The sequence below is a fragment of the Oncorhynchus mykiss genome, chromosome 25 (genome assembly GCF_013265735.2).
Source record: "Oncorhynchus mykiss isolate Arlee chromosome 25, USDA_OmykA_1.1, whole genome shotgun sequence".
Classification (NCBI taxonomy): domain Eukaryota; kingdom Metazoa; phylum Chordata; class Actinopteri; order Salmoniformes; family Salmonidae; genus Oncorhynchus; species Oncorhynchus mykiss.
Genome location: NC_048589.1, coordinates 2,283,883 through 2,428,061, shown reverse-complemented (window position 1 = coordinate 2,428,061; position 144,179 = coordinate 2,283,883). Strand labels below are relative to the sequence as shown.

The window sequence follows — 144,179 nt, the reverse complement described above, 5'->3', positions numbered from 1 at the left end:
ATTGTACATTGTGGATAGTTTGGAATATAGCCGGAAATATGTTAATAAATATGTAATGACCCAAAAACCTAACTATGTTTGCACTATAGTTAACCAGATCTTGACTACAACTAAGTATTTGTGTCGTTAGTTGTCTCTGATTGAGAATCATACTTAGGTTGCCTGGGTTTCACTGTTGTTTTGTGGGTGATTGTTTCCGTGTCTGTTTCACCACACAGGACTGTTTCGGTTTTCACATTTATTGTTTTGTATTTTTGTAGTGTTCTCGGTTATCGTCTATATTAAAGATGTTTAACACTAACCACGCTGCATTTTGGTCCTCCGATCCTTCTCGCCTCTCCTCTTCAGACGAAGAGGAGGAAAACCATTACAGAATCACCCACCAACCAAGGACCAAGCGGCGTGGTAACAGACAGCGGCAGCAGCAGCAGCAGCAACAGCAGCAGCAGCAACAGCAGCTGCAGGAGAAGCAACAGAAGCAGCAGAGGAAGCGGGAGCAGCAGCAAAAGCAGCAGCAGGAGAGGCAACAGCAGCAGAAGAGGCAACAGCAGCAGAAGAAGCAGCAGCAGGAGAGGCAGCATTATCTGGACTATACAACTTGGGAAGAGATAGACAGGTGGGCGGTCGACCCAGGGAGAGTGCCGGAGCCCGCCTGGGATTCGTTGAAGCAGTGTGAGGAGGATAACAGGAGAATGAGGTTCGCGAAACGAGCACGGTGGCGCTGGAGGAAGCCCAAGAGACAGCCCCAAAAATGTATTGAGGGGGAGGCTCAGGGAGAGTGTGGCAGAGTCAGGAGTCAGACCTGAGCCAACTCCCCCTGTTTACCGTAAGGAGCCATGGATGGAATCAGAGCTGTGGGCGAAGCTGAGGGCTGAATCTGAGAGGGTCGAGGAGTTATTGGACAGATTGGAGGAGAGTGAACGGATGGGAGATGAGGAGACACTCGAGGAGTTGTAAATAGAATTGGAGGAGCGTGAAGAGAGAGAGCTGTTGATTTGGCGTAGTATGCAAGGCATTCGCCCTGAGGTGCGTGTCCCCAGCCTGGTACCACCAGTGCCGGCACCCCGCACCAGGCTGTCTCTCCGTTCTTTGGCTACAGGTGCTCCCGCCTGTCCAGCGCTGCTAGAGCCTTCATACTCTCCAGAGCTGCCGGAGTCTCCCGCCTGTCTGGCGCTGCCGGAGTTTCCCCTCAGTCCAGAGGCGCCAGAGCCCCTCAGTCCAGAGGCGCCAGAGCCCCTCTGTCCAGCGCTGCCAGAGCCTTCCTCCTCTCCAGCGCTGCCGGAGTCTCCAGTCTGCCCAGCGTCGCCTGAGCTGCCCGTCTGCCCAGCGCCGCCTGAGCTGCCCATCTACCCAGTGCCGCCTGAGCTGCCTGTCTGCCCAGCGCCATCAGTCTCCCGTCTGTCCAGAGCTGCTAGAGTCTCCCATCTGTCCAGAGCTGCTAGAATCTCCCGTCTGTCCAGAGCCGCTAGAGTCTCCCATCTGTCCAGAGCCGCTAGAGTCTCCCATCTGTCCAGAGCCGCCACAGCCGCCAGTCAGCCAGGATCCGCCAGAGCCGCCAGTCAGCCAGGATCCGCCATTCAGCCAGGATCCGCCAGAGCCGCCAGTCAGCCAGGATCCGCCAGAGCCGCCAGTCAGCCAGGATCCGCCAGAGCCGTCTCATCAGACCACATGACCTTCTCCCATTCCTCCTCTGGATCATCCAGATGGTCATTGGCAGACTACAGACGGGCCTGGACATGCGCTGGCTTGAGCAGGGGGACCTTGCGTGCGCTGCAGGATTTTAATCCATGAGGGCGTAGTGTGTTAATGGTTATCTTTGAGACTGTGGTCCCAGCTCTCTTCAGGTCATTGACCAGGTCCTGCCGTGTAGTTCTGGGCTGATCCCTCACCTTCCTCATGATCATTCATTCCCCCACAAGGTGAGATCTTGCATGGAGCCCCAGAACGAGGGTGATTGACCGTCATCTTGAACTTCTTCCATTTTCTAATAATTGCGCCAACAGTTGTTGCCTTCTCACCAAGCTGCTTGCCTATTGTCCTGTAGCCCATCCCAGCCTTGTGCAGGTCTACAATTTTATCCCTGATGTCCTTACACAGCTCTCTGGTCTTGGCCATTGTGGAGAGGTTGGAGTCTGTTTGGTTGAGTGTGTGGACAGGTGTCTTTTATACAGGTAACGAGTTCAAACAGGTGCAGTTAATACAGGTAATAAGTGGAGAACAGGAGGGTTTCTTAAAGAAAAACTAACAGGTCTGTGAGAAGAAGAATTCTTACTGGTTGGTAGGCGATCAAATACTTATGCCATGCAATAAAATACAAACAAAATGGTCAAACATTTATGTTTCTTGATTGGAGTGACTGTATAATATAGTGCAATTGGGCAGTTCTGTGCATGTTCTGTAATACATCACATAAGTGGACTTGCAGTGGTTACTCAAGGAGAACTTTGGGTAGCATTGCACTACAGAATAGTCTCTTATGGTGTGGCCACTTATTTTTTTATGATGCTGGGAAAAATGAATTCTCAAAAACATTTAACAGCTACAATTATTGTAAGCCTATAGTCGGTAAACAGTTGTTACAACTGAAGACTTTGGATGGAGAATCAGGACATGCATCCAGATTTGCTCCCAGACAGCAAATCGTGTAGAGAGACGGCAGGAGAGTAGAATAAAAAAAATAATTGTCAGGAGAAGGTAAGGAAAGTGTATTTAAAGACAAAGTAATTCATAATCAGACTGATATACCCTCAGCTATATTAGCCACGATTTACCGTTCTTTGTGCAGCTTCAAATGTCAAAGAAAGTTGGAAATTGTTGCGCCTCCGTCTAATTTTCTTCCCGCAAGTTGCAATCCATTTTCTGTTGATACAGAGTCATCTTTATATCCGAAAATAATACTTTTGGGTATCATCTTTCCAAGGGCTCCATCTGAATTCACCCGCCGACGTTCCTCTGCACTGCCACGCACAGCTTTTTCTCAGCTGGCACAATTGGATGGGCTGCTGTCCGATTCAAACTGTAATTCGGTAAATGAAGAGTTGATGCGCAGCACACTTTTTAAAATTTTTTTAGTTTGAATATTTGGGCTTGGGGAGGGCATCAAGTCAGGTCGAGTCAAAAGGCTCAAGTCCAAGTTAAGTCACGAGTCATTGGTGTTAAAGTCAAAGTCGAGTTGCAAGTCATCATATTTGTGACTCGAGTCCAAGTCATGTGACGAGTCCACACCTCTGCTAATCACTGATCATAATCTTGATGTGATTGGCCTGACTGAAACATGGCTTAAGTCTGATGAATTTACTGTGTTAAATGAGGCCTCACCTCCTGGTTACACTAGTGACCATATCCCCCGCGCATCCCGCAAAAGGAGGAGGTGTTGCTAACATTTATGAGAGCAAATTTACAAATAAATAAAAACGACTGCGTTCCTGAAGACAAACAATGTATATGAAATGCTTCAGTCTGGTTTTAGACCCCATCATAGCATCATAGCACTGAGACTGCACTTGTGAAGGTGGTAAATGAGTCTGTTATATCTGGAGTATTTCTCCTGTCTCATCCTGTGTCCTGTGTGAATTTAATCTCTCTCCCCTATGACCATGTCTCAGGACTACCTGGCCTGATGACTCCTTGCTTTCCCCAATCCACCTAGTCGTGTTGCTGCTCCAGTTTAAACTGTTCTGCTTGCGTCTATGGAACCCTGACCTGTTCACTGGATGTGCTACCTTGTCCCAGACCTGCTGTTTTCAACTCTCTAGAGACAGCAGGAGTGGTAGAGATACTCTGAATGATCAGTTATGACAAGCCAACTGACATTTACTCCCGAGGTGCTGACCTGTTGCACCATCTATAACCACTGATTATTATGATTTGACCCTGCTGGTCATCTATGAACTTTTTAACATCTTGGCCATGTTCTGTTGTAATCTCCACCTGGCACAGCCAGAAGAGGACTGGCCACCTCTCATAGCCTGGTTCTTCTCTAGGTTTCTTCCTAGGTTCCGACCTTCCTAGGGATTTTTTCCTAGCTACCGTGCTTCTACAGCTGCATTTCTTGCGGTTTGCTGTTTTAGGCTTGCTTTCTGTACAGCACTTTGTGACATTAGCTGATGTAAGAAGGACTTTATAAATAAATTTGATTGATATCTTACACACTGTCAAATGTAACGGAGTGTGTTAAATGGTTGTTGTTCATACAAGGACACGTACATAGCTGGACATGACCGCCTCAATGACCAAATAGCCATTGAGGTGAGAAATGTAGCCTCACCAACTGCAAACACACCTCCATAAACATTCTTGTGTAAGCGGAAGTTGGTTGGATGATGATTATATAGTTTCCTCTGTACCAAATATTGTTATTGGGGGGAGTAGGTTGCTCATTTCACTGCTAAATGCACCAGGCCTTTGCTGACAAGGAACTGAAATACCATAACCTTATATCACACTTGGACAGCCTTGGATATACAGTACCAGTCAACATTTTGGACACACCTACTCATGTAAGGGTTTTTCCTTTATTTAAAAAAAAACAATTCTACATTGTAGAATAATAGTGAAGATATCAAAACTATGAAATAACCCTTTCACATGTAGTGGAATCATGTCGTAACCAAAAAAGTGTTTAACAAATCAAAATATATTTTATATTTGAGATTCTTCAAAGTGGCCACCCTTTACCTTGAAGACAGCTTTGCACGCTCTTGGCACTCGCTCAACCAGCTTCATGAGGTAGTCACCTGGAATGCATTTCAATTAACAGGTGAGCCTTGTTAAAAGTTCATTTGTGGAATTTCTTTCCTTCTTAATGCATTTGAGCCAATCAGTTGTGACAAGGTGGGGGTGGTATACAGAAGATAGTCCTAGTTGGTAAAATACCAAGTCCATATTATGGCAAGAACTGCTCAAAGAAAAAGGACAGTCCATCATGAAGGTCAGTCAAGTTTCCTCAAGTGCAGTTGCAAAAACCAAGTGCTATTATGAAACTGGTTCTCATGAGGACCATCACAGGAAAGGAAGACCTAGAGTTACCTCTGCTGCAGAGCATAAGTTCATTGGAGTTAACTGCACCTCAGATTGCAGCCCAAATAAATGCTTCACAGAGTTCAAATAACAGACACATCTCAACATCAACTGTTCAGAGGAGACTGCATGAATCAGGCCTTCATGGTCAAATTCCTGCAAAGAAGCTACTACCAAAGGACACCAATATGAAGAAGAGATTTGCTTGGGCCAAGAAACACGAGCAATGGACATTAGACCGGTAGAAATCTGTCCATTGTTCTGAAGAGTCCAAAGTTGAGGTTTTTGGTTCCAACCGCTATGTCTCTGTGAGACGCAGAGTAGGTGAACGGATGATCTCCACACTTGTGCTGCTTTTCCTTCACTCGGTCCAACTCATCCCAAACCATCTCAATTGGGTTGAGTTTGGGTGATAATGGAGGCCAGGTCATCTAATGCAGCATTCCATTATTCTCCTTCTTGGTCAAATAGCCCTTACACAGCCTGAAGTTACGATTGGGCATTGTCCTGCTGAAAAACAAATGATAGTCCCACTAAGCGCAAACTGTGATGGTGACACGGTCAGTGATTTATTTAGAATTCAAGGCACACTTAACCAGTATCTTGTTCTTATGCAATATCCAGGACATGTTACAGCCATAACATCATAATCAAGTAGTCAAGCATCTGCAGATCAGTGAGGAGGAGGAGGAAAACCCATAGAACAATAAGTACTAGTTAGTTATTATATCAGATATACATTGAATTGGCTTGCTAAATGTGTTGCCTTTACTGAAAATGTCTGATAAAGCTATACTTTAAAAAAAAGGTGCTATCTAGAACCTAAAAGGGTTCTTCGGCTATCCCCATAGGAAAACCTTTTGAACAACTCGTTCGTTCCGGGTAGAACCCTTTTGGTTCCAAGTAGAACCAATTTGTAGAACCAACCTTAATGCTATTAGAAACTGTTTGCCAATGTAATTACAACAGTAAACAAGTAATATTGACTCATACATGTGGTATACGTTCTGATATACCATGGCTTTCAGCCAATCAGCATTCAAGGCTTATAAACCATTTTATAATTTCTTTATCTATTTTTACTGAGTCGCTATCTGTCTCATGTTGTAATTATCATCAGCATGAACAAGATTGAATTCTGTTGAATTGTCAACTGGACTAAATTCTTAGTAGGAAGATGGTGCTGTTCAGAATGACATGTTTATGACGGTTGGTGTTCACAGGAATCTCCAAATGCTAAGATGAAGGAGCGGGAGGAAAACAGACAGCTTCTTTCTATCACACCTTCACCAAGTCATACAATGTTTGCTTCATGAAAAATTGTTACATCTTCAAAAATAAATACAGAGTTCTTTTTGTTCATTCTGTTTCTAATGTTTATGCTGGATGTGAGTAATTTAGCAGGTCTATAGTATAAGGTATTGTTTTGAAATGTTTATTCAGTCAACTCATTATTTTATTTTGCCTTTTTAAAACCTGTTGTGACTAGGGGGCAGTATTTTCATTTTTGAAAAAGAAAACGTTCCCGTAGTAAACAGGATATTTTGTCAGGACAAGATGCTAGAATATGCATATAATGGACAGCTTAGGATAGAAAACACTCTAACGTTTCCAAAACTGTACAAATATTGTCTGTGAGTATAACAGAACTGATGTTGCAGGCGAAAGCCTGAGAAAAATCCAATCCGGAAGTGCCCCATGTTTTGAAAGCGCTGCGTTCCAATGAGTCCCTATTGAGCAGTGAATGGGCTATCAATCAGATTACTCTTTCTCTGTATTCCCGAAGGTGTCTACAGCATTGTGACGTAGTTTTACGCATTTATGTTGAAGAATACCCGTAAGCGGCTACATTGCGCAAGTGGTCACCTGATGCTTCCAGAGAGATTCTCGCATAAAATACAGAGGTAGCCATGACTCCAATCGGTCCTACTGAAAAACTAATTGTCCCGTTAGCTGATGAAGATTATCTCATAGAACAAAATATAAAATTTCCTAAGCCTGTATTTACCAAATAAGTTATTTTCGCCGATTATCAAAAAACATACAAAAACACCAGTCATCACCCCATACGCTGTCGAACAAACCATGGCGGAGTTAGTGCCCGGGGGTGGAGGTCGGCCCCAATCTCCCTGAGTAGACCCCATCCCTTTCTTGCCCTCTCCCCCAATCTTCCTAGTGCAGGGAGCTGGCTGGATGGAGTGGCGCCCAGTTGTGGCCTTGGTAGCAGGCGGAGATCTGGCACCCTCTCCAGGGGGTCGGCCCCCCTTCCCTGAGTTGCCCCCCCCCCCCCCCACTCGGTGTCTCTGATGGACTGTCTCCACCTTCCACCACCGTGCGCCAAATACTCAAAATGTGAATCTGAAGGCTGACACCCTGAGCCGGTGTGACTGGACAGTAAAGGAGTCAGTCTCAAATGTGAAAACTGTTCAAGTGTGTTAGACTTTCACTAGGCACTGTATACCCATTGCTTCTTGAAGAAAGGTTATACATGCTTGTTGAGCTAAGTTTAACTGTTGTTCCCTATCAGAACAAAACATAGGCATATTTAACTGAAAACAAACACTGTATAGCCTCAAAACATGGTTCAAACTATAATTTTTATATAATGAATGGCCATTATTGCATCCATAGCACCCATATGTTTATGGTCAGTGCTAACTGGGATCCTTGGGACATCCTTACCCTAAACCATAACCCTAACCGTAACAAAATCCCTTACCTAACCTTAAACATTTTAAATGTCCACTTCAATTTGGTAGGCACGTCCAAAGGAACTGGAATAGCACGGACCATATGTTTTTTATTATCTGAGAGCTGTAGCCATGAATACTGGGCAGGGGACACAAAATAAGAGAGACATGTGTGAGAGACAGACAGTGGCCTGACCATAGAATTATAGAATATTATTATGACATAGCCTGACAATAGGTCACAGAAAATAACTATTTTCTGAGGGAAATTAATCTGAGGCCTTTGCGGCCCCAAGTTGCCCATCCCTGACCCAGAGTCCTGAAATGTTGTGCATAGTTCCCTCTTCTCACAAGGAACAAATTTGCTTCAAGGAACCACAAGGTCTGCAATTATGTATTTTCCATTTAGCATTTTTTTTTTTTACATTTAAAATATATCTCCTCTGGAACCACAGGGCCAATCTGGATGAAACTTGATACTTGGCATCTATGGACCAAGGTCTTTCAATGCAATATTTTTCAGACTAGTATGTCAGACAACTGACCAATGGGGACGTGGTCTGGCACATAAATGCATATTTGTAATGTAACCAAACGTGGTACACATGTTCCAAACCCTATCCAGACTCAACACATGCAAACACATTCAGATTGACCATACGGTGGCGCTCTTGATCTGTTTGATTCAGTGTTGAAATTGAAAACCTCTGTGGTTATTGTTTTGTGTTATTTTGATGTTCTTCCTTATTGTGTGGTGTCAAAATCTGACTGAATTGTTGTAACTTCTTTTGCTCTTTTTTTCTCCTGTTATTCAAAAGGTGCTGTCAGGACAAACACTTTAACATGAAAGGCTACAGATGGAGAGAGACGTTTTAAGGTGGCTGAAGCTTGCAACAGAGACGGAGGAATAAAGGAGAGGACTGAACACAGCAAGGAAAGGGCAGATAGACCCAGAGAGACATAGATACATGTAAAGGATAAACACTGACTTGTAACTTATCTGGAAATCATGGATGACTTGGTACTGCCCGAGAGTATTAGTTGCAGATAATGTACAGAGCAGAGGTGTTTATCCCGCTTATACCACTGTTGCCAAAGAAAACAAGCACACATTTACTGGTAAACATTTTCATTGCAATGAAGTAAATTCATACCATTTAATCCTTCCACTATACCTGGTTGTTAGTTCTATTGGTTAGGTTGCTAGAAAAGCAGACTTGTTGTTCATTCTATTTATTTGATAGCTATGCAGGCTGGTTAAGTTCTTATCCCTAGCTTGCTAGCTAGCATGCTCTACCATACCTTGGCTGAGATAGTCTTGAATCACATCGTTGTGTCAGTCATACAGAGTAACATTGTTTCTGAATTTACTTAGCAGACTGGGATTTTTTTTTATTTTTACATAATTGGATAATAGCTTCACTTGTTCTTCTCGTCATGGAAGCCTTACTTCATATTATTCTGATATTTTTCCGTGTGAATACCAATAGATTCAGTTTCCCCAAACGTGCACAATTTCTCAGAAAGCGCTTGCTCTTCTCCACCATTCATGAGCACAGGGCCGGATTAAGAAATCATAGCCCCCCCCCCCACCCCCCATTTCCCCTGCACCAAGATGCAATTTGATGCGTGGTACATTTACTGTTGAAGAAATGTCTTGCAATTCAACGTAACTTGCACGATAGAAGACATTAGCTGAATCTTTTTTTAATACCACACAAATGACCGAAATGAGTGGCTACACTGACAAACTGAGAACAATCTGGTCTTGAAGTCAAGCAAACAATAGCCCAGGCCAGTGAAGCGACACACAGATTGTACAATATTAGGAGGCAATTTTTATATATAGTACCAGTCAAAAGTTGACACACCTACTCATTCAAGGGCTTTTCTTTATTTTTACTATTTTCTACATTGAACTCCTTCAAGACTGAAAAGCATTCCTCATGAAGCTGTTTGAGAGAAGGCCAAGAGTGTGCAAAGCTGTGAAGGCAAAGGGTGGCTACTTTGAAGAATCTCAAATATATTTAGATTTGTTTAACACTTTTTTTTGGTTACTACATGATTCCATGTGTGTCATTTCATAGTTTTGATGTCTTCACTATTATTCTACAGTGTAGAAAACGGTATAATTTTTTATTTTATTTTTTTACCTGGAATGAGTAGGTGTGTCTAAACTTTTGGCTGGTAGTGTATGTCTTTTTTAGGCTACTAAATACAATTTTCAGTGGCACACTGACTTACCTCATGAAGAAGATGAAGCCATAGGCCACTACTCACGGTGATGGTCGATGCGCAATAGCCTATCTCAAGATTAGCTACCTTGAAAAACAGTGCTGCTGTGTGCAAGAAAGTGGGAGTTGTTGAGAAAGGTTTTCTTCTATTGGTTCTACAGACAGATTAGTCTTCTCTTCTCAGCAGTAGGTGTTCCAAACGGTACATTTTCCCCACGATTGTATTTTGAAATTTGCAAAAGGCAAACAGACAGCTGCAACAAACCCTTCTATGAATTATACTTTGTCTATGGCCATACTGCAACAAGCTGTAGGCCTATATGTGGTGTGCCTGCTGGCCGCCTGTCTCTCCACCCACTCATTCCAATACGTTCTGCAGTGTATGATGCGTCAAAGAGTGGCATATGGCATCTAAACCATTTGATATTGATATACCATTGTAGCTTAGGTATCCTTGGTGTTATAGATCAGACTTTGGAGCCTGTGGAATATCATCCACTACTATATAATGGTTTCTAAAGAAATCACTAAAATAAACATCCTTTCTAAAACATTTTCTGTATCTGGGCATTGGTGTCCTGACTATTTTCCGTGTCACCCAGGTCCAAGGCTGCTGTGTAAGCAGCAGCATGGACACACAGTTACTGGAAATTCTCTAATCTCCTCCTATTGATTTTTCGGGAGCCTTCTGAACATTTACAGGAATAAAAGAGACACACAAGCCTTTTTTTAAATGATTTTTCACTAGAGGTCAGGAGAAAGGAGGAGGATGTGAGGAGGCAGATACTGTAAATCCACGATGGGGGGGGGGGGGGGGGGGGGGGGGGGGGAATCAAAGATGGGAAAGGCCCTCTGATTCCCAGTCTCTGGAGTTGTTATTGACGGCACTGGATCGGATGGGCAATGTGTTAGGCCAAGGAAGGATATGTGCAAGTGCTACTAGTCTAGTGGTTAGTGTTGGGTCAGTAACCAAAAGGTTGCTGGATTGAATCCCCGAGCTGACAAGGTAAAAATCTGTCATTCTGCCCCTGAACAAGGCAATTAACCCACTGTTCCCCGGGCGCTGAAAATGTGGATGTTGATTATGGCAGCCCCCTGCATCTCTCTGATTCAGAGGGGTTGGGTTAAATGCAGAAGACACATTTCAGTTGAATGCATTCAGTTGTACAACTGACTAGGTTTTCCCCTAGATTGGAATTTTTGAGCTTGAGGATCTTTGGAAAAGTATAGTTTAGATGACTGATGGAGGCGCTGTGTTGAAGCCACCGTACCTCCATCTTGGCTCTCCCCCACCATTGTAAAAAATATTTAGGAAACTTTAGAAATGCATTTATTAATGTCTACATTTGTTTTGCCACATTTATTATATTAGACAGCTTAATGCATCATTTTAAATTATGTTAGTTAAACATAAAAATATTTCCCTTAAAGTATAATTTTTGGAGGACTACTACTGAGTAGTGCCAATATGGCCGACCGGTGGCTTCAAAGCCTCTCAATTGCCAGTTATTTTAAGTTAGGTTTAATTTTTAAGGAAAAGTTATTCACCAAATAAAACAAGTGATAAACAGCTATACAGATAAACATAAATAATACAATTAAAAATGGTGTGCTGGTGTGATTGGAAGCCCAAGGGCGTATATGAAAACCACACCACAAAAAACAATATACAATACATAAGTCAAAAAATCGAAAGGTTTGTTAAAAGGGATAACAAAACCTACTAATTATAAATGTATACATTAATTGATCAGAAATCATAAAGAAAAAATATATACTGTTTATATTTGTTTTGTTGGAATGTGAGTGTGAGAGAGTTAGACTACAGTGCCTTGTGAAAGTATTCGGCCCCCTTGAACTTTGCGACCTTTTGCCACATTTCAGGCTTCAAACATAAAGATATAAAACTGTATTTTTTTGTGAAGAATCAAAAACAAGTGGGACACATTCATGAAGTGGAACGACATTTATTGGATATTTCAAACTTTTTTAACAAATCAAAAACTGAAAAATTGGGCGTGCAAAATTATTCAGCCCCCTTAAGTTAATACTTTGTAGTGCCACCTTTTGCTGCGATTACAGCTGTAAGTCGCTTGGGGTATGTCTCTATCAGTTTTGTACATCGAGAGACTGACATTTTTTCCCATTCCTCCTTGCAAAACAGCTCAAGCTCAGTGAGGTTGGATGGAGAGCATTTGTGAACAGCAGTTTTCAGTTCTTTCCACAGATTCTCGATTGGATTCAGGTCTGGACTTTGACTTGGCCATTCTAACACCTGGATATGTTTATTTTTGAACCATTCCATTGTAGATTTTGCTTTATGTTTTGGATCATTGTCTTGTTGGAAGACAAATCTCCGTCCCAGTCTCAGGTCTTTTGCAGACTCCATCAGGTTTTCTTCCAGAATGGTCCTGTATTTGGCTCCATCCATCTTCCCATCAATTTTAACCATCTTCCCTGTCCCTGCTGAAGAAAAGCAGGCCCAAACCATGATGCTGCCACCACCATGTTTGACAGTGGGGATGGTGTGTTCAGCTGTGTTGCTTTTACGCCAAACATAACGTTTTGCATTGTTGCCAAAAAGTTCAATTTTGGTTTCATCTGACCAGAGCACCTTCTTCCACATGTTTGGTGTGTCTCCCAGGTGGCTTGTGGCAAACTTTAAACGACACTTTTTATGGATATCTTTAAGAAATGGCTTTCTTCTTGCCACTCTTCCATAAAGGCCAGATTTGTGTAATATACGACTGATTGTTGTCCTATGGACAGAGTCTCCCACCTCAGCTGTAGATCTCCGCAGTTCCTCCAGAGTGATCATGGGCCTCTTGGCTGCATCTCTGATCAGTCTTCTCCTTGTATGAGCTGAAAGTTTAAAGGGACGGCCAGATCTTGGTAGATTTGCAGTGGTCTGATACTCCTTCCTTTTCAATATTATCGCTTGCACAGTGCTCCTTGGGATGTTTAAAGCTTGGGAAATATTTTTGTATCCAAATCCGGCTTTAAACTTCTTCACAACAGTATCTCGGACCTGCCTGGTGTGTTCCTTGTTCTTCATGATGCTCTCTGCGCTTTTAACGGACCTCTGAGACTATCACAGTGCAGGTGCATTTATACGGAGACTTGATTACACACAGGTGGATTGTATTTATCATCATTAGTCATTTAGGTCAACATTGGATCATTCAGAGATCCTCACTGAACTTCTGGAGAGAGTTTGCTGCACTGAAAGTAAAGGGGTTGAATAATTTTACACGCCCAATTTTTCAGTTTTTGATTTGTTAAAAAAGTTTGAAATATCCAATAAATGTCATTCCACTTCATGATTGTGTCCCACTTGTTGTTGATTCTTCACAAAAAAATACAGTTTTATATCTTTATGTTTGAAGCCTGAAATGTGGCAAAAGGTCGCAAAGTTCAAGGGGGCCGAATACTTTCGCAAGGCACTGTATATGAAGGAGATTACTGAGTAGTTTGGTTCATCAGGCTGCCTCCAGTCTTCACTTGACGTTATTGAGTGACGATATTGGTTTTGACAATGTGAAGATAAGAATTCCAGAGTATTGTGAGGTGCGGCAGTGGGGAAGAAATGAAAAGAGGGATACCTACTGTAGTCAGTTGTACGACTGAATGTGTTCAACTGAAATGTGTCTTCCGTATTTAACCCAACCCTGAATCAGAGAGGTGCGGGGGGGAGGCTGCCTTAAGGGTGAAGGTTATCGCAGTGTCTTGCGTTACATTACATAGATGGATTTCAGAATTAACCTGGAAGAATCCATTGAAGAGTTTAGGTAAACTGTCTGGGAGCTATGAGTATTTGTAGATGAAAGTGCATAATTGGGGTACCTTCATTTCGTAAATAGGCAAGATATTGAGTTTCGTAAACAAAGGTGCAGATGGAGCCAGATCATTAGAGGAGGTGACTAGTCTTGCAAATGTATTTTGTATGATGAGTAATTTGTGTAGGTAGGAGGCTTATGCACTGGCCGAGACAATATTACAGTACAGTGGCCTTGCGAAAGTATTCGGCCCCCTTGAACTTTGCGACCTTTTGCCACATTTCAGGCTTCAAACATAAAGATATAAAACTGTATTTTGTTGTGAAGAATCAACAACAAGTGGGACACAATCATGAAGTGGAACGACATTTATTGGATATTTCAAACTTTTTTAACAAATCAAAAACTGAAAAATTGGGCGTGCAAAATTATTCAGCCCCTTTACTTTAAGTGCAGCAAACTCTCTCCAGGAGTTCAGTGAGGATCTCTGAATGATCCAATGTTGACCTAAATGACTAATGATGATAAATACAATCCACCTGTGTGTAATCAAGTCTCCGTATAAATGCACCTGCACTGTGATAGTCTCAGAGGTCCGTTAAAAGAGCAGAGAGCATCATGAAGAACAAGGAACACACCAGGCAGGTCCGAGATACTGCTGTGAAGAAGTTTAAAGCCGGATTTGGATACAAAAATATTTCCCAAGCTTTAAACATCCCAAGGAGCACTGTGCAAGCGATAATATTGAAATGGAAGGAGTATCAGACCACTGCAAATCTACCAAGACCTGGCCGTCCCTCTAAACTTTCAGCTCATACAAGGAGAAGACTGATCAGAGATGCAGCCAAGAGGCCCATGATCACTCTGGATGAACTGCAGAGATCTACAGCTGAGGTGGGAGACTCTGTCCATAGGACAACAATCAGTCATATATTGCACAAATCTGGCCTTTATGGAAGAGTGGCAAGAAGAAAGCCATTTCTTAAAGATATCCATAAAAAGTGTTGTTTAAAGTTTGCCACAAGCCACCTGGGAGACACACCAAACATGTGGAAGAAGGTGCTCTGGTCAGATGAAACCAAAATTGAACTTTTTGGCAACAATGCAAAACGTTATGTTTGGCGTAAAAGCAACACAGCTGAACACACCATCCCCACTGTCAAACATGGTGGTGGCAGCATCATGGTTTGGGCCTGCTTTTCTTCAGCAGGGACAGGGAAGATGATTAAAATTGATGGGAAGATGGATGGAGCCAAATACAGGACCATTCTGGAAGAAAACCTGATGGAGTCTGCAAAAGACCTGAGACTGGGACGGAGATTTGTCTTCCAACAAGACAATGATCCAAAACATAAAGCAAAATCTACAATGGAATGGTTCAAAAATAAACATATCCAGGTGTTAGAATGGCCAAGTCAAAGTCCAGACCTGAGTCCAATCGAGAATCTGTGGAAAGAACTGAAAAATGCTGTTCACAAATGCTCTCCATCCAACCTCACTGAGCTTGAGCTGTTTTGCAAGGAGGATTGGGAAAAAATTTCAGTCTCTCGATGTGCAAAACTGATAGAGACATACCCCAAGCGACTTACAGCTGTAATCGCAGCAAAAGGTGGCGCTACAAAGTATTAACTTAAGGGGGCTGAATAATTTTGCACGCCCAATTTTTCAGTTTTTGATTTGTTAAAAAAGTTTGAAATATCCAATAAATGTCGTTCCACTTCATGATTGTGTCCCACTTGTTGTTGATTCTTCACAAAAAAATACAGTTTTATATCTTTATGTTTGAAGCCTGAAATGTGGCAAAAGGTCGCAAAGTTCAAGGGGGCCGAATACTTTCGCAAGGCACTGTAAATGAGATATGGGTATATTAAGCAAATTTCATCACGTTGCTGCAGACAAATTGAATATGATCTTTCCAGGATAACTTTTCATTAATCAGAACTCAGAGGAATCTAGTTCATGTGACTTGTTCCATTTCATTCCCACCAACTAGGTAAGTCAGCTAAGAACAAATTCTTATTTTCAATGACGGCCTACCCCGGCTAAACCCGGACGAGGCTGGGCCAATTGTGCGCCGCCATTTGGGACTCCCAGTTTGGGCTTAGTGGTACTATCATTTGTTTTTCAACAGGACAATGACCCAACACACCTCCAGGCTGTGTACAGGCTATTTTACTAAGAAAGAGAGTGATGGAGTGCTGCATCAGATTACCTGTCCTCCCCAATCCATAAAACTTCAACCAAATTGAGATGGTTTGGGATGAGTCGGACCGCAGAGTGAAGGAAAAGCAGCCAACAAGTGCTCAGCATATGTGGGAACACAATCAAGACTGTTGGAAAAGCATTTCCATTTGAAAAATAAAATAAAAACCTTTGAATGAGTAGGTGTTCTAAAACATTTGACTGGTAGTGTAGGTTAGAGGCTCAGTCATCGAGGGAAACACTGATTTTACCAAAGAGGCACCAATCTCATCAGGACCTGCTGCTGATATCTTTAAGTTACCAATTACCTCCATCACCAGGAGGATCAAACTGAAGGAGAGAAGGGAAATGTCCCTTAAATGTAATCCAAGGGATTTCCATCAGTTGTCTCTATTTTCTTTGACAGAGGAACCCACATTCACAAAAAAAGCTATTAAATTCACATGAAATAACATCAGGATCACTATAGGTCTTATTTCCAACAATACATTGAGATGGGATAGTTGTAGATGCCTTTTTCTTATTCAACAGTTGACTGATGATTTTCCACGTTGACTTTATATTATTGAAGGATTCTTGGAATTTGTTAGTAAAATATATTTTTGGGGATATCTGAAGTAGGTGAGTCAATTTGTTCTTGAACTTTTTGTAATCAACATCTTAAAGCGCTCACAATTACTTTAGTTAAATATTCTACATTTAATGCTACTAATCATTCCCATCTGTTCATTTCCAGCTGTCAAGTGTCAAATTGGAAAGTGGTTAGAAATGTTAGTGTAAAGTATACCTGTATTAGCCACATTATTCAAAGAATTTGTACAAATATTATCAATAAGGGTGTCAGATGAACTGGTCACTCTGTGGGCTTATAGATGACGGGATACAGATGAACTGGTCACTCTGTGGGCTTATAGATGACGGGATACAGATGAACTGGTCACTCTGTGGGCTTATAGATGACGGGATACAGATGAACTGGTCACTCTGTGGGCTTATAGATGACGGGATACAGATGAACTGGTCACTCTGTGGGCTTATAGATGACGGGATACAGATGAACTGGTCACTCTGTGGTCTTATAGATGACGGGATACAGATGAACTGGTCACTCTGTGGGCTTATAGATGACGGAATACAGATAGCTGGGAATATAAAGTATTCAGAAAGTCATATGTCAGTGAATAGTTCTCACTTTTAAATAAGTTTGTTGTAATCACCCATTAGAAAACACATTTGATCTTCATTAATAATCAAATCCAAGGTTGATGCAAGGATATCAATGAAACTATCAATGTCAGAATCGGATGGCCGATAGATGGATCCAATTACAACTTTTTGACCACACATTTTTTTTATATCAAAAGGGATTCAACATCAATATTATCAGATGTACAGTGCCTTGCGAAAGTATTCGGCCCCCTTGAACTTTGCGACCTTTTGCCACATTTCAGGCTTCAAACATAAAGATATAAAACTGTATGTTTTTTTGTAAAGAATCAACAACAAGTGGGACACAATCATGAAGTGGAACGACATTTATTGGATATTTCAAACTTTTTTAACAAATCAAAAACTGAAAAATTGGGCGTGCAAAATTATTCAGCCCCCTTAAGTTAATACTTTGTAGCGCCACCTTTTTCTGCGATTACAGCTGTAAGTCGCTTGGGGTATGTCTCTATCAGTTTTGCACATCGAGAGACTGACATTTTTTCCCAATCCTCCTTGCAAAACAGCTCAAGCTCAGTGAGGTTGGATGGAGAGCATTTGTGAACAGCATTTTTCAGTTCTTTCCACAGATTCTCGATTGGACTCAGGTCTGGACTTTGACTTGGCCATTCTAACACCTGGATATGTTTATTTTTGAACCATTCCATTGTAGATTTTGCTTTATGTTTTGGATCATTGTCTTGTTGGAAGACAAATCTCCGCCCCAGTCTCAGGTCTTTTGCAGACTCCATCAGGTTTTCTTCCAGAATGGTCCTGTATTTGGCTCCATCCATCTTCCCATCAATTTTAACCATCTTCCCTGTCCCTGCTGAAGAAAAGCAGGCCCAAACCATGATGCTGCCACCACCATGTTTGACAGTGGGGATGGTGTGTTCAGCTGTGTTGCTTTTACGCCAAACATAACGTTTTGCATTGTTGCCAAAAAGTTCAATTTTGGTTTCATCTGACCAGAGCACCTTCTTCCACATGTTTGGTGTGTCTCCCAGGTGGCTTGTGGCAAACTTTAAACAACACTTTTTATGGATATCTTTAAGAAATGGCTTTCTTCTTGCCACTCTTCCATAAAGGCCAGATTTGTGCAATATATGACTGATTGTTGTCCTATGGACAGAGTCTCCCACCTCAGCTGTAGATCTCTGCAGTCCATCCAGAGTGATCATGGGCCTCTTGGCTGCATCTCTGATCAGTCTTCTCCTTGTATGAGCTGAAAGTTTAGAGAGACGGCCAGGTCTTGGTAGATTTGCAGTGGTCTGATACTCCTTCCATTTCAATATTATCGCTTGCACAGTGCTCCTTGGGATGTTTAAAGCTTGGGAAATATTTTTGTATCCAAATCCGGCTTTAAACTTCTTCACAGCAGTATCTCGGACCTGCCTGGTGTGTTCCTTGTTCTTCATGATGCTCTCTGCTCTTTTAACGGACCTCTGAGACTATCACAGTGCAGGTGCATTTATACGGAGACTTGATTACACACAGGTGGATTGTATTTATCATCATTAGTCATTTAGGTCAACATTGGATCATTCAGAGATCCTCACTGAACTCCTGGAGAGAGTTTGCTGCACTTAAAGTAAAGGGGCTGAATAATTTTGCACGCCCAATTTTTCAGTTTTTGATTTGTTAAAAAAGTTTGAAATATCCAATAAATGCCGTTCCACTTCATGATTGTGTCCCACTTGTTGTTGATTCTTCACAACAAAATACAGTTTTATATCTTTATGTTTGAAGCTTGAAATGTGGCAAAAGGTCGCAAAGTTCAAGGGGGCCGAATACTTTCGCAAGGCACTGTAAGTGCGAGGTCCTCTCTTAGAAATAATGGAAAATGTTTATGAACAAAAAAGGACAATCCTCCTCCCACTCTTGATGTTCTACAGTGGTGAACAGCATTATAAGGAGACGTCATAAAGCAAGGTTGACTCTTCAGTCAACCATGTTTCTGAATGGACAACAATGGAAAATTCATGCTTGAGGGAAGACCGATAATGAACAAGGTGGTCATGATTTTTAGGAAGCTTCTGAACATTCAAACGAAAGGTAAAAAAAAACAAGCATGTCTTGGCAATAAACTGCTATACACAGGTTGTTAAATTTCTTTACATTGTAGTATTCACAAGTGATAGACTTATCTCTGGTCAATTTCAGGAAATTTGAATCTGTATCAACACAATCATTGTATTTATAGTTCTCTTCATTAATATCTAATGGGCTAAAGACAGACTCGGGAAGTATGGCTTCTGAGGGTGATGCAGCACCCCCTGAAAAATCAGATTTGTATTTATATAAAAAAAAAATAATAATTGCATTATTTATTTGTATTTTATTTTACGAAAGTAGTGCACTGGGCATTTTCTAGTATAAACGGACCGATATAGAAGTCTGTAGCACGGACAAAAGTACATTTTCAGTATCTCTGCTTTGGGAAAAAAGGTAGTTATTTAATTAATAAATGGAATTGCAAGAGTTGTTGCCCTGTCCTTTTCTCTGAGATTGTCATTCTAATGAAATTCAGAAAGAACAAAAGCCTGTCCTCAAACATTTACATCAAAAGCTGCAAAGTTATGGGCAAAAGACACAAAACAGACTGTCCATCATCATGAAGAAAAACAATGCACAGTAATTGAGTACATTAAGACATCAAGTGGTTTGAAATAATGTGATGTGATGATGTGGCACAGTTGGTAAAGCATGGCAGTTGCATTGTTAGGGTTGTGGGTTCGATTCCCACGGGGGACCAGGGTTCTTACTTTGAAGAATATAAAATATATTTTGAATCGTTTAACACTTTTGGTTACTACATGATTTCATATGTGTTATTTCATAGTATTGATTGTCTTCACTATTATTCTACAATGTAGAAAATAGTAAAAATAAAGAAAAACCCTTGAATGAGAAGGTGTGTCCAAACTTTTGACTGGTACTGTGTACATTTATCACAGGAGGATGGTGGCAACTTAATTGGGGAAGACGGGCTCGAGGTAATGGTTGGAGCTAAATAATCTCAGCAAAAAAAGAAACGTCCCTTTTTCAGGACCCTGATAATTCGTAAAAATCCAAATAACTTCACAGATCTTCATTGTAAAGGGTTTAAACACTGTTTCCCATGCTTGTTCAAATCAAAATCAAATCAAATTTATTTGTCACATACACATGGTTAGCAGATGTTAATGCGAGTGTCGCGAAATGCTTGTGCTTCTAGTTCTGACAATGCAGCAATAACAACGAGTAATCTAACCTAACAATTCCAAAACTACTACTACCACAAGTGTAAAGGGATAAAGAATATGTACATAAAGATATATGAATGAGTGATGGTACAGAACGGCATAGGCAAGATGCAGTAGATGGTATACACTACAGTATATACATATGAGATGAGTAATGTAGGGTATGTAAACAAAGTGGCAGAGTTTAAAGTGGCTAGTGATACATGTATTACATAAAGATGCAGTAGATGATAGAGTACAGTATATACATATGAGATGAGTAATGTAGGGTATGTAAACATTATATTAAGTAGCATTGTTTAAAGTGGCTAGTGATATATTTTTCCATAAATTTCCATTATTAAAGTGGCTGGGGTTGAGTCAGTGTGTTGGCAGCAGCCACTCAATGTTAGTGGTGGCTGTTTAACAGTCTGATGGCCTTGAGATAGAAGCTGTTTTTCAGTCTCTCGGTCCCTGCTTTGATGTACCTGTACTGACCTCGCCTTCTGGATGATAGCGGGGTGAACAGGCAGTGGCTCGGGTGGTTGTTGTCCTTGATGATCTTTATGGCCTTCCTGTGACATTTGGTGGTGTAGGTGTCCTGGAGGGCAGGTAGTTTGCCCCCGGTGATGCGTTGTGCAGACCTCACTACCCTCTGGAGAGCCTTACGGTTGTGGGCGGAGCAGTTGCCGTACCAGGCGGTGATACAGCCCGCCAGGATGCTCTCGATTGTGCATCTGTAGAAGTTTGTGAGTGTTTTTTTTTTGGTGACAAGCTGAATTTCTTCAACCTCCTGAGGTTGAAGAGGCGCTGCTGCGCCTTCTTCACGCGCTGTCTGTGTGGGTTAACCGATTCAGTTGTTCTGTGATGTGTATGCCGAGGAACTTAAAACTTACTACCCTCTCCACTACTGTCCCGTCGATGTGGATAGGGGGGTGCTCCCTCTGCTGTTTCCTGAAGTCCACAATCATCTCCTTTGTTTTGTTGATGTTGAGTGTGAAATTATTTTCCTGACACCACACTCCGAGGGCCCTCACCTCCTCCCTGTAGGCCGTCTCGTCGTTGTTGGTAATCAAGCCTACCACTGTAGTGTCGTCCGCAAACTTGATGAATGAGTTGGAGGCATGCATGGCCACGCAGTCGTGGGTGAACAGGGAGTACAGGAGAGGGCTCAGAACCCACCCTTGTGGGGCCCCAGTGTTGAGGATCAGCGGGGTGGAGATGTTGTTACCTACCCTCACCACCTGGGGGCAGGCCCGTCAGGAAGTCCATTACCCAGTTGCACAGGGCGGGGTCGAGACCCAGGGATTTCATCAACCTTGTTGTCAAGAGATTGGACATTGGCGAGTAGTATGCTAGGGAGGGGTACGCGATGTGCCCGTCTCCGGAGCCTGACCAGAAGACCGCTTCGTTTGCCTCTTCTACGACGTCGTTGTTTTGGGTCGCCAGCTGGGATCCGATCCATTGTCCTGGGTGGAAGGCAGAACACAGGATCCGTTTCGGGAAAGTCATATTCCTGGTCTTATATTCAGTAGTTCCTCCCGACTGTATGTAATGAAACCTAAGATTACCTGGGGTTCCAATGTAAGAAATAATACTGCATAGTTTCCTAGGAACGCGAAGCGAGGCGGCCATCTCTGTCGGCGACGGAAGTGTGAACCATAAACAATTAATGAACATGCACCTGTCGAACGGTCGTTAAGACACTAACAGCTTACAGACGGTAGGCAATTAAGGTCACAGTTGTGAAAACTTAGGACACTAAAAGAGGCCTTTCTACTGACTCTGAAAAACACCAAAAGAAAGAGTCCCTGCTCATCTGCGTGAACATGCCTTATCCATGCTGCAAGGAGGCATGAGGACTGCAGATGTGGCCAGGGCAATAAATTGCAATGTCCGTACTGTGAGACGTCTAAAACAGAGCTACAGGGAGACAGGCCCGGACAGCTGATCGCCCTCGTAGTGGCAGACCACGTATAACAACACCTGCACAGGATCGGTACATCCGAACATCACACCTGCGGGACAGGTACAGGATGGCAACAACAACTGCCCGAGTTACACCAGGAACGCACGATCCCTCCATCAGTGCTGAGACTGTCCGCAATAGGCTGAGCGAGGCTGGACTGAGTGCTTGTAGGCCTGTTGTAAGGCAGGTTCTCACCAGACATCACCGGTAACAACGTCGCCTATTGGCACAAACCCACCGTCGCTGGACCAGACAGGACTGGCAAAAAGTGCTCTTCACTGTCGAGTTATGGTTTTGTCTCACCCGGGGTGATGGATGGATTCGCGTTCATTGACGAAGGAATGAGCGTTCCCCCGAGGCCTGTACACTGGAGCGGGATCAATTTGGAGGTGGAGGGTTTGTCATGGTCTGGGGCGGTGTGTCACAGCATCATCGGACTGAGCCTGTTGTCATTGCAGATAATCTCAACGCTGTGCGTTACAGGAAAGACATCCTCGTCCCTCATGTGGTACCCTTCCTGCAGGCTCATTCTGACATGACCCTCCTCCAGCATGACAATGCCACCAGCCATACTGCTCGTTCTGTGTGTGATTTCCTGCAGGACATTAATGTCAGTGTTCTGCCATGGTCAGCAAAGAGCCCGGATCTCAATCCCATTGAGCACGTCTGGGACCTGTTGGATCGGAGGGTGAGGGCTAGGGCCATTCCCCCTAAAAATGTCCGGGAACTTGCAGGTGCCTTGGTGGAAGAATGGGGTAACGTCTCACAGCAAGAACTGGCAAATCTGGTGCAGTCCATGAGGAGGAGATGCATTGCAGTACTTAATGCTACTTGAGGTCAGTTAGGGTCACCACTTTATTTTAAGAATGTGAAATGTCAGAATAATAGTAGAGAGAATTATTTATTTCAGCTTTTATTTCTTTCATCACAGAAGTTTACATACACTCAATTAGTATTTGGTAGCAGTGCCTTTAAATTGATTCACTTGGGTCTAACATTTCAGGTTGCCTTCCACAGGCTTCCCACAATAAGTTGGGTGAATTTTGGCCCATTACGCCTGACATAGCTGGTGTAACTGAGTCAGGTTTGTAGGCCTCCTTGCTCGCACACACTTTTTCAGTTCTGCCCACAAATCTTCTATAGGCTTGAGGTCAGGGCTTTGTTATGGCCACTCCAATACCTTAACTTTGTTGTCCTTAAGCCATTTTGCCACAACTTTGGAAATATGCTTAGGGTCATTGTCCATTTGGAAGACCCATTTGCGTCCAAGCTTCCTGACTGATGTCTTGAGATGTTGCTTCAATATATCCCCATAATTTTCCTACCTCATGATGCCATCCATTTTGAGAAGTGCACCAGTCCTTCCGGCAGAAAAGCACCCCCACAACATGATGCTGCCACCCCCGTGCTTCATGATTGGGATGGTGTTCTTCGGCTTGCAAGACTCCCCCTTTTTTCTCCAAACATAACGATGGTCATTATGGCCAAACAGTTATATTTTTGTTTCATCAGACCAGGACATTGCTCCAAAAAGTACGATATTTGTCCCCATGTGCAGTTGCAAACCGTAGTCTGGCTTTTTTCTTCCTTGCTGAGCGGCCTTTCAGGTTATGTCAATATACAGTGGGGAGAACAAGTATTTGATAACCTGCAAAATCGGCAGTGTTTCCTATTTACAAAGCATGTAGAGGTCTGTAATTTTTATCATATGTACACTTCAACTGTGAGAGACGGAATCTAAAACAAAAATAAAGAAAATCATATTGTATAATTTTTAAGTAATTAATTTGCATTTTATTGCATGACATAAGTATTTGATACATCAGAAAAGCAGAACTTAATATTTGGTACAGAAACCTTCAGGTTTCGGGGCTGTCACTGGGCAATACGGACTTTCAGCTCCCTCCAAAGATTTTCTATTGGGTTCAGGTCTGGAGACTGGCTAGGCCACTCCAGGATCTTGAGATGCTTCTTACGGAGCCACTCCTTAGTTGCCCTGGCTGTGTTTCGGGTTGTTGTCATGCTGGAAGACCCAGCCACGACCCATCATCAATGCTCTTACTGAGGGAAGGAGGTTGTTGGCCAAGATCTTGTGATACATGGCCCCATCTATCCTCCCCTCAATATGGTGCAGTCGTCCTGTCCCCTTTGCAGAAAAGCATCCCCAAAGAATGATGTTTCCACCGCCATGCTTCACGGTTGGGGTGGTGATCTTGGGGTTGTACTCATCCTTCTTCCTCCAAACACGGCGAGTGGAGTTTAGACCAAAAAGCTATATTTTTGTCTCATCAGACCACATGACCTTCTCCCATTCCTCCTCTGGATCATCCAGATGGTCATTGGCAAACTTCAGACGGGCCTGGACATGCACTGGCTTGAGCAGGGGGACCTTGCGTGCGCTGCAGGATTTTAATCCATGACGGCGTAGTGTGTTACTAATGGTTTTCTTTGAGACTGTGGTCCTAGCCCTCTTCAGGTCATTGACCAGGTCCTGCCGTGTAGTTCTGGGCTGATCCCTCACCTTCCTCATGATCATTGATGCCCCACGAGGTGAGATCTTGCATGGCGCCCCAGACCGAGGGTGATTGACCGTCATCTTGAACTTCTTCCATTTTCTAATAATTGCACCAACAGTTGTTGCCTTCTCACCGAGCTGCTTGCCTGTTGTCCTGTAGCCCATCCCAGCCTTGTGCAGGTCTACAATGTTATCCCTGATGTCCTTACACAGCTCTCTGGTCTTGGCCATCGTGGAGAGGTTGGAGTCTGTTTGGTTGAGTGTGTGGACAGGTGTCTTTTATACAGGTAACGAGTTCAAACAGGTGCAGTTAATACAGGTAATAAGTGGTTAAAGAAAAACTAATAGGTCTGTGAGAGCCAGAATTCATACTGGTTGGTAGGTGATCAAATACTTATGTCATGCCATAAAATGCAAATGAATTACTTAAAAATCATACAATGTGATTTTCTGGATTTTTGTTTTTAGATTCCGTCTCTCACAGTTGAAGTGTAGCTATGATAAAAATTACAGACCTCTACATCCTTTGTATGTAGGAAAACCTGCAAAATCCGCAGTGTATCAAATACTTGTTCTCCCCACTGTATGTCTCGTTTTACTGTGGATATAGGTACTTTGTACTGGTTTCCTCCAGCGTCTTCACAAGATCCTTTGCTGTTGTTCTGGGATTGATTTTCACTTTTTCTCTAGGAGACAGAACAAATCTCCTTCTTGAACGGTACGACAGCTGCGTGGTCCTATGGTGTTTATACTTGCGTACTATTGTTTGTACAGATGTATGTGGTACCTTCAGGCGTTTGGAAATTGCTCCCAAGGATGAACCAGACTTGAGGAAGTCTACAATTTTTCTTCTGAGGTCTTGGCTGATTTCTTTTGATTTTCACGTCTTCAGAAATAAGAAATAAAAGCTGAAATAAATCATTCTCTCTACTACTATTCTGACATTTCACATTCTTAAAATAAAGTGGTGATCCTAACGGACCTAAAACAGGGAATTTTTTACTAGGATTAAATGTCAGGAATTGTGAAAAACTGAGTTTAAATGTACTTGGCTAAAGTGTATGTAAACTTCTGACTTAAACTGTACATCCACAGGTACACCCGCAATTGACTTAAATTATGTCAATTAGCCTATCAGAAGCTTCTAAAAGCCACAACATAATTTTCTGAAATTTTCCAAGCTGTTTAAAGGCAGTCAACTTAGTGTATGTAAACTTCTGACCCACTGGAATTGTGATACAGTGAATTATAAGTGAAATAATCTGTCTATAAACTATTGTTGGAAAAATGACTTGTGTCATGCTCAAAGTAGATATCTTAACTGACTTGCCAAAACTATAGTTTGTTAACAAGAAATTTGTGGAGTGGTTGAAAAACCAGTTTTAATGACTGCAACCTAAGTGTATGTAAACTTCCGACTTCAACTGTATTTCTACCAGACCTGGGTTCAAATAAGGCTTGTCTGCTTTCAAATATTTACAGTAAGTTATGCTTTATTTAACATGCACAGCACAATGGAACCACTGGAATAGTTCCAAAAGTGCAAATCATGACACTCAATCAACCGCTTAAAGTATTTTTGTGACGACTTCCACCGAAGTTGGTCCCTCTCCTTGTTCGGGCGGCGTTCGGCGGTCAACGTCACCGGCCTTCTAGCCATCGCCAAATCCACTTTTCATTTTCCATTTGTTTTGTCTTCGTCTTACACACCTGGTTTAATTCCCCCAATTACTTGTTCATTATTTAACCCTCTGTTCCCCCATGTTTGTTTGTGAGTGATTGTTTTTTGTAATACGGCCCGCTATTGTGGGCTCTAATTATTGCGTTGTATTTGTGAATATTTGAGAAAATTAAGTTTATTACTTATATCTGCTGTCCTGCACCTGACTCCTCTACACCAGCCACACACAGGCAATACTACAATTTTGAAAGAAATCAAATCTAGTTTGTGATCCCAGGTCTTTCTCTCAATATACAGTATGGTCTTACACTAATTTAAAGTCATTGAGGATAGCGCGAAAACGTCAGACTGTGTCAAAGCATTTGTGGTTATCCTTTGTGAGAGCAAGCAGGACTCGACAAGTGTTGTCCGGTACATTCGGCCACCCCAGCTAATAGAGGAGCCCTGCTGAGACATTGAAGCCAATCACAGGTATGACATTCCTGGGTTCAAACACAGGCCTAATTGAATTCCAGGAAATACATTCTAGGAAGCAAAGGAAATAACATCTTGTTTGCGTGATAGTGTCGGCCATTGGAACATTGCCACATTCTTAGCTGCACAATAAACTGGTGAACTGTAAAGCAAGTGAAGTGAAGTGCAACGCAAGAGTCAGGAATTCACTGAATGACACCAACCACTCCACAATCAATCCCTTGAACAGAACACTATCCCTAAAAAAATACTGTATTATTAGACAAGACACTGCTCAAACAATGACTCATCATGCACAGTCATCCTAACCATAGCATTATAATGACTCCTAACAACTAACAGTGCATCATGTCAGTCCGACCATTTATGCCGTAACACTGTCGAGAGCATCTTGGTTGCAAAAAGCAGTGGCTGCAGTTTGGCCCCTGCTGTGACAGAGATAAGAGCAAAGAGAGAGAGAGAGAGGAGAGGGAGAGAGAGCTGAGCCAAGATCAATGGAGCCAGATACTTCCTCTCTGATTCAATTTAGCTCTCAGTGCAATTCACAAGGCAAGGCCAAACACTGCCTATCCCCTACTGCCTCCCTCTCACTCCTTCTCCCCATTGCCTCATGAATGGCAGCCCAGTGATAACATCACCACGCAGAGTAGTAGTACATGTGAATTGTGAATGGAAAGGTACGTTAGGGACTGTGGTTGAAACAGACATCCCTGATTCTGCAACATTTTAGAGGTTTACTTTACCCACATAATGCATTATTATGTGGTTATAATGCAGTAAGAATGTTCACAAGTATGCATTATAATGTGATTTTATAATCTCATAATGATCCTGACTAAATAATAGCCAACTAAAGTCTGTTTAAAATTTGCTACAACTAACTATAAGACAGGAGGGAGGTGTTAGAAAACTTCAGAAGAGGCAAAAGCTAAAGGCTCATGAAATAAAACCTCTTATAAATCCCTCCCTCCCCATTCATCTACTCAGGCACATCAATTATTTATAGAGGTCGTTGTTAGTTGTGCTGTTCATCCGAATCAGATCGATTCCACTGTAATATGGGAGCCCCCCTGTCCCTGGTCTGGTCCCTGTGCTGCACTGCTATGATGAACTGTGCCCGCTTAGTGGGCATAGTAATGGGCATACTGGGTTTCCACTTTCCAAACAACTTCCTGAGCAAAGCTATTGTATCCTGGTGAGATGAGGAGATACAGCCATGTTTTACACGCCTGGCAAATTGCATTAACACTTATGCTGATTCACACTAGTGGAAAGTGGATATATCATTTCATTATTCTGTTTTCCTATTGTTTTATGTATCCAGGAAATGGTGCACTGCAAAAATATTTAGACATACTATAGTGCCTTTTCAGTCTGGGAACCCCAAGCCATATGATAGAAACATGATGCAGTAACATTCTGCAGTACAATATGTTCATTCCTCTCTTTCTTTCATCTATCAAATGCTGTCAATTAAAATATAGTTCATGTCCTCATGGTCTCTGGTTCGTGTTACTAGAATCAATCCAAACATTTGGATCAAATTATTATTAATTTCTTATGAGACATGGCAGACCTTTTGAGACTGTCAAAGAATCGTGACACAGACAGCGTATTAAGAACAGAGCGATAGACTGTCAATTCCTTGACAGTGACACGACCTATATCGGCATTTTGTCGTGTTCTATTATGTTCATCGCTTCCTGTTTCAGTCACAGGGTCTTCCCGCTCTGCCACATCCCCCGTTGTGTTGTGCTGATCTCCAGTGTCACCTTGACGGGGCTTGTGTATGTGTGCGTGTGTGTGTCTGTCTGTCTGTCTGTCTGTCTATGTTTCATGATTAACTACTCATGGTGTGATTGTGATAACATACAGGAAGTCAAGTCCTTTTGTTCACCTGACCTACAATACCTCACAATCAAATGCCAACCGTATTATCTCCCAAGAGAATTCTCTTCGGTTATAATCACAACCGTGTATATTCCCACTCAAGCCAATACCACGACGGCACTCAAAGAACTTCACTGGACTTTATGCAAACTGCAACCACATATCATGAGGCCGCATTTATTGTAGTTGGGGATGTTAACAAAGCAAATTTGAGAAAAACGCTACCGAAGTGCTATCAACACATTACTATGGTACTCGCGCAGCTAAAACACTCGACCACTGCTAGGCAAGGCCTACAAGGCCCTCCCGTCGGCAAATCTGATCACAACTCTATTTTGCTCCTCGCTTCTTACAGGCAGAAACTCAAACAGGAAGTACCTGTGCTAAGGACTATTCAACGCTGGTCTGACCAATCGGAATCCACGCTTCAAGATTGTTTTGATCACGCGGACTGGGATATGTTCCGGGTAGCCTCCGAGAATAACATTGACAAATACACTGATACGGCGACTGAGTTTATCAGGAAGTGTATAGGCGATGTCGTGCCCACTGTGACTTTTAAAACCTACCCTAACCAGAAACCGTGGATAGATGGCAGCATTCGCGCAAAACTGAAAGAGCTTTTAACCATGGCAAGGTGACTGGGAATATGGCTGAATACAAACAGTGTAGTTATTCCCTTCTTAAGGCAATCAAACAGGCAAAACGTCAGTATAGAGATTCAATTCAATGGCTCAGACACGAGACATATGTGGCAAGGTCCACAGACAATCATGGACAACAAAAGGAAAACCAGCCACGTCGCGGTCACCAACGTCTTGCTTCTGGACAAGCTAAACACATTCTTCGCCGCTTTGAGGATAACACAGTGCCACCGATGTGGCCCTCTACTAGGACTGTGGGCTCTCCTTCTCTGTGGCCGACATGAGTAAAACATTTAAGAGTGTTAACCCTTGCAAGGCTACCGACCCAGACGGCATTCCTAGCCGTGTCCTCACAGCATGTGCAGACCAGCTGGCAGGAGTGTTTACGGACACATTTAATCTCTCCCTATCCCAGTCTGCTGTCCCCACATGCTTCAAGATGTCCACCATTGTTCCTGTTCCTAAGAAAGCAAAGGTAACTGAACTAAATGACTATCGCCCTGTAGCACTCACTTCTGTCATCATGATGTGCTTTGAGAGACTAGTCAAGGATCATATCACCTCTACCTTACCGGACACCCTAGACCCACTTCAATTTGCTTACTGCCCCAATAGATCCACAGACGATGCAATCGTCATCATACTGCACACTTCCCTATCCTATCTGGACAAGAGGAATACCTACGTAAGAATGCTGTTTATTGACTAGAGCTCAGCATTCAACACCGTAGTACCCTCCAAGCTCATCATTAAGCTTGAGGCCCTGGGTCTGAACCCTGCCCTGTGCAACTGGGTCCTGGACTTCTTTTCGGGCCGCCCCCAGGTGGTGAAGGTAGGAAACAACACATCCACTTCGCTGATCCTCAACACTGGGGCCCTACAAGGATAGGTGCTCAGCCCCTTCCTATAATTCCCGTTCACCCATGACCCATGATTTAATCATCAAGTTTGCAGACGACACAACAGTAGTAGGCCTGATTACCAACAATGATGAGACAGCCTACAGGGAGGAGGTGAGGGCACTGAGAGTGTGGTGCCAGGATAATAACCTCTCACCCAACGTCAACAAAACAAAGGAGTTGATCGTGGACTTCAGGAATTAGCAGAGGGAGCACCCCCCTATCCACATCGACAGTACCACAGTGGAGAAGGTGGAAAGCTTCAAGTTCCTCAGCGCAACAGCGCCTCTTCAACCTCAGGAGACTGAAGAAATTTGTCTTGGCACCTAAAACCCTCAAACTTTACAGATGCACAATTGAGAGCATCCGGTCAGGCTGTATCACCACCTGGTATGGCAACTGCACCTCCCGCACCCGCAGGGCTCTCCAGAGGGTGGTGCGGTCTGCCCAACGAATCACAGGGGGCAAACGACCTGCCCTCCAGGACACCTACAGCACCCGATGTCACAGGAAGGCCAAAAAGCGCAACAAGGACAACAACCACCCGAGTCTGTTCACCCCGCTATTTGTATTTGCCAAGGCAGCTGGTACTCTTCCTGGGGTCCAAACACACCAAAGCACCCACATTACATATAACACAAAAGATAAAACAGTGAACTATGTTTGTACTGAATGAGCTAAAGATAAAACAGTACATCACATAACATCCCTACACCACCACATGTCCACAACACAAAATGTTCAATACCACCATACAACAATATCACAATGTATGCGTATGCATGTGTCTGTACCTTTGTGTGTCTCTCTTCACAGTTCCCGTTGTTCCATGATGTGTCAACTGAAAAAGTTAACTGCTTTTAAAATTCTGCTATCATCAAGAAGGCGAGGTCAGTACAGGTGCATCAAAGCTGGGACCGAAAGACTGAAAAACAGCTTCTATCTCAAGGCCATCGGACTGTTAAATAGCCATCACTAGCACATTAGAGGCTACTGCCCTATATACATAGACTTGAAATCATCATTGGCCACTTTAATAATGGAACACTAGTCACTTTAATAACGTTTACATATTTGTCATTACTCATCTCATATGTATATACTGTATTCTATTATATTCTACTGTATCTTAGTCTATGCCGCTCTGACATTGCTCGCCCAAATATTTATGTACTCTTAATTCCATTCCTCTACTATAGATTTGTGTGCATTGTTCTGAAATTGTTAGATATTACTGCACTGTTGGAGATACTGTAGAAACACAACCATTTCGCTGCACCCACAATAACATCTGCTGAACACGTGTATGTGACAAATAAAATTGGATTTGATTAGAGTGTACCTGTGTGCTTGTGTGTGTGTGGGTGTGTGTATAACTGGGGATGTAGTGTGTGGTTCATGCAACACCGGTAGTGCTGCTACCCCCACACACACACACTATTGAGCTGTTTCAATTGATGGGGGTCAGTACAGAGGACTAAGTCAAGCCTTTCCTTCAGTGGGAGGGGTGGAGGAGAACAAATATTTCAGAGGAACCGGGTGGGTCTGTGAGTCTGATGTAGCTATGAATGGTATCAAAATATAATGCTAAAATAAAACCTTTAACTTGACAAATGCCAGGCATCCTCATGATTGAATGAAATGCTGTGAAAAGACTACCAGGGAAGAGCATCATATTCAACAGACTTCCTGAAATGGGACAAAAAGGATAAGTGTCATGACCATATAAGGAGGACACATGAGAGGAGTCATCCTAGTAGTTCATCATCACTGATCATTTGACTCAGTAACCAACTACTAACTGGTTTGATTACTAATTTGCTCGGTTGGTGGTCGACTGAAATCTACGCCCCCCAGTGCGTAATTAATTGAACATTTTTTACTACTTGAAGAGATGTATTACTCTATGTGGACTTCATAACGACGCTCATCAAATATTAACCTGCCGTTTCATAGCAGGAGTGTCGCACGCACGCACGCACGCACACACACACACACACACACACACACAAACAATGGTTCCACTTTAATGAATAATACATACAGTACAATATGTCATCCTCTGCTTAATAGGCAGGACCTCTTGTTAAACATGGACATGACATCACCTCATTAATGACAACAAAGGAGGGGCACTTATTGTATTAGTCCCTTTTAACCCTTTAAGTCCAGCAGGATGTCCAGCCTTCAAATGCTTCTTTTGATATCTGATACCACAAGTTTCGTGGACTAACAGTGGGAAAACTGGGAATGTCATATGGATCACACGCACAGACCTGCATTCAAATACTATTGACATCTTTCAAATACTTGCAAAGGCTAAAATACTCAAATCTGAGTGTTTGCTTTAGCCTTCCTGGAGTGCCAGAAGGGCAGTGTTTGCCATTTTGCGACTTTTGTATTGGTTCCATTGCAACAGGCAAGCTTAATCAAGCACAGATAAAGTATTTGAAATGTTTTCAGATGGTATATCAACCCAAGTCTGTGTAGTAGCAGAGGTTTCTATGTCAAAATGACTTGTCTTCTAACTTGGAGCCACTCGAAGATCGAAGCAGACAAACCTGTCGGAAGACTCTTATTGATTATTCAATCAATAAATCATGTGCTCGATGCAATCTAAAAGCCAGGCCGTTTCCTGTCTAACTAGATTGAAAGGATAAACAGACAGAGGCTATTATTGTTGCCTAATTATCTTGAGGATGTCGGTAATGTGTGGGTGGGCTTACCATCAGGTGGCATTGAGAACAATATTGGCCTACAGTAATCTCTTTAAAGGTAATTATTTATATATATATTTTTTACATTTAACCTTTATTTAACTAGGCAAGTCAGTTAAGAACAAACTCTTATTTACAATGACGGCCTACACCGGCCGAACCCGGACGACGCTGGGCCAATTGTGCGCCGCCCTATAATGAATGAGTGTCAGTTTATTTAAATGATCATTAAACCGATTCTAAGATACCAGATTGGACCTTTAAATATAATGGTCTATATAGGCCTAATGCACACAGGCTCTGCTTTCTGAAATAAATAGGCTAGATTAATCAAATTCAAGGCTAAATTCAATCCCTTAAAAATATAATCAGCGGTGTCGGGCAGGAAACAAGTAAAATAATAGCATATTGGTTGTGCGTCTTTACACGTATGCGCTGTAGTCTATTACATGCCTACTATATGCTACTGAGTAGAAGATGCAACTTTCTCACTCTCACAACCATCCCCGACAAATGAGGAAACGATCAAATCCCAAGAGGATTTGTCTATAAAGAGAGCGGAACTAGTCTACACAGGAGATGGGGTCTGGACAGAAGACCGAATGCAAATGGCAAGATTATAATAGAATTTGGCAACATGGACATGGAGATTACGTTGTCTCTCTAAAACTATTTTTAAAAGGTAAGACCATCTCTAGACAAAAGTAATCAAAAGTTAAATGATTTGTAAGATTTAGAAATAAAAGGAGGTGTAGGCAACTCAATGTTATTTTAAACAATATGAAACAAGGTTTCCATTTCTTTTTTTGTGGCTATAGGCTAACTCTTTTCAAAGCAAATTACTTTATACATTGTACAACTGTATAGTAAGTGTAATTTTTTATAATTGATTTGATATAAATCTGTGGGGCACTCACTCTCAAACATCATGACGTGTCTTGACTCTGAAATTACACTGCCTTTGTCTGGTCCTCCCTTATACATTCTAGGGCAGTGGTCACTAACCTTGTCTGAGTCAAGATCACTTTCGCAGTCAAAAAGTAAACTGAAATCTACTGCTCAGATTATTATTATTTTTTTACATTAACCTGACAGTTTTGTAGGAATGAGGTTTGGGCAGTTGGCCTAATACATTATCACAACATATTGGCTGTATGATTGTTAATCAGACCATATTATATTTCAAAACTCAAGCTTTGATAACACAATTCATCAGTTGGTTTAGCACTTGTGGAGCATGAATTTAAATAATTAGCTTTTTTATTTTACTGGACTGATGGTACCTGCATCTGATAGTCAACGAGGTCAAATCACGACGTCAGTGATCTTCAGGTCGAAAAGTCGGAACTCTAGAAAGATGCCCGAGTTTCCGACTTGGAATTGATGACTGTTGGATGACTGTTCAAAACGATTTTTCCCAACCGCCTCTCACCGTCCCTGCTCTCTCCTTCCTTTCCTCCGGTGAGACTGACCAGAGAGAGGGGACACCGTCTTCCACCTGATGGAGAAGCTCGAGTCACACCGCATCTGCGTCATGCACAAATTCATGTTGTTCCTATGACCAGAGACAGTTAAATATTTCTTAATATTACAATTGACACGACGAGCTGCTAATAATAATATAAACGCAGGGCTATCGATACTTGGCTATTCAGTCATTGCGGCTGCAGGCCGAGCAGAAGTACGGAAAAGCTAGTTTTGTAAAAGTGTTGAATAAAAATAGTGACAGTGCTGAATATAAACTTAAACATGAACTCACTCATAAAAACAGCAGCTCTTTGCTGTATTCGTTGACAGTCTCTCTGTGCTCATGGTCTTAAAAGTTATTAAATATTACGTAGGCTAGTAGCCTACTTGGCTGTGGCCAGGGTCATGGAAGCTCTGTAGCCACTAGCCACGGTGAGTTGAGCTATCCGATTGGGCAGCGCAGTAGATGCCTCGATTTAGTCACAGAATTGCCGGTCCGCCGGACTTTTGAATCAAGTGCACCTACTGTTATAAGCTCAACACGATTTCAATAAAGGAGCGCAAGCCTTTATCATTCGTTGGCTTTTCTACAGAAATATTTGGTGATCGACTTGGAATGCCTTGAAGATCAAACGGTTTGCGACCGCTGTGCTAGGGCATACTTAGGTAGAAGGCAAGAAATCTGTAGCAATAGTATGTCTTCCCAAACTGATTATTTAAAAAATAAATATATATACTTAAATATATTATTTCAGTATTTAGAAGTATGTCTGTGATAAATATACTTTAGTATATTTAAATGATCTAAATTGGAAGAATTTGAAATACATTTAATGCATTTAATGTCAACTTTAATGGTGTTTTATTAGCATTTAAGTATATTAAATATATTTACAATTATCTAAATTGGGACACTTTTTTTTCTTCAATCAATCAATCATTCAATCAAATATATTTATAAAGCCTTTTTTACATCAGCAGATGTCACAAAGTGCTTATACAGAAAGCCAGCCTAAAACCCCAACCTGCAAGCAATGCAGATGTAGAAGCATTGTGGCTAGAAAAAACTGCCTAGAAAGGCAGGAAGTAACCTAGGAAGGAACATAGGAAGGAAGAAACCTAGGAAGGAAGGAACCTAGGAAGGAAGGAACCTAGGAAGGAAGGAACCTAGGAAGGAACCAGGCTCTAAGGGATGGCCAGTCTTTTTCTGTTGTCCGGGGTAGAGATTATAAAACCTATAAGATTATAAGTACCTGGCCATTAAGGCCAGATTGTTCTTCAAGATGTTCAAATGTTTATAGATGACCAGCAGGGTCAAACAATAATCACAGTGGTTGTGAAGGGTCCAGGAGTAAATGTCAGTTGGCTTTTCATAGCCGAGCATTCAGACAAAGATTTTTATAACTAAACCAAAATAGACCACAGCTTGTTGGTTCAACTGTTTTTATTTGTATTTATTTTTTATTTCACTTTTATTTAACCAGGTAGGCCAGTTGAGAACAAGTTCTCATTTACAACTGTGACCTGGCCAAGATAAAGCAAAACAGTGCGACACAAACAACAGAGTTACACATGGGATAAAAAAAACTTACAGTCAGTCACACAATAGAAAAGCCTATACAGTGTGTGCAAATGTAGTAAGATTAGGGAGGTAAGGCAATGAATAGGCCATAGTTGTGAAATAATTACAATTTAGCAATTAAACACTGGAGTGATAGATGTGCAGAAGATGAATGTGCAAGTAGAGATAATGCCTCAGGACTACCTGACATGATGACTCCTTGCTGTCCCCAGTCCACCTGGCCGTGCTGCTGCTCCAGTTTCAACTGTTCTGCCTGTGATTATTATTATTTGACCATGCTGGTCATTTATGAACATTTGAACATCTTGGCCATGTTCTGTTATAATCTCCACCCGGCACAGCCAGAAGAGGACTGGCCACCCCACATAGCCTGGTTCCTCTCTAGGTTTCTTCCTAGGTTTTGTCCTTTCTAGGGAGTTTTTCCTAGCCACCGTGCTTCTACACCTGCATTGCTTGCTGTTTGGGGTTTTAGGTTGGGTTTCTGTACAGCACTTTGAGATATCAGCTGATGTACGAAGGGCTATAAATATATTTGATTTGATTTTGATTTGAGATACTGGGGTGCAATAGAGCAAAAAATAAATAACAATATGGGGATGAGGTAGTTGGGTGGGCTATTTACAGATAGTGTACAGAACTCTTTTCCATTTCTGACGCAGATCACGCTGAAAGTCCTGCCTCTCCCATCTTCCCATTGGTAGAAGCAGGTAATCACGTGCTGGGTTATACCCATGTGGATGATTGAAAGACGAACTGCTTTGCCTGTTGTCATTGTAATACTATGAAAGTTTAGATGGCAATCACCATATAAATTCAAAGATGAAAAAGCCTGGAAGGAGGAGACATGACTAGAAACGATTCGGTTGTCCGTTTTATGTGTGGATTAATTTATTATAATTTTTTTTTGTGTGGATTAATTGGCGGAGTAGAGGAGCTTGTGCATTTCAGGTAAAATAACAACTCAATGTTTATATCCCAGGACAAATTAGCTAGCAACAGCAAGCTAGCTAAATAGGACAAATGAGCTAGCAAGTGCAAGCTAACTAGCTACATTGCCATACATGTTTAATGCTTTTCGACCTGTCCCCAAATTAATATAATTGGTTCAGAGTTTGTTTTGATATTTTAACCTGCATGTCGTGATCGCGTTTGGTGTAGGGGGACAAAATAAATGTGTGCACGATGGAGCACGCGCGCAGCCGGTTTGGGTTCCGTGTTAGACCTGACGATGTATTTCTATGCATGACTTTAGCTAGCCGTTGCCATGACATCACAGATAGAATAATGAGACAGATATTTCACCGGATGTATAAATGTGAAGCATCCGCTTGGCGTTTCCACTCACTCCCAAATATGGTAGTGGGAGGAAGCCCACAATACAGTTTTCTGTTCCCAAAACTATCATATGTTATGAACAAAATGGACTAAGTTTTATAGACTTTGCCCTTTGCAACAAAAACAAATTAAATCACGTTGTTTGGACAGAGTGCAAAGGCTAATTAATTTATTGCACACGCACACTTACTCCACAGAGTAGGCATTCCCTAACGGAAATATGCATGCTTGAACGGGTCAATAGGATCTCGCTTGCTCATGCGTGGAAATGCCCATCTCCATGCGTGAAATGCCAACTATGACTCATTTGTTCCCATTGGAAACGACAGGCTGTGGTCTATCTTGGTTATAAAAATATTTCTAAAATATTTGATGACATCGCCTACAAGTGTGATCGGGGATTGGAGAAGCAGTTTTAGCCTATCTTAATACTGTACTGTCTTTGATCATATTATAAATCAAAACTTAATCTGCAGAAAAGGATGCTGGGTAATGCAAAAATATTTGCACATACTTTTAAGGAAGTATACTTAGAATATTAGATCTACATGAGTGCAAGTCTCACCATGGCACGGACTGTGGCGATACGTTAGATAATGGCAAATATTTGTAAATGTTTGCATTCTATCCATGCTGGCTTTTGTGGGCTACATGAGACATGAAACAGATAGGTGGGAGGGGATACTGGCTTCGCCAATTTATTAATGTGCAATTTGCCTAAAGGGATAATGGAAACACTTCAACTACTTCATTTTTATTTGACACTCAAGGTTTTTGCAACAAAAACGTTTTCTTACTTTCAGCTGTTTTTATCGGCACAAGACAGTGAAAACTAACCGTAGTAGTCAATTGTCGCATTTATTTTCTATGCAAACTTTCTAAATGTCAACAAAAAAATCACTGTACAAGTTAATGGGATCATAGCTAATAGGAATTCAGAAAGTACTTTGAAACACATTATTGGCACTGAAACTATACTATATAGTGTAATTGATCACTCACAAAGCAGAGTTAAAAAAAAAATTAAATTCTGTTTCAACTTAAAAACAACGCCAAGTGTATTTGTAATTAAAATACTAAATTACAATTAAGTAGACTTTTAAGTGTAATGTGTTTAAAGGTCAACTGCCCCTTAGAACCAACTTATCTGGTTTTAAACAGCCTATGTGCATTGATATTTGAACCTTTATTTAACTAGGCAAGTCAGTTAAGAACAAATTCTTATTTACAATGACAGCCTACACCGCCTAAACCCGGACGAAACTGGGCCAATTGTGGGCAGCCCTATGGGACTCCCGATCACAGCCAGTTGTGATACAGTCTGGATTCAAACCAGGGTGTCTGTAGTGACACCTCTAGCACTGAGATGCAGTGCCTTAGACCGCTGCGCAACTCAGAAGCCCATGCCATATGTGCCAGAAACATTCATTCCAGTATCAACATTTACTACAATGCGTAAATAGGATAATTTTGGTCATAAAGTCAGTCTCAGCTAAAACTGAGTTTTCTATTTGAGTTAGTCATGATTTACTGGAGGGTTGTGTATAGATTAAGATCATGCCAACTTGCTAAGTGCCCAGTAACACGGGCTGTGCTGATTGCCCTCTATCAGCTGTACCCGCTCTATCCAATAGCAGCCAGAACCTCCAGACAGTGAGACAGACCTTCCCATTACACAGCGCCTCAGACTTGTTTACACAATACAACACATTACAAGTGGAGTGGCCACTTGCTGATGTGTTTGATAGTGTATTACTCAATCCACCACTTTTTCAGGCAACATTAGAATTGAGATGATCAGAGCATACTTGTATCCGAACTGCAATCCGAGCGACCTGTTTTGTAATATGATTTACTATAAAACACTGCTAGACAGACACACACTCTGGTAATAGATAGTGAGAAAGTTGTAAAAAACAAAACAGCACGAAAGCATACATGTTGCCACTTGCCAGTGACTTGATGAACTCATTGTGGCCTGGCTGCTCAATGTGCCTGCTAGCTTGTGTCCATAGCCACAAGATGTAGGGATGCTGAAGGTGCTGCAGCACCCCCTTAAAAATCGGCATAATAATTTAATTATTATTTTTTTTAAATCAAAAGTAGTGCACTGGGCCTTTAATAGTCCTGTATCAGGGACCAATATAGCTAGCGGGCAAAAATATTTGTCCAGCTCCAACGATAATCTTACTCTCCATTTCTTTTAACCAATCATCAGTCATCTAAGTCAGTGACGTACAAGTTGAGTGACATTTTATGTATGCATGCTGAAAGTCAGGAGTTAATTTGTTCTCTGTTCTATGTATTTGGTCAAACACAATCCTCTCCATCAGTTTACTAAGAACAGGCAGCAAACTGATTGGGTGGCTGTTAGAGCCTGCAAAAGGATGCTTTACTATTGTTAGGCAGTGGAATTACTTTAGCTTCCTTCCACGCCTGTGGACACGCACTCCTTTAGACTTTGGTTAAATATATAGCAAATAGGGGTGGCAATTCAGTCTGCTAACATTCTCATTGTACCATGGACTTGTTGAATACTTGTTTCTGATTGGCTTGAAGGGCATTCTAGAGCGTGCACTATATTTGCACGGTAGAATTCAATGGCTATAGTTCATGTTCCATGTCTCAGCTGCTTTTGAAAGCAAAAGTCGAATTGAAAACATTATTGGCGTTGTTGAATTTTCATAACGGGAAACTAGGACTGATGGTTTGGTTAGCTAAACTACCAAGTCTGTTTGTTTGGTTACCACGGCAACTACTGTAGCTAACTAGTACACTTGCTAGCTACTTCAGTGTATGTTGAACACATTTCTACCGCCAAATTAACACATTTCTAGTCGTAAATGTGTTAAATTATAGTCATGGTATAAAAGGGATAATCCATTTGGGGCTCTATGCGTTCTCTGGAAAATAATCCAGCTCTGTGGAAGGTCAGTTCTCTGTGAACACACCTTCCACTTCATTTATTATTTTCCATAGAACTCATAGTCCCTCGTTGATTATCCCTTACATAGTTTCCCATCTAGGTTGTCTATACCTGGTGGCCTATCATTATTGATGGAAAACAATAGTTTTTTCACCTCTCCCATACTAACTTGAACAAATTCAAAACAGCAATCCTTCTCTTTCATTATTAAATATTTTATACAAAAATATGACGTTTCACTGTTCAATGTTGTAATTTTTTCCACCTTACTAGTGAAATTGTCATTGAAATTATTGGCAATATTGAAAGCTTTTCTTATATATGACCCATCAACTTCAATGAACGATGGAGATTAATTGGGTTTTCTGCCCATGATATAATTTAAGGTACTCCAAAGTACCTTTTCTTTTTATTGTATGTCATTTATCTTTGTTTGGTAATAACATTTATTATTTTTGTTAAATTTAGTCACAACATTTCTCAATTTACAGTATGTTAACAAATCAGCTGAGCAGCCTGACTCTTTTGCCACCTCTTTTGCAGAATTTTCTTTGAACAATACCATTTTTCAATTCATCGTCAACCCAGGGGGCTCTGACAGTTCAAATCAAATCAAATTGAATGTTTGTCACATGCACCAAATTTAACAGGTGTAGAACTTACCGTGAAGTGCTTACGTACAAGTCCTAAACCTAAAGTATTAAGGAAAGAAATACAGTTAAGAAAATATCTACTAAATAAACGAAAGAAGAAAAAAAAGAACAAAAGTAACACAATAAAATAATATCGATACCAGTACCGAGTCAATATGCAGGGGTACAGGTTAGTTGAGGAAATTTGTACAGGTAGGTAGGGGTAAAGTGACTATGCATAGATAGAGGGGGGGGGGTCATTGTAAATAATCCTGTGTAGATAAATAATCCTGTAGTCCCCCCAGGAGAGGACTAAGCACACACCCCTGAGGGGCCCCGTGTTGAGGATCAGCGAGGCAGATTTGTTGTTGCCTACTCTTACCACCTGGGGCTTACCCATCAGAAAGTCCAGGATCCAGTTGCAGAAGGAAGTGTTTAGTCCCAGGGTCCTTAGCTTAGTGATGAGCTTTGAGGGCACTGTGATGTTGAGAGTTGAGCTGTAGTCAATTAACAGTATTCTCGTATACAGTTGAAGTCGGAATTTTACATACACTTAGGTTGGAATCATTAAAACTAATTTTTCAACCCCTAAACAAATTTCTTGTTAACAAACGATAGTTTTGGCAAGTCGGTTAGGACATCTACTTTGTGCATAACACAAGTAATTTTTCCAACAATTGTTTACAGACAGATTATTTAACTTATAATTCACTATATCACAATTCCAGTGGGTCAGACGTTTACATACACTAAGTTGACTGTGCCTTTAAACAGCTTGGACAATTCCAGAAAATGTCATGGCTTTAGAAGCTTCTGATAGGCTAATTGACATCGTTTGAATCAATTGGCGGTGTACCTCTGGATGTATTTCAAGGCCTAACATCAAACTCAGTGCCTCTTTGCTTGACATCATGGGAAAATCAAAAGAAATCAGCCAAGACCTCAGAAAAAAAATTGTAAAACTGCCACAAGTCTGGTTTATCCTTGGGAGCAATTTCCAAACGCTTGAAGGTACCACGTTCATCTGTACAAACAATAGTACGCAAGTATAAACACCATGGGTCCACACAGCCGTCACACCGCTCAGGAAGGAGAACGTACTTTGGTGTGAAAAGTGCGAAAATGGACAATGACCCCAAGAATATTTCCAAAGTTGTGGCTTAAGGACAACAAAGTCAAGGGTTTGGAGTGGCCATCACAAAGCCTTGACCTCAACCCTATAGAGAATTTGTGGGCAGAACTGAAAAAACGTGTGTGAGCAAGGAGGCCTACAAACCTGACTAAGTTACACCAGCTCTGTCAGGAGGAATGGGCCAAAATTCACCCAGTTTATTGTGGGAAGCTTGTGGAAGGCTACCTGAAACGTTTAACGCAAGTTAAACAATTATAAGGCAATGCTACCAAATACTAATTGCATGTATTCTGACCCACTGGGAACTGCTGAACCACTGGGAATGTGATGAAAGAAATACAAGCTGAAATAAGTAATTCTCTCTACTAATATTCTGACATTTCACATTCTTAAAATAAAGTGGTGATCCTAACTGACCCAAGACAGCGATTTTTACGAGGATTAAATGTCAGAAATTGTGAAAAATGTATTTGGCTAAGGTGTACGTAAACTTCCGACTTCAACTGTAAGTGTTCCTTTTGTCCAGGTGGGAAAGGGCAGTGTGGAGTGTAATGGAGATTGCGTCATCTGTTGGGTCTTTATGCAAATTGGAGTGGGTTTCCGGGATGATGGTGTTGATATGAGCCATGACCAGACTTTCATGGCTGCTGACGGTAGCTACGGGGCGGTAGTCATTTAGGCCGGTTACCTTCACTTTCTTGGGCACAGGGACTATGGTGGTCTGTTTGAAAAATGTTGGTATGACAGACTCAGACAGGGTGAGGTTGAAAATTGTAATTGTAATTTACAGTTCAAGTCGGAAGTTTACATACACCTTTGCCAAATACATACTGGAATTGTGATACAGTGAATTGTGTGAAATATCTGTGTGTAAACAATTGTTGGAAAAATTACTTGTAACATGCACAAAGTAGATGTCCTAAATTACTTGCCAAAACTATAGTTCGTTAACAAGAAATTTGTGGAGTGGTTGAAAAACGAGTTTAAATGACTCCAACCTAAGTGTATGTAAACTTCTGACTTCAACTGTAACTTGCCTGGTAGGCTTGTGTCAATGGGCAGCTCTCAGCTGTGCTTCCCTTTGTAGTCCCTAATAACTTTGCAAGCCCTGACACATCCGACGAGTGTCGGAGCCGGTGCTGTAGGATTCAATCTTCGTCCTGTATTGACGCTTTGCCTGTTTGTTGGTTAGTCTGAGGGCATAGCAGGATTTCTTCTAAGCGTCCAGATTAGTGTCCTGCTCCTTGAAAGCGGCAGCTCTAACCTTGTGGATGTTGCCTGTAACCCATGGCTTTTGGTTGGTATACGTACGTACGGTCACTGTGGGGACGTCGTCGTCAATGCACTTATTGATGAAGCCGGTGACTGAGGTCGTATACTCCTCAATGCCATTGGATGAATCCCAGAACATATTCCAGTCTGTGCCATTAGAACAGTCCTGTAGCATAGCATCCCCATCATCTGACCACTTCCGCATTGAGCGAGTCACTGGTACTTCCTGCTTTAGTTTGTACTTTTAAGCAGGAATCAGGAGATGGAATTATGGGCAGATTTTCCAAATGGAGGGCGAGGGAGAGCTTTGTACGCGTCTCTGTGTAGAGTAAAGATGGTCTAGAGATTATTTTCTTCTGTTTGCACATGTGACATTCTGGTAGAAATGAGGTCAAATTAATTTAACTTTGCCTGCATTAAAGTCCCCGTCCACTTACAGTTAGTTTCTTAACAGGTGCATGTTTGTCAACAATTGGAGCAAAGCTCTGCAGCATTTGTGAATATTTGATCAATACAAGTGGATGTCACAGATAGAACACTATTGGTATGCACTCTAGTAGGTTGAGTGATAGCCTGGGTGATATTACAGGCATTAGTCACAGTTAGAAGCTACCTCTTGAGAGGAAAGCTAGTTGTTAACCAGTCAATCTTCAGGTCACCCAGAAAATAGACCTTTCTGTTACCATCAGAAACCTTATCAAGCATTGCACACATATTATCCAAACACGGACTTGTTAGCACTTGGTGGCCTATAGCAGCACTCCAAAAGAAGATGCTTTAGATGAGGCAGGTGAACCTGCAACCACAACACTTCAACAACATTTGACATAAGATCCTCTAAACTTCAGAGGAATGTCTAATCTAACATAATAAACTTTCTACCTGTACTGTTTGAAATTGGATTTCAAAACTTTTGTTGATAACCATCCCAATGTTTCATCAGTGAATGTTACTTTATCCACATATTGACTTGGTTATCTCTGTCTATTAATGTAGCACAGAGCTGTATGAAGAAGAGGGAAGGCCATGTCTGAGAAGAAATCCCGAAGTTCGGACATCTGTCCCAAATGCGGCATCCGCAGCTGGAGTGCCGATGGCTACGTGTGGAGCTGCAAGAAACGCTCCCGGAGTTCTCGAAACGATCCGGGCCTTCGGCGTCCGGAGGGGGTAGGGCTGATGGAGGAGCAAGGAGCGCGTTCCACCTCATGTCCGCGGAGACGGAGAGAGAGGAAGTGTAGCTGTACCGTAATGGGGGAAGTTGACATAGATGTCCCCTGTCGGAAAGCCCTTTCTAGGCGCTCTCTCCGGCAGAAGTTCCAGGATGCAGTGGGTCAGTGTTTCCCTCTCCGCACTGACCATCGCCACCACCACCACGGCTGCCCAACGGGGGCCTACCAGGGGGCCTTTTCTGTGCTCCTCTGGTCCAAGCGTCCGATCCATGTCACGGAGCTCATGCAGGACAAGTGCCCCTTCTCGTCCAAGTCAGAGCTGGCCCACTGCTGGCACCTCATCAAGAAGCATGCCACCCACCCCAGCGCCATTGTGGGCCTAGAGGTTGCCCAAGCCGCCAAGGCTGCACAGGCTGCTGGCAAAGAACCAGTCCCGTCCACTTCCACATCCCCGCCTTCGACACCTCTTTCATGGGAGGGCATCTGCTTGAGTAGGCCCCTGAGCCTTGAGGACTGGGACCTCTCCCATCCGCATGGCAGAGCAGCCTATGGTGGCAGCCATACAGATTACATCCTAGTCCCTGACCTCCTGCAGATCAACAACAGCTCGTGTTACTGGGGCGTTCTGGACCGCTTCCAGGCAGAGGAGCTCCTGGAAGGCCAGCCCGAGGGCACCTTCCTCCTCCGTGACTCAGCCCAGGACAAGTTCCTCTTCTCCGTCAGCTTCCGCCGCTATAGCCGCTCCCTCCATGCGCGTATCGAGCAGAACGGTAAGCGCTTCAGCTTCGATGGCCGCGATCCGTGCATGTACCGGGATCCGAGTGTGACGGGCCTGCTCCGGCACTACAGCGACCCAGCCACATGCCTCTTCTTTGAGCCCCTCCTGTCCCGCCCTCTGGCCCGGACTTTCCCATTCACCCTGCAGCACCTGTGTCGCGCAGTGATCTGTAGCTGCACTACGTACCAGGGCATCAAGATCCTTCCACTGCCTCATCAGCTCAGGGACTATCTTAGGCAGTACCACTACAAGTGCAATGGGGCTTATGCAGTGTAAAACAATGATAATTTCTGACTTCATAATTATAGTCCCATGGGTTACTACTCTTCAATATTGACCATGTTTCATTGGTTTTTAGAGACTTGTGAAGACCCTGACTGCTACAGTGCCTTCAGAAAGTATTCACACCCATAGACTTTTTACACATTTTGTTGTGTTAAAATGGAGATTTTGTGTCACTGGCCTACACACAATATCAAGTAATGTCAAAGTGGAATTATGTTTTTAGAAATGTTTACAAATTAATTAAAAATTAAAAGCTGAAATGTCTTGAGTCAATAAGTATTCAACCCCTGGCAAGCCTAAATAAGTTCAGGAGAAACAATTTGCTTAACAACTCACATAATAAGTTGCACGGACTCACTGTGTGAGGTAATAGTGTTTAACATGATTTTTGAACGACTACCTCATCTCTGTACCCCACACATACAGTACAATTATCTTTAAGGTCCCTCAGTTGAGCAGTACATTTCAAACAGAAATTCAACCACAAAGACCAGGGAGATTTTCCAATGCCTTGCAAAGAAGGGCACCTATTGGTAGATGGGTAACAAAAAAAGCAGACATTGAATATCCCTTTGAGCATTATGAAGTTCTTAATTAAACTTTGGATGGTGTATCAATACATCCAGTCACTACGAAGATACAGGCATCCTTCCTAACCTAGTTACCGGAGAGGAAGGAAACCGCTCAGGTATTTCACCATGTGGCCAATAGTGACTTTAAAACAGTTACAGAGTTTAATGGCTGTGATAGGAGAAAACTGAGGATGGATCAACAATATTGTAGTTACTCCACAATACTAACCTAAATGACAGAGTGAAATGTAGGAAGCCTGTAAAGAATAAAAATGTTCCAAAACATGCATCCTGTTTGCAACAAGGCACTAAAGTAAAACTGCACAAAATGTGGCAAACAAAATGAACTTTATGTCCTGATGTCCTTTATGTCACTAATACAAAGTGTTATGTTTGGGGCTAACCCAACACAACACATCACTGAGTACCACTCTTCATATTTTCAAGCATGGTCATGGTTACATCGTGTTATCGGCAAGGAGTAGGGATTTTCTTACCAAGATGACATTGAATGTTCCTATGTGTCCTAGTTACAGTTTTGGCTTAAATCGTCTTGAAAATCTATGGCAAGACTTGAAAATGGCTGTCTAGCAATGATCAACAACCACTTTGACAGAGCTTGACGAATGTTAAAGATAAAATAAAAGTATTCTACAATCCAGGTGTCCAAAGCTCTTAGAGACGTACCCAGAAAGACTTACAGCTTTAATAGCTGCCAATGGTGATGTGAATACCTCTGTAAATTTGATATTTTAGAATTTGATTGCATGCTATGAGGAACTGCGCATCTGGTTTGAAAGCGATCTCTTCTGGATAATGTAGCCTAACTTCCCAATACAATAATCCTTGCCTCCTCACAGTGACTGCTGTAGATGTGGAGTATGATAACACACAGAAACACTTTAGTGTATTTTATTATGTACATTTACACATATAATGCAATATGTGAGGACTGTTTATAAAAGTAGTTTCATGGCCTAAATGTGGTCCTCGTTTTTATACAGAACTTCGATTTTCAGGCTCATTGCTGGAGGATCCAGAGGGATGCAGTCTTATCTGATGCCACAAGATGGCGATATAAATGCACTGTTCATACTCAAGGTATGGTTTACTCATGCATTGCAAGTGGGTTAAGGAATTCTAATCATACAATACCATACTTTACAGTCTCTCTTAGTAATACATAGTACAGCATATTGATGACCGGTATTCACCTCCTGGTATTCGTGTCTTAGTGGCTGACACAGTTTAGTTTCTAAAGTCTGTCTGTCTTGGTTGACACAACATTTCATGTTGTTTTTCAGCCCCAGCATAGTACATACAATGGATACTGTTTCATATTAGCCCTGTATAGAGAGCACGAATACCCCAGTGATATATTGAGTCATGGTCTTCATAATATTGCTTCCGCAAAATGCTAAAATTGTCAACCACCGAAGCAGCCTTTATTTAATATCATTCACTGCATGGATACCGCAGGCTACTTCTCAATACAAACAATCAATGCTCCATCATCATACCTATTTTTTGTGACATTCTATTTTGCAGAACTCACCATTTTTGTTTTCCCAAGTTGAGAACCTGTTGTCACATCAACAAAACGAATATCCTCGGTCTTGTAGAAAAGCACTTCTGTCTTCACACTTAACCATGCCCTTACCTCTTTCACTGATCTCTAAGACAATTTAATGGTTTGGAAAAATTTGCCTTTCAAGTGTGGGGAAACAATTCCTAGTGCTCTCTACAAATGGCACCTTTAAATGTTATCTCTATCCAGAGATTTGGAAAGATAAGAAATAAATGGTACTGTATATTCTCCCTCTCTATCCTAATTCATGTCATTTGTTTATTTAGGGGTAATTTATCTTACACACTCTTAAGTGTTGTCATTCTGCAACTGAAGGTTGATGGGAGATTAAACAGTAGTAGTATAGTAGACTATTGTTCAAAGCTGATCAACATGTGATGCATGAAATAGTTAGGGGTAGCATCCCTATTTTCCACCCTTATCCCTAAGCACACTTCCCGCCAGGGATTTAACAATGGTGGAAACTCCCTCCAGCCAATGCTTATACCAAACTAATGCTTTAAAATCTGTGTGGGAAGTGTGCACACTTTGGGTGAAGGATAGAGAATTAGGACGCAGACAATGTTTCTAGATGATGAAAATAAGTGGCTTCTCAATGACAGAGATGCAGGAGGCATACTTATTGATCTGTCCACACCACAGAAATGAAATGCTAATGTGTCTAAGATTATCCAGTTATCATTGCAGCAAGAACCCATCTAAAGCTTAACATTAGCTATATGTTTCCATTAACTTGTCCAGTAATTTTTTGACGACATTTAGAAAGTTTGCATAGAAAATAGAATAAATCTGGGCACAGATGTTCAATTTACATCTATTTACATAAAGGGAAAGTCAGCCACGTTGGAAATAACGTTGATTCAACCATTGTATGCCCAGTGGGGACAATTGCCTGCTACGGTGCGTTTCCATTGAACAGTGTGTCTTGTGTCGATAAAAACAGCTGGACGTAATGATGTCATACCCTAAAAAACAAATGAGTGTTGAATAAAAGTGAAGTGATTGAAGTGTTTCCATTATCCATTTAGGCAAATGGCACAATAGATAGGTGGAAGGGCATACAGGCTGTCACCAATCTGTTTCATGTCTCTGGTAGCCCGGAAAAGCCAGCATGGATAGAATGCAAGAATCCAAATAATTTTTTTTTAATGAAAATATATCAATCATTATTTGAATGTTGGTAACCCATTGCATAAAAGTGATAATGCCCTAGAAGCCGGTGTTTGGAGGATATATTGGCACGGGTGTTGTTAGGCCAGAAACGAACCTGTGCCAATATATCCTCCTAACACCGGCTTCAAGGGCATTATCACTTTTATGCAATGGGTTACCAACATTCAAATAATGATTGACATATTTTCATAAAAAATGTTATTTTGATGAATTTATTCATAATATTTCATCCTTCCACAAGATATAGTCCTGTGACAAATCTAGGGTTGCTACCCAATCCAGCTGGTCATTCATTCCATCGGTTCCAATGCTAGAGACCCAGTCGTTCAGACTTTTTGTTCTGTATCTATAGACGCGACCCAGTCATTCATTCTAAATTTCCATTGCCATACTGGATACCAACGTTCTTATCCCTTGCTTGCTAGCTAGCCAAACTGTGAGGACTGTTTATAAAAGTAGTTTCATGGCCTAAATGTGGTCCTCGTTTTTATACAGAACTTCGATTTTCAGGCTCATTGCTGGAGGATCCAGAGGGATGCAGTCTTATCTGATGCCACAAGATGGCGATATAAATGCACTGTTCATACTCAAGGTATGGTTTACTCATGCATTGCAAGTGGGTTAAGGAATTCTAATCATACAATACCATACTTTACAGTCTCTCTTAGTAATACATAGTACAGCATATTGATGACCGGTATTCACCTCCTGGTATTCGTGTCTTAGTGGCTGACACAGTTTAGTTTCTAAAGTCTGTCTGTCTTGGTTGACACAACATTTCATGTTGTTTTTCAGCCCCAGCATAGTACATACAATGGATACTGTTTCATATTAGCCCTGTATAGAGAGCACGAATACCCCAGTGATATATTGAGTCATGGTCTTCATAATATTGCTTCCGCAAAATGCTAAAATTGTCAACCACCGAAGCAGCCTTTATTTAATATCATTCACTGCATGGATACCGCAGGCTACTTCTCAATACAAACAATCAATGCTCCATCATCATACCTATTTTTTGTGACATTCTATTTTGCAGAACTCACCATTTTTGTTTTCCCAAGTTGAGAACCTGTTGTCACATCAACAAAACGAATATCCTCGGTCTTGTAGAAAAGCACTTCTGTCTTCACACTTAACCATGCCCTTACCTCTTTCACTGATCTCTAAGACAATTTAATGGTTTGGAAAAATTTGCCTTTCAAGTGTGGGGAAACAATTCCTAGTGCTCTCTACAAATGGCACCTTTAAATGTTATCTCTATCCAGAGATTTGGAAAGATAAGAAATAAATGGTACTGTATATTCTCCCTCTCTATCCTAATTCATGTCATTTGTTTATTTAGGGGTAATTTATCTTACACACTCTTAAGTGTTGTCATTCTGCAACTGAAGGTTGATGGGAGATTAAACAGTAGTAGTATAGTAGACTATTGTTCAAAGCTGATCAACATGTGATGCATGAAATAGTTAGGGGTAGCATCCCTATTTTCCACCCTTATCCCTAAGCACACTTCCCGCCAGGGATTTAACAATGGTGGAAACTCCCTCCAGCCAATGCTTATACCAAACTAATGCTTTAAAATCTGTGTGGGAAGTGTGCACACTTTGGGTGAAGGATAGAGAATTAGGACGCAGACAATGTTTCTAGATGATGAAAATAAGTGGCTTCTCAATGACAGAGATGCAGGAGGCATACTTATTGATCTGTCCACACCACAGAAATGAAATGCTAATGTGTCTAAGATTATCCAGTTATCATTGCAGCAAGAACCCATCTAAAGCTTAACATTAGCTATATGTTTCCATTAACTTGTCCAGTAATTTTTTGACGACATTTAGAAAGTTTGCATAGAAAATAGAATAAATCTGGGCACAGATGTTCAATTTACATCTATTTACATAAAGGGAAAGTCAGCCACGTTGGAAATAACGTTGATTCAACCATTGTATGCCCAGTGGGGACAATTGCCTGCTACGGTGCGTTTCCATTGAACAGTGTGTCTTGTGTCGATAAAAACAGCTGGACGTAATGATGTCATACCCTAAAAAACAAATGAGTGTTGAATAAAAGTGAAGTGATTGAAGTGTTTCCATTATCCATTTAGGCAAATGGCACAATAGATAGGTGGAAGGGCATACAGGCTGTCACCAATCTGTTTCATGTCTCTGGTAGCCCGGAAAAGCCAGCATGGATAGAATGCAAGAATCCAAATAATTTTTTTTTAATGAAAATATATCAATCATTATTTGAATGTTGGTAACCCATTGCATAAAAGTGATAATGCCCTAGAAGCCGGTGTTTGGAGGATATATTGGCACGGGTGTTGTTAGGCCAGAAACGAACCTGTGCCAATATATCCTCCTAACACCGGCTTCAAGGGCATTATCACTTTTATGCAATGGGTTACCAACATTCAAATAATGATTGACATATTTTCATAAAAAATGTTATTTTGATGAATTTATTCATAATATTTCATCCTTCCACAAGATATAGTCCTGTGACAAATCTAGGGTTGCTACCCAATCCAGCTGGTCATTCATTCCATCGGTTCCAATGCTAGAGACCCAGTCGTTCAGACTTTTTGTTCTGTATCTATAGACGCGACCCAGTCATTCATTCTAAATTTCCATTGCCATACTGGATACCAACGTTCTTATCCCTTGCTTGCTAGCTAGCCAAACTGTGAGGACTGTTTATAAAAGTAGTTTCATGGCCTAAATGTGGTCCTCGTTTTTATACAGAACTTCGATTTTCAGGCTCATTGCTGGAGGATCCAGAGGGATGCAGTCTTATCTGATGCCACAAGATGGCGATATAAATGCACTGTTCATACTCAAGGTATGGTTTACTCATGCATTGCAAGTGGGTTAAGGAATTCTAATCATACAATACCATACTTTACAGTCTCTCTTAGTAATACATAGTACAGCATATTGATGACCGGTATTCACCTCCTGGTATTCGTGTCTTAGTGGCTGACACAGTTTAGTTTCTAAAGTCTGTCTGTCTTGGTTGACACAACATTTCATGTTGTTTTTCAGCCCCAGCATAGTACATACAATGGATACTGTTTCATATTAGCCCTGTATAGAGAGCACGAATACCCCAGTGATATATTGAGTCATGGTCTTCATAATATTGCTTCCGCAAAATGCTAAAATTGTCAACCACCGAAGCAGCCTTTATTTAATATCATTCACTGCATGGATACCGCAGGCTACTTCTCAATACAAACAATCAATGCTCCATCATCATACCTATTTTTTGTGACATTCTATTTTGCAGAACTAACCATTTTTGTTTTCCCAAGTTGAGAACCTGTTGTCACATCAACAAAACGAATATCCTCGGTCTTGTAGAAAAGCACTTCTGTCTTCACACTTAACCATGCCCTTACCTCTTTCACTGATCTCTAAGACAATTTAATGGTTTGGAAAAATTTGCCTTTCAAGTGTGGGGAAACAATTCCTAGTGCTCTCTACAAATGGCACCTTTAAATGTTATCTCTATCCAGAGATTTGGAAAGATAAGAAATAAATGGTACTGTATATTCTCCCTCTCTATCCTAATTCATGTCATTTGTTTATTTAGGGGTAATTTATCTTACACACTCTTAAGTGTTGTCATTCTGCAACTGAAGGTTGATGGGAGATTAAACAGTAGTAGTATAGTAGACTATTGTTCAAAGCTGATCAACATGTGATGCATGAAATAGTTAGGGGTAGCATCCCTATTTTCCACCCTTATCCCTAAGCACACTTCCCGCCAGGGATTTAACAATGGTGGAAACTCCCTCCAGCCAATGCTTATACCAAACTAATGCTTTAAAATCTGTGTGGGAAGTGTGCACACTTTGGGTGAAGGATAGAGAATTAGGACGCAGACAATGTTTCTAGATGATGAAAATAAGTGGCTTCTCAATGACAGAGATGCAGGAGGCATACTTATTGATCTGTCCACACCACAGAAATGAAATGCTAATGTGTCTAAGATTATCCAGTTATCATTGCAGCAAGAACCCATCTAAAGCTTAACATTAGCTATATGTTTCCATTAACTTGTCCAGTAATTTTTTGACGACATTTAGAAAGTTTGCATAGAAAATAGAATAAATCTGGGCACAGATGTTCAATTTACATCTATTTACATAAAGGGAAAGTCAGCCACGTTGGAAATAACGTTGATTCAACCATTGTATGCCCAGTGGGGACAATTGCCTGCTACGGTGCGTTTCCATTGAACAGTGTGTCTTGTGTCGATAAAAACAGCTGGACGTAATGATGTCATACCCTAAAAAACAAATGAGTGTTGAATAAAAGTGAAGTGATTGAAGTGTTTCCATTATCCATTTAGGCAAATGGCACAATAGATAGGTGGAAGGGCATACAGGCTGTCACCAATCTGTTTCATGTCTCTGGTAGCCCGGAAAAGCCAGCATGGATAGAATGCAAGAATCCAAATAATTTTTTTTTAATGAAAATATATCAATCATTATTTGAATGTTGGTAACCCATTGCATAAAAGTGATAATGCCCTAGAAGCCGGTGTTTGGAGGATATATTGGCACGGGTGTTGTTAGGCCAGAAACGAACCTGTGCCAATATATCCTCCTAACACCGGCTTCAAGGGCATTATCACTTTTATGCAATGGGTTACCAACATTCAAATAATGATTGACATATTTTCATAAAAAATGTTATTTTGATGAATTTATTCATAATATTTCATCCTTCCACAAGATATAGTCCTGTGACAAATCTAGGGTTGCTACCCAATCCAGCTGGTCATTCATTCCATCGGTTCCAATGCTAGAGACCCAGTCGTTCAGACTTTTTGTTCTGTATCTATAGACGCGACCCAGTCATTCATTCTAAATTTCCATTGCCATACTGGATACCAACGTTCTTATCCCTTGCTTGCTAGCTAGCCAAACTGTGAGGACTGTTTATAAAAGTAGTTTCATGGCCTAAATGTGGTCCTCGTTTTTATACAGAACTTCGATTTTGCATCAGAAAGGTATTGGACATTTCAGGGAAGCTCATCAGGTAGGCTATAGGCCTAATGTGTGTGTGTGTGTGTGTGAGAAGAAGAAGAAATGCATTCCTTTCAATTGCTATAATGATCATAAGCACTCACCTCAATTTAGCAAACATTTTCCAAACTAATTGTTATCAAACATCCAAACGGAGATTCAGTGAAAACAAAAATCTGACAATGGTTGATTTTTCAAGACACGTTTCCATGCTTTTCTGAAAGCAGCACAATGACGCTGTCCTAATCAAAACGGTGCTGGAATTATCAGTTGACCACACATGGCAATTGCTTTTATTGTTTTTTTATTATTTATTATGACCAGTGTTGTAGTGGGTTTTTTTTGCCTACCGGAGAAACATTTTTTATTGTTATTATGTCATCATTTCTGAATGAAAGTTGGTACCGACATGTTGCCTAATGTATAAAAACAAAAGTTTGGGGTCACTTAGAAATGTCCTTGTTTTTGAAAGAAAAGCCCTTTTTGTCCTTAAAATAACATACATTTACAGGAATACGTACAGTGTAGAGATTGTTAATGTTGTAAATGACTATTGTAGCTGGAAACCGGCAGATTTTTTTATGGAATATCTACACAGGCGTACAGAGGCCCTTTATCAGCAACCATCACTCCTGTGTTTCAATGGCATGTTGTGTTAGCTAATCCAAGTTTATCATTTCAAAAGGCTAATTGAACATTAGAAAACCATTTTGCAATTATGTTAGCACAGCTGAAAACTGTTGTTCTGATTAAAGAAGCAATAAAACTGGCCTTCCTTAGACTAGTTGAGTATGCGGAGCATCAGCATTTGTGGGTTCGATTACAGGCTCAAAATGGCCAGAAACAAATAACTTTCTTCTGAAACTCATCAGTCTATTCTTGTTCTGAGAAATGAAGGCTATTTCATGTGAGAAATTGCCAAGAAACTGAAGATCTCGTGCAACGCTGTGTGCTACTCCCTTCACAGAACAGCTCAAACTGGCTCAATCCAGAATAGAAAGAGTGGGAGGCCCCGGTGCACAACTGAGCAAGAGGACAATTACATTAGAGTGTCTAGTTTGAGAAACAGACGCCTCGAAGTCCTCAGCTGACAGCTTCATTAAGTAGTACCTGCAAAACACCAGTCTCAACGTCAACAGTGAAGAGGCGACTCCAGGATGGTGGCCTTCTAGGCAGAGTTGCGAAGAAAAAGCCATATCTCAGACTGGCCAATAAAAATAAAACATTAAGATGGGCAAAATAGCATAGACACTGGACAGAGGAACTCTGCCTAGAAGGCCAGCATCCCAGAGTCGCCTCTTCACTGTCAGCTTGCGCACAGATCGTGCATGCTGCGACGGACACAGAGACGTCAGGAACTACAGTAGGCCACCAAAAGCGTTGTTGCACAAAGGCCAGGGTCCAACGGGAGCCTGGTTGGCAGGCGAGTTTGGAGGAGTGGGCCTACTCCAGACCGAAGAGCAGACAGCTACAGGAACAAACATCCGGTTTTCTGGGTACTCTACCCCCAGGGTTCGGCTGGGAACTCTGCACCTTATGAACCTGCTTCCATATTCCCCAGCTGAGTACCATCGCCAGGTACGAGGTGGGAAGGATGGTCTCGGGTTCCGGGGGTGTAGCCGCAGGGCTATAGCGGCGTGACGGCGCATCCGGCTTGACATTCTTGGATCCCAGTCAGTATGAGAGGGAGAAGTTGAAATGGGTGAAAAGCAGGGCCAACCTAGCTTGCCTGGAATTGAGACGTTTGGTGGTGCAGAGATATTCCAGGTTCTTGTGGTCTGTTCACACAATGAACAGATGTTCCGCCCCCTCCAGCCAGTGCCTCCACTCTTCCAATGCCATCTTCACTGCGAGAAGCTCACGATTCTCCACATCATAGATCCTCTCCGTGGCTATGGGAGAAGAAGGTGCAGGGATGTAACTTGAGGTCCAGGGAAGAACGTTGTGCCAGGACAGCCCCCACTCCGACATCCAAAGCATCGGCCTCCACCACAAACTGGTGGGCAGGTCAGGATGAACCAAGATGGGAGTTGTGGTGAAACGGTGTTCGAGATCATGTAACTCCCGGTCAACAGCTGGGAGCCATGTGAACGGAAACTTGGGAGAGGTGGGTGCAGACAGGGGGGAAGCCAGGGTACTATATCCCTGGATAAAGCGGCAATAAAAGTTGGCGAATCTCAGGATAGGTTGCAGTTGCACTCTAGATGTAGGCTGGAGCTAATCCACCACTGCTCTCACCTTCCCGGAATCCATCTGTACACTCCCTGCAGTGATGATGTAACCCAGGAAGGGGAATTTGCACTTCTCTGGCTTCAAAAAAAGCTGGTTCTCCAGGAGGTGTTGGAAAATCTGTCGGATGTAAGCACATGTTCTTGGGAAGAGCGGGAGAAAATGAGGAGGTCGTCAAGATAGACGAAGACAAATCAGTTCAACATGTCGCGGAGAACATAATTCACCAGAACCTAGAACACTGGTAAGGCAAAATGGCATGACCAGATAGTCGTAGTGACCGCTGGCCGTGTGGAAGGCATTCTTCCACTCGTCCCCCTCCCATATCCGCACAAGGTGGTAGGCGTTCTGTAGGTCCAGCTTGGAGAACACGGTGGCCCCCTGGAGCAGCTCGAAGGCCGAGGAGATGAGTGGTAGCGGGTAGTGGTTCTTTACCATGATGTCGTTGAGGCCCCAGTAGTCGATGCAATGAGCATGTTAGAACGGGCTCCAGCCCATGATGGCACCAGCAGACCAGTCAATAAGGGGATTGTGTCGCTGGAGCCAAGAGAATCCCAATACCACGAGAACTTGAGAACTTAATAAGCAGGAATTGGATCGTCTCGCTGTGGTTCCCTGACATACATAGGTTGCTGGGGATGGTATTGTGGGTGACCTAGCCTATAGAGCGTCCATCCTGCTTTCTAACATCCTTGGGAATGGGATGCCCAGCTTGGAGTAGGGATTCCCAGCTCAGACGCCAGGGTAGCGTCCATGAAGCTCTCATCGGTCCCAGAGTCGATGAGTACCCAGAGAGATTTCGACTGGTTCCTCCACAGCAAGATGACATGAAAAGGGTTGTGAGTAAGGGGAGAGGAAAAGTTCTCCATATGGTCCACCAGAGTACTCACTCTTACCGGTGAGCCTGGTCTTTTCGTGGACAGGTGGCCACGAAAAGACCAGTAGTTTCGCAATACAGGCAACTCTTTGTGGGAAGCCTGTACAGCCGTTCAGCTGGGGACAGCCTAGCTCGGGATGAGGTGAATTGGCAGACTTAGAAGACTCTCGGGGAACTCGGGTAGCAACAGAGCCATCAAGGACTTCCGGGATGTCTTGGAAGCGAGATGGAAGCTTTGGGCGGGCAAGTGAAATCGAACCTCCTTTCCTTCCTTCGCTCCTGTAGTCACTCATCGATCCGAATGGTCAAGGCGATGAGTGAGTCGAGAACCGTCGGTAGTTCCCGGGCTGCAAGCTCTTCCGTCACTTCCTCCGTTACTCCGTTGCAGGAACATGTCGAACAGCGCTTCCGGGTTGCAGGCACTCTCAGCTGCCAACGTGCAGAAATCCATTCGCATAGTCTGCCACACTGCGGGAGTCTTGCCAAAGCTGGAGTAACTTCCAGGCAGCCTCTCTCCCGGGCAATGGAGCATCTGAAACTTTCTTCACCTCCGCCACGAACTCATCCAGACTGAAGCATATGGCCGGCTGTTGTTCCCATACTGCCGTAGCCCAGGTGAGAGGGTGAAGATATACGCTATCCTAGAATCCAAGGGGAAGGAGGAGGGCTGCAGCTCGATGATGAGGGAACACAGAGAGAAACGCCTGACAGGTACCCGACTCTCCATCAAAGCGTTCCGGGAGAGGTAAGCAGGGTTCCCGGGAAATCAGGGGGGGGGGGCCCGGGAGGCCGGGGGGCGGCACTGCTAACAGCCGGGTAACTGAGGGACTGGGAAGTTACCGTTGTGATAGGCTGCCTAACAGACAACCCGCGGAATTGCTCTAGCAATGTGTTCAACTCTCAGTCATGGCATTCAGCCAAGGTCTGGAACCCTTCCATAAGACCACGAAGCAACTCCTCGTGCCTTCCAATGGTGGCTCCTTGGGAGGAGATGGCATTGCGGAGCCGGTCCAAGTCATGGCCAGTTTGTACTCTCACATTTCAGGAGAAGACCCAGATGCAGACAGTGTCGAAGTAACAAAAATGTATTACCAGAACAGGGGGCAGGCAAAACGACAGTTCAAGGACAGGCTGAGGTCAGTAATCCAGATCCAGGGTCCATAAGGTACAGAACCGCAGTCAGTCTCGGAGTCAGGGCAGCAGAGGTCAATAATCCAGGGTGGTGTGACAAGGTACAGAATGGCAGGCAGGCTCAGCGTCAGGGAAGGCAGAATGGTCAAAACCGGGAAAACTAGAAAAAGACAGGAGCAAGGGGAAAACCGCTAGTAGGCTTGACGAACTGGCAACAGACAAACAGAGAACACAGATATAAATACACTGGGGATAATGGGGAAGATGGGCGACACCAGGAGGGTGTGGAGACAAGCATAAATACAGGTGAAACAGATCAGGGTGTGACAATTGGAGATTGATTGCATGATTACCGTGCCCATAACCACCCTTAACCACCATGTGAAGTTCATCTTAACTTTATAGGCAGATAAAATACGTTTTCATGCTTTTTGACGTCGTGGTGGTATAACGCGATATCATCCAAGTTTACTTTGATATGACGTTATTATTTCAATATTTGTGCATAAAGGCATTTCCACCGCCAGACACAAGAAGATTCCACCATGTTGAACAAATAAATCCACCGCTCTGTTATTTTTACCATGATTGAACCAGGTTATTAAGTCATTAACCCCTTAGAGTCGATGTCCGCGCCCCCAAATCTAATTAGCAAAATAAAAACATCTATCAGTTTAAGCTAGAGATATGTTTTTTTTGCATTGGATGGGTCTCGCACTTCCGCATCGGCGGTGAAAGGTGACAGAGCTAGTGCGGTGTTTGTCAGACCATGAGACATCCCGAAAATTGGTCCAAAATCGTCTGTAGTGTCCGAACAGTTTGGCCTACGAACTATTACTATTAACTAGTATTTCTGTCTGTAATAAAGCCCCTTTGTGGGGAAAACTATGAAATAACACATGTGGAATCATGTAGTAACCAAAAAAAGTGTTAAACAAATAAAAATATAGATTCTTCAAAGTTGCCACCTTTTGCCTTGATGACAGCTTTGTACACTCTTGGCATTCTCTCAACCAGCTTCACCTGGAATGCTTTTCCAACAGTCTTGAAGGAGTTCACACATATGCTGGGCACTTGTTGGCTGCTTTTCCTTCACGCTGCGGTCCAACTCATCCCAAACCATGTCAATTGGGTTGAGGTCGGCTGATTGTGGAGGCCAGGTCATCTGATGCAGCACTCCATCACTCTCGCCCTTACACAGCCTGGAGGAGTGTTGGGTCATTGTTCTGTTGAAAAACAAATGATAGTCCCACTAAGCGCAAACCAGGTGGGATGGCGTATTGCTGCAGAATGCTGTTGAAGCCATGCTGGTTAAGTGTGCTTTGAATTCTAAATAAATCACAGACAGTGTCACTAGTAAACACCCCCACACCTCCTCCATGCTTCAGGGTGGGAACCACACATGCAGAGATCATCTGTTCACCTACTCTGCGTCTCACAAAGACACAGTGGTTGGAACCAAAAATCTCAAATTTGGACTCATCAGACAAAAGGACAGATTTCCACCAGTCTAAAGTCCATTGCTCGTGTTTCTTGGCCAAAGCAAGTTTCTTCTCATTATTGTTGTCCTTTAGTAGTGGTTTCTCTGCAGCAGTTAGACCATGAAGGCCTGATTCTCACAGTCTCCTCTGAACAGTTGATGTTGAGATGTGTCTGTTACTTGCTTATTCCAATTATTGATTAACATGGACCTGAGTGTTAAAACTGTTAAGGCCCCATGGATTGATGAAGAATTGAAAAACTGTATGGTTGAAAGAGATGGGGCAAAACTAGTGGCTAAGAAGTCTGCCTGCACATCTGACTGGCTGACTTACTGCAAATTGAGAAATGATGTGACTAAACTGAATAAAAAGAAGAAGAAACTGTATTATGAAGCCAAGCTCAATGATATAAAGAATGATGGAAAAAAAAAACTTTGGGGTACTTTAAATTATGGGTAGAAAGACTAAATTAGGCAGGAAATGCCAACAATGAACACTGAGCCATCATATTCATGCATAAAAAAATAGTTAATGAAAGAAAAGCATTGCGAGTTTGAATATTGTGAAGTTAGTGTGCCGGTTCTACGCTTGAAAAAAATTTGTAATAATGTCAAACCTCCTGGCATTGACAACTTAGATGGAAAGCTACTGAGGAAACAAAAAAGGTTTTGAAAGAGAAAACATCGCTCTCTTCACTGTCATCCTTCTCTTCTTGTTCATCTGCCACCACCCCTTCATTTCTCGCTCTCCTCAGTCAGGTTCATTCCAATTTGTCTGGGAGACCGGGAGTTACAGATGAGATCAAGTCCCCATCAGTCAGCTTCCCTGTATCACTCTCCGTCAATCTCTCGTTCTCTTTCGTCCTTCCATTCACACTCTCTCATTTACTTTTAACAGGGCTATTCAGCTATTGGCTCTCGTCCCTCAACAAATACATATTTTTTTTATACTACATTGTAGTTAATTGATCAATTAATGTCACTGATTCTCCTGATGAAATGGAGAGAAAGAAAAACAGCAGGACTGCGGCCCTTGACGGCTAGTAATAGAAAATTAAGAGGTTGTGAATAATTGTATCATTTCTCCATGTCTTTCTCTTCTTACCTCTAGGTGTATCCCATGTAAAGGGTCCAGGTACCCCCCACACTCCCCAGGCCTGCCGTGGCCATCTTGCCCTTCAAGCTGCCCCTCTGTCAGAACACTACAGAGAAAGGACAGATGGAGGTCAGTAAGGCTAAGGGCCAACATATACAGTACATGTCACGATCGTCGTCGCCGTGGAAATGACCGGACCAAGGTGCAGCGTGGCGAGGGTACATTTTTTTAATTATAAATGTCACCAACAAAACAAGAAACAACAAAAACGAACGTGAAGCTTACTAGGGCTATACAGGCCACTAACAAAGACAACTACCCACAAAATTCTAAAGGAAAAAAGGCTACCTAAGTATGATTCCCAATCAGAGACAACGATAGACAGCTGTCCCTGATTGAGAACCATACCCGGCCAAAACATAGAAACACAGAACATAGAGTTTCCCACCCGAGTCACACTCTGACCAACCAAACATAGAGAATAAAAAGATCTCTATGGTCAGGGCGTGACAGTACAACCCCTTGACTTTTACCACATTTTGTTGTTACAGCCTGCATTTTTGTTATGGCAAAACTAAATTCATTCAGGAATAAAAATGTGCTTAACAAGTCACATAATAAGTTGCAAGGACTCACTCTGTGTGCAATTTTTTTATGACTACCTCACCTCATCACCACATATACAATTATCTGTAAGGTCCCTCAGTCGAGCAGTGACTTTTGAACACAGATTCAACCACAAAGACCAGGGAGGTTTTCCAATGCCTCGTAAAGAAGGGCTCCTATTGGTAGATTGGTAAAAAAAAATATGGACATTGAATATCCCTTTCAGCATGGTGAAGTTATTAATTACACTTTGGATGGCGTATCAATACACCCAGTCACTACAAAGATACAAGCTTCATTCCAAACCCAGTTGCAGGAGAGGAAGGAAGCCACTCAGGGATTTCACCATGAGGCCCATGGTGATGTCAAAACAGTTAAAGACTTTAATGGTTGTGATAGGAGAAAACTGAGGACGGATCAACAACATACTGATACCGTTTGGTTTCTGAGCTTTAACAATTATTAATCATTAGTTATAAAAGAGACATGAAGGGTGCCATAATGAAGCTTGGGAGGGGCTGAGTGCAGGGATAATGGTCACATGTCACAGTACCGATAAGTGGAGGAACCGTTTAAGGCCCATATCACTCAGCTCCCTGACTAGCAATAATGATGCAATGTTTAGCGATAAGGAGGAGACTTCACCCAAAGTGGTGTATGTATACTACCACGGGTGAAACCATGTCTATGTCTAATGCAGCTGTATTGATCCTCTGGGAAGAATAAACTTGGTTAAGATTTCATAGTGTCCGTTGAGTTTTTACATTGACTGACATATAACAAGAGGAAAACTGCTGATGCACAACCAAATTTCGAAAATGCACCTTGTGTATTTTGCTATATGTTGAGACGCCGATCTGAGTCATTTCGCCCCCACCCCCAAAATAAAGCAACAGCTTATACCTGGCGCTGGCCCTGAATGCGCCCACTAAACAACCATATCAACGTTTTTTGGACTTCTTACCGTGAACAGCTTTCGTATAACCTGGAGCGGAAGTGCTTGGTTTTCACCAGGCATAATGGGACCCATGGCATCCAAAAAGTTGACTCCAGTTCGCCAAAAAAGCACCTGGATGATCATTAAGACTCTTGGAAGAATGTTCTATGGACAGATGATTCAAAAGTATAACTTTTTGGACCACATCGGTCCCATTATGCCTGGAGAAAACCAAACACTGAATTCCACAGTAAGAACCTCATACCAACGGTCAAACATGGTGGTGGGGGTGTGATGGTTTGGGGATGGTTGGCTGCCTCAGGACCTGGACGACTTGCCTTAATAGAAGGAACCATGAATTATGCTCTGTATCAGAGAATTCTACAGGAGAATGTCACGCCATCCATCTGTGAGCTGAAGCTGAAGTCCAGCTGGGTCATGCAACAAGACAATGATACAAAACACACAATCAGGTCTACATGAAAATGGCTAAAAAGCAACAAATTTGAAGTGTTGGAACAGCCTAATCAAATTGCAGACCTAATCCCAATTGAGATGTCATGGCAGGACTTGAAACGAGCAGTTCATGCTTGAAACCCCACAAATGTTGCTGAGTTACAGCAATCCTGCATGGAAGATGGAGTTCCTCCACAGCGACGTGAGAGACTGATCAACAACTAAGTGTTTGGTTGGCGTCATTGCAGCTAAATATGGCACAACAAGTTATTGAGTGTAAGGGGTATTTACTTTTTCACACATGGGCTTTGAATGACTACCTCATCTCTGTACCCCACACATACAGTGCATTACCTGTAAGGTCCCTCAGTTGGACAGTGAATATAAAACGTTGGTGTTTTACCCAATAAATTACTGGTAGTTTATACATATGGAGTGTGCGACTCTTTGTTTTTATAGAGCAGTTCATTTAAAAAGCAAATTCAACCAGAATGACCGGAGAAGGTTTTCCAATGCCTTGCAAAGGAGGGCACCTATTGGTAGATGGGTAAAAAGCAGATATTGAATATCCCTTTGAGCATGGTGAAGTGAATAATTACACTTTGGATGCAACTTAAATTATACTTAAACTCTTCCAAATAAAACTATGGTGGAGCCGCGAAAGCACTTTTGTGCAAGGGGTTTTATTTACATATTGATTCCGAAGAAAAACACTACTGCCACAAAAGTATACATTATGGGGGCAGCTAAACAGTGCTGCCCCATCAACAGCTTCAATGAAAAGGTCCCCCGTTGAACTGAAAGAGGCTCCTTTGGTAGGTGGTAGCCCCTCCCATCAGAACATGCTAAATTCAAATTAATCAAGCCATTACATACATCAAAGAATACGTTTTCCACTCAACTAAACATTTGTGACCGACCTGTTCGATTCGGTCTTATGTAGCAACTTTTGAAATTGTGTTTTTTACATTGGATAAAAGTAGAGAAAATGGTATATCATACACTCAGTGGTGTAAAGTACTTCAGTAAAAATACTTTAATGTGGAGTGCCAGAGTGTGCTCAGAGTGCGCTCGGGGCGTTTGTAAACTCAGAGCTTTGTTAGATTGTTCATTCGTAAATTCAGAGCGTTTTGCTCTTGGAGCGTTCAGAGCGCACACTGGACGCTCAGGCCGAGGGGTAGTCTATTGACAGTTGTCGCAGTGACATCATGAACATTCTACTGAAATGGTTACTTGCGTAGTGGAGTTTTTTGTTTAGACATGTAGCTTGCTAGCTAAACAATGAACCATAATCACAACTCATTAAACGAAAAAATCGACGGCTGTCTACTTTGAGTTTGAAACAGCCCTAATCAGTTGTAGAACTGAATGCCTTCAACTGAAACGTGTCGTTTGCCCAAATGTGCTGAATTGGTCAATTGATACATTTTCAAGTACATAACTATAGAGAACATACACAAATGCCATGGTAATAACAAATGTACGTTTACACACTCCCAGGAATGTCATACATGACATTATACACTAACTTTCACACATGTAGATGGCCGGGTGGGGTGGGTGTGGAGCCAGAGACAGCAGTGGGGTCAAACTGTAGACCCCAGTTCCTACATTTGAACATAAAAATGGATTTGATCAAACAAAACTATGCTACATTTTATCTCTAGGACCCCCAGGATGACAAATCTGAGCAAGGTTATTGAACGTAAGTACATTATTTACCTTCAGATGTGAATGTATAAAACAGTTGCTATGATAAAAGTTTTGCTGTTGTTGTGCACTCTCCTCAAACAATAGCATGGTATTTGTTCACTACAATAGCTACTGTTAATTGGACACTGCAGCTAGATTAACAATAATTTAAACTTTCTGCCCATATAAGACATGTCAATGTCCCGGAAAGTTGGCTGTTGTATAAAACGTAATTTTAGTCACATTAGCGCACATTAGCAACAACCGTCCTGGTTTAGGGACCCCAATTCCATAGAGTAACACTAGAACTGCTAGGCCTCGCTGGACTCCCCTTCAAGGTAATGAGCAGTCATTCTGACTGCAAGATTCAAACAGTGTTATTAGTACATTTTATATATCGCAAAAATTATAATTTGGTTGTGCTTGTGAAGGTCTAAGGTATAATTCAAATTCTAATGTCATGTACTGTCATGTTGTGTCTTGTCTCTGTCCTTTCCCTTCACCCTGTCTCCCTCTGCTGGTCGTTGTTAGGTTGCCTTTTCTCCCCCTCTTTCCCCCAGCTGTGCCTTGTCTCCTCCTAACCACCTCGTCACCCCTTTTCCCACCTGTTCCCTTTTTCCCTCTGATTAGGTCCCTATATCTCTCTCTGTTCCTGCTCCTGTCCTTGTCGGATTCTTGTTTGTTGTGTTTCATGCCTGAACCAGACTGTCGTCATGTTTGCTGTAACCTTGTCTTGTCCTGTCGGAATCTGCCGGTCCGTCTGAGCCTACCTATGTTTGGTAATTAAAGAAGCTCTGTTTAAGTTAATTCGCTTTTGGGTCCTCATTCACGCACCGTAACAGAAGAATCCGACCAAGAATGGACCCAGCGACTTCGGATCCTCTCCACTCAGCCGTCGGGATCCAGGGAGCGATGCTAGGCAGACACGAGCAGGAATTGTCTGCTGCTCGCTCGCTCGTTTTCTGGAGGGTCTCCGCGCAGAGGTAAAGGATGAGATTCTCTCCCGGGAGGTTCCTTCCAGCGTGGATTCCTTGATTGAACTCGCTATTCGCATTGAGCGACGGGTTGATCTTCGTCACCGAGCTCGTGGAAAGGAGCTCGCGTTCTCCGTTGCCCCCCTCTCCGCATCACTACCATCTTCCTCTGCCGGCTCGGGTGCTGAGCCCATGCAGCTGGGAGGTATCCGCATCTCGACTAAGGAGAGGGAACGGAGAATCACCAACCGCCTCTGTCTCTATTGCGGTTCCGCTGGTCATTTTGTCACTTCATGTCCAGTAAAAGGCCAGAGCTCATCAGTAAGCGGAGGGCTACTGGTGAGCGCTACTACTCCTGTCTCCCCTTCAAGATCCTGCACTACCTTGTCGGTCCATCTACGCTGGACCGGTTCGTCAGCTTCCTGCAGTGCCTTAATAGACTCTGGGGCGGAGGGCTGTTTTATGGACGAGACCTGGGCTCGGGAACATGACATTCCTCTCAGACAGTTAAAGGAGCCCACGGCCTTGTTCGCCCTGGATGGTAGTCCTCTCCCCAGGATTCAGCGTGAGACGCTACCTTTAACCCTCACTGTTTCTGGTAATCATAGTGAAACCATTTCTTTTTTAATTTTTCGTTCACCTTTTACACCTGTTGTTTTGGGCCATCCCTGGCTAGTTTGTCATAATCCTTCCATTAATTGGTCTAGTAATTCTATCCTCTCCTGGAACGTCTCTTGTCATGTGAAATGTTTAATGTCTGCTATCCCTCCTGTTTCCTCTGTCTCTTCTTCACAGGAGGAGCCTGGTGATTTGACAGGGGTGCCGGAGGAATATCACGATCTGCGCACGGTGTTCAGTCGGTCCAGGGCCACCTCTCTTCCTCCACACCGGTCGTATGATTGTAGTATTGATCTCCTTCCGGGAACCACCCCCCCCCCGGGGTAGACTATACTCTCTGTCGGCTCCCGAACGTAAGGCTCTCGAAGATTATTTGTCTGTAGCTCTTGACGCCGGTACCATAGTCCCCTCCTCCTCTCCCGCCGGAGCGGGGTTTTTTTTTGTCAAGAAGAAGGACGGGTCTCTGCGCCCCTGCATAGATTATCGAGGGCTGAATGACATAACAGTGAAGAATCGTTATCCGCTTCCTCTTATGTCTTCAGCCTTCGAGATCCTGCAGGGAGCCAGGTTTTTCACTAAGTTGGACCTTCGTAACGCTTACCATCTCGTGCGCATCAGGGAGGGGGACGAGTGGAAGACGGCGTTTAACACTCCGTTAGGGCACTTTGAATACCGGGTTCTTCCTTTCGGCCTCGCTAACGCTCCAGCTGTCTTTCAGGCATTAGTCAATGATGTCCTGAGAGACATGCTGAACATCTTTGTTTTCGTTTACCTTGACGATATCCTGATTTTTTCACCGTCACTCCAGATTCATGTTCAGCACGTTCGACGTGTCCTCCAGCGCCTTTTAGAGAATTGTCTTTTTGTGAAGGCTGAGAAGTGCACTTTTCATGCCTCCTCCGTCACATTTCTCGGTTCTGTTATTTCCGCTGAAGGCATTAAGATGGATCCCGCTAAGGTCCAAGCTGTCATTGATTGGCCCGTCCCTAAGTCACGCGTCGAGCTGCAGCGCTTTCTCGGCTTCGCGAACTTCTATCGTCGTTTCATCCGTAATTTCGGTCAGGTGGCAGCTCCTCTCACAGCCCTTACTTCTGTCAAGACGTGCTTTAAGTGGTCCGTTTCCGCCCAGGGAGCTTTTGATCTCCTCAAGAATCGTTTTACATCCGCTCCTATCCTTGTTACACCTGACGTCTCTAGACAGTTCGTTGTCGAGGTTGACGCGTCAGAGGTGGGCGTGGGAGCCATTCTTTCTCAGCGCTCCCTCTCTGACGACAAGGTCCACCCATGCGCGTATTTTTCTCATCGCCTGTCGCCGTCGGAACGTAACTATGATGTGGGTAACCGCGAACTGCTCGCCATCCGGTTAGCCCTAGGCGAATGGCGACAGTGGTTGGAGGGGGCGACCGTTCCTTTTGTCGTTTGGACTGACCATAGGAACCTTGAGTACATCCGTTCTGCCAAACGACTTAATGCGCGTCAGGCGCGTTGGGCGCTGTTTTTCGCTCGTTTCGAGTTCGTGATTTCTTATCGTCCGGGCTCTAAGAACACCAAGCCTGATGCTTTGTCTCGTCTCTTCAGTTCTTCAGTAGCCTCCACTGACCCCGAGGGGATTCTCCCTGAGGGGCGTGTTGTCGGGTTGACTGTCTGGGGAATTGAGAGGCAGGTAAAGCAAGCGCTCACTCACACTCCGTCGCCGCGCGCTTGTCCTAGGAACCTTCTTTTCGTTCCCGTTCCTACTCGTCTGGCCGTTCTTCAGTGGGCTCACTCTGCCAAGTTAGCCGGCCACCCTGGCGTTCGGGGTACGCTTGCTTCCATTCGCCAGCGTTTTTGGTGGCCCACCCGGGAGCATGACACGCGTCGTTTCGTGGCTGCTTGTTCGGTCTGCGCGCAGACTAAGTCCGGTAACTCTCCTCCTGCCGGCCGTCTCAGGCCGCTTCCTATTCCCTCTCGACCGTGGTCTCACATCGCCTTAGATTTTGTCACCGGACTGCCTTCGTCAGCGGGGAAGACTGTTATTCTTACGGTTGTCGATAGGTTCTCTAAGGCGGCTCATTTCATTCCCCTTGCTAAGCTTCCTTCTGCTAAAGAGACGGCACAAATCATCATCGAGAATGTTTTCAGAATTCATGGCCTTCCGTCAGACGTCGTTTCGGACAGAGGTCCGCAATTCACGTCTCAATTTTGGAGGGAGTTTTGCCGTTTGATTGGGGCTTCCGTCAGTCTCTCTTCCGGCTTTCACCCCCAGTCTAACGGTCAAGCAGAACGGGCCAATCAGACTATTGGTCGCATCTTACGCAGTCTTTCTTTTCGCAACCCTGCGTCTTGGTCAGAACAGCTCCCCTGGGCAGAATACGCCCACAACTCGCTTCCTTCGTCTGCGACCGGGCTATCTCCTTTTCAGAGTAGCCTCGGGTACCAGCCTCCGCTGTTCTCATCTCAGTTCGCCGAGTCCAGCGTCCCCTCCGCTCAGGCTTTTGTCCAACGTTGCGAGCGCACCTGGAAGAGGGTCAGGTCTGCACTTTGCCGTTATAGGACGCAGACTGTGAGGGCTGCTAATAAGCGTAGAACTAAGAGTCCTAGATATTGTCGCGGTCAGAGAGTTTGGCTCTCCACTCAGAACCTTCCCCTTAAGACGGCTTCTCGCAAGTTGACCCCGCGGTTCATTGGTCCGTTCCGTATTTCTCGGGTCATTAATCCTGTCGCAGTTCGACTTCTTCTTCCGCGATACCTTCGTCGCGTCCACCCGGTCTTCCATGTCTCCTGCATCAAGCCCGTCCTTCGCGCCCCCGCTCGTCTTCCCCCCCCCCCCCCCCATCCTTGTCGAGGGCGCACCCATCTACAGGGTCCGTAGAATTTTGGACATGCGTCCTCGGGGCCGTGGTCACCAGTACCTCGTAGATTGGGAGGGGTACGGTCCTGAGGAGAGGAGTTGGGTTCCCTCTCGGGACGTGCTGGACCGTGCGCTGATCGAGGATTTCCTCCGTTGCCGCCAGGTTTCCTCCTCGAGTGCGCCAGGAGGCGCTCGGTGAGTGGGGGGGTACTGTCATGTACTGTCATGTTGTGTCTTGTCTCTGTCCTTTCCCTTCACCCTGTCTCCCTCTGCTGGTCGTTGTTAGGTTGCCTTTTCTCCCCCTCTTTCCCCCAGCTGTGCCTTGTCTCCTCCTAACCACCTCGTCACCCCTTTTCCCACCTGTTCCCTTTTTCCCTCTGATTAGGTCCCTATATCTCTCTCTGTTCCTGCTCCTGTCCTTGTCGGATTCTTGTTTGTTGTGTTTCATGCCTGAACCAGACTGTCGTCATGTTTGCTGTAACCTTGTCTTGTCCTGTCGGAATCTGCCGGTCCGTCTGAGCCTACCTATGTTTGGTAATTAAAGAAGCTCTGTTTAAGTTAATTCGCTTTTGGGTCCTCATTCACGCACCGTAACATCTAAGAGAAAAAACATTTGTTTATGTTACTGTAGGTGTACAGTGCATTCAGAAAGTATTCACACCCCTTTACTTTTTCCACCTATTGTTGTGTTAAAGCCTGAATTTAAAATGGATTAAATTGAGCTCGTGTCACTGGCCTACACACAATACCCCATAATGTCAAAGTGGAATTATGTTTTTTGAAAACATTTCACCATGAGGCCATTGGTGACTTTGAAACAATAATAGAGTTTAATGGCTGCGATCGGAGAAAACTGAGGATAGATCAACAACATTGTGGTTTCTAACCTAATTGACAGAGTGAAAAGATGAAAGCCTGTACAGAATAGTATTCCAAAACATGCATCCTGTTTGCAACAAGGCACTAAAGTAATACTGCAAAAAATGTGGCAAAGCAATTAACTTTATATCCTGAAGATAAAGTGTTATGTTTGGTGCAAATACAACACATTACTGAGTACCACTCTCCATATTTTCATGGCTGCATCATGTTATGGGTATGCTTGTCATCGTTAAGGACTGGGGAGTTTTTCAGGATAAAAAATAAATTAAATGGCAAAATCCCGGACACTGGGAGATGAATTCACCTTTCAGCAGGACAGTAACCTAAATCATAAGGCCAAATCTAAACTGGAGTTACTTACCAAGAAGACAGTGAATGTTCCTGAGTGGCATAGTTACAGTTAAGACTTAAATCTGCTTGAAAATCTATGGCAAAACTTGAAAATGGATTTGTCAGATGGCAACTGTCAGATGGCAACACCACCATCCTGACGGTGGTAGATAGGTTCTCCATTGCCACCCATTTCATCCCTCTTCCTAAGTTACCTTCAGCCAAGGAGACGGCCAACTCATGGTGCAGCACGTCTTCCGAATCCATGGACTCCGATCGACATTGTCTCGGATCGGGGTCCTCAGTTTTCGTCCCGATTCTGGACACTTACCAGGTCGTCGGCCAGCCTGTCATCCGGGTTTCATCACCAATCCAATGGCCAGTCGGAGTGAGCCAATGAAGACATGGAGACGGCACTCCGGTGTCTCTTTGCTAGGAACCCTACCACCTGGAGTCAGCAACTGGTCTGGGTGGAATATGCCAGGAACACTCTCCCCTGCTCGGCTCTTCTCAAGACCATCTCCAGGTATCGTCGACAAGCGGGTCACCACCGGACTCCGGCTACCCGCTATCATATCGGTCAGAGGGTATGGTTGCACACTCGGGACCTGCCCCTCCGGGTGGAATCACACAAACTTTCCCACCATTTCAATGGTCCTTACCCCATTTCTAGAGTCCTTAGTCCCATTGCTGTCCGCCTGCTGTTGCCCCGTACCTTCTGTGTTCATCTTACTTTTCATGTGTCCAGGATTAAGCCTTTGTCTCACAGTCCTGTCTTCTGTCTCTAGGCCCATCCCTCCCCCCAAGTCATTGATTCTCAGCCAGCGTACATGGTGAGATGCATCCTGAGGGTTCGACCACGGGGCAGGGGTTTCCAGTACCTGGTTTACTGGGAGGGTTATGGCCCGGAGGAGAGGTGCTGGGTTCCCGCTAAAGACATCCTGATCGCCAATTTTCACCGTCGACACCCTGGTAAGCAAGGTATGCGTCCAGGTAGGACGCCAGGTGGTACTGTCACGCCCTGATCTGTTTCACCTGTTTTTGTGATTGTCTCCCACCATCTCCAGGTGTCACCTGTTTTCCTCATTAGTCCCTGAGTACTTATTCCTGAGTTCCCTGTTTGTCTGTTGCCAGTTCGTCTGGTCAAGTCTGCCTCTACTCTGAACCCGCCTGCCTGACCATTCTGCCTGTCCTGACCTAGAGCCTGCCTACCACCCTGTACCTCCTGGACTGACGTTATGATATTTTGCCTGTCCCCGACCATTCTATTGCCTGCCCTTTGGATGAAAATACAGTTGAAAGTCGTAAATGTACATGCACCTTAGCCAAATACATTTATACTCAGTTTTTCACAATTCCTGACATTTAATCCAAGTAAGAAATTCCCTGTCTTAGGTCAGTTAGAAACACCACTTTATTTTAAGAATGTGAAATGTCAGAATAACAGTAGAGAGAATTATTTATTTCAGCTTTTATTTCTTTCATCACATTCCCAGTGGTTCAGAATACAGTCAATTAGTATTTGGTAGCATTGCCTTTAAATTGTTTAACTTGGGTCAAACGTTTCAGGTAGCCTTCCACAAGCTTCCCACAATAAGGTGGGTGAATTTTGGCCCATTCCTCCTGACAGAGCTGGTGAAACTGAGTCAGGTTTCTAGGCCTCCTTGCTTGCACACGCTTTTTCAGTTCTGCCCACACATTTTCTATAGGATTGAGGTCAGGGCTTCCAATACATTGACTTTGTTGTCCTTAAGCCATTTTGCCACAACTTTGGAAGTATGCTTGTGGTCATTGTCCAATTGGAAGACCCATTTGCGTCCAAGCTTTAACTTCCTGATTGATGTCTTGAGATCTTCAATATATCTACATAACTTTCCCTCCCTCATGATGCCATCTATTTTGTGAAGTGCACCAGTTCCTCCTGCAGCAAAGCACCCTCACAACATGATGCTGCCACTCCTGTGCTTCACGGTTGGGATGGTGTTCTTCGGCTTGCTTCAAACATAACTCAAAAGGCACTCGCACATCTGAGCAATCTTATTTGCAGGTGCATGGCAACAATTGAACAAGATGAAGGAAAAAGGAAACAGCACACACCGCACACACTCCTACAAACATAACGATGGTCATTATGACCAAACAGTTATATTTTTGTTTCATCAGACCAGAGGACATTTCTCCAAAACGTACGATCTTTGTTCCCATGTGCAGTTGCAAACCGTAGTCTTGCTTTTTTTTTTTTTTTTGTTGTTGAATTTTACCCCTTTTTCTCCCCAATTTCGTGGTATCCAATTGTTGTAGTAGCTACTATCTTGTCTCATCGCTACAACTCCTGTACGGGCTCGGGAGAGACGAAGGTTGAAAGTCATGCGTCCTCCGATACACAACCCAACCAAGCCGCACTGCTTCTTAACACAGCACGCATCCAACCCGGAAGCCAGCCGCACCAATGCGCCGGAGGAAACACTGTGCACCTGGCCACCTTGATTAGCGCACACTGCGCCCAGCCCGCCACAGGAGTCGCTGGTGCGCGATGAGACAAGGACACCCCTACCGACCAAGCCCTCCCTAACCCGGGCGACGCTAGGCCAATTGTGCGTCGCCCCATGGACCTCCCGGTCGCGGCCGGTTACGACAGAGCCTGGGCGCGAACCCAGGGACTCTGATGGCACAGCTGGCGCTGCAGTACAGCGCCCTTAAAGTAGTCTTGCTTTTTTATGGCGGTTTTGGAGCAGTGGCTTCTTCCTTGCTGAGCAGCCTTTCAGGTTATGTAGATATAGGACTCGTTTTACTGTAGATATACATACATTTGTACCCGTTTCCTCCAGCATCTTCACAAGGTCCTTTGCTGTTGATCTGGGATTGATTTGCACTTTTCGCAACCATGTATGTTCATCTCTAGGAGACAGAACGCGTCTCCTTCCTGAGCGGTATGACGGCTGCGTGGTCCCATGGTGTTTATACTTGCCTACTATTGTTTGTACAGATGAACGTGGTACCTTCAAGGATTTGGAATTTGCTCCCAGGGATGAACCATACTCGTGGAGGTGAACCATTCTCGTGGGGATGAACCATACTCGTGGCATACTCTTGGCTGATTTCTTTTGATTTTTCCCATGATGTCAAGCAAAGAGGCACTGAGTTTGAAGGTAGGCCTTGAAATACATCCACAGGTACACCTCCAATTGACTTAAATGAGAAGCTTTAGAATCAGAAGCTGAGAATCCAAGCTGTTTAAAGGCACAGTCAACTTAGTGTTTGTAAACTTCTGACCCACTGGAATAATGATACAGTGAATTTTAAGTGAATTGTCTGTTAACAATTGTTGGAAAAATTACTTATGTCATGCACAAAGTAGATGTCCTGACCGACTTGCCAAAACTATAGTTTGTTAACAAGAAATTTGTGGAAAGGTTGAAAAACGAGTTTTCATTGACTCCAACCTAAGTGTATGTAAACTTCCGACTTCAACTGCATGTAAATGATATGTATGTATTTCATTTTAAATTAATTTGCTAACATTTCTAAACATGTTTTCACTGTCATTATGGGGTATTGTGTGTGGATGAGTGAGGAACAAAATCTATTTAATCCATTTTGAATTTTGGCTGTAACATCAACAAAATGTGGAGTAAGTAAAGGGGTATGAATAATTTCTGAAGACAGTGTATGAATTGGTTGAAACTTCCTTAGCAGCTTGTTTGGATTGCAGTAGTATACTTGTTTGAACATTAGAACCGAGTGTGCACATAGGCATGGCTGACAGGGTTCGTCATGGTCAGTTCCGAAAGAACGGAAAATGAAAATATGTTCTGATTTGACAAATTCAGGTACTGAACACCACCCCGATGATATAAATCTATATACACTGACAACTTTAAACGCAACATATAATGTGTTGGTCCCATGTTTCATGAGCTGAAATAAAAGATCCCCGAAATTGTCCATAAGCACAAAAACCTTATTTCTCTCAAATGTTGTTCACAAATTTGTTTACTTCCCTGTTAGTGAGCATTTCTCCTTTGCCAAGATAATCCATCCACCTGGCAGGTGTGCAATATCAAGAAGCTGATGAAACTGCATGATCATTACACAGTTGCACTTTGTGCTGGGGACAAAAGGCCACTCCAAAATGTGCAGTTTTGTGACACAACCCAATGCCACAGATGTCTCAAGTTTTGAGGGAGAGTGCAATTGGCATGCTGACTGCAGGAATGCCCTCATGAGCGGTTTCCAGAGAATTTAATTTGTTAATTTCTCTAAAATAAGCCGCCTCCGTCGTTTTAGAGAATTTGGCAGTACTTCCAACCGGCCACACAATCGCAGAGCACATGTATGGCGTTGTGTGGGCGAGCGGTTTACTGATGTCAACATCATGAACGGAGTGCCCCATGGTGGCGTTGGGGCTTATTGTATGGGCAGGCATAAGCTACGGACAACGAATACAGTTGCATTTTATCTATGGCAATTTGAATGCACAGAAATACTGTGACGAGATTGCATGTTGTGTTTATATTTTTGTTCGGTATAGAATATGAAGAAAAAAGAAATGGATGAAGAAGTTAGAGGCTAGTTCCATTAGGGTGTAATTGAATGAATATTACATGGCAGATAATATCACGAATAAAACAAAAAGGAGAATTTGCATAAAGAACCCAAAATCTGATCGGAGGCTACCTTGGGTGAGTTGGGATTCATGATAATATCCGTTTGTTATTCCAGAAACGACCAGAGCAGCAATGGGCGGGTCGCCAACACAGCAGCCATACACAAGCACAGGAGGAAGAGGTGGATGAAGAGGGGGATGAAGAAGAGGGTCAGGATAAATTGATGGACAAAGGGGACACAGCAGAGGGCAAAAGACGATGTAAGTCAAAGTGTATCCCTCTATTTCCTCTCTCACCCCTATGATCTCCTGCATGTCAAAACAATCAATATATGTGTGTAGTTCATTGGGGCACACAGTAGAAAAACGCTTTGAAACTGAAGTTGAAAATGATTGTTATTGATCGTGGTTGTCCCTCCCAGTTTCTCCCATTTGGTGCCTAATGAACACAACCCTATCTTTATAAGGCAGTCCCTTCAGCCAAGGGATTTAGACATGCAGGGTGAAGACAAGTCAGACATAAAGACAAGTAAACATAGATGTTTAAACCACAATGCTTCTAAACTAATTTACTCTATGTAAACATAGAATAAGACAAGACCTAAGGAAAGTGCTTGTTAACACAAAGAATATACTCGGCAATGGGTGTTATACATTACATTATCATGCATTGTTAAACACGGGCCTTCTTTCCTTCCTTACAGTAAGCAAAGAGGGGTGTGCACTGTAAAACATATTTGCATCAGCCTTTTAAGTAAATCCAACAAGGCATTTAAGTATAATATACTTCGCTTTTAGTGCATAACAAACACAAATATATTAAGTGAAAACAACTAACAGGATCTCAAATTCCTTTCATTCAACTTAATTTTATCAGGTTCAGAAAAGTTTTTTTTTATTCCCAGAACTAATGTTAGAAGTTTATATACTTATAGACTGTAATCAGTTACAGAACTAATATTGTAAGTTTAATTTGCTGAATTTACTCAGTATTGTAATTGATATTCTGTTTAATCTGCCAATGTTTTTTGCTCAGTTACTTATGGTACTCAGGTTAGTCAAATGTATTTAAATTGGGTTCCTACTACTCAAATATATACTCACAACTATACTTAAAAAGCTGATGCAAACAGTTACCTCAATATACTTGGTATAATTGACTAAAATGTATTATTTCTATACAAGGGAATATGCAAAAAGAAACAACAGTGCTCAATTTCAAACTTTAACACCTTTATTTTGAATAAAGGTTTTCTTCAAACTTCAATCTCAAATTGCCCCGTAAAACTCTACTCCTTAAGCATTTGTGGAGAGCTCATTATTTTGTAATCTTTAAGCGTTCTGGGTATAACCACCTTGCCTCCTTAGGTAAAGTTACATCCAGATTGCTTGCACCTGACTACAAATCATTTCAGATCTTCACAACTGCATAAAGTTTAGGTGATAGTCTGGGATTAACACTTTGACCTCACATCTTGTACATTTTGGCAAGAATTCTCTGGTGGTCTGTGTGCCCCTTAACATCAAAGTGATATTTTAACAGAAACATAAGTTAACGATGTATCTTAATAGACTTTACACAAAGCACAATATAAACTTTAGCTCAAATACAACCTCATTCAAACTGTTTTAGATGAATAAAAATATGGGTTTTCAAAACATACATTGCACATATTGTTACAAAATATATGCCAAATTGTCCCTTAAACATTTGCACTAGTGAAGCCCATATGGACATATTATTTTGACAGGTATAAGCATTCTGGGTAAAACTCCACCTTGCCTCCTTAGGTAAAATTACATCCAGATAGCTTGCACCTGACTACAAATAATCTCAGAAATCCACTAGTGCATATGTAGTAAGTTTTAAAACAAAGCAGTTTTTTTAACCAGGAATTGACAATGTCTCTTATGACTTCACCTGACAAAGAGCATCATGTAAACTGCAGCTCCTATACCACCTAGCAAGTAGCTTTTCAGCTTACTGAGTAGGGTGTAGACCACAGTTTGAGTGGCCCTTTGAGAGTTCTCATAAATATCTTTAGATATCTCTGAAAACAAGTAACTTCATCTTTAGAGCTTGGACCCATGGGGAGGTCCTGAGATCATCAAGTTCCAAGAATACTTTTTGGAACACCTCAAAGGTCAGTTCTAGATGAGGCCCAAAAACAAGGTACATGACTGTAACACTGCAAATACCAGCCAGGACCTCTGCTCCTTCGATGCAGATCCCATGCTCTATATTCTGGTGCAGATCCTTCACAGTGAACACCTGAACGAGGTCCTGAAGCTCGTTCTGAACAAGGTCCTCTCGGATCAAGGTGTCGTCGGCATCCTGAGTGAAAAAATGAAGAAATAACAGGCTAGGCTATTACATTAACTGTGCAACTTGAGGAGGAGAGGGAAACAAATGAAGATACCTCATTTAGAGATACATAAGGATACAAAAATAAAAATGTTTACCTTGTATTCTGTAATAAGGTCTTCAACCCTCTCACCAAGGTATAATCAGGCCACGAATCACACCGTCTCTTCTTTCCTGGATGGTGTTGCACTGTAATATGTTATACAAATAATTGCATTTAATACTGGCAACTAAATACATACAGTATAAACGATATACTATTGTGAAGGTGTTACTCTTCATACCCCATACAGAACTTCGAAGATTTTCTGCACTCCCACCTTTACAGCACCTCCTTTTGATTTAAACAATTCCAATAGTTTTGGTGTATATTAGTCCCGCTTCTGGATAAAGGTGGACTCAGGAGCAACAGTTGTAATTCTTCTGAATTCTTCCTTAATCTGAGAGAGCGAGAGAGAAGGGGGAGGAAACATCTTCTGAACAGATACATCTTGACATGTCATGTGATAACGTACAGCACGCATAAAGCAACTATTTCTGTCTTACAATCTCTCTCCACCAGGTGTAGCACTTCTATCATCCTTTAAAAACAAGAAATGGACAGTGACGGGGGTAAGGGGGGGATACCTCGTCAGTTTTTGCATCATCATTGCATACTTCTAAGATCACTTTAGCACCTCCCTAAAAACCCGATTAAAATTTGGCACAAACCTTCAAATAGGTATGTAATGACACATTATATAAACTCTTTATAGTGTTTTATTTACATTTTAGAGGCAATAAGGTGATGAGTTGGACAGATCAAGTGAAAAAAAGCCATTTTCCCACACAACATCTCTCCTTCTCACTATCACGCATTAGTTTCGCTTCCCCACCCGCCATTTTTAAACAGACCCGACAGGGCTCATTGCCTGCTTGAATTATACAGAAACAGGCAGCGTTTAGGTCATGTAATTGATTCTGTCGGAAAGGGAAGAAATTGTGCTTTACAATAGTATTGACATTACAGTTGATCTGGAAGTATTAAGTTTTTGGGGCGCTAAAATAAGGGCAATTGTACGGACCAAGGTGATGTACAAGTTCACGTGAGTTTACGTTAGTTAGATACCTAGGTGTAGTTAGCTAGCTAGCTACATATTGTTCCTACCTTTCTCTTATTTTTTTGGTAAGCTAGGTAGCTATTTCGGTCAATATAAAATGTACACAAAAATGACAAAGGTTATAAACAGCGCTGAGGCGAGTAAATGCACTGCTAACTTACTAGCTAGTAGCATGCCCACCACTAGCTAACTATACAGACATCATGGCCGTTAACTAGATAGCTTATCAACGTGCAAATATATAACATACTCTGGCAATATAGCTAGCTAAAGGCTTTTCGTACTTGAAGAATATTATTTAACGAGAGATGCAAACTACATTCCAAGTTATAATTTGGTCCTTACCTGCCGCATGGCCATTCCAGAGGAGAAAGATCAAGACGACGTCCGTTGAAATGTTCCAAGCACAATTGACGTTCATAACTAGATCTAGCATGTCAGTCCAATACAATAATGATAATTTGAATATCATATTTTTAAGTTGTTGGTTGTTTCTTAGAAATACTCGTTCAAATTTAGCAGCATATTACCTTGGATTTTTATTTGCAAATGCCAGTCTTTTCAACACATAAAAATTAAGTATTATTTTCAAAATTGTAAGTAAAACCAGAAACCTATTATTTTATTTATTTTGCAATATTTACTAAGCCCTTGGGTCATTTTTTACAGTGTGTGAACCTTTTCAAGGTAAGACACTTATGCTTTTGGGGAAGGTTAAACCAAAATAGAGAGCGACCCCTTACTAGAAAGGAAGTGGAGGAGTCCATTTCTTTCAATGTCTTGCTGACAACTGGCTATTGAATGCTGGTGTCCTGGCTAAATGTCTAACCTGTGGCCCCTCATAGAACTAAGTGAAGTACTAAATCAACTTGTATTGTGACCTCAGGTGAGAGGCGGGTCCGGGAAGTCATCGGAGGGTGGTCAGCCCAGGGTGACCAACTTCCTGGACAGCATGAAGTCGTCTAGCAAGAAGCCCACTGCCCCGTGGAGCAGGAAAACACAGTAAAACCCCTCTCCTCAAGCCTCTGGCTTCCAGACCCAAGACCAAGGTACAACACACTGGTCAGATGGAAGCTTAAGAAATGTCAGGATAGTGACTGTGAGTCACCAACCCAATAAATGGATCTAAGTATGACAGCATTGACATGTGGTGCAATGCATTGGACGTTTGGTGATTTTAACACGCTGTTGTCTTTTTCAGACCCAGTAGCAGCCAATAGGAAACCAGCGGAGCACCGGGAGCCGGCAGCGAATAGGCTGAAACAGGCAGATGCACTGCCTCCAGCCTCTCCAGCAGACAACGTTGAGAACAAGAAGTGAGTAATTAGCACTGTACAAAATTACAATCACAGATGAAAATCCATGAAAATCGTGGTAAGGCCATACAAAGTTCATTTACTGTTTAACTGATGCTCCTCTTCACATTTCTCCAAAGGAAATAAGAATTTGAACAGTTAATTTGATTCATGTAATTGTTTTTTTACTAAATTTTACTAAACAATTCACTCCTACGTTTCAGTAGTTGGGAACAGTAATTTTAGGAAAAAATATTTTGCTTTAGCCTTACTTTTAGATTGTGCGGTTGCAAAACCTGTTTTGTAGATACTTCAAGTTGACTTGGGCACACAATTTATGGAACATTGCAACGCAATAGATGAGTCAGCCTGCAAAGTAAACACTTCTAAGGTAAGATAAATAGGGGAGAGTAGGTTAAGTTGAGACACCCTTGTTTCTGGAAAACCACACACAAAATGTATAATTTGACAAAATATTTAGGAAGATGTCATTTCATGGAGCCTCTAAAGGAAGAAGCCATGTGGAAAAAGTGGTAAGCAAGTTGGGTCCAAAAATGTCAAATTAATTTAGCTGGACAGGCTTTCAATAATGCTATATAACTCCTGACACCAATGTAGTTAATTAGGGGGTAGCCTGACCAGGACTGTGGTCCCTGTGACTGTCATTCCAAAACCATTATTAGGGTGTTAGGGGTCAAAATTAAACTTTAGTTCTGATGTTATATTTTGTATTCCATCTCATGAAACAGCTTCTCATGAACACAGAACACTTAATTTCATTAGGATAGTACTTACTATTGCTTAGATCTTATTTTCAAGTGATCGGAAAAGGTCAAAAAGGTTGAGGACAGCTCAATGGTAATCCCTTGTCAATAAGGCACCAAATCACTTGCTTGGAAGAATGGACCCGCCTTTAAGAATAATAGTGAAGACATCAGAACTATGAAATAACACATATGGAATCATGTCGTAAACAAAAAAGTATTGGCAAAGTAGCCACCCTTTGCCTTGATGACAAGGCAGCTTCATGAGGTAGTCACCTGGGATTCATTTCAATTAACAGGTGTGCCTTATTAAAAGTTAATTTCTTAATGAAGGTAATAACCTACCTTGTCACAACACAACTGAGACAATCAGCTAGATGTGTCAGCATCAAGTAATTGTCTCTGGCCCCCTCCCAGTTAGGGGGAGTGATGAGCTCTACAGCAGAGTCTCATAACTCAATAGCTGGTTGAAAACTGTTTTCTGCCCCTCCCAAAAGATCAAATTTGTAGATAATTGGCCCTCTTTCTGGGACTCACCCAAAAACAGGACCAAGCCTGGCCTGCTGAGGAGTGACGGACTCCATCCTAGCTGGAGGGGTGCTCTCATCTTATCTACGAACATAGACAGGGCTCTAACTTCCCTAGCTCCACAATGAGAGAGGGTGCAGGCCAGGCAGCAGGCTGTTAGCCAGCTTAGTGGAGCCTGCCACTAGCACAGCCAGTGTAGTCAGCTCAGCTATCCCCATTGAGAACGTGTCTGGGCCTCGATCTAGGTTGGGCAAAACTAAACATGGTGGTTTTCGCCTTAGCAATCTCACTGGAGTAAAGAACTCCTCCATTCCTGAAGGAGATTGTAATATCTCACATCTGAAAATAGGGCTACTTAAATGTTAGATCCCTCACTTCCAGGGCAGTTATAGTCAATGAACTAATCACTGATCATAATCTTGATGTGATTGGCCTGACTGAAACATGGCTTAAGCCTGATGAATTTACTGTGTTAAATGAGGCCTCACCTCCTGGTTACACTTGTGACCATATCCCCCGCGCATCCCGCAAAAGGCGGAGGTGTTGCTAACATTTACAATAGTAAATTTCAATTTACAAAAAAACCCAGACGTTTTCGTCTTTTGAGCTTCTAGTCATGAAATCTATGCAACCTACTGAATCACTTTTATAGCTACTGTTTACAGGCCTCCTGGGCCATATACAGCATTCCTCACTGAAGTCCCTGAATTCCTATCGGATTTCTTATAAGCACCCTGGTTAGAGTGCCGCTCCTCAAAAGCGGCAGCTCTACCCTTTATTTCAGTGCGGATATTGTCCGTAATCCATGGCTTCTGGTTGGGGTATGTACGTACGGTCACTGTGGGGATGACTTCATCGATGCACTTATTGATGAAGCCAGTGACTGAGGTGGTGTACTCCTCAATGCCATTGGAAGAATCCCAGAACATATTCCAGTCTGTGCTTGCAAAACAGTCCTGTAGCTTAGCATCGGCGTCATCTGACCACTTCTTTATTGACCGAGTCACTGGTGCTTCCTGCTTTAGTTATGTCTTGTAAGCAGAAATCAGGAGGATATAATTATGGTCAGATTTGCCAAATGGAGGGCGAGGGAGAGCTTTGTACGCGTCTCTGTGTGTGGAGTAAAGGTGGCCTAGAGTTTTTTTCTCTCTGGTTTCACAATTAACATGCTGGTAGAAATTAGGTCAAATGGATTTGAGTTTCCCTGCATTCCCCGGCTACTAGGAGCGTCACCTCTGGATAGGCGTTTTCCTGTTTGCTTATGGCCTTATACAGTTCATTGAGTGCAGAGGTTTTATGGTGATAAATAGACAGCTACGAAAAATATAGTTGAAAACTCTCTTGGTATATCGTGTGGTCTACAGTTTATCATGAGATACTATACCTCAGGCGAGCAAAACCTTGAGACTTCCTTAATATTAGATTTTGTGCATCAACTGTTGTTTACAAATATACATAGACTGACACCCCTTGTCTTACCGGAAGCAGCTGTTCTATCTTGCCGATGCAGCGTAAAACCCACCAGCTGGATTTGATCCATGTCGTCATTCAGCCACAACGGTGAAACACTAGATGTTACATTTTTTTATGTCCCGTTGGTCGGATATTCATGATCGTAGCTCGTGTCTTTTGTTATCGAATGATTGTACGTTGGTTAATAGGACTGATGGTAGAGCAGGGGTGGGCAATTCCATTCCTTGAGGGTCTGATTGGTGACACAGTTTTGCCCCAGCCCCAGCTAACACATCTGACTCCAATAATCACCTAATTATGATCTTCAGTTTAGAATGCAATTTGTGGTAGATCTGACTGGCTATTGCCTAGTTTGCCTTCAATTTTGGATTCTGCCCTCCCCTACTGCCCTCCTGACAAAAACGGATATAAAAAATCTAAAAGATAATGATATTTCTAGAGGCACTTTCACAGGCAAGTACTTGGGCACCAGCAGCCATCCCCACCTCCCCTTGCCCCCTGGCCACATACCCGACCCTCTGAAACCCCAGTATATTCTAAACTGATATTACATGACTTGCCTTTACCTTTGTGATAGAGTAATCTGCGAAAACACACTCTGCATTCACATCTGTGTTTGTGCCCCTGTGTTGAGCTCCCGTTCGTGACCCTGCACACACCAAGCCACTTAGCGAAAGGGTAGATGACACTCCACACAGCCTAAAGGAGGGGAAGAAGGGATGAGACAGAAAGGGAGGCTTTATTTGTCTGTTGCTTGGGAACCCAGTGTGTTGTGTTGTGGGCACAGTGCCTTGATCTTATGATAAGAGTGTGTGTGTGTGTGTGTGTGTTTGTGTGTGGTCGTAAATTAGCTAGTAAATATACAGCAGGCGACCGGGGGCACATTTTAAGGCTCGTATTCACCATTCAGTGAGTCGGGTGAAGAATAGTAATTGTAGGTTGTGAGAATGGGGAGATTGGGTCCTGCCGCTCCGCTTGATGACTTATTACGGCTCCATTTACGTCCAGGGCTAGGTCTCAAATGGCACCCTTTGTCTCTGCCCAGAGAGCAACACAAGGAGAAAAAGGCTGCTGAACGAGAAGTGGTCCTGTCTGTCAAAAGTGATTACACATAACAGGCTTTCGGAGCCATCATCGACTCAGTGGGTTTTGTCCAACATGTCTCTGGACCCACTCACTGTCACAGTCATACGCTGGACCTAGTTTTGTCCCATGGAATAAATGTTGTGGATCTTAATGTTTTTCCTCATAATCCTGGACTATCGGACCACCATTTTATTACTTTTGCAATTGCAACAAATAATCTGCTCAGACCCCAACCAAGGATCATCAAAAGTCGTGCTATAAATTCACAGACAACACAAAGATTCCTTGATGTCCTTCCAGATTCCCTCTGTCTACCCAAGGACGCCAGAGGACAAAAATCAGTTAACCACCTAACTGAGGAACTCAACTTAACCTTGCGCAATACCCTAGATGCAGTTGCACCCCTAAAAACTAAAAACATTTCTCATAAGAAACTAGCTCCCTGGTACACAGAAAATACCCGAGCTCTGAAGCAAGCTTCCAGAAAATTGGAACGGAAATGGCGACACACCAAACTGGAAGTCTTCCGACTAGCTTGGAAAGACAGTACTGTGCAGTACCGAAGAGCCCTTACTGCTGCTCGATCATCCTATTTTTCTAACTTAATTGAGGAAAATAAGAACAATCCGAAATTCCTTTTTGATACTGTCGCAAAGCTAACTAAAAAGCAGCATTCCCCAAGAGAGGATGACTTTCACTTTAGCAGTGATAAATTCATGAACTTCTTTGAGGAAAAGATTATGATTATTAGAAAGCAAATTACGGACTCTTCCTTAAATCTGCGTATTCCTTCAAAGCTCAGTTGTCCTGAGTCTGCACAACTCTGCCAGGACCTAGGATCAAGAGAGACACTCAAGTGTTTTAGTACTATATCTCTTGACACAATGATGAAAATAATCATGGCCTCTAAACCTTCAAGCTGCATACTGGACCCTATTCCAACTAAACTACTGAAAGAGCTGCTTCCTGTGCTTGGCCCTCCTATGTTGAACATAATAAACGTCTCTCTATCCACCGGATGTGTACCAAACTCACTAAAAGTGGCAGTAATAAAGCCTCTCTTGAAAAAGCCAAACCTTGACCCAGAAAATATAAAAAACTATCGGCCTATATCGAATCTTCCATTCCTCTCAAAAATTTTAGAAAAGGCTGTTGCGCAACAACTCACTGCCTTCCTGAAGACAAACAATGTATACGAAATGCTTCAGTCTGGTTTTAGACCCCATCATAGCACTGAGACGGCACTTGTGAAGGTGGTAAATTACATTTTAATGGCATCGGACCGAGGCTCTGCATCTGTCCTCGTGCTCCTAGACCTTAGTGCTGCTTTTGATACCATCGATCACCACATTCTTTTGGAGAGATTGGAAACCCAAATTGGTCTACACGGACAAGTTCTGGCCTGGTTTAGATCTTATCTGTCGGAAAGATATCAGTTTGTCTCTGTGAATGGTCTGTCCTCTGACAAATCAACTGTAAATTTCGGTGTTCCTCAAGGTTCCGTTTTAGGACCATTATTGTTTTCACTATATATTTTACCTCTTGGGGATGTTATTCGAAAACATAATGTTAACTTTCACTGCTATGCGGATGACACACAGCTGTACATTTCAATTAAACATGGTGAAGCCCCAAAATTGCCCTTGCTAGAAGAATGTGTTTCAGACATAAGGAAGTGGATGGCTGCAAACTTTCTACTTTTAAACTCGGACAAAACAGAGATGCTTGTTCTAGGTCCCAAGAAACAAAGAGATCTTCTGTTGAATCTGACAATTAATCTTAATGGTTGTACAGTCGTCTCAAATAAAACTGTGAAGGACCTCGGCGTTACTCTGGACCCTGATCTCTCTTTTGAAGAACATATCAAGACCATTTCAAGGACAGCTTTTTTCCATCTACGTAACATTGCAAAAATCAGGAACTTTCTGTCCAAAAATGATGCAGAAAAATTAATCCATGCTTTTGTCACTTCCAGGTTAGACTACTGCAATGCTCTACTTTCCGGCTACCCGGATAAAGCACTAAATAAACTTCAGTTAGTGCTAAATACGGCTGCTAGAATCCTGACTAGAACCAAAAAATTTGATCATATTACTCCAGTGCTAGCCTTTCTACACTGGCTTCCTGTCAAAGCAAGGGCTGATTTCAAGGTTTTACTGCTAACCTACAAAGCATTACATGGGCTTGCTCCTATCTATCTCTCTGATTTGGTCCTGCCGTACATACCTACACGTACGCTACGGTCACAAGACGCAGGCCTCCTAATTGTCCCTAGAATTTTTAAGCAAACAGCTGGAGGCAGGGCTTTCTCCTATAGAGCTCCATTTTTATGGAACGGTCTGCCTACCCATGTCAGAGACGCAAACTCGGTCTCAACCTTTAAGTCTCTACTGAAGACTCATCTCTTCAGTGGGTCATATGATTGAGTGTAGTCTGGCCCAGGAGTGGGAGGGTGAACGGAAAGGCTCTGGAGCAACGAACCACCCTTGCTGTCTCTGCCTGGCCGGTTCCCCTCTTTCCACTGGGATTCTCTGCCTCTAACCCTATTACAGGGGCTGAGTCACTGGCTTTACTGGGGCTCTCTCATGCCGTCCCTGGAGGGGGTGCGTCACCTGAGTGGGTTGAGTCACTGATGTGGTCATCCTGTCTGGGTTGGCGCCCCCCCCCCCCCCTTAAGTTGTGCCGTGGCGGAGGTCTTTGTGGGCTATACTCAGCCTTGTCTCAGGATGGTATGTTGGTGGTTGAAGATATCCCTCTAGTGGTGTGGGGGCTGTGCTTTGGCAAAGTGGGTGGGGTTATATCCTTCCTGTTTGGCCCTGTCCGGGGGTGTCCTCGGAGTGGGCCACAGTGTCTCCTGACCCCTCCTGTCTCAGCCTCCAGTATTTATGCTGCAGTAGTTTATGTGTCGGGGGGCTAGGGTCAGTTTGTTATATCTGGAGTACTTCTCCTGTCCTATTCGGTGTCCTGTGTGAATCTAAGTGTGCGTTCTCTAATTCTCTCCTTCTCTCTTTCTCTCTCTCGGAGGACCTGAGCCCTAGGACCATGCCCCAGGACTACCTGACATGATGACTCCTTGCTGTCCCCAGTCCACCTGGCTGTGCTGCTGCTCCAGTTTCAACTGTTCTGCCTTATTATTATTCAACCATGCTGATCATTTATGAACATTTGAACATCTTGGCCATGTTCTGTTATAATCTCCACCCGGCACAGCCAGAAGAGGACTGGCCATCCCACATATGCTCTCTCTAATTCTCTCTTTCTTTCTCTCTCTCGGAGGACCTGAGCCCTAGGACCATGCCCCAGGAATACCTGACATGATGACTCCTTGCTGTCCCCAGTCCACCTGACTGTGCTGCTGCTCCAGTTTCAACTATTCTGCCTTATTATTATTCGACCATGCTGGTCATTTATGAACATTTGAACATCTTGACCATGTTTTGTTATAATCTCCACCCGGCACAGCCAGAAGAGGACTGGCCACCCCACATAGCCTGGTTCCTCTCTAGGTTTCTTCCTAGGTTTTGGCCTTTCTAGGGAGTTTTTCCTAGCCACCGTGCTTCTTCACCTGCATTGCTTGCTGTTTGGGGTTTTAGGCTGGGTTTCTGTACAGCACTTTGAGATATCAGCTGATGTACGAAGGGCTATATAAAATAAATTTGATTGATTGATAACAGGATGCAATTTAAAACTGCATGGCTGACTCGCGTGTGTTTGTGCGTGCGCTTGGTTGTCTTGCTGTGTACAAAACAAATGTCACATTTGGTTTGGAATTAAGTGCCATTTAATACGGTTTTGTGAAGAGGAATATTAACAATTTTTCTATTGCATCTGTATTATGATTTTCAGATGTTTCCTCCCTCTTTTCTGTTTAGTCCTGGACAGAGTGGGCGAAAGGACAGTCTGGAGACACGGCAGATCTGAAGAAACGAAAGAGTGGAGAAGCGGAGGACAGCGGACACGAGAACGGACCTTGCGAGGCTGAGAACAGTGCCAAAAGAAAAAGCCTCTAGACACCTCAGCCAACCTCTCAGCGTTCGCCTTCAACACAAATGAAATATAAGGCTATATCATGGACCGATTTATACATTTTGCTCCCTATGTCTGTTTAGTTAGGGTCATAGGTCACAGCGAAATAATTCTCATTTGTGAGGTGTTTTCACGTTGTCATTGTGGGGTGCTTTCCGAGTGCATAGCATATATTCATGTCTGTCAAGTTATTGTTTAATGCCAAATGTAATTCAATTGCATTGTTATATCGTGACAGGAAACAATAAAAAGCTATAATTACTCCCAAAAATAAAATTTGTGGACTGGTGCTGAGTATGAGAACTTTTAAGATGTATTTGGTATAATAAGTTATCATAATATACAGTGCCTTGCGAAAGTATTCGGCCCCCTCGAAAGTATACGGAGACTTGATTACACACAGGTGGATTGTATTTATCATCATTAGTCATTTAGGTCAACATTGGATCATTCAGAGATCCTCACTGAACTTCTGGAGAGAGTTTGCTGCACTGAAAGTGAAGGGGCTGAATAATTTTGCACGCCCAATTTTTCCGTTTTTGATTTGTTAAAAAAAGTTTGAAATATCCAATAAATGTCGTTCCACTTCATGATTGTGTCCCACTTGTTGTTGATTCTTCACAACAAAATACAGTTTTATATCTTTATGTTTGAAGCCTGAAATGTGGCAAAAGGTCGCAAAGTTCAAGGGGGCCGAATACTTTCGCAAGGCACTCTATAGTCTCACAGGTGTCTAGAAATGCTCATTAGAACTGTTTGGTATGCCTGTTATGCAGCCATCGTCGATGATATCTCGAGCACTTGAAATAGCTGTGAAAATGTCATCGTTTTTAGCTTGCATTGTTTTTGTCAACAAAAAAATATGATATATTTACTGTGCTCGTATTGAACAACATAAAACCAGTCATGTTAGTTTCAGTATCATAACAACCTTCATAATGCATTATTCATAATTGTTTTATAAATAAAAGTCCTTTCAAAACAGAGGTGAAGCAAGGCCATTACAGATTGAATATTGGCCCACCCAATCAGGCTGGCTGTAACATGTGCGCTGGGAGTTGGGAAGCAAGTTCAGGGAGTGAATCATTTAATAAATAAATGAAAACATAATACAAACCAAGAAACACAAACAACGCACAGACATGAAACTGAAACAGTCAGTCAATAACACCTGAGGAAAGAACCAAGGGGAGTGACCAATATAGGGAAGATAATCAAGGAGGTGATGGAGTCCAGGTGAGTAAATAATTTAATTAATAAATGAAAACATAATATAAAACAAGAAACACAAACAACGCACAGACATGAATGTCAGGGGTGCGTGAATGAGGACCCAAAAGCGAATTAACAAAACAGAGTTTCTTTAATGACGAAACACATGTAGGCTCAGATGGACAGGCAGATTCCGACAGGACAGGACAAGGTTAGATGAACTGGCAGATTCCGACAGGACAGGACAAGGTTGCAGCAAACACGACGATAGTCTGGTTCAGGCATGAGAAACACAAACGAGAATCCGACAAAGACAGGAGCAGGAACAGAGAGAGATATAGAGACCTAATCAGAGGGAAAAAGGGAACAGGTGGGAAAAGGGGTGAACGAGGTAGTTAGAGAAGACAAGGAACAGCTGGGGGAAAGAGGGGAAGAAAAGGTAACCTAATACGACCAGCAGAGGGAGACAGGGTGAAGAGAAAGAACAGGAACAAGACACAACATGACAATACATGACAATGAAACTGAAACAGAGTCAGATGCTGTCCTAGAGGCTGGAGACGGAGTATACGTGACACTGGCTGTTGTATGTATTGTCTCTGACTAATCATAAATGTTCATAACTTCAATAGGAGGTTCCTGGGATCTAATTGGTTATATCGCAATATGGTCCCCACTTCCCCACACACATACAGTACCTCAAATTGTATTTGTCACATGCTACAAATACAACAGGTTGTAGACTTTACCATGAAATGCTTACTTCTGAGCCCTTTCCCAACAATTTAGAGTTAAAAAGTTTTAAATTGCTAATATTAAACTTTTTTTTTAACAAAATAACAACATGCAATAACACATATTACTGGAGCATTATTTCAGTGATGCTTGTAGTCATGGTAATAAAACAGAACAAATGACCAATTTGTATTTATTTAATCCTATTCATTCGATAGTTTTCTCGTGCTGCTTCTTTAAAATCAGCCATTTTACTGTTTTAAGCCATTCCCACTTCCCCCACCTGGGAAGTGCTTCATGACAGCATCTGTTGGGGGAAAGCAGCAAATATTGACATTTTAGTCATTTAGCAGACAGACTTGTCCAGAGCGACTGACAAATGAAAATGTAAGCACTCACTACTGTAAGATAAAGGGCAGTTAGGGGTTGGGTTTGGGGTCATAAATAAAAAATAAATGTAAAAACTGGTGAAAATTCAGATTCAGTTTAATAAGAAATCCTTGACCTTTAATTCCCTATTTGCGATGATTGATTTGTAAATTCAATTAAGGGATAGTTAACTTTTTTAAAGCTTATAGCCAGTCTGCTGGTTCCTTGCTCTGAAAGTAGTCTATGGGCCAGGGGAAACTGCAATCCATGGTTTAGGGTTGCTAAAAATAGCCACTATTAACTTGAGGGGATTTTGCCACTAACATTGAACTTTGTCTAATTGTCCCTACCACCCACAGTGGTTTTGTTAGCCATCTGACCATACGTTTAAAAAAAAAAGTGAACTAACCCTGTTATGGGGTATTCATTTTTAAAGGGATACTGAGAGTCAGATGAACTCACAAATACCATTTGAATGAATACCAGTCTCAGCGTGCAGTTTCGAGATGAATGAAGTCAACATGCCATGAGTCATAATATTATTTTTTAAATATCATGTCAAATCTGTCAAATGCTCATTTACAATCGGTGAACAAAAACCTACTCAACAGTTATTGCGGCCACTTTTTCAGGATCCAATCTTTATTTTTCTCCCTATCATCTCCCCTTTTAGCTTTGCCAACTAGAATTGTTTAAATTAATTAAGTGTGATAAATACTTATCCAAAGTCATAATGACACAGCCAGATATTTACAATTTAGTTAGGTCTGAAGATATGCAAAGCTTTCATCAAGGCAAAGGGTGGCTACTTTGAAGAATCTCAAATAACATATTGATTTATTTAACACTTTTCTTTGTCTTCACTATTATTCTACAATGTAGAAAATAGTCAAAATAAAGAAAAATCCTGTAATGAGTAAGTGTCCAATCTTTTGACTGGTACAGTACCACAGCCATTGTCGCATAGAATTAGAATGAGAAGAACAGACATTCCCATCCGAAACAGTGTACCAGCAAGTAACCCCTTTTCACAGGCAACGCATCTCCGACACAACGCCTGTTATCCTTATAGTATGTGCATTCTGAGATGAGACCTCCCAAAAATTATCCAGTGTTATTGGATCTTCTTCGAACTATTGAGCCTGAGAACGCTCCTCACACCCAAGGCAGAGCCCCATACTAGCCATGATCTAAGGGCCTATACCCCTTCTAGTAATTCTAAGGTCTATACGAATATCTGTATATACAATCAGATTGTTTTTCAGCAACGACGACATCTAAAGCATGGTTTTGCAAACTCGGTTCTGGGGCCCCCCTCGCTTGGGTGCACCTCCCAAGAGAACTCTCTTCGGTTATAGTCACAGCCGACTATATTCCGCCTCAAGCCGATACCACGACGGACCTCAAGGAACTACACTGGACTTTGTGCAAACTGGAAACCACATCTCCTGAGGCCGCATTGATTGTAGCTGGGGATTTTAACAAATCAGATTTGAGGAAAATGCTACCGAAGTTCTATCAGATTGCCTGCAGTACTCATGCTTCATAAACTCTCGATCATTGTCACTCTCCTTTCTGGGATGGCTACAAGGCACTCCCCCACCCTCCCTTTCATAAATTCATGTCACGACTCCATCCTGCGCCTCCCTTCCCATAGGCAGAAACTTTAAAAAACAGGAAGTACTCATCAGGAGGTGTATAGGGGATGTTCTAACTGACTGTTAAAACTTGCCCAAACCAAAAACCGTGGCAACCTTCAGCAAACCTGAGAGTGCAAACCATCGCATTTAACCACAGCAAGGTGACTCAGAATAGGGTCGAATTCAAACAGTGTAGTCATTCACTCCGTAAGGCAATCAAACAGGCAAAGCATTAGTACAGAGACTAAGTGGAGTCGCAATTCAACGGCTCAGACACGAGACCTATGTGGCAGGGTCTACAGACAATCACAGAATACAAAGGAAAAACCAGCCACGTCGTGGATACCGACGTCTTGCTCCTGGACAAGCTAAATACCTTCTTTGCCTGCTTTGAGGATAACACAGTGCCACCGGCGCAGCCCACTCCCAAGGACTGTGGGCTCTCATTCTCCGTGGCCGACATGACTGTCATACAGAAAATGTCCCTGGTGGACAGAGCCGACATGACGGCTGGTTACACAAAGGGAAGAGGGTTGAGTTTGAGTTTCCTAGCCCACGTTTACAGTGGCCGCTGCTAACTCAACAGCTAGGAGGTACCACTTCTGTAGTGAATAAGAGTTCAATGTTCATACCATTCACAACCAAAGCTCACGCTGAGGTTGGCTTAGTTCTGTAGTTATCGGAATCCTCCTGACATCGGACGGTCGCCCTAATGTACCTGGAACAGAAAGTTATTCGCCCTTTTAACGCAGAGGCTGCAGACCTTGCGTACTCGGAACAGAAGGTTACATTTTCGTCAAGGGCTTATATAGGGGAGGGTGTGAAGGGTGTGTTTCATAGTTTATAACCCATGTCTTTTCACATGGGCCGGCCACTGATTGAGCAGAGCTCTAACCTTATGAAAACCCAATTCTCTCATTTTTCAAATTACATTTAATCTTTTCACAAATGGTTTCATATTCAAACATTTAAATTGCACAACAATTCCATGTGAATCTGATAACTGAAATGTGTAGACTTCCCCAGATACAGCTTATGTCATCCTGTCATCAGTCATGTCTCAGATGACACCCGAGAACATCATATTCATTAAGTACCAACGCATATTTTCAACTGGTTCTATTACCGAAATATGGTTCCTTTCCCCCCACTTGTTTGATGTTTAACAAAAGTCTATTCAAGAGTCATTCAGTGGAGTCAGAGAAAAAGAGGGAAGGGAGAAAGGTATTTATGGGGGGGGGGTCATAAACCTTACCCACAGGCCAAAGTCATGACAACTCTCAGATCACTCATGGTTGCGTGGCCACACACGCCTCCAACTCAATCATCAAGTTTGCATACGACACAACAGTAGTAGCCCTGATTACCAACAATGACGAGACAGCCCGCAACCTCAGGGCTCTTCAGAGGGTGGTGCGGTCTGCCTAACACATCGCCGGGGACACACTGCCTACCCTCCAGGACACCTACAGCTCCCGATGTCACAGGAAGGCCACAAAGATGAACCACCCCAGCCTGTTCACACTGCTATTTATTTTATGACAGCCTAGGAACAGTGGTTTAACTGCCTTGTTCAGGGGAAGAACAACAGATTTGTACCTTGTCAGCTCATGGATCTGAAATTGCAACCTTTGGGTTACTAGTCCAACGCTCTAACCACTAGGCTACGCTGCTGCCCTGGAAGGTGAGGTCAGTACAGGTGCCTCAAAGCTGGGACCGAGAGACTGAAAAACTGCTTCTATCTCAATGCCATGAGACTTAAATAGCCTTCACTAGCCGGCTTCCACCCGGTTACTCAACATGGCACCTTAGAGGCTACTGTCCTATGTACATAGAACACTGGTCACTTTAATAATGTTTACATATTGTTTTACTAATTTCATATGTATATACACTGTATTTTAGTCATTGCCACTCCGACATTGCTCGTCTTAATGTTAATTTCTTAATTCCCTTTTAGACTGGTGTGTATTGTTGTGAATTGTTAGATACTATTGCACTGTTGGAGCTAGGAAAGCAAGCATTTCGCTACACCCGCAATAACATCTAAATATGTATACAGTATGTGACCAATAAATGTGATTTGATTTAGCTAATACAGTGACAAGTATTTATCTTAAAACCTCATGCACTGTTTCAATAAAAAAAAGGCCTTTAAATAGCTAGATGAACAGTAAACCACTACAGCCATCTCAATACAAAGTCAGCTAACAGTAACCTCTAAGCTAATAGCAACCATATAGGCATGACAGGCTAGTTACCCCAGTTAGATTAGCGTAAACAGAAACCAGGTACAGAGTGGCAGACAGGCTCATGGTCAAGGTAGGTAAAGTCCATAAACGGGCAATGGTCAAAACCAGGAGGACTAGAAAAAGGAGAATGCAAACAGCAGGAGAACGAGATAACCACTGGTTGACTTGGAAACATGCAGGACGAACTGGCACAGAGAGACAGGAAACAGGGATAAATACACTGGGGAAAAATTAGCAACACCTGGAGGGGGTGGAGACAATCACAAGGACAGGTGAAACAGATCAGGGCATGACAGTGAGATACTTGTTTCGGGAAAGGTGGATTATTAAAAGTAGAAGCTCAAATTGTTTGGGCACAGACCTGGATAGGACAGAACTCTGCAGGCTCTCTGCAGTAGATTGCAACCCCGCCCCCTTTGGCAGTTCTATCTTGTCGGAAAATGTTGTAGCTGGGGATTGGAAATGTCAGGATTTTTGGTGGCCTTCTTAAGGCAGGGTTCAAAGTTTCAGATATTTCTTTATAACCCAACCCTGATCTGTACTTCTCCACAACTTCGTCCCTGACCTGTTTGGAGGGCTCCTTGGTCTTCATGGTGCCGCTTAGTAGTGTTGCAGACTCTGGGGCCTTTTAGAACAGGTGTATATATATACTGAGATCATGTGACATATCATTTGACACTTAGATTGCACACAGGTGGACTTTATTTAACTTATGTGACTTCTGAAGGTAATTGGTTGTACCAGATCTTATTGAGGGGCTTCATAGCAAAGGGTGTGAATACATATGCACTCACCACTTTTCCATTTTTTGTTTTGTAGAATTTTTAGAAACAAGTTATTTTTTTCATTTCACATTTCAAATTATTTTGTGTATGTCCATTACATGAAATAAAAATAAAAATAAATTTAAATGACAGGTTGTAACGCAACAAAATAGGAAAAACTCCAAGGGGATGAATACTTTTGCAAGGCACTGTATATGTTTGCTGATTCAAGTGAACTAGTGTATTCAAAACCGCTGTGGTATTATTTATGATTTCATGACTTCACACCTGAATGCCTATACATTAACTTGTAGAAAAAAAGAGGATGAAGGGAAGCGCTGCTAAGGTACACAATAGTAGATTTTGGGAAACAGAAGGTGCTCTTTGGTAAAAGGGGTAAATTTGTCATCAACAAGAAAGGAGGACCAATGCACTCTTAATATGATTAATTAAAATGTCTTTATTTGTATGGCATGTTCAATGGAAACAAAGTTTTAAAACTTTGGCGCGTTTTGGCTACACGGCTTTTGTCAAGGAGTACAAAGAAATTATAATGCAATATCCTCTTTTGAACAGCTTTTTCCAATCAGACCTGATTTGAAGAGGGAGTGGTTACAGAAGTCATTGGACAATACCTAGGAAGCGATACTATACACATTAAAAAGTGAAGTACTGTAGATATGTTATCAAAAAAGTCAACTCAAACCTAGAAGCATCAGAACACCTAGAAAGGTAGTTCTAACCTTAAATATGACTGGGAAAAGTGCCAAGAATAAGAAAGCAATCTATTCCACAGTACACTAGAACACAACAAACATGGACAACAACAGTATAAACATAGCTGAGGGCAATAGAGCAAAATGTCCACTAGATGACAGCAAATGGACCTATCACGACCCTTACACCAGGGTACTTAGTAACCTGTAGTTTGTAAATCCAAAAACGTTCCCTTTGGTTTAGCTGTTGAAGATGTTCCCCTTTTCTAATTGAGGCCGGAACATGATCAATACCCATAGCTTGTAGGGAGGCAGGGTTGTCATAGTGTAAGAACTTGTAGTGCCTTGCCATGGGGTAGTCTTCATTGCCTACCTGTATGGCGTACTTGTGTTCTGCTAAGCGGTCTTGAAGGCATCTCTTTGTCCGTCCAATGTAGAACACCTTGCACTGTGGACATTCCATGTGACGTACTGACTTCAAACAAGGTTCAGAATGTACACTCAGTTGACCTACACATTGCACACCCTTTAGTTTGTCCATTTTCATCTCACGTGTTTTTATGTGAATGTTTCTAACTTTCTAATTTCAATAGGTCCTTGGTCATGTGACCTACTGACTTCAAACAAGGTTCAAAATGTACACTCAGTGGGCCTACACATCACACACCCTTTTGTTTGTCCATTTTCATCTCACACAATTTTACAATAATTTTCTATATTTTTCAATAGCTCCTTGGTCATGTGACCTACTGACCTCAAGGGTTCGAATGTCCACTGACTACCCTTCTATATTGCATACCCTTTAGTTTGTCCCCTTCCCCCGGGATCTGTCGCGTTACCACACTGGATGCCTCGCAGCGCCCGTCTCCAGTCCGTGGACATTCTGAAATGAGAAAATTAGAAAAATGAATGTAAAAATGTGTGAGATGAAAATGGACAAACTAAAGGGTGTGCAATATGTAAGCCCTCTGATTGTACATTCTGAACCTTGTTTGAGTCCAGTAGGTCACATGACCAAGGAGCTATTGACATTTGAAAAAATAGTGTAAAATCGTTTGAGATTGACAAGGGACAAACTAAAGGGTGTGCAATATAGAAGTGTAGTCACTGGACATTCTGAACCTTGTTTGAAGTCAGTAGGTCACATGACCAAGGAGCTATTGAAATTTGAAAGTTTGAAAAATTCATGTAAATCGTGTGAGATGAAAAGGGACAATCTGAAGGGTGTGCGATGTGTAGGCCCACCTAGTGTACATTCTGAACCTTGTTTGAGGTCAGTATGTCACATGACCAAGGAGCTATTGAAATTTGATTGTAATTTTTTAAAAATACAAAATTCTGCTCACATTTACACATGTTTATTAGCTTTACAAAGCAAAATAATGTCCAAATTGTGAAAATAAGTCCTGTGCAATGTTGTACGCAATTTTTCCAACATCATGACACTTATTTGGAGTCTGTGGCTCAAGTGGTTTGAAAGCTATTGAGGTTTGAAAGTGCGAATATCCGTTGAATATCCAACCTGAAACTGTTTTTACCTCAGCGTTGATCAGAGGAGCTAGTCAACAACACAACTAACACAATAACTTCAAACTGAAGCAGGAAAGACTGCAAACTAGCTGCACTTCGGTTCATTTGACCTTTATTCAATTGACATTTCTTTATATATATCCATAAAAATGATGCCAGTTGATTCATGATTTTGAATGTTACCTACCTGTCTGTCTAGTCCCGACTCCCGACCCCTTCAAGTTCATTACTATGGGACAGCTGGAGATCGAATTTGAATTTTGAAACAATGTTGCAAATGTCAGAGAGACAGACTGCAAGGTTTATATAAATCTCTGCTGTTGAAAACGATATATTAGTCTAAAATAAACAATAATGAGAACATGTCTAGATGCTTTTTACAGTGGAGATGAAGTTTATGAATTGCCTGGCTGGGCTGATGAGAGTGGATTGTGTAGTCAGATGGAACAGAGTAAATAGATTTAGCCGGTGCTAACTTGTGGAATAGACACTGGCTGGAATGTACTTTTAACCAATCAGCATTCAGGATTAGACCCACCCCTTGTATAATTGGCATTAGAAACTGTGTGGTTCGAGCCCTGAATGATGATTGGCTGCAACATTGTTTTTACTGTTCTAATTACATTGGTAACCACTTTATAATAACAATAAGGCACCTTGGGGGTTTGTGGTATATGGCCAATATACCACGGCTAAGGGCTGTATCCAGGCATTGCGTCGTGCATAAGAACATCCCTTAGCCATGGTATATTGGCCATATACCACACCCACTCGTACCTTATTACATAAATAATAACAGGCTTGTTTTTCAATGGAAATTGGTGGTGTTTTTTGGTCAAATTTGTACTGTGTTATGTGTTAAATGATGCAATGTGATTGCACATATTTTCATTTAAACATGTCGGGGTATTTTTGCTGGAAAATGTTGGCCCAGTTACTTTTAATTATTCCCAACAACACAGCAATTTCTTCCTACACCTCTGCCTTCGTAAATATATTTATTGATCTGTTGTACAACAGAGCTGTTTGTCACCCTAAAAACACAAATTTGTTTGCACCTTTTGTCAGAGTGCAACAACTAAAGTGTGTGGTAGCCTGTGATTCACTGTGGTTTCTTAACTATTAGTAAATTCTGATTATTTTTTAGAAAAACACACTGCAATATGGAAATATACACAATTTCCAAAGATTGACTTGTGAATCGTTGACAGTGTTGTTTATTATATGAATACATGATGGCTTATATTTTACTTTGTGAATATCATGGCTACCTGTGGCATGGGAATATGGGAATATTCAGATCCATACAGAATTCGAGCAGTGCATGTTCTCCATCTGTTTACCACTGACAGAACGTGACGTACTCAAAATGCTCGACCAATAGAAATGCACAAGGATTATATATTTATAAAGCCAGTGGGTACTACCAACGCGTGCTTGTTTCAAATAATTTTACACGTTCAGCTGCCGGCAGGGTACTCGGTAGGTGCGCCCTAAACAAAGCTGAGTTTGCGAAGTGAGAACACTTGGAAAGCGCATCTTCCAATACGGAGAAAAGGTGAACGTGAAGGGACCTCTCGTCAATTCTGAACTATGGAGCGCTCAAAACAGAGTCACGACAATCAAGCTGACAGTAGACCGACTACAAACGAAAGTTCTCTAAACGGACACTTTGATGGCTTGGTAAAAAAAGACACCCGGAATGTGGGATGTCAAGGGACGGGGACCGCCGGTGAGTCGAGTTCGCACACAGGGTCGTCAGTCGTGGAAAATTGGAAGCATGAGCGCACCCGAAGTATAGAAGACAACGAGATGAGCTTGCCTAGTCTGGCAGCTGCTTATACCACTATTATCCGGGGACTCGGCGAAGACCCGCAAAGACAGGGACTTCTCAAAACTCCCTGGAGAGCCGCAACTGCGATGCAGTTCTTCACCAAGGGATACCAGGAGAAAATAATAGGTGAGTCAGTTCGGAATGCCCTTTGTCTAAACTAAAATATTGTCAACAATCTTCTATGTTGTCAAAAAAGTGACAACTTTTTAAACTTTTTAAACCTTTTAATTTACCTGAGATTTACATGTGGTATTTAGATTTGGTTACCTAACTCTCATCTAAGACCTATGCAATATGCAAATATGACATTTATGGTGCTGATCTGACCATTACCCATCTATATACAGTACCAGTCAAAAGTATGGACACACCTTCTCATTCCTGTGTTTTTCTGTATTTGTACTATTTTCTACATTGTAGAATACTAGTGAATACATCAAAAATAGGAAATAACACCTATGGAATCATGTCGTAACCAATTTCAAAAAAACAAATAGCCACCCTTTGCCTTGATGACAGCTTCTCTCAATCAGCTTCATGAATGCATTTCAATTAACAGATGTGCCAAGTTAAAAGTGAATTTGTGGAATTTCTTTCCTTCTTAATGCGTTTGAGCCAATCAGTTGGGGAGAGAGGGGTATTATACAGAAGGGAGGGTTATTATACAAAAGATAGCCCTATTTGGTAAAAAACCAAGTCCATATTATGGCAAGAACAGCTTAAATAAGCAAAGAGAATCGACAATCCCATCATTACTTTAAGACATGAAGGTCAGTCAATCCGGAAAATGTCAAGAACTTTGTTTTTGCGACTGCACTTGAAGAAATGTTCAGTCAAGTGCTATGATGAAACTGTCTCTCATGAGGACCGCCACAGGAAAGGAAGACCCATAGTTACCTCTGCTGCAGAGGATAAGTTCATTAGAGTTACAAGCCTCAGAAATTGCAGCCCAAATAAATGCGTCACAGAGTTCAAGTAACAACACATCTCAACATCAACTGTTCAGAGGAGACTGCGTGAATCAGGCCTTCATGGTCGAATTGCTGCAAAGAACCCACTACTAAAAGACACCAATAATAATAAGAAGTCACTTGCTTGGACCAAGAAACACGAGCAATGGACATTAGACCGGTGGAAATCTGTCCTTAGGTCTGAGTCCAAATTTGAGATTTTTGGTTCCAACCACCATGTCTTTGTGAGACGCGGAGTAGGTGAACGGATGATCTCCGCATTTGTGGTTCCCACCGCGAAGTATGGAGGAGTAGGTGTGATGGTGTGGAGTAGAGGTTGACCGATTAATCGGAATGGCTGATTTAATTAGGGCCGATTTCAAGTTTTCATAACAATCGGAAATCTGTATTTTTGGACTCCGATTTTGCCGATTAAAAAAAAAAAAAAGAGGCAAGTCAGTTAAGAACACATTCTTATTTTCAATGACGGCCTAGGAACGGTGGGTTAACTGCCTGTTCAGGGGCAGAACGACAGATTTTTACCTTGTCAGCTCAGGGATTCAATCTTGCAACCTTATTAACCTTATCTTGCAATGCTAGTCAAACGCTCTAACCACCTGCCTCATGAGGAGCCTGCCTGTTACGCGAATGCCGTAAGAAGCCAAGGTAAGATGCTAGCTAGCATTAAACTTATCTTATAAAAAACAATCAATCAATGCGTTACATATAATCGATGCGGTGCTCATTCGCGAAAAAGGACTGTCTGTTAAGGTTTTCTTCCGTCGAAGGAGGACCAAAATGCAGCGTGGTTATTTCGATACATCTTTAATAAAGAATATAACGAACAATACAAAACAATAAACGTAACGTGGAAAAAACCGAAACAGCCCTCTCTGGTGCAAACAAACACAGAGACAGGAACAATCACCCACGAAACACTCAAAGAATATGGCTGCCTAAATATGGTTTCCAATCAGAGACAAAGATGAACACCTGCCTCTGATTGAGAACCACTCTAGGCAACCATAGACAACTCTACTATACCACAATCCCAAAACCTACAAAAACCCCAAGACAAACACACCACATAAATAACCCATGTCACACCCTGGCCTGAACCAAAATAATAAAGAAAACACAAAATACTAAGACCAGGGCGTGACACTGTCGTTGCTCCAACGTGTACCTAACCATAAACAATCAATGCCTTTCTTAAAATCAATACACAAGTATACATTTTTAAACCTGCATATTTAGCGAAAAGAAAGGTTAGCAGGCAACCAGGTGAAATTGTGTCACTTCTCTTTCTTTCTTTCTTTGCACGCAGAGTCAGGGTATATGCAACAGTTTGGGCCGCCTGGCTCATTGCGAATTAATTTGCCAGAATTGTACGTAATTATGACATAACATTGAAGGTTGTGCAATGTAACAGCAATATTTAGACTTAGGGATGCCACCCGTTAGATAAAATACGGAACGGTTCCATATTTCACTGAAAGAATAAACGTTTTTGTTTTGGAAATGATAGTTTCCGGATTCGAACATATTAGTGACCTAAGGCTCGTATTTCTGTGTGTTATTATGTGGAGGGTGCTTTGCTGGTGACACTGTCAGTGATTTATTTAGAGTTCAAGGCACAGTTAACCAGCATGGCTACCACAGCATTCTGCAGCGATATGCCATCCCATCTTGGGATGGCTTAGTGAGACGATCACTTGTTTTTCAACAGGACAATGACCCAAAACACCTCCAGGCTGTGTAAGTGCTATTTGACCAAGAAGGAGAGTGATGGAGTGCTGCATTAGATGACCTGGCCTCCACAATCACCCTACCTCAACCCAATTGAGATGGTTTTGGATGAGTCAGACCGCAGAGTGAAGGAAAAGCAGCCAACAAGTGCTCAGCATATGTCGGAACTCCTTCAAGAAAAGCATTCCAGGTGAAGCTGGTTGAGAGAATGCCAAGAGTGTGTAAAGCTGTCATCAAGGCAAAGGGTTTCTACTTTGAAGAATCAAAATTATATTTTGATTTATTTAACACCTTTTTGGTTACTACTTGATTCCTTATGTGTTATTTCATGGTGTTGAAGCCTTCACAATTATTCTACCATGTGGAAAATAGTAAATCTAAAGAAAAACCCTTGAATGAGTAGGTGTGTCCAAACTTTTTGCTGGTACCTTATATAAACACTCACAGGACAAAACTTTATACATTCAATTAAATGTGTTGTTTTTGTGAAGCTATACAATAATCAGTATTAGAGCTACAGATTCATATTTAGTGCTGAGCTGTACAAAATAGTAAATAATTATTGCCACTGGAGAGACCGCATTCACTCAAATAATAATAATAAGAAATATTAAATTGACCAATGTGATTTAAGCAGTCAAGTAGAAAAAGAGTACATCAAGAAGGAAGGATGCACAATGTATTATGTTCATCATACATTTATAGACAAGTAACCTAACCCTACTAGAAATATGGTGTTGTATCTCAGATTCTCAATTGATGTACTTTCCCCCGATCCATCTGTGAAATCCCCCTTTCTACACAATACCCCCATCCCTCCATAAATCACGTACACATCCAGGCTCAACAAATCCCCTGACCAGACCATATTGGTTCTCTTTTCCACGGTTGGGACTGTTTTAGTGGTGGAGCCGGGGAGCTGCCCCTCACAATATTAGTACCCCTCACCCTACCCTCCTCCCCCTCCTCCCCCTCTCATCTGGAGTTGGTTTCATGTGGAGCACTTTGAGGCTCTGTGTATTACATTTTGAGAGAGACACACACAAGGAATGTGTTAGTTGCTCTCTCTGGCTCTCCGGAGCATACACACATGCATCTGGAATAGCTTGAGAATGCTTGGAACCTGCCTGGTTTCTATGTATGTACTCAATGCTCTTTCCCCCCTGTTTGAGGTATGTGTGGTTTGGGAACATGAGGGGACGAACCAAACTGTAAACCCTGCAAAAAGTGAAGAGTCATGATGATATAATGTGTGTGTTCAGCACAGACCTCAGTGGTGGTCTTCTCCTCCTTTTTGGATTGGCTCTTATTTTGCACCACCCCTTTGTTTAAACGCTCAATGCGGGACTAGCACATGCCGTGTGTGTGTGCCGTCCGTGTGTATGTGCATATGTGTCTTCAATAGGGACGGGACTATACCAGTATAGCGATACGGGTTAGTATCGTGGCAGGGAAACAAAACAGTGTAATGGGGAAATAAACCTCATCATCCAGAGTCACATTTATTTATTTTCCAAGCACTCAATATTTGACATATAGCAGGTTTTTAAAGGAGCGAAGACTTTGGTCTGCTTCTTGTCATTTAATTTTTTTTGCGATACTGGTATCGTCCCGGCCCTAGTCTTCATGTGTGTCTTTGTGTGTGCTCATATGAGTGACTCATTGAGCGCCCAGGGAATACAGGAAGTGAGTTTGAATGATGCAGGACTGGATCTTCTTACTCCAACAGTGGACTCTCACTTAGTCACAGAATTTCCATTAAAATCCCTTTTTGCTGACCAAGACTTTGTCATTTCCATGTGCTAATAAAAACATTCACTCATGTTTTATGTGCAAGACAGACTGTGCCAAAAAGGGTGTGTAAAGGAATGAAAATCAATCCCTATGATGCTCTCTGTTCTTATTATTTTCATATAGTGCATTATACAGTTTGGTTTATAAGGTCTGGTCATAATGCCCTATGAATGTAGTTGCTAATTCATTGTTTATTTATATGCTATTGGCCAGTTATTAGCACCTATGACATGCATGAAGACTAGCTCGTAAGGTGTTATACATGTGCTTATAATACATTGTGAAGTGGGTATTCATAGGAAGTGTTACTGTTCATATTTGTATATGATCCTATGCGCTTATAATGCATCATGAAGATGGTATTCATGTGTTAGGGTTAATGTTTATGTATGATGCTATGCGCTTATAAAGCATTATTTAGGAATTATTCGTAGGAAGTGTTACCGTTCGTGTATGATGCTATCAACACACATGACCTTCCAAGAAAAATCAATGACAGATCCTTCAGAACTGCATTTGAACAGAGGCCTGTAAGCAATATGCATAATCTCTCCTTTCACCTAATTAGGAGGTATCCTTCCATGTCGACTCCTCTTTTATAAAGAAAGAAAAGCCCACACTAGGAGCCATTCATTGAGATTGATGGAGGAGTGGGAGGATGTGTAATACTGTCATTATCTCAGTCACTTGGGAAGACTGGCCTCAGGCTTTAATGTCGTCATTAGGTGTTGAAGGAGCAGGGGGAGGACATCACTCCTTCAGGGGGTTGAGAGAGAGTGGGGGACGAGGGAGAGAAAGGGATAGAGAGGAGAGCAAAGACTGTGAAAGGGAGAGACTGTGAAATGGGTAGGGAGAGGAGAGAAGAGGATGAGAGGGAAAGGGAGAGCGTGAGAGAGCTGAGTATGAGCCAACACGGCCACCAGCCCTCTCAATCCCCCTGCTTGACATTGAACAATTTGAGGTGTAACCATAGAGACTCATTGTGTGTGTATGAGGTTGTTTGTGTTGGTGTCATAATGTTTGTGATTGTGTGTGTTTGTCTGAGATGACTTGGGGAGATGCTGATTTGGTTTCCTGTTATTTTCCTGTGTGTGTGTGTGTGTGTCAGAATAGTGGTGGCTGCGTCATGTTATGGGTATGCTTATAATTGTTAAGGACTGGAGAGTTTTTCAGGATACAAAATCAATATAATGGAGCTAAGCACAGGCAATATCCTAGAGGAAAACCTGGTTCAATCTGGTTTCCACCAGACACTGGGAGATGAATTCACCTTTCAGCAGGACTATAACCGAAAGGCCAAATCTACACTGGAGTTGCTTACAAAGAAGACAGTGAATGATCCTGAGTGGCCGAGTTAGAATTTTGACTTAAATCTACTTGAAAATCTATGGCAAGACCTGAAAATGGTTGTCTAGCAATCATCAACAACACATTTGACAGAGCTTGAAGAATTGTAATAAAATAATCAGCATATGTTCCACAATCCAGGTGTAGAAAGCTCTTTGAGACTTAGAGAAAGACTCACAGCTGTCATTGCTGCCAAAGGTGCTTCTACACAGTATTGACGGGGGTATGAATACTTATGTAAATGAGATATTTCTGTATTTCATGTTCAATACATTTGCAAAAATGTTAAAAAATATATATTTTCACTTTGTCGTTATGGGTTATTGTGTGTAGATGGGTGAGATTTGTATTTATTTAAACCATTTTGAATTCAGGCTGTAACACAAAAAAATGTAAAATAAGTCAAGGTATATGAATACTTTCTGAAGGCATAGGTCTAAACATGCATAGTCCGTCATCTAAACTAAACATGCATAGTCCGTCATCTAAACTAAACATGCATAGTCCGTCATCTAAACTAAACATGCATAGTCCGTCATCTAAACTAAACATGCATAGTCCGTCATCTAAACTAAACATGCATAGTCCGTCATCTAAACTAAACATGCATAGTCCGTCATCTAAACTAAACATGCATAGTCCGTCATCTAAACTAAACATGCATAGTCCGTCATCTAAACTAAACATGCATAGTCTGTCATCTAAACTAAACATGCATAGTCCGTCATCTAAACTAAACATGCATAGTCCGTCATCTAAACTTGGTTAGATGGTGATGACTGACTTATCACACCCTACGACGTATGGAGAAGCTATTACCTTTTAATTTTGTTGTTGTTAGCCATGATTTCATCATCATGGCACCCAAACCTGGCAGCTGCTGCTCATTCAGGCAACAAGACGACAACACTGCAACAACCCCGCAGGGCCCTGAAGCAACAAGTCAGACAGTTGGCTTACCACAGAAACGTTCCTCCCACCCCAACCTCCGTAGATAGGCGGCCAGGAAATTAAAAACCTCAGTCAGGGAGAAAGGAGGGCGCGTCCCCACAAACCGATATAACCGTTAGATTTGAACAATTATATGAGCTCCGCTACGAGGGAAAACAAAACAAAGATTGGTAGGCCTATACGGGGTCGAGACTCGAGACATAATTACAGTGTTTGCCAGAGAGAAACAACAGGCATACATTGCCTTAAATGTATTTGCTCCCTTTCTGATGTTCTCTATTTTAGCATATTTCTGACACTGAATGTTATCAGATCTTCAACCAAAACCTAATATTAGATAATTGGAACCCGTGTGAACAAATAAGACAATGTTGAGATTTATTTAAATGATGTAACACCCAATGCCACTGTGTGAAAAAGCAATTGTCCCCTTGTCACGATCGTCGTAAGAAGCGGACCAAAATGCAGCTTGGTATGTGTTCATGATGATACTTTAAAGAAAGCACCAAATACAAAACAATAAACGAATAAGGACCGTGAAGCTATAATAAGAACTGTGCTGACACAAGCAACTAACATAGACAATCACCCACAACCCACAATGACAAAACAGGCTACCGAAATCCCAATCAGAGACAACGACTAACACCTGCCTCTGATTGAGAACCATATCAGGTCAAACACAGAAACAGACAAACTAGACATACAACATAGAATGCCCACTCAGATCACACTCTGACCAAACAAAACCTATAAACATACAAAGCAAACTAAGGTCAGGGCGTGACACCCCTTACACTCAATAACTGGTTGTGCCACCTTTAGCTGCAATGACTGCAACCAAACGCTTCCTGTAGTTGTTGATCAGTCTCTCACATCCCTGTGGAGGAATTTTGGCCCACTTTTCCATGCAGCACTGCTTTCACTCAGCGACATTTGTGGGTTTTTGAGCATGAACCACTCGTTTCAGGAAGTCCAACATCTCAGTTGGATTTAGGTCTAGACATTGACTTGGCCATTCCAGAACCTTGAATTTGTTGCTTTTCAGCCATTGTAATGTAGACTTTCTTGTGTGTTTTGGTCATTGTCTTGCTGCATGTCCCAGCTGGCTTCAGCTTCAGCTCACGGATGGATGGCCTGACATTCTCCCTGGATGGGAGACCAGATGCTGTTGGAAGTGGTGTTGGAGGGCCAATAGGAGGCTCTTATCTCTGATAAAAAATAGAAACAAAATGTAAATCCCAATGCCCCAGGATATTACCCTGTGTATGGTGCCGTCTTTTGGATGGGATGTTAAACGGATGTCCTAACTCTCTGTGGTCACTAAAGATCCCATGGCACTTGTAGGAGTGTTAACCCCGGTGTCCTGGCTAAATTCCCAATCTGGCCCTTATACCATCATGGCCACCTAATCATCCCCAACTTTCAAATCTCTTATTCCCCAACATGGGTACAATTGGGGGTTTTGCCTTGTGAAAGCCTAACACTGTAAGACCATATTTTATAACTTAGCCAGTCATCTTGGCAGTAGAACAAGCTTTCAAATCATTCCCACCTGACCCTGATTGCGATTTATAATAGACCGTTTTGGATTGTGTAATTGTGTGATGGCAGGGTTGTGTTCCAAATGAAACAACTACAAGTGTAGTTGCTCTAGTTCCTCAATGGCACAGCTAGGAGAGTTCAAAAAAAGTATATTTTATAGTTGAAGACTTTTCTTTGACTCACACTTTGGAGAGGTGTGTAGCCACTTGGGGACACCAGTTAGTCCTCTCACTCAAACCCTTGTAAATGTTTTGGTCTTCTGTTGCATCTACTCCACATCTTCCAGGAATAGTCTTATCATAGTACTGAATATATCCAGAGTATTTTCAGATTTCTTTATCAACAAATGCTTCAAAAAGTACATTAGATGTGAAATGCACATAAAATCAACAATGTAATGTTTGGATTCAGTCTTCTCAGGTGAACTGTTTTTGTAGTCACCTTTTGGTCTAATAATTTCTCCATAATCTCCAAACTGTTCCCTTTCAAATGCTACCATGGTTATGCATATGCTTTTCATATTTCAACTCCCCCCCCCCCCCCCCCCCCCCCCCCCCAGTGTGGATGCTCATCCACATTTGATAGTTAGGCTACAGTATGTATAATTTGTCAATATAGTTTTGGTCTTTGGTGTGATTGAAAGCCGGCTGCGGGGCCAGATGGATTACCAGGATGTGTGCTCCAGGCATGTTCTGACAAATTGGCAGGTGTCTTCACTGACATTTTCAACATGTCCCTGATTGAGTCTGTAATACCAACATGCTTCAAGCAGACCACCATAGTCCCTGTGCCCAAGAACACAAAGGCAACCTGCCTAAATGACTAGCACTCACGTCCGGCTCACATCAACACCATTATCCCAGAAACCCTAGTCCCACTCCAATTTGCATACCGCCCAAACAGATCCACAGATGATGCAATCTCTATTGCACTCCACACTGCCCTTTCCCACCTGGACAAAAGGAACACCTATGTGAGAATTCTGTTCATTGACTACAGCTCAGCATTCAACACCATAATACCCTCAAAGCTCATCACCAAGCTAAGGATCCTGGGACTAAACATGTCCCTTTGCAACTGGATCCTGGACTTCCTGACAGGCCGCCCCCAGGTAGTGAGGGTAGGTAGCAACACATCTGCCACGCTAATCCTCAACACTGGATCTCCCCAGGGGTGCGTGCTCAGTCCCCTCCTGTACTCCCTGTTCAGCCACGACTGCATGGCCAGGCACGACTCCAACACCATCATTAAGTTTGCTGACGACACAACAGTGGTAGGCCTGATCACCGGCAACGACGAGACAGCCTATAGGGAGGAGGTCAGAGACCTGTCCGGGTGGTGCCAGAATAACAACCTATCCCTCAACGTAACCAAGACTAAGGAGATGATTGTGGACTACAGGAAAAGGAGCACTGAGCACGTCCCCATTCTCATCAACGGGGCTGTAATGGAGCAGGTTGAGAGCTTCAAATTCCTTGGTGACCACATCAACAACAAACTAGATTGGTCCAAACACACCAAGACAGTCGTGAATAGGGCACGAGCCAGTACATCGGCCCAGTACATCACTGGGGCAAAGCTGCCTGCCATCCAGGACCTCTACACCAGCCGGTGTCAGAGGAAGGCCCTAAAAAATTGTCAAAAACCCCAGCCACCCCAGTCATAGACAGTTCTCTCTACTACCGTATGGCAAGCGGTACCGGAGTGTCAAGTCTAGGACAAAAAGGCTACTCAACAGTTTTTACCCCCAAGCCATAAGAATCCTGAACATAGTCACTTAACTATACATTCATGTACATACTACCTAAATTGGCCAGACCAACTAGTGCTCCCGCACATTGGCTAACCGGGCTATCTGCATTGTGTCCCACCACCCGCCAACCCCTCTTTTTACGCTTCTGCTACTCTCTGTTCATCATATATGCATAGCCACTTTAACGATACCTACTACCTCAATAAGCCTGACTAACAGGTGTCTGTATATAGCCTTGTTACTCTTTTTTTCAAATGTCTTTTTACAGTTTTATTTCTTTACTTACCTATTGTTCACCTAACACCTTTTTTGCACTACTGGTTAGAGCCTGTAAGTAAGCATTTCACTGTAAGGTCTACTGTTGTATTCGGCACGCGTGACAAATAAACTTTTATTTGATTTGAATGACGGGGATGAGGACCTTGTCGGGCATCTGAAGGAAATCCTTCCCTACCAACTCGTTGAAGAAAAGGTATTACTCCGGTACGGGGTGAGTATTCGCTATCCTGATATCTAGAAGCTCTTTTTCGTCATAAGACATGGTCGCAGAAACATTATGTACAAAATAAGTTACAAATAACAAAAAAAAAACATACAAAATAGCACAATTGGTTACGGGATCGTAAAACGGCAGCCATCTCCTTCTGCGCCATTCTCAAGAGAGAAACACGAAATTTAACTTCACTAAACTTTCTACAGTTTTCCACTTTAGCTAACACTATCGACTTTTTCACTCTACTGTGGAAATTCTGATCAAATAAACGCAATATTAGCCACTTTCAATGTAATATACTGAAACAAAACAAACAAGATTGCAAGATTTAGTATGCTAAACTAACTGTGCAAGAGATTTTCTTCTAGGCAGAGCGCATTGGAGTAGGATTCTATTGCATTGACAGGCACGACTAGACTCAGGCACATACTCTACACAGACCTGTGCGCCATAACCAATCAGAGCTGCAGTAGTCCTATATGCAAATAGCCATTGGCATTTATGGATCTGTGCCATTATCTTTGAACTGGACTATGTTTAGGCTACAGTAGTCATGAGTAGATGTGCTTGTTTTGAGATCAAAGTGAGAGCTGTGTGTAGCCACCTGTGCACAGTTGTTCATATTCTTTGCTAGTTAGTGAGTTATTAGCCCAGTTGGCAAAACATTCCATTACACCGTAGCCTACGTGTCAACAGTATGTTTATGTTATATGAAGTCGTGTTTTTTTTATTAACAAAATTGAATTATCACTGTAATTGCACACACATTGATGTCAGACATGCACCTACCCCAATGCTCTGTATGTGATGTCTGGGATGAATGCAGGAGCAGAGTTCAGGAGCAGGACAAGACGCCCTCTTTTTGATTGATGGCTGATTTAAGGGCCTGTACCTGATAGGCCTATCTAGCTTATATGATTATGTTGGTCATCATGCTTCTTGACAGTGTCACAAAGTTTATTTTCTGCATGTTATTTAAAACATGATGAAAAAAACATGAATGTAAAGAATTTATTACAACAAAAACTAGAAAGGATTTAATGAGCAAACTTTAAAATGAAACTTCTTGGCAGGGAAATAACTCATTTGAATAAATGTGGGTTTTGACACTTATGTAGATGTCATAACTAGCCATAAAATAACGCAATATATGTCACAACAGGTGTAAATATATGGGTCATGACAGTGTTATAACCATATTATGACAGGTTATTTCAAGTTATGACACGTTATGACATGGTTATGACCTTGTCATCTCATCTTATGACACTGGGTGTCAAGTAATGTGTTACCTTATTGCTTCCCTTCAACATAAAAAAAATGATGAAACATACAGTACCAGTCAAAAGTATGGACACACCTACTCATTCAAGGGTTTTTCTTTAGTTTTACTATTTTCTACATTGTAGAATAATAGTGAAGAAGACATCAAAACGATGAAATAACACATGGAATCATGTAGTAACCAAAAAAGTGTTTAACAAATCAAAATATATTTGGGATTTTAGATTCGTCAAAGTAGCCACCCTTTGTTTTGATGACAGCTTTGCACGCTGTTGGTATTCTTTGTTGGCATTCTCTCAACCAGCTTCACCTGGAATGCCTTTCCAACAGTCTTGAAGGAGTTCCCACATATGTTGGGTACTTGTTGGGTACTTGTTGCAGTCCAACTCATCCCAAACCATCTCAATTGTGTTGAGGTCGGGTGATTGTGGAGGACAGGCCATCTGATGCAGCACTCCATCACTCTTCTTCTTGGTCAAATAGCCCTGTTGAAAAACAAATGACAGTCCCACAAAGCGCAAACCAGATGAGATGACGTATCGCTGCAGAATGCTGTTGTAGCCATGCTGGTTAAGTGTGCCTTGAATTCTAAATAAATCACTGACAGTGTCACCAGCAAAGCACCATCACACTTCCTCCTCCATGTTTCACGGTGGGAACCCCACATGCAGAGATCATCTGTTCACGTATTCTGCGTCTCACAAAGACACCGCAGTTGGAACCAAAAATTTGGACTCATCAGACTAAAGGACAGATATATGTTCAGATATTCAAATTTCCCCCTCCGACAAAGGTTGGCACAACCAGTTATTGAGTGTAAGGGGGCAAGGGCACACTGCGGCATTGGGTGTTGCGTAACTTTGTTTATTAAGTAAACTAAAGCAGTATCAATATGTTGTGTTATTTGTTCACTCAGGTTCCCTTCATCTAATATTAGGTTTTGGTTGAAGATCTGATAACATTTAGTGTCAGAAGTACAGTGCCTTGCGAAAGTATTCGGCCCCCTTGAACTTTGCGACCTTTTGCCACATTTCAGGCTTCAAACATAAAGATATAAAACTGTATTTTTTTGTAAAGAATCAACAACAAGTGGGACACAATCATGAAGTGGAACGACATTTATTGGATATTTCAAACTTTTTTAACAAATCAAAAACTGAAAAATTGGGCGTGCAAAATTATTCAGCCCCTTTACTTTCAGTGCAAACTCTCTACAGAAGTTCAGTCAGGATCTCTGAATGATCCAATGTTGACCTAAATGACTAATGATGATAAATACATTCCACCTGTGTGTAATCAAGTCTCCGTATAAATGCACCTGCACTGTGATAGTGTCAGAGGTCCGTTAAAAGCGCAGAGAGCATCATGAAGAACAAGAAACACACCAGGCAGGTCCGAGATACTGTTGTGAAGAAGTTTAAAGCCGGATTTGGATACAAAAATATTTCCCAAGCTTTAAACATCCCAAGGAGCACTGTGCAAGCGATAATATTGAAATGGAAGGAGTATCAGACCACTGCAAATCTACCAAGACCTGGCCGTCCCTCTAAACTTTCAGCTCATACAAGGAGAAGACCAGAGATGCAGCCAAGAGGCCCATGATCACTCTGGATGAACTGCAGAGATCTACAGCTGAGGTGGGAGACTCTGTCCATAGGACAACAATCAGTTGTATATTGCACAAATCTGGCCTTTATGGAAGAGTGGCAAGAAGAAAGCCATTTCTTAAAGATATCCATTAAAAAGACACACCAAACACGTGGAAGAAGGTGCTCTGGTCAGATGAAACCAAAATTGAACTTTTTGGCAACAATGCAAAACGTTATGTTTGGCGTAAAAGCAACACAGCTCATCACCCTGAACACACCATCTCCACTGTCAAACATGGTGGTGGCAGCATTATGGTTTGGGCCTGCTTTTCTTCAGCAGGGACAGGGAAGATGGTTCAAATTGATGGGAAGATGGATGGAGCCAAATACAGGACCATTCTGGAAGAATTCCAACAAGACAATGATCCAAAACATAAAGCAAAATCTACAATTGAATGGTTCAAAAATAAACATATCCAGGTGTTAGAATGGCCAAGTCAAAGTCCAGACCTGAATCCAATCGAGAATCTGTGGAAAGAACTGAAAACTGCTGTTCACAAATGCTCTCCATCCAACCTCACTGAGCTCGAGCTGTTTTGCAAGAAGGAATGGGAAAAAAATTCAGTCTCTCGATGTGCAAAACTGATAGAGACATACCCCAAGCGACTTACAGCTGTAATCGCAGCAAAAGGTGGCGCTACAAAGTATTAACTTAAGGGGGCTGAATAATTTTGCACGCCCAATTTTTCAGTTTTTGATTTGTTAAAAAGTTTGAAATATCCAATATATGTCGTTCCACTTCATGATTGTGTCCCACTTGTTGTTGATTCTTCACAAAAAAATACAGTTTTATATCTTTATGTTTGAAGCCTGAAATGTGGCAAAAGGTCGCAAAGTTCAAGGGGGCCGAATACTTTCGCAAGGCACTGTATATGCAAAAATAGACAATCAGAAAGGTGGCAAATACTTTATCACGGCACTGTATGTCATATGGGATGGATGGAGAGTGATTAAGTTGGGGGGGCTGTCTCGTCAAGGGTCTCTGAGCTTTATGGCTTCGACTCGATGGCCCTCGCACTCATCCGTCTCGCTCTCATTTTCTTTTGCTTCCGCAGATGTGCTGAACGATGCCATCTTCGACGAGGACCACGATGAGATGGTTATCGTGAAGGACATCGACATGTTCTCCATGTGCGAGCACCACCTGGTGCCCATCTTTGGCAGGGTAATATCACACACAGACACACACACACACACACCCCTATGCCCCTATCAGCACCACACCAGTCCAAAGGTGTACAATTTAATCACCAGTTATGGAGAATCTCTTCTAGAGGTGAGACCAAGTCATTGTTTTACAAGTCACAAGTAAGTCTCAAGTCTTAGCGCTCAGTCAAGACTGTCAAGTATCAAGTCAAATCTCAAGCCCTAAACTTTGAGTTTTGAGTCCTAAACAAGTGCTCTTCACCAAATGTAATACCATTTCATATTTTTAACAAGAGTAATAGTATATTACATTTACAAAAATCATGAATGCTTTTAAAAATATCTATATATTTATTACTTTCCAAATAAATGTTATATTCCCTTGGAACTACATGGTTAAAAAAAAAAACATAGTGATTGACTATCGAGGATTGTTATAGGGCGCAATCGGGCGATGTAGGCTTGTACACAATCACCCAACCTTAACACACACACACACACATACACTCTGTGTGGTTACAGTAGGCTAACATATGTCAATGGTTTTAGGAACAGCAGTAACATCAAGCAGGATTTAAGCTACCAAATGCCTAGCCAGTTGTAGCTCAATCTTGGGTGCAATGATCACGTTCCCGCACTGACTGACTGTGTGGAGGCTCATTGATTTTAACGTTACGTTAGCCTACATGATACACCAGTAAAGTAATAAAATATATAGCTGTCGACTATATTAGCCACGACTTACCATTCTTTGTGCAGCTTCAAATGTCGAACAAAGTTGGAAATTGTTGCGCCTCCGTCTGTAATTTTCTTCCCGCATGTTTTGTAAGTTGCAATCCGTTTTTTGTTGATACAGCGTAGTCTTTATATCCGAAAATAATGATTTGGGGTATCATCTTTCCAAGGGCTCCATCTGAATTCACCCGCCGACGATCCTCTGTACTGCCACGCACAACTTTTTCTCAGCTGGCACAATTTGATTGACCTCTGTCCGATTCAAACTGTAATCCGGTAAATGAAGAGTTGATGCACTGCACACTTTTTTTAACAGCATCAGTTTTAATATTTAATATTTAATATCAAGTCAGGTCGAGTCATAAGGCTCAAGTCCAAGTCAAGTCGCGAGTCATTGGTGTTAAAGTCAAAGTCGAGTTGCAAGTAATCATATTTGTGACTCGAGTCTGACTTGAGTCCAAGTCATGTGACTCGAGTCCACAACTCTGATCTCTTCTACTTTGGATTCATCACACATAACCCAAAAGGTACATTACTCAGTGGGAGACATTTGGCACATTACATTATTTTCTGATCACAGTTTTTATGTATCTCTTTGGTAATATTTTCACGTGTGTGGTAAATTTTCACAACTCTTAGTACAAAACTCCACTTATAATGTAAGGAGAACATTGGTTTAATCACCAAAACACAACATAATCATATCTTTTCAATGTAGTCGTTTTAACTACCAGTTAATCCAATAACAAACAATGTAAGATATGTATTTTAAATCGCCCTTAGAAGTGCTGAAAGTGGGCCTCCCGAGTGGCGTAGCGGTCTAAGACACTGCAGTGCTCGAGGCGTCACTACAGATCCGGGTTAAAACCCGGGCTGTGTCGCAGCCGGCCGCGACCGGAAGACCCACGAGGCGACAATACTGTAAATTACAATAGATTACACACTTAGGCAATACACTTATTAGGCAATACACTTACATTACCAAGAAAATTACCAAGTATAATTTCCATAATATCTATACAATGTGTGATCAATGAAGACATCCTCTAAAATCATTCTTGCAAAAAATGTAATTTTTATTTTTCGGATATAATTGCAACATAGGTATACTGTCTGTAATCAAATGAAAGAAATGAAAATTAATGAAAATAAAACAATGTTCAGCACTCATTCATTTGCATCAAGCCTGTCTTAATCATTTGGCCGTAAATTCTCATCCCCTTCACCTTGACAGGCCTGATCAATTTCATTGAGTATCACAATGAGGTGTGCAGCGTTTTAGGATCCAAGTAATGGCCTATGTCCTACCACACCATCTTCAGAGATAGCTGCGCACATGGAGATGTTTCCCCCAAGTTGTCCTTGCACTCGGACGGTTGCCCGTACGCCCATGGCGCTGAGTTTTGGCCAGGTTGAAGCCCACTTCGTCAACAAAGATATGCTTGTTATGGTTCACAGCAGTATCAAGCACCATCACCCTCTAAAAATATATTTTGGTTAGTTATTTTTACAGTAGTTCCAACATGAAATTGTGAAGTAGCATGTGCATTAAATAGTAACAGTAATACAGTAAATAGTGTGGTACCTGAAAATACTTGGCCTGCAGTTGTTTCACCCGGTCGTTGTTTCTCTCGAAGTGCATCAGGTAAATGTGTTTCATAGATACCTGGTTCCTCTTCAAAAGGCGTGTGACTGTTGGTAGGCTGATGGATGCCACATTGGCAAAGGTGTCATCTTTCTCTTCAATGACCTGCTTTATTTCAGACAGCCGTATGTCATTCCTGGCCCTTACCATTTCCACCACTGCCCACTCCTGCTGATCGGTCAGCACAGTCACAGCCACCACCATGGGGTCTTCTGTCAATTCTGAGGGTAGAACAGATATACTGTCAATATATCATACTGTAAGAATACTGTGAAATGTTTTGTGAATTTACATGCATTACAATATGTCATTTAGTATATATGTAATGGTAACGCATAGTGCATATCCTGTAGATTTATCTGTTTTTTTGTTCTCATGATCGAATTGACAATTGATCTTTTCAGATTGGGGTAAACTAATCTGGCAGCCTCTGCTATGGTAAGGTCTCTGTTTATTAGACCCAACAGTTCCAAGCCGTCTGCCTCCCTCTCTCTGATGTCCACCTCTTTGACAGTGCCCATGTCTACTTCTTTGACCTTTTTGATGGGGCCCATGCCCACCTCTTTGATGGGGCCCACACCCACCTCTTTGATGGGGCCCATGCCCACCTCTTTGATCTCTTTGATGGGGCCCATGCCCACCTCTTTGACCTCTTTGATGGGGCCCATGCCCACCTCTTTGACCTCTTTGATGGTGTCCATTCTCAAAATCCATATATAGTAGACAAACCCGTTTTAGAATCTATTGTGAAAGGCAATTACTTTATATGAAAGGTGTTTCTAGATGTAGGTTTGGTGAAAACGTTACTGTGTGATTTTGTGTGTTGTACTTGTGAAAGTAGTACCAAAGCGATAAAAAAACTAAAAGAAGACGTCTTATAACAAGATTACAACCTCACGTTCTCTGCTACAACCAGATAAAAATATATTTTGAATTCCTTTTACAACCAGTAAACAACCTGACCATGATGTCATAAAAGTCATTTGAACCTGTTTTTCCTGCTGGGTAATACTGTATGTTAAATCACTGAAAGAAGGCTTAAGGTCAAAGTCACCCTGTGTTGTACTCCACTAGCTTCGAATAGTCCCTGCAATATGCAACTGTTCAGGGAAGCCAGGAACCAATACACACAGTCAGTTAGGAAAGCAAAGGCTAGCTTTTTCAAACAGAAATTTGCATCCTGCAGCACCAATTCCAAAACGTTTTGGGACACTGTAAAGTCTATGGAGAATAGAAGTACCTCCTCACAGCTGCCCACTGCACTGAGACTAGGAAACACTGTCACCACTGATAAATCCATGATAATCGAGAATTTCAAAAACAATTTCTCTACGGCTGGCCATGCTTTGCACCTGGCTACCCCAACCCCGACCAACAGCTCTGCAACTGGCCCAAGCCCCCCCCCCCCCCCCCCTCGCTTCTCCTTCACCCAAAATCAGACAGCTGATGTTCTGAAAGAGCTGCTGATCCCTACAAATCAGCTGGGCTAGACACTCTGGACCCTCTCTTCCTAAAATTATCCGCCGCCCTTGTTGCAGCCCCTATTACTAGTCTGTTCAACCTCTCTTTCGTATCGTCTGAGATTCCTAAAGATAGGAAAGCGGCCGCTGTCATCCCCCATATTCTTATCGGAAGACTCAACAGCCTTCGTTTCTCAAATGACTGCCTCGCCTGGTTCACTAACTACTTCTCAGAGTTCATTGTGTCAAATCGGAGGGTCTGTGGTCCGGACCTCTGGCAGTCTCTATGGGGGTGCCACAGGGTTCAATTCTCGGGCAGACTCTTTTCTCTGTATATATCAATGATTTCGCTCTTGCTGCGGTGATTTTTTTCCATCCACCTCTACGCAGACGACACCATTCTGTATACATCTGGCCCTTCTTTGGACACTGTGCTAACAAACCTCCAAATGTGCTTCAACGCCATACAATACTCCTTCCGTGGCCTCCAACTGCTTTTAAATGCTAGTAAAATGAAATGCATACTCTTCAACCGATGGCTGCCCGCACCTGCCCGCCCGACTAGCATCACTAATCTGGACGGTTCTGACTTAGAATATGTGGACAACTATAAATACCTAGGTGTCTGGTTAGACTGTAAACTCTCCTTCCAGAGATGCACATTAAGCATCTCCAATCCATAGTTAAATCTAGAATTGGCTTCCAATTTGCAACAACGCCTCCTTCACTCATGCTGCCAAACATACCCTTGTAAAACTGACCATCCTACCTATCCTTGATGTCGGCAATGTCATTTACAAAATAGCCTCTAACACTCTACTCAGACTGCATCCAATTTGCTATCACAGTGCCATCCGTTTTGCCACCAAAGCCCCATATACTACCCACCACTGCGACCTGTATGCTCTCATTGGCTGGTCCTCGCTACATATTTGTCGCCAAACCCACTGGCTCCAGGTCATCTACAAGTCTTTGCTAGGTTAAGCTCCGCCTTATCTCAGCTCAGCTCACTCCCACCCGTAGCACGCGCCCCAACAGGTATATTTCACTGGTCATCCCCAAAGCCAACACCTAGTTTGGCCGCCTTTCCTTCCAGTTCTCTGTTGCCAATGACTTGAACAAATTGCAAAAATCACTGAAGAGACTTATATCTCCCTCACTAACTTTAAGCGTCAGCTGTCAGAGCAGCTTACTGATCGCTACAGCTGTACACAGCCCATCTGTAAATATCTTATGCACAACAGTATTTTTACTTGCACATCCTCATCTGCACATCTATCACTTCAGTGTTAATGCTAAATTGTAATTACTTCGGCACTATTGTCCTATTTATTGCCTTACTTCATTTGCACACACTGTATACAGATTTTTCTATTGTGTTATTGACTGTACGTTTGTTTATCCCATGTGTAACTCTGTGTTGTCTTTGTCGCACTGCTTTGCTTTATCTTGGCCAGGTCGCAGTTGTAAATGAGAACTTACCTGGTTAAATAAAGGTGAAATGAAAAAAATGAAAAATTGGCCACAGATAAAATTACGTCAAATCACGTTATATCTACTGTAGCTTAACTAGCAAGGTAGACAAGCAGTCATCATTATGAATCACGTGGACAATCTACTGGCAAATGCGTTTCAATCCTTGTCATATGAAGAGAAATGATAGATAAAAAGTATCGGTGCCATTGGACATAAACATTACACACGAAGTTTGAAATTTCAAATTCAACAATGAGTGGTTTGGAAGGAATCATTGGCTAACTGCAAGCTTTGTAAAGCAATCACTAGCCGGCTATTCAGTGGAGTGAGTGTGTGGTCCAAGTCTGAGTTTAAGGGTCTCTTTTCCAACCGTAAATGGATAAACATTCAACACCATGGGCATTGGCCATGCTGTCAATCCAGCATGACTTCTGTCACGTTCAAAACAACTGGAAATTCAGAATGAGGAAATCTCAGACTTCAGGGAGTTCAAGACAATTGGGAGGGGGGGGGGAACGAGCTCCGACTGGGGAAAATAAGTTTAGAACAGTCATCCAACTCGGAATTCCACGTCGGGAACTCAGGCCTATTTTGATTATTTTTTTAAGTTCCCAGTTGTCTTCAAAGCACCATAAATCCAGAGAATGCCTGCCTTTGATTACAAAGTTTGCCTACAAGAACTGCTGTACCACCTTCCTGTTCAAGTGAGCACAGCACATCAAGGTGAGTCTAAAAATGTATTGTAGGCTGCTGCATAAATTGTCATTTTCCAGGGAGATATGTATCCTGTAGCAAAGAAAGTAAAACTAAGTGTATGTTGTGTAGTAAGCTGTTAGTAGCCCATGTGCCTCACCCTAATTATTTGGGCCTTTGCCCCTTCATAATGTAGCCTACTGTTCTGACTTGGTGGTGCCTGTTTTAGAGAAATGTAATCATTGAACATTGTAAGCTTTCATTGTCTGCTTATATGCCCCCTTTATTTATCCTATGGTTCTAACTTGGTGTACATGAAGAATACTGTAAGAACGGCACATGTTCTGAATTCTGTCGATGTACATTTCAAAAGTGCTGAAAAAATTGTTATATTGACTACGTTCATCCTAGCTCGCTCATTAATGTTTAATTATGCCATAGTTTGTACATCTAAATTAGTAGAAACTAGTAGAAACCACATTTGTTTAAGCAAGTCAGCCATATCAGCTATGTTTTTTAAAAACGCTGTAAATGAGGCTGAATTAACTGTTTCGCTGCCATACAAGGCTCCACTGATAGCCAGGTGTAGCAGTGGTAAGGATTCACTCTATGGTGCTGAAAAGACAGCTTTATGTAGGCCCTAACAGTTTGTGGGCACCGTTTGTCACTGTTATAGTGCAATTAATGTATTGTTTAGTGTTGTGTTATATTATGGCTTTGCTGGCATGCATCTAAACATTTTGGGGGGAGTTTTCCCCACCAAGATTTGCATGCTAAAATCGCCACTGATGATGCCACAATTGTGAGAGGAGTAACCTACTGATAAAGGCTTTCTTTGTCCACTGATGAGCCTGTAATTGAGCCCAGCTGTGATTAAACTACTGGTAAATAAAAATGTCCCGCAGCACCGACCAAGGGTGTGTTCCAAATGGCACCCTATTGCACTACTTTTGACCAGGGCCCATAGGACTCTTAAGGAAATGTAGTGGACTATATTGGGAAAAGGGTGACATTTGGAAGGCCACGCAAATCAGATGAAATCCCATTAGCAGGGATTCAAGTGAGACACGCTTGCCTCTGGAAATTCTCCTGTTTGACATTTAGTACCGTAGACCTAGCATTCTGCCCTCTATTCTCCCCTCATCTTACCCTGCAGGTGTTTGCCATTTAAGACAAAGAGGGAGGCAATTTATACTTTCACATCCCTTTCACGCCTGCAAAAGGGCCATGATGATAGAGGGAGCAAGCGTTACACATACTCACAAAGAGACACACACACAGACTGTGACTTTTTCTCTTTGTGCTGTGTGTGTTTTTGTTTTTCAGCAGCTGGCTGTCAGAAGGCCACTTTGTTTCCGTTCATCTCCTTCCCCCGCTGATAGCTCCCTGTCGTCGTCACAAGCGCTAGTCGCCTCTTATCCACGCACTCATCTATTTCCCTGCACGTCTATCCATGCTGCCCGCTGAGTGCTATAATGACTCACCGATTTCTCCCCGCCAACTGAAATATGGAGCCGTTTGGTGCTCTCTTTTTTTCATTTTCGTCACGCCTCCAGTCAGTCAGTTGTCTTTTAATAACGCTTTTAGTGTTTGTCATCACCTTGCGACAACTTGATATTGTTTTTCATTGTGTTTGGCTTTAATGTATACCTTTACACCCCATACATTTGAAAAACCACGAAACCCATCTCTGAACCCTACTTTTAATCAAACTTGAATCCCGTCTTTTCGAAGTGAAGTGAAAGTGTTGTTTATTTACCCAGTTCAGAAATTCGCTTTTTAAACGTGCAGCAGTGAGCCGAAAGGAAGAAGCTGAAGAGCTTGGACGAAGATAGTTAAATGATGCCATCTTTATCACAACCAACCAGAAAGAGAGAGGGGGAGGGGGACCGGAGAGGAGGATAAAATCCTTGCATGCATGCCCTTTCTCTCAGCCTGTTTCATCAAATTGCTGCTGACATTTGAATGGAGGATGGAGGGTGAGGGGTGCCACTTAGCCTCCCAGTCATACGCAGAAGCAGGCTCAACCAGCTGGATGGGGAGGAGAGTCTAGATCTCGATCCGCTTCTAATCTTTTATCTGCTGCTTATTTATCCACGGGTAGACGTGACTCCCTTACCTCCCCTGTACTCCTCCGATGACCTTTAGATAATGTTGCCTTTTGTCTTGGCGTCTTATGATTCATGTCTTTACCACGCCTGTCATGGAGAAACACAAATGTTTAGCTTGCCTACTTCATACTGTATGATGCAGTGGCGGTCAGTGCCGTTTATGATGAGGGAGGATTATATATTTTTTTTCATGAGCAAGGCCTTATTTCTATTACAGCATGTTGGATGACTGCCATTCATATTACATTCACCCAGTTCAATGTAACATCGATAGGTTTAGGCTACTACATGATACTCTAATTTCCCCTATAACCATCATGAGGTTGAACCTAGCCTATGAATGAAAGTTTACAACGTAGGTGCACACAGGTTGGGAGAAGAATTTGAGATGACAGACAATGACACATGGACAGACCGTGACACATGTCAATACCGCCTTGCACACTTGTCTGCACCTAGCTTATCTAGGGTGTAATCATTAGTCCAACAAATTCAAGTATTTCTATCCATGTTTTGTTTGCTTCCGTTTTAAGAAAAACAATTAAACAGAATCAGTGGTTGTTTTCATTCTAGCCTCTATTCACTCTCCTCTCACCTTTTCCCTTGGTTTGTGGACTTGAATGAACAACACATCAGCTGTATGTGACCAGGTGAAAAAACCTTTCCAAGCCCAAACCATGTCATAACCGCTACACACAGCCTACATCGTTGTCCCCATATTAGCTAAAGTAACGTTCTAGTCAACATAGCTAATAGAACTAATGTGTTGGTAAACCTGCTACAATCATGCAGTAACGTTAGTGTATAGTCAGTAAGCAGATAGACCGACGGGCCCCGGTGGCAATAAATTAGTTAAACCAAAAGCTTACCTTGACTTGGAAGAGTTCCAGTGTTGTGTTGGATAGTCATAGCCAGCTAGCTAACATAGCATCCCTCTGTTTGAATGTTTGGGTGTTTGAGTAACTAAACTAGCCAGCTGCATTGGCTAGCTAAGTAAGTGAAACTGAAAGTTTGTCATTTTTTAAATCTTTCTCTCTCTCTCTCTCTCTTGCTTCTCCTTCATTTTTGAAGCACTTAATTTGTTGAAAACTGTTCAACTATTGTCTTTCTCTCTCTCTTTGAGTGAACTACTCACCACATGTTATGCACTGCAGCGCTAGCTAGCTGTAGCTTATGCTTTCAGTACTAGATTAATTCTCTGATCCTTTCATTGGGTGGACGACGTCAGTTCATGCTGCAAGAGCTATAATAGGTTGGAGGACGTCCTCTGGAAGTTGTCATAATTACTGTGTAAGTCTATGAAAGAGGGTGAGAACCAAGAGCCTCCTAGGTTTTGTATTGAAGTCAAATCAAAATAGCCCTTTGTACATCAGCTGATATCTCAAAGTGCTGTACAGAAACCCAGCCTAAAACCTCAAACAGCAAGCAATACAGGTGTAGAAGCACGGTCAATGTACCAAGAGGAGAACGGAAGCCAGCTGTTCTCGTGCCTAGGTGTTGCCTAGGTTTTAGCTTAGCGAGCTAACACAGTCAACCACTGAGATTCATTGAGTGTACAAAACATTAAGAACACCTGATCTTTCTATGACAGACTGACCAGGTGAATTCAGGTGAAAGCTATAATCCCCTATTGATTTCCCTTGTTAAATCCACTTCAATCAGTGTACATGAAGGGAGACAGGTTTAAGAAGCCTTGAGACAATTAAGACATGAATTGTGTGTGTGTGTGCCATTCAGAGGGTGAATGGGCAAGACAAAAGATTGATGTGCCTTTAAACGGGGTATGGTAGTAGGTGCCAGGCGCACCGGTTTGAGTCAAGAACTGCAACGCTGCTGCGTTTTTCACACTCAACAGTTTCCTGTGTGTATCAAGAATGGTCCACCACCCGAAGGACATCCAGCCAACTTGACACAACTGTGGGAAGCATTGGAGTCAACATGGGCCAGCATCCCTGTGGAATGCTTTCGGCACTTTGAAGAGTTCACGCCCCGACAAATTGAGTCAAAATGGGTCAAAATTGACAAAATGGGTCAATATTAGGAAGGTGTTCTTAATGTTTTGTACACGGAGTGTATACTGTACATAGACATACCAGTTAGGTCTGTCTGGGGAATTGCAGAATTTGGGGCAACATGATTTACTGTCTGTGGTTGTGGATATGCTATAGTAAGGATCTTGGACATCACTAATGACTGACATGGTCTCTCTTTTCTCCCCCAGGTCCACATAGGCTATCTCCCCAATAAAAGGGTGCTGGGCCTCAGCAAGCTGGCCAGGTAAGAGAGTATGGACAGTTTAACAGTTTGTTTGCTATTGTTGCCAAAGATATAACAAAACATTTAATGGGTCAGCACTCTGCACACAAAAAGATGTCGCAAAAAACATACTTAATTTTTTGTTTTTCTAAATAATGTTGACTGGTTCAGGGATAGCATAACCAAATGATTCGACTTAATAAGGATCCGCTCCCTTTTTTCAATTTTCGTCTAAATTGACATACCCAAATCTAACTGCCTGTAGCTCTGGACCTGAAGCAAGGATATGCATATTATTGATACCATTTGAAAGGAAACACTTTGAAGTTTGTGGAAATGTGAAATGAATGTAGGAGAATATAAAATATTGGTAAAAGATAATACATTTTTTTTTTTTTTTTTTTTTTTTTTTTTGTACCATAATTTTTGAAATGCAAGAAGAAGGCCATAATGAATTATTCTAGCCCAGGCACAGTTTAAACTTTGGCCACTAGATGGCAGCAGTGTATGTGCAAAGTTTTAGACTGATCCAATGAACTATTGCATATCTATTAAAAATGTTGTATCCATACTGCCCAAATGTGCCTAAATGGTTTATTCATACATTTTCAAGTTCATAATTGTGCACTCTCCTCAAACAATAGCATGGTATTCTTTCACTGTAATAGCTACTGTAAATTGAAAAGTGCAGTTAGATTAACAAGAATTTAAGCTTGCTGCCCATATCAGAAATGTCTGTGTCCTGGGAATTTTTTTGTTTTTTACAACCTCATGCTAATTACATTAGCCTTCGTTAGCTCAACAGTACCGAGGTTGGGACACCGATCCTGTAGAGGCTTTAATATCCTTCTTCAGTGTGTAGGTATCGTTAGTTATTTAAATTCTTGTCAATATACCAGGGAACCGATCAAGGTTCCGAATTCATATGACAAAAAAATAATAACAGGAAGGTTGAATATTGTGATATTGGAGGGATTGGGATTACCTAGACTCGTGCAGTATCATCATGTGTGAATATGTAATCTGTTCTTCGTGAGTCCTTCAGACAGTACAGTACGGTCACTTATTAAATAATAGGAACTAGAACACTTAGCAATGATGAGTCTGAACTAAGAACCTGACTCATGTTGTAACTCGGAGTAAGCTGGTCCTGGGTTTAGTGGGTTAGCGGTACATTAGCTTCTACAATGTAGCATTCAGATAACATAGTTTTAGCATAGCGCTAGTGTTTACGGTAGGGCTGTTTAAGTGGAGAGGCTGCTCATGGTGGAGCTGTAAGCTGATTAGGAGTGTGTAAGTGACAAGCGAGGACTCTGATCCCACCTGACCCCAATACCTGAGCCCCTTTCACTAACACCTATTCTTACTTCCCTTCCCTGGCCTGGAGTCTCACTCACAGACATCTCACCAGGCACGCACACAGACAGTTACGCATGCAAACTTTAAGCACATGGTCTTATACACTCTGGTAGCACACAAGCTGATACTCCAGTGCTTACACAAACACACAGACCACACACACCACATAACACAATATATATCCAAAACCACAAAGATGCCTCCAAGTGATGTGATTTACAATACCTGTAAAGTGGAGTAATATTTGTATATAATGTGCATATTATATATTGCCTTCAGAAAGTATTCAAACCAATTGACTTTTTCTACATTTTGTTGTGTTACAGCCTGCATTTTTACTTGGTTAAATTTAGATTTTGTCACTGTGTCACAATACCCCATAATGTCAAAATGGAATGTTTAGAAATTAATTCAAATGTAATAGCTGAAATGTCTTGAGTCAATAATTATTAAACCCCTTTGTTATGGCAAGCCTAAATAAGTTAAGGTGTAAACATGTGCTTAGCAAGTCACATAATACATTGCCTGGACTCACTCTGTGTGCAGTAAGTGCTTTTTTAATTACTGCCTCATCTCTGTACCCCACACATGCAATTATCTGGAAGGTCCCTCAGTCGATCAGTGAATTTCAAATACAGATTCAACCATAGAGACCAGGGAGGTTTTCCAATGCCTCACAAAGAAGGGTAGCTACTATTACATGGGTAAAAATAATAAATCAGACATCAAATATCCCATTAAGCATGCTGAAGCTATTAATTACACTTTGGCTGATGTATCAATACACCCATACACCTTTACAACTAAGATATTTTTCTACTAACTAAAGCATCCCGCCAACTTTTTGCCTACTTTTGCCAGCGACAAAGCCTCTATTTTTATTTCTGCCAACCGCCCTAGTCATGATTGTGGTAAAGTTCTGCGAACGGCTTCGTATTTTTTTTATTTATTTCACCTTTATTTAAACAGGTAGGCAAGTTGAGAACAAGTTCTCATTTACAATTGCGACCTGGCCAAGATAAAGCAAAGCAGTTCGACACATACAACGACACAGAGTTACACATGGAGTAAAACAAACATATAGTCAATACAGTATAAACAAGTCTATATACGATGTGAGCAAATGAGGTGAGATAAGGGAGGTAAAGGCAAAAAGGCCATGGTGGCAAAGTAAATACAATATAGCAAGTAAAACACTGGAATGGTAGATTTGCAATGGGAGAATGTGCAAAGTAGAAATAAAAATAATGGGGTGCAAAGGAGCAAAATAAAAAAAATACAGTAGGGTAGTTGTTTGGGCTAAATTATAGGTGGGCTATGTACAGGTGCAGTAATCTGTGATGAAATGTAGCTGTAATGCTAATGCGGCATTGGCACACACTACACTCTTGAAAGTTGCTAGGCAGTGCCCGTTACTACTATCCTCCTGCCAGTTGTAAACTTAGCGAGTGTAATGATTGTCGTCGGGAGAAGGAGAAGAGGACCAAAGTGCAGCGTGGTACGTATTCATAATAATTTGAATAAAGATGAATACTGAACAAAAACAACAAACCGACAAACAAACAGTTCTGTAAGGTGCACCAAAAACACTAAACAGAAAATAACTACCGACAAATCATAGTGGGAAAACAGGCTGCCTAAGCATGGTTCTCAATCAGAGACAACGATAAACAGTTGCCTCTGATTGGGAACCATAACAGGCCAAACACAGAAATACAAAAACATAGAACAACACATAGAATGCCCACCTCAACTCACGTCATGATCAAACTAAAATAGAGACATAAAAAAAGGAACTAAGGTCAGCACGTGACAGCGAGGCATGTCACTTCACCGATCTCTTTGCATAGCCCACCCCATGCACTGTTTTCTTAACCACAACAGGGTGGACCCATAAATAAATATTTAATAAATATCACTCAATGACGAAAATATTGGAATAGAGTAGGCTAATGCAATTGAAGCCATCAAATTGTTGCTTACTGAAACTCCAAAAGTCATCCAATTGTCATGATTAATTTGAAGCAGTAGCTTACCCGCGTGTCTATTTCAGCACCGTTTCACGCTGCTTTGAGACAAGCGTGGGGACTCGTCTTGATAAATCAACCAATGTCAGATTTTTGTTTTCATTGAATCTCTATTTGGATATTGGTTAGGCTACATTTAGGCTGGAGAAATGTTAGCTAAATTGAAGTGAGTACTGCTAATGGTCCTCTTTACTTGGCTCATGTATTATCACTGATCAGAACATTTTGCCAGCATGTTATGTAGTTTAGCAAGTGTATTGTTTTGCTCTTCACTCTCAGTCGCTGAGTAGCCTAGGTCTACTTCCAACCAAAAGCCGGTGACTCATATTAATCAATCAATGTGATTTTGTTTCACTGAATCTCCGTTTGTATATTTGGTTAATTCTCTGGCTGGGCAAATAAGTGGAGGTGGTATAGCTCATCGTATTTGTTTGCTCATGTATCACTGATCAGAAAGATTTTCCATGCAACAATGTTGCCTAAATCAAGTGTACAGTGGAAGTCGGAAGTTTAGATACACTTAGGTTGGAGTCATTAAAACTTGTTTTTCAACCGCTTCACAAATGTCTTGTTAACAAAACTATAGTTTTGGCAAGTCGGTTAGGACATCTACTTTGTGCATGACACAAGTAAGTGTCATGCACAAACATGACAATTGTTTACAGACAATTGTTTACAGACAGTTTATTTAACTTATAATTCACTTATAATTCAGTGTATTAAAACTCCAGAAAATGATGACATGGCTTTAGAAGCTTCTGATAGGCAAATTGACATCATGTGAATCAATTGGAGGTCTACCTGTGGATGTATTTCAAGGCCTACCTTGAAACTCAGTGCCTCCTTGCTTGACATCATGGGAAAATCAAAAGAAATCAGCCAAGACCTTTAAAAAAATTGTAGACCTCCATAAGTCTGGTTCATCCTTGGGAGCAATTTCCAAATGCCTGAAGGTACCATGTTCATCTGTACAAACAATAGTACGCAAGTATAAACACCGTGGAACCACGCAGCTGTCATCCCGCTCAGGAAGGAGACGCGTTCTGTCTCCTAGAGATGAATGTACTTGGTGCGAAAAGTGCAAATCAATCCCAGAACAACAGCAAAGGACCTTGTGAAGATGCTGGAGGAAACAGGTACAAAAGTATCTATATCCACAGTAAAACGAGTCCTATATCGACATAACCTGAAAGGCCGCTCGGCAAGGAAGAAGCCACTGCTCCAAAACCGCCATAAAAAATATGTAAAAGTAAATAACCAGCCATTCCGTTCCCAATCCGATCTCTAGCTTTGTGCTCGTGGGTGTGTGTGTGTGTGGTGTCTGGTGTGGGTGGGTGGTGTGTGTGTGCTCGCGCATGTTAGGCTACATTGTGAGCTAACTTCTAGATAGTATCGCTACTTCAATCATAGCTGGTATGAGGATTACAAATGGGTGGAATATTCTACAGTATTTCAAAGGACCGTGCTTTGTGCTTTGCCTGCTGCCACTTTCAACATCCAGGAAACCATGGTGGAGAGAAGGCGGCATTTACCCATGATGGTTACCAGAACTGGAAGCAGGCAACAAGTTCATTCAAGACACACAATGCTAGTGTGGAGCATAAATATGCAATGACAGCGTGGAATGTGTGGACTATTCAGAAAGGGTCTGGCTCAACAACATGCAAAGCTCTAAGTGATGGACATTCGAAAATAGTCAGAGAGAAAGCAGTTCGACACATACAACAACAAAGAGTTACACGTGGAATACACAAGCATACAATCAATAATACAGTAGAAAACCAATATACCCCATGTGCAAATGAGGTAGGATAAGAGAGGTAAAGGCAATAAATAGGCCATGGTGGCGACTGGAATGGTAGGGTGTGCAGAAGATGAATGTGCAAGTAGAGATACTGGGGTGCAAAGGAGCAAGATAGATAAATAAATAAATACAGTATGGGGATGAGGTAGATAGATGGTCTATTTATAGATTAGCTATGTAAAGGTGCAGTGATCTGTGAGCTGCTCTGACAGCTGGTGCTTAAAGCTAGTGAGGGAGGTAAGAGTCTCCAGCTTCAGAGATTTTTGCAGTTCGTTCCAGTCATTGGCAGCAGAGAACTGGAAGGAGAGGCGGCTAAATGAGGAACTGGCTTTGGGGGTGACCAATGAGATATACCTGCTGGAGCGTGTGCTACGGGTGGGTGCTGCTATGGTGACCAGTGAGCTGAGATAAGGCGGGGCTTTACCTAGCAGAGACTTGTAGATGACCTGGAGCCAGTGGGTTTGGCAACGAGTATGAAGCGAGTGCCAGCCAATGAGAGCATACAGGTCGCAGTGGTGGGTAGTATATGGGGCTTTGGTGACAAAACGGATGGCACTGTGATAGACTGCATCCAATTGGTTGAGTAGAGTGTTGGAGGCTATTTTGTAAATGACATCGCCGAAGTCGAGGATCGGTAGGATGGTCAGTTTTACAAGGGTATGTTTGGCAGCATGAGTGAAGGATGCTTTGATGCGAAATAGGAAGCCGATTCTAGATTTAATTATTTTGGATTTGAGATGTTTAATGTGAGCCTGGAAGGAGTGTTTACAGTCTAACCAGACACCTAGGTAATTCTAGTTGTCCACATATTCTAAGTCAGAACCGTCCAGGGTAGTGATTCTGGACGGGCAGGCAGGTGCGGGCAGTGAATGGTTGAAGAGCATGCATTTAGTTTTACTTGCATTTAAGAGCAGTTGGAGACCACGGAAGGAGAGTTGTATTGCATTTGAAGCTCATCTGGGGGTTAGTTAACACAGTGTCTAAAGAAGGGCCAGAGTTATACAGAATGGAGTCGTCTACGTAGAGGTGGATCAGAGAATCACCAGCAGCGAGAGCGACATCATTGATGTATACAGAGAAGAGAGTCTTCCCGAGAATTGAACCCTGTGGCACCCCCATAGAGACTGCCAGAGGTCTAGACAACAGGCCCTCCGATTTGACACACTGAACTCTGTCTGAGAAGTAGTTGGTGAACCAAGCGAAGCAATCATTTGAGAAACCTAGGCTGTTGAGTCTGACAATAAGAATGTTGTGATTGACAGAGTCGAAAGCCTTAGCCAGGTTGATGAATATGGCTGCACAGTAATGTCTCTTATCGATGACGGTTATGGTATCGTTTAGCACCTTGAGCGTGGCTGAGGTGCACCCATTACCAGCTCGGAAACCAGATTGCATAGCGGAGAAGGTACGGTGAGATTCGAAATGGTCGGTAATCTGTTTAACTTGGCTTTCAAAGACCTTAGAAAGGCAGGGTAGAATAGATATAGGTCTGTAGCAGTTTGGGTCTAGAGTGTCTCCACCTTTGAAGAGGGGGATGACCGCGGCAGCTTTCCAATCAGACAATACGAAAGAGAGGTTGAACAAGCTAGTAATAGGGGTTGCAACAACTTTGGCAGATAATTTTAGAAAGAGAGGGTCTTGTGGGGAGCGCTGTGCAGTTGACTGGGGTTGGGGTAGCCAGGTGGAAAGCATGGCCAGCCGTAGAAAAATGCTTGTTGAAATTCTCAATTATTGTGGATTTATCGGTAGTGACAGTGTTTCCTAGCCTCAGTGCATTGGGCAGCGGGGAGGAGGTGCTCTTATTCTCCATGGACTTTACAGTGTCCCAGAACCTTTTTGAGTTTGTACTACAGGATGCAAATTTCAGTTAAAGTTAGTATCAACTTTCCTAACTGCCTGTGTTTCACAGAGAGGAGACATACAGTAGAAAGCGACATGGCTGTCAACAAGGGAAACTTCCATGAACTTTTACAGGTCATAGGCAAATTCGACAAAACAGTTGCACAGAAAATCGCAGATAATCCTAGAAATGCTAAATACACACATCATGCATGATATACAGAATGAAACACTGGGCAAACCCTCAACTTTACAACCTTGCCTGCCTGTCCATATAAGAAAGAAAGAACCAAGGCCCTGGATGTCCAGAAGATTATAGACTCATGTGCACTGAACCACAACAACATCGTCCTTCTTTAAAACAACACTTGGTGAGTAACTGAAAGGTATTTTATTTATTGACAGAGTGTGCCTGTCCGGTCGTGGGAACATTATTCAATCTCGCTGATCTGGATCTAAATGGAACAAGAAGACGCATGCATATTGTCGGCCTACAAGTATTTTTGCAATATAAATATGATCGCTAAGATTGTGATAGCCAGCTCGTTTTACACCATGTGTACACAGTTGACAGGCATTGGGTAAATACATTTCTCGTTGTGGCTGCACTGTGGATCTTATTCCTTTCATTTCTGACATTAGACATTTAATCCGTAACATTATAACCAATGCACAGCAGGATGCATGTATATCGTCGGCCTACGAGTTATTTTTGTTTGCAGTAGAAATATAATCACTAAGATTGGGCATGGTAGCCAGTTCGTTTTACAAGTGTGTGTGCACAGTTAACAGGCATAGGCTAAATGCATTGCACTTCTCGTTGTGGCTGCACTTTGGATATTATTCATTTCAATTCTGATGTAGCCATTTCAGCCGATAGCCATTTCACCCTAAACATTATTACCGATGCACAGTTGTCTGATTATGCATATGGAATAAATGCACTTGTACATTTTCATGACTATTTACTATTTTCTTAGCACCCCCACGTATTGGTCAAGCCATACCGTATCACCCGGAGAGAGAAAATCCTGGCGCCGTGCCTGGAGTGTAATGTTAATTTTTGTTTATTTCAGTTTGGTTTATTATCTACTCCACTTGCTTTGGAAATGTTAACATATGTTTCCCATGCCAATAAAGCCCCTTGAATTGTATTGATACTCTCAATGTAAGACCCTGTAGGCTATGCCTGCTCCCTAACAAAGCAGAGTAGGATCGAAAAAGTATGGGCTTGCCTTGGGCTCTGTTTCAAAATATAACTTTTTTTTATATGACAGCGGTTCCACACGTTGCCGTGACGCAAGTTGTTTGGAAAAAATATAATTAGTATTTTATTCTATGTTTCATTATAGTCTTAGAATACTATAAAATATATGTGTGTCGACTGTGGTCAGGGTAGCCTAAGTGTGTCTTGTCTGTTTAATGAACATAATAACTATTGATTTCATGTGCATGACGCTGCCATGTAGCATATAGGCTGTACAGGCCAATAACATAATTCAACTCACAATATGCCAGTCTATTCTTTTGAAAATAGATTTTATTAGTCTTATAATGTTTCTGAGGACCTGCCTAAAACCAATGAATAATGGGTTTATTTGTGATTCAATGGATCTATTAAAATAGAAGCCTTCCCACATTGCCCGATGTCTGCTCCCACTCCTGCACTTGCTGGCATGTGCACAGGAGATACAAAAGGCTTATCCCGGTAAGAATGTGGTAAAAATGGGACTGAATTAATTAGGCTCTAAAAAACATATATATATATATATATATATATATATATATATATATATATATATATATATATATTATATATATTACAAGCCAAATACAGTAAACTCTGCCTGTAAAGGTACCAGTCACTACAAAGATAAAGGCGTCCTTCCTAACTCAGTTGCCAGAGAGCGAGGAAACCGCTTAGCGATTTCACCATAAGGCCAATGGTGACTTTAAAACAGTTCGTTTTCTCCTATCACAGCCATTAAACTCTGAGGTTGGATCAACAATATTGTAGTTACTCCATAATATCAGCCTAATTGACAGAGTGAAAAGAAGGAAACCTGTACAGAAAAAAAAATATTCCAAAACATGCATCCTTTTTGCAACAAGGCAGAGAAGTAATACTGCAACAAATGTGGCAAAGCATATTAACTTTTTGTACTGAATACAAAGTGTATGTTTGGGCAGATCCAATACAACACATTACTGAGTACCACTCTTCACATTTTCAAGCATAGTGGTGGTGGCATCATGTTATGGGTATGCTTGAAAACCTTAAGGACTGGGTAGTTCAGGATAAAAAATAAACGGAATGGAGCTAAGCACTGGCAAAATCCTAAAGGAAAAACTGGTTCAGTCAGCTTTCCACTAGACACTGGAAGATTAATGAATTCACCTTTCAGCAGGACAATAACCTAAAACACAAAAATCTGCTTGAAAATATATGTGAAGACCTGAAAATGGTTGTCTAGCAATGATCAACAACCAATTTCACAGAGCTTGAGGAATTTAAAAAAGAATAATGGGCAAATGTTGTACAATCCAGGTGTGCAAAGTTTTTAGAGACTTACCATAAAAAGACTCACGGCTGTAATCGCTGCCAAAGATGGTTCTAACATGTATTGACTCAGGGGGTTGAATACTTATCTAATCAAGATATATTACATTTATTTATTTATTTACAAATGTTGGAATTTTTCTTCCACTTTGACATTAGTGTTTTGTGTTGATTGCTGGCAAAAAATGACACCTAAATCAATTTTAAACACACAAAATGTGGAATAACTCGAGGTGTGAATACTTTCTGAAGGTACTGTATATACCTCACATGCGACCCATGATTAGACTATGCAATGAGCCTATTAAAATGTTTATCGGAGAGAGAAAGAAAGAGTATTTTACCAGTACATGTCAGGAACGAAAAAGAGAAAGAGACAAGGAATCTGAGAACCCTTTATAACATCTGACTAGTTGACCAATAGCATTACTGTTGAGTTAACTTCTAATCAGTTATCAGACCTACAGGATGTAAAGACAACAGAAGCTCTCCTTCTCGTTTATCTGCGTTGTTTGTAACTTTTTGTTACTCTTTTTGTACATAATGTTGCCGCTACCGTCTCTTATGACTGAAAATAACTTCTAGACATCAGGACTGCGATTACTCATCACGGACAGGCAGAATCCTTTTTCTTCTTTCACGACTCTGTCGAGCTTGAGGCGAAGGATATACGGCTCCCTCGGGAACAGGCCCCGACCCCCAGTGATCTGCGTGAAGAGGAAAAAGAGAGGCCGGAGAGCGGGCTGCCTTCTGACAAGTCGGAGGCGATCGAATAAACCCCCACTCCCCTCAATTCTGCTAGCAAACATGCAATCTTTGTACAATAAAATGGACGAGTTATTGGGAAGATTAAACTACCAACGGGACATTAAAAACTGTAACATCTTATGCTTCACGGAGTCGTGGCTGAACAACATACAGGTGGCTGGTTATACGATGTACCGGCAGGATAGAACAGCGGTGTCTGGTAAGACAAGGGTTGGCAGTCTGTCTTTTTGTAAACAACAGCTGGTGCACAATATCTAAGGAAGTCTCAAGCAATTGCTCACCTGAGGTAGAGTTTCTCATGATAAACTGCAGGCCACACTACCTACCGAAAGAGTTAAACAAAAAAAAATTCTAGCCATTTACATACCACCACAGGAAGAGGCTGGCACTAAGATAGCATTGAATGAGCTGTATTCCGCCATAAGCGAACAAGAAAACGCTCACCCAGAGGCGGCGCTCCTAGTAGAAACGGAATGCAGGGAAACTTAAATCAGTTTTACCAAACCTGGACCACCTAGAGTCCACACACAGAGATGCATACAAAGCTCTCCCTCTCCCTCCATTTGGCAAATCTGACCATAATTACATCATCCTGATTCCTGCTTACAAGAAAAAATTAAAGCAGAAAGCACCAGTGATTAGATCAATAAAAAAGTGATCAGATGAAGCAGATGCTAAGCTACAGGACTGTTTTGCTAGCACAGACTGGAATATGTTCCGGGATTCCTCTAATAGCATTGAGGAGTACACCACATCTGTCATGGGCTTCTTCAATAATTGCATCAATGACGTCATCCCCACAGTGACCATACGTACATACACCAACCAGAAGTCATGGATTACAGGCAGCATCCACACTGAGTTAAAGGCAAGAGCTGGTGCTTTCAAGGAGTGCGATTCTAACCCGGAAGTTTATAAGAAATCCAACTATGCCCTCCGACGAACCATCAAACAGGCAAAGCATCAATACAGGACTGAGATCGAGTCGTACTACACCGGCTCTGACGCTCGTCGGATGTGGCAGGTTCTGCAAACCATTACTGACTACAAAGAGAAGCACAGCCGTGAGCTACCCAGTGACACGAGCCTACCGACGAGCTTAACTACTTCTATGCTCGTTTTGAGGCAAATAACACTGAAACATGCATGAAAGCACCAGCTGTACTGGAAGACTGTGTGATCACGCTCTCTGCAGCCGATATGAGTAAGACCTTTAGACAGGTCAACATTCACAAGGCCGGCCGCAGGGCCAGACGGATTACCAGGACGTGTACTGCGAGCATGCGCTGACCAACTAGCAAGTGTCTTCACTGACATTTTCAACTCCCACTGTCTGGGTCTTTAATACCAACATGTTTTAAGCAGAACACCATAGAGCCTGTGCCCCAAAACACTAAGGTAAACTGCATAAATGACTACTGACCCGTAGAACTCATGTCTGTAGCCATAAAGTGCTTTGAAAGGCTGGTCATGGCTCACACCAACACCATCATCCCAGAAACCCTAGACCCACTCCAATTTGCATACCGCCCCAACAGATCCACAGATGATGCAGTCTCTATTGCACTCCACACTGGCCTTTCCCACCTGGACAAAAGGAACACCTATGTGAGAATGCTATTCATACGGTCAATACCATAGTGCCCTCAAAGCTCATCATAAGCTCAGGACCCTGTGACTAAACACCTCCCTCTGCAACTGGATCCTGGACTTCCTTACTGGCCGCCATCAGGTGGTAAGGGTAGGTAACAATACATTGGCCACGCTGATCCTCAACACAGGGGCCCCTCAGGGGTGCGTGCTCAGCCCCTTCCTGTACTCTCTGTTCACTCATGACTGCACAGCCAGGCACGACTCCAACACCATCATTAAATTTGCTGATGACAGAACAGTGGTAGGCCTGATCACCGACAACAACGAGACAGCCTATAGGGAGGTGGTCAGAGACCTGGCCGTGTGGTGCCAGGACAACAGCCTCTCCCTCAACGTGATCAAGACAAAGGAGATGATTGTGGACTACAGGAAAAAGGGGACCGAGCACACCCCCATTCTCATCGAGGCTGCAGTGGAGCAGGTTGAGAGATTCAAGTTCCTTGGTGTCCACATCACCAACAAACTAACATGGTCCAAGCACAACATGACAGTTGTGAAGTGTGCACGACAAAACCTATTCCCCCTCAGGAGACTGAAAAGATTTGGCATGGGTCCTCAGATCCTCAAAAGGTTCTACAGCTGCACCATCGAGAGCATCCTGACTGGTTGCATCACTGCCTAGTATGGCAACTGATTGGCCTCCGACCACAAGGCACTACAGACGGTAGTGCGAATGGCCCAATACATCAGTGGGGCGAAGCTTCTTGCCATCCAGGACCTCTATACCAGGTGGTGTCAGAGGAAGGCCCTAAAAATGGTCAAAGACTCCAGACACTCACATTATTGTGTGATAATATCATCATTAAATACAATTATGAAACTATTCAGATCTTTGTAACACTTTGTTACTAAACTCTGCTTCAAACGGTCTCAAAGAATGTGGTATCTTAGTCTGTGGTTCAAGGAAGAAGTTAGCATTCACTCTCACGGCAAGCGGTACCGGAGCACCAATTCTAGGTCCAAGAGGCTTCTAACAGCTTCGCCATAAGACTCCTGAACATCTAGTCAAATGGCTACCCAGACTATTTGCATTACCCCCCATCTTCACACCACTGCCACTCTCTGTTGTCATCTGTGGGATCGGGGCACCACCAGTACAGAGCTTGCTCAGGAATGGCAGCAGGCAGGTGTGAGTGCATCTGCACGCACAGTGAGGCAAAGACTTTTGGAAGATGGCCTGGTGTCAAGAAGGGCAGCAAAGAAGCCACTTCTCTCCAGGAAAAACATCAGGGAGAGACTGATATTCTGCAGAAGGTACAGGGATTGGACTGCTGAGGACTGGGGTAAAGTCCTTTTCTCTGATGAATCCCCTTTCCGATTGTTTGGGGCATCCGGAAAAAACTTGTCCGGAGAAGACAAGGTGAGCGCCACCAACAGTCCTGTGTCATGCCAACATTAAAGCATCTTGAGACCATTCATGTGTGGGGTTGTTTCTCAGCCAAGGGAGTGGGCTCACTCACAATTTTGCCTAAGAACACAGCCATGAATAAAGAATGGTACCAACACATCCTCCGAGAGCAACATCTCCCAACCATCCAGGAACAGTTTGGTGACGTACAATGCATTTTCCAGTTTGATGGAGCACCTTGCCATAAGGCAAAAGTGATAACTGACGTCTGTGATGTTTGGATTCAAAATTGGAGTTGTTGACCAGTAGCATTACTGTTGACTTAATTTCCAATCAGATGTCAGACCTACAGGGTATAAAGATAGCAGAACCTCTGCTTCTTAGAGGTGAGACAAGAGGGGGTTGCTGAGATTATGCAGAGAAGACTGACTTCCTAAGACAACACTAGGGATTATTGCATACAGTGTAAAGAGTCACTTTGGGGGTTGGGCTGTCCTACACCTGCAGTACTTTTTTTTGTAGAGTACATTTGAGGTATCGGCCTCTATGAAGTGAACTCAGAGTTTGGCTTTGCATCCCCCCCAAAACCCAATGAGCTTCTTTGAGATGGATGCAACACCTTTATACCTTCATATCGATGCATCTGCCCATTTGAAAGTCTTCGTAATCCTCTTGTTCTGTGGCATTTTGCTGCGCAGAGCTACAGCGATAGGAGAAGTCATGTTTGGAAAAGAGCATTGGTTCAAAGTGGAAGGGATGTCAGACTAAAGCGAGTCTAGAATGACCCGCCGCTCTCCTACTCACATTGACTCACTGGTGGTTGGAACGTGCAGCTGGTTATCAGTATTAGTAGCTAAGTTTCGATCCAATTGGCTTAAGATTTTCATGCAAATATTTAAAAATCTACATAAAAACAATATGCGCATTTTCCCACCAGAGATGTTTTCATCAAATTGACTTGCAGATAAAAGGCTGTGGGTGATGATGTGGCGCACATAAAAAGAAAAAGGGAAAAAGTAAGAATAGTGTCTGCACTCATGACTGTAAGTCAATCTGGATAAGAGTGTCTGCTAAATGACTAAAATGTAAAATGGTAAAAAATTATAACAACTTTTGCTGTTAAATAGCCATGTACTGAATATTTTTTTAAAATATATTCTGTACTTTTTGTCGCAAAAAAAGTTGTACTGTATAGCAATTGTGCCTGCTCAGGTTTTGGCACATGTGCTCCAGCCAACAGCTTCATCACAGATACAGTGGGGTGTAGCCTACATGATGAGATAATTATGGACAAAAGAGCAAGATTATTTTTATTTGTCAAACGGCAGCCAAGCATCAATCATGTCATCAGAATAAGACCCTTGATAGTTATTGGAAATGAGCATCACGCTCATCACTGTGCACTTTCAACCCCCAGTGAATTATTTCATCTGTAGCCTAAAACTGCATATTTTCCTGAGTCATAGTATGAGGACCACACATACATACATCTCATGCATCTCATGACATCTCATGACTCCAAGTTTACGTCAATATAATGGTTATTTTATCAATATTGGCTCATAAATATCATTTTACAGACACAAAAAGATCCCACCATGTCTAATGTATTTTGTTTTGTCGACATTTGGAAAGTTTACCGACAGGCCTGTGGTGAATGTTGAACTGGGGCTTATTTAAATCAAGACTAATTGCAGAATATTTTCAATAAAATGTCAAAAGCAGTTTTTACAACCATATACATAAAAAAATCAAAGTTATTATTGGATCTGAAGAATATGGGTTCTAAAGAAACACTGTAGCAGATAAACTCCTATTATAGATAGATCATCCAATTTCACAGTCATTGTGTATGCACAAATTCTGCATAATCATTGCTGTGATGAATTGGATGTCTACTCTTTAAACACACAAATTACAACCGCATTACCAACCCACTTGTAAAAGCGTAATCTCTTAGGAACTTCAACCTGTCCGAACCAGTACAAAACAACCTATTTGACTGACACTGTAAAATGCGACCTCTGTTGTGAAGCGCTCCCATGTCTCTCTCAAGTCTCCACTCTGTCCCTGAAGAATGTGTAATCCCTCTTTGTCTATGTAAGCCTCTCTGTGCCTCTCATTGTAAATCCTGCCACTTGGGTTTTCCCATGTAATGGAAGTATTTCATCCTGCCTTTTCCCCTCATCTCTCCCCAGGATTGTTGAAATCTACAGCCGTCGACTGCAAGGTACTTCCATACTTTTTAAAATCAATTTATACACTTGATAGTTGACGGACAATAAAATGAGCTGCACCTAGAGCTTTTGTGTATTTTTATTGTTGTTTTTATGTAACATTTTACATTAAGTTGTTCTTATACCTGTACACTTACACTGTAATTACTACAGTAACAACATTTGAGTAATTCCATTAAAATTCTATTACTTTTTGGAGATGGTCAGTTGGTTGACTGGTAACAGTGTTGTTGTTGGAACCTAGAACAAACCTTACCAATAACCTGCCATGAACCCACCATGTCATAGGCGATGATGTCAGAGGTTTGACTTTGCTCTTTGACGTTCTCTGACTTGGACCTTGTTTATCCGTCTGTTCTCTTTCAGTTCAAGAGCGGTTGACCAAACAAATCGCTGTGGCAATCACTGAAGCTCTGCAGCCTGCTGGGGTGGGCGTCGTCATCGAGGCAACGTATGTCTCTTTCTCCCTTTTTGGTTTTTACACTCACCACTGATACGAACAGATGAAAGATACACTATGGAATTTTAGTTGCTAATCGTTTGTCAATTTTCTTCTGGAATGTAGGCTGGATGTGTATACACACAAATTAATATTAATACATAATCTCACAAATCCTTAGGAAAACAATATGCTTTTGCTCACAAGGTGTGCTCTTTCTGTTCAATATGTTCATTTCTGGACAATATTTCTGTCCATTTAGGTGTACCCCATTAGGTAAAAGTACCTTATTGACTTTATAAAATGATGCAATCATGGCAGTCAAAACACAAACACGCACAAATGAAACCAAAGATAAAGGGAGAGGCCACATCTGGACAATCTTCAATGTGTCATTAACCAAACATTTCCCATACACCCAAATCTAATAACTATAAGACATGGATAATGATGCCTTTCTTCCTCCCTTCTTCCTGCATGCAGTCACATGTGCATGGTGATGAGGGGGGTGCAGAAGATGAACAGCAAGACTGTGACCAGCACCATGCTGGGGGTGTTCAGGGAGGACCCGAAGACACGGGACGAGTTCCTCACCCTAATCAGGAACTGAGAGGGACGGCTGGCCCACAAACCTGCTGCCCAGCCCAGCGCAGACCCTTCTCCCTGTCGCCTGCCTGGAGCTAGAGCAGTCCACACAGCAGTTTTGGTACGAAGCCTAGAGTCCGGGCTTGCAGTGTATGTGAGGTGTGTGTGTGTGTGTGTGTCTATCCCTCCACCCCCTTCCAAATAATCACACACATCACATGGTCGCATGACACAGCTGTCTTGTGTGTGTACATGACAGTCTTACTAAACGGTGTCTGTCAGCTGGCTTAACCTAAACATGAATAGTTTGGATCAATGATTAGTGTTTCTTATGGTTACTTAATTTAAAGGACTATGATCCTGTTAAAACATTTTTTGTTGTAACTTTTCATTAGATTGAACCTCCAAGTACGGTAAAGATACTTACACCTACGTAGAAACATCCTAACATTAAAATCAATATCTTTATCCAAAGTAAGCTAGGCCCAGTAGGACCATATGTCAGTTTTACTTTTTTATTTATTTTATTGAACCTTTATTTAACTTGGCAAGTCAGTTAAGAACAAATTCATATTTACAATGACGGCCTACCAAAAGGCAAAAGACCTCCTGCGGAGACGGGGGCTTGGATTAAAATGAATATATATATATATATATAAACATAAGACAAAACACACATCACGACAAGAGAGACAACACTACATGAACTTGCCTTGAGCCAAACCTATTCAAAAGTGCCAAGTGCCCTTTTCACATGGCATCATATTCCTGCTCAAGCCAAATGCTCGCTTTCAAATTTGGTAGCCACTGCTTTAAATACAGTATACTGCACCCTGCAACTTCAGGGAACTAACAATGATGGCTTTCTGAGGGTTAACTGAATAAATCCTATACAGGATCGGAACGGTTGAACTGACGTAGGCTGATGTGATTCGCATGAGGTTGTAAGTAACAAGAACATTTCCCAGGACATAGACATATCTGATATGGGCAGAAAGCTTCTAACCGCACTGTCCAATTTACAGTAGCTATTACAGTGAAAGAATACCATGCTATTGTTTGAGGAGATTGCACAGTTATGAACTTGAAGATGTATTAATAAACCAATTAGGCACATTTGAGCAGATTTGACACAACATTTTGAACAGAAATGCAGTGGTTCACTGAATCAGTCTAAAACTTTGCACATACACTGCTGCCATGTATTGGCCAAAATCTAAATTGCGCCTAGATAAAATATTGGCCTTTTTATTGCATTTCAAAGATGATGGAACAAAAAAAAACATTTTTTTTCCCTTTGTATTATCTTTTACCAGATCTAATGTGTTATATTCTCATACATTAATTTCACATTTCCACAAACTTCAAAGTGTTTCAAATGGTATCAAGAATATGCATATTCCTGCTTCAGGCCCTGAGCTACAGGCAGTTAGATTTGGGTATGTCATTTTAGGCGGAAATTGAAAAAAAAGGGTCCGATCCTTAATTAACTGTGGTGTTCAAATTATGTGAGGTAATGTCACTGTTAGTTTTTCATTTGTTCTATAACCAAAGGACCAAGGTTTCCAAGGGTGCAGTTAAAGTGACTGGATGATAACTGGCTAGTGCAATGAAGGATGATCAGACGGGACTAAAAAGTGTCAATTTTAGGTCACCCTGTCTTAATATGGACACCCTAGATTATTCGCTAAGTCTCACTCACTATTGTAGTTATTTGTTGAAAATGTCACAATAGTACAGATTCACAGACGTATGACTGATCTGCTTTCTCTGTATCCCCCAAGTGGGCATTTCACCATTCAGAGAGGATTTCTATTGGGCACCCCTTTGTATCTCTCTGTAAGTCGTATAGCCTATGTGCGTGTGTATTTGTTTGTGTGCGTTGAAGGCCAGCCCAGTATATATTCTGCTGTCCTTCTGCCTTACTGATTTTTCACTTGATAAGTAGAGTTCATTTCCGACGATGAATTTGAAGAGACTAGACACAAAGGAATCGGCTGTCTCCACTCATCTATTGGAAAAGAAACACGTTTTACTCTCTTACCCTTCTAATGTCAATTCTGTTACACTTCTAAATATCTACGTATGTCTGTGTATAAATGTTTCATAATTGTAGTTAAATATTCTGCAGTTTACAGAGTACAGTACATCCCTCTTTGCTACGTCACATATATTGTATGTATGCAATTTCATGTATTATCTCAGCAAATTAGGGATATTAAAATATAGTAACCTACATGAAAATGTACAGTGTTAGGATAAATAGGTTTAGTAGCAAGGAACATATGCTGATGAGCGGTATATTTTTTAATTTATTGGAAATATATAACACTCATATTGAAATGGGGAGGTTTTAACCAATGTGATTTGATCATTGGGGTTGTGTGTGTGTGTTTGGAATAGATGAGCGCTATAGTCAGTCAGACAGCTCCTGCATCGTCTCTGTGGCCTTCTTTAGGAGGATTTGTTCTTTGGGTTCCTTCACTACTGTCGTTTACATTACACTTCTTACTGTGTTAATTTGAAAGACTTTTCAACAAAGGAAAATAAATCTGTATGTGTGAACTAGGAACATGGGTACTGTGCTCTTATTTGTAAAGCCCCGTTTATACCTGGTGGTGACATGCCTGTCCTGATCTTGTCTACATTCTGATTGGGCTCATTTTTAGACCAGTCTAAATAATTAAAATAACTGGTTGTGATCACAGGATGCTAGCATAATATAACCGGTGCTTAATGCTGTGTTAGTAACCAAGTGGGAATTTACAAAATACGACTGGGAAAAATCCACTTGAATAGCCCTCCAACTGATAATTTACTAATGGGAAACTCGTCTATCATCCTGTGCTCCCACATGCTGACCTCTGACTTCACCTACTAAGGAAATCACCTCTTACACAAGTTTCGGCAGTTAAATGCAACAAAACATTATTTATGAAATTTAACCTTTATTAAACTTGGCAAGTCAGTTAAGAACAAATTCTTATTTACAATGACTGCCTACCCCGGCCATTTGTGCATCGCCCTATGGGCCTGGCTCCCAAGTGGGTGGACCTATGCCCACCCATGGCTACACCCCTGCCATGTGAAATCCATAGATTAGGACCTAATGAATTTATTTCAATTGACTGAAATCCTTATATGAACTGTAACTCACTAAAATCTTTGAGCATATTGCATTTATTTTTGTTCAGTATAGCAATATGGTTTTTGAATACAAGTTCCTGTCAAAACCACTATGCAAATGTCGGCTACAGCGGATCTGATTGAGTAGAGCCATTAGCCAATCAGCGTTTCTCAACGAGTTCAAAGCACCCGTATGCATCCAACTCGTAAATTCCCACCTCCCACTTGGTTACGAATACAGCATAAGACAGACACCCAGATAAATGAACATTGGCAACAGGTTTTATGAATGTGCTTCAGTTCCTCTGATTCGTGGAATTTTGGGATGAGCAGCCAGTAGAATCGTCTCCTGCTATGGTGTGACCTCCCAGCTGTATCACTTATTAGAAATTGAATAAAAAAATAAAAATTATCCAGACAATTTTACAAGTTATTCTTTAATCTTTTTTTGTCTGTGGTTATCACAAAGACGTCAAGCATTTTAACACAGACCCCACAAAACATTCAGTATCTTTCACTCACACACTTAACAGCTCTCCCATTCTGACTACATGGCAATTTACACAGGAGTCTCCATAGGTCCATGTAGAACAGGACAGATGACCATCTACACTTCCTCTCACTAGCCAAACCCTGCCCGACGCAAGTAGCCAAGTTACAGGAACACAGAACCTGAGACAGGCTTTTGGCCGGGCATCAGGGCCGAATAACAGCAGCCTCCATTGGACCGGGCCATGTCATGTCGCAGCATTTCTGGCACATTTGACAAGATGTATTTTACAGTTACAGCATGATGCGCAAGCACACTCTTTCTCACACACAACAGGTACAGTTCATAACTTCATATCAGCATTGAAAAGTACCTACAGAAACCA

The 144,179-nt window shown here is 42.2% G+C and overlaps 2 protein-coding genes and 2 long non-coding RNA genes across 4 annotated transcripts; 3 read left to right on the top strand and 1 right to left on the bottom strand.

Moving 5' to 3' along the window:
- The first annotated feature begins 33,776 nt into the window (after positions 1-33,776).
- LOC110504313 (suppressor of cytokine signaling 4-like) lies at positions 33,777-46,091 on the top strand. Its single transcript, XM_021583099.2, has 2 exons — positions 33,777-33,822; positions 44,483-46,091. The coding sequence occupies exon 2, from the start codon at positions 44,513-44,515 to the stop codon at positions 45,707-45,709; it is 1,197 nt and encodes a 398-aa protein (XP_021438774.1). The 5' UTR covers positions 33,777-33,822; positions 44,483-44,512; the 3' UTR covers positions 45,710-46,091.
- A 29,870-nt stretch (positions 46,092-75,961) lies between these two features.
- On the bottom strand, positions 75,962-80,531 carry LOC118944310. The gene is made up of 4 exons (XR_005039546.1): positions 80,389-80,531; positions 77,483-77,638; positions 77,297-77,387; positions 75,962-77,168 (listed from the first exon to the last, which is right to left on the bottom strand). It is a non-coding gene; the product is annotated as an uncharacterized LOC118944310 (long non-coding RNA).
- LOC118944311 lies at positions 79,286-87,833 on the top strand. The gene is made up of 3 exons (XR_005039547.1): positions 79,286-79,397; positions 79,500-79,614; positions 87,317-87,833. It is a non-coding gene; the product is annotated as an uncharacterized LOC118944311 (long non-coding RNA).
- Positions 87,834-98,114: 10,281 nt separating this feature from the next.
- Positions 98,115-141,146, top strand: LOC100136794 (GTP cyclohydrolase 1-like). Its single transcript, XM_021584318.2, has 6 exons — positions 98,115-98,648; positions 113,093-113,202; positions 123,525-123,580; positions 139,116-139,147; positions 139,521-139,605; positions 140,077-141,146. The coding sequence occupies exons 1-6, from the start codon at positions 98,282-98,284 to the stop codon at positions 140,201-140,203; spliced, it is 777 nt and encodes a 258-aa protein (XP_021439993.1). The 5' UTR covers positions 98,115-98,281; the 3' UTR covers positions 140,204-141,146.
- Positions 141,147-144,179: the final 3,033 nt, after the last annotated feature.

Excerpts from the sequence above, each read along its gene's own strand:
- LOC110504313 (XM_021583099.2), top strand. The coding sequence starts at position 44,513 with ATGTCTGAGAAGAAATCCCGAAGTTCGGACATCTGTCCCAAATGCGGC.
- LOC100136794 (XM_021584318.2), top strand. The coding sequence starts at position 98,282 with ATGGAGCGCTCAAAACAGAGTCACGACAATCAAGCTGACAGTAGACCG. Across the intron at positions 98,649-113,092 it reads ATACCAGGAGAAAATAATAG|ATGTGCTGAACGATGCCATC; the intron begins GTGAGTCAGTTC and ends TTGCTTCCGCAG. Across the intron at positions 139,606-140,076 it reads GGCGTCGTCATCGAGGCAAC|TCACATGTGCATGGTGATGA; the intron begins GTATGTCTCTTT and ends TCCTGCATGCAG.